The sequence below is a fragment of the Notolepis coatsorum genome, assembly GCF_963971535.1.
Source record: "Notolepis coatsorum genome assembly, chromosome: 11".
NCBI classification, from domain to species: domain Eukaryota; kingdom Metazoa; phylum Chordata; class Actinopteri; order Aulopiformes; family Paralepididae; genus Notolepis; species Notolepis coatsorum.
The window spans coordinates 93,989,635-94,133,813 of record NC_140175.1 but is presented as its reverse complement, the minus strand read 5'-3'; the positions used below and the strand labels follow the sequence as shown (position 1 = coordinate 94,133,813).

At 44.5% G+C, this 144,179-nt stretch overlaps 6 protein-coding genes across 8 annotated transcripts; 4 read left to right on the top strand and 2 right to left on the bottom strand.

Annotated features, from left to right (window-relative positions):
* Positions 1-24,118: 24,118 nt before the first annotated feature.
* Positions 24,119-29,337, top strand: LOC311236407 (dnaJ homolog subfamily B member 5; the record flags this gene model as incomplete). 2 transcript variants are annotated; one of them, XM_084324082.1, is made up of 4 exons in its annotated part: positions 24,119-24,223; positions 25,892-26,150; positions 27,304-27,899; positions 29,104-29,337. In XM_084324082.1, 4 exons carry the CDS (start codon positions 24,119-24,121, stop codon positions 29,335-29,337), a joined length of 1,194 nt encoding a protein of 397 aa, XP_084180208.1. The 2 variants fall into 2 exon arrangements, with proteins under 2 accessions (XP_084180208.1, XP_084180207.1); XM_084324081.1 differs by having other exon boundaries at positions 24,119-24,226.
* A 2,135-nt stretch (positions 29,338-31,472) lies between these two features.
* Positions 31,473-32,729, top strand: hwa (huluwa; the record flags this gene model as incomplete). The annotated part of the gene is made up of 3 exons (XM_084325003.1): positions 31,473-32,150; positions 32,243-32,450; positions 32,557-32,729. The coding sequence occupies 3 exons, from the start codon at positions 31,473-31,475 to the stop codon at positions 32,727-32,729; spliced, it is 1,059 nt and encodes a 352-aa protein (XP_084181129.1).
* A 1,628-nt stretch (positions 32,730-34,357) lies between these two features.
* LOC311237306 (transitional endoplasmic reticulum ATPase-like) lies at positions 34,358-51,922 on the bottom strand. Its single transcript, XM_084325121.1, has 17 exons — positions 51,764-51,922; positions 51,173-51,284; positions 50,556-50,728; positions 50,241-50,383; positions 48,686-48,816; positions 47,621-47,752; positions 47,045-47,147; positions 46,796-46,929; positions 44,969-45,104; positions 44,666-44,778; positions 43,794-43,958; positions 42,862-42,984; positions 42,217-42,429; positions 41,767-42,075; positions 38,061-38,216; positions 37,321-37,475; positions 34,358-34,910 (listed from the first exon to the last, which is right to left on the bottom strand). The coding sequence occupies exons 1-17, from the start codon at positions 51,853-51,855 to the stop codon at positions 34,799-34,801; spliced, it is 2,502 nt and encodes an 833-aa protein (XP_084181247.1). The 5' UTR covers positions 51,856-51,922; the 3' UTR covers positions 34,358-34,798.
* A 9,460-nt stretch (positions 51,923-61,382) lies between these two features.
* atp5fa1 (ATP synthase F1 subunit alpha) lies at positions 61,383-69,959 on the bottom strand. The gene is made up of 11 exons (XM_084324012.1): positions 69,823-69,959; positions 68,977-69,052; positions 68,621-68,790; positions 67,592-67,765; positions 67,219-67,385; positions 66,379-66,679; positions 64,990-65,214; positions 64,749-64,856; positions 64,229-64,373; positions 63,576-63,726; positions 61,383-61,611 (listed from the first exon to the last, which is right to left on the bottom strand). The coding sequence occupies exons 1-11, from the start codon at positions 69,880-69,882 to the stop codon at positions 61,533-61,535; spliced, it is 1,656 nt and encodes a 551-aa protein (XP_084180138.1). The 5' UTR covers positions 69,883-69,959; the 3' UTR covers positions 61,383-61,532.
* Positions 69,960-70,868: 909 nt separating this feature from the next.
* On the top strand, positions 70,869-82,472 carry haus1 (HAUS augmin-like complex, subunit 1). Its single transcript, XM_084325169.1, has 9 exons — positions 70,869-71,022; positions 71,108-71,282; positions 75,840-75,975; positions 76,455-76,589; positions 77,124-77,247; positions 78,909-78,974; positions 80,701-80,772; positions 81,698-81,745; positions 82,337-82,472. Exons 1-9 carry the CDS (start codon positions 71,002-71,004, stop codon positions 82,385-82,387), a joined length of 828 nt encoding a protein of 275 aa, XP_084181295.1. The 5' UTR covers positions 70,869-71,001; the 3' UTR covers positions 82,388-82,472.
* Positions 82,473-83,156: 684 nt separating this feature from the next.
* ark2n (arkadia (rnf111) N-terminal like PKA signaling regulator 2n) lies at positions 83,157-99,859 on the top strand. Of its 2 annotated transcripts, XM_084325115.1 has the most exons (5): positions 83,157-83,388; positions 84,024-84,932; positions 95,097-95,264; positions 95,793-95,907; positions 97,131-99,859. In XM_084325115.1, exons 2-5 carry the CDS (start codon positions 84,089-84,091, stop codon positions 97,318-97,320), a joined length of 1,317 nt encoding a protein of 438 aa, XP_084181241.1. In that variant the 5' UTR covers positions 83,157-83,388; positions 84,024-84,088; the 3' UTR covers positions 97,321-99,859. The 2 variants fall into 2 exon arrangements, with proteins under 2 accessions (XP_084181241.1, XP_084181242.1); XM_084325116.1 differs by lacking the exon at positions 95,097-95,264.
* The last annotated feature ends 44,320 nt before the right edge of the window (positions 99,860-144,179 follow it).

Genomic DNA, 144,179 nt, shown 5'->3' with positions numbered 1-144,179 from the left:
CTTCTCCCTCATCTCCTCTCATTCTCCCTCTCCTTTCTCTCATCTCATCTCCTCTCCTTCTCCCTCTCCTTTCTCTCATCTCCTCTCCTTCTCCCTCTCCTCTCATCTCCTCTCCTTCTCCCTCTCCTTTCTCTGATCTCATTTCCTCTCCTTCTCCCTCTCCTTTCTCCCTCTCCTCTCACCTCCTCTCCTTCTCCCTCTCCTTTCTCTCATCTCATCTCCTCTCCTTCCCCCTCTCCTTTCTCTCATCTCCTCTCCTTCTCCCTCTCCTTTCTCTCATCTCCTCTCCTTCTCCTCTCCTTTCTCTCATCTCATCTCCTCCTTCTCCCTCTCCTTTCTCTCATCTCCTCTCCTTCTCTCCTTTCTCTCATCTCATCTCCTCTCCTTCTCCCTCTCCTTTCTCTCATCTCCACTCCTTCTCCATCTCATTTCTCTCATCTCATCTCCTCTCCTTCTCCCTCTCCTTCATCTCATCTCATCTCCTCTCCTTCTCTCATTTCTCTTATCTCCTCTCCTGAACTCTCCTCTCCTTCCTCTCATCTCCTCTCCTGAACTCTCCTCTCCTTCTCCCTCTCCTCTTCTCTCACCTCAGCTCCTCTCCTGAACTCTCCTCTCCTTCTCCCTCTCCTCTTCTCTCATCTCAGCTCCTCTCCTGAACTGTCCTCTCCTTCTTCCTCTCATTTCTCTCATCTCAGCTCCTCTCTCCTCTACTTCTCCCCCCCCCCCTCTCCTTCTCTCTGCCTGCTGAGAGAGATTTATCGTTTGAAGATGGCGGGAGGCGTGTGACATTTTGTGCTCTGAGATGGAGGTACAAAGACGTTAGATGATTTGTGTGTGTGTGTGTGTGTGTGTGTGTGTGTGTGTGTGTGTGTGTGTGTGTGTGTGTGTGTGTGCGTGCTATGGCACGTGGTCCTCGTCCAGACACGACACAAACACTCTGTCACACTCCCAGACATGTGTCAGGAGCTGATAGAGAAGGTGAGACAGACAGACAGACAGACAGACAGACAGACAGACAGACAGACAGACAGACAGACAGACAGACAGACAGACAGACAGACAGTAGAGGGCAGGGAGGAAGAGAGGGTGAGACAGACAGACAGTGGGGGGCAGGGAGGAAGAGAGGGTGAGACAGACAGACAGACAGACAGACAGACAGACAGTAGAGGGCAGGGAGGAAGAGAGGGTGAGACAGACAGACAGACAGACAGACAGACAGACAGACAGACAGACAGACAGACAGACAGACAGACAGTAGAGGGCAGGGAGGAAGAGAGGGTGAGACAGACAGACAGACAGACAGACAGACAGACAGACAGACAGACAGACAGACAGACAGTAGAGGGCAGGGAGGAAGAGAGGGTGAGACAGACAGACAGACAGACAGACAGACAGACAGACAGACAGACAGACAGTGGGGGGCAGGGAGGAAGAGAGGGTGAGACAGACAGACAGACAGACAGACAGTGGGGGGCAGGGAGGAAGAGAGGGTGAGACAGACAGACAGTAGAGGGCAGGGAGGAAGAGAGGGTGAGACAGACAGACAGACAGTGGGGGGCAGGAGAGAAAATGTCTAGTTCTGAGCATGGATGCTGATAAAATGATTTTGCACATTTCTCGAAAGTCCTCGCTGCCTGTACCCTCAACATCTACATGAACATAATAGCAGTCAGTAATTACAACAGAGGGGCAATCTAAGCTGAAAAAGCCAGCTTTCCTTATTATTATTTAGTTTAATTATATAAATTCCAATGGAAATTGTATAAATTACAATGCAAATGTATATAAATTACAATGCAAGGCGGCTGGGTGGCGCAGCAGACTAATCGCTCGTCACCAACGAGAGAGACACTGGTATCGAATCCGGCTGTCAGCGTTGCCTCCGGCTTGGCCCGCCGTCATACTGGCTCAATTGGCAGAGTCAGCGGGAGGGAAGCCGGCGGGTGGTAATCTGGTCATTGTAAACAGCGACTCCTACAGGTCGGTCAGGGCGCCTGCACAGCGAGGAAGGGAGATGGTGAGGGTAGTGTGAGCCTCCCACATGTTACACCTCACCAATGAGAGTCCGCACTGGCAGGTGAAAAGAAGTGGCTGGCTGACTCCGCATGTATCGGAGGGGACATGTGATAGTATCTATCAACCCTCCCTAGACCGACCAGTGGGGGGGAAATGCGAGCAACGACCAGGAAGGGGAGGGGGGAATTGGCATGACTAAAATTGGGATGGGAGAAAAACACAGAAAAACAGGAGGAGAAAAAGTGGATTAAAACAATAAAATAATTACAATTACAATGCAAATTATATAAATGACAATGATCTGCAAATTGTAGCATTTGTGCTGGTACAGTCCGATCTGTCTATTCATAGTTCAATAATACCAGACAATTACAGCTCTTTGCAGACAGAACAGAACAGGTAGTCCCCACAGCATATATATAACCACTTACAGTACACTCAGCCAACTTGTTCTAGAATAAAAGTGAACCTCTGTATTTGCCACTATTTGCCAAGGTGACAAAGTTATGCTGTTGTCTTTTCATTTGAGTGACAAGTAAACACACAAACACACTTTTTCACAAGGACAAATGACACAAACAGGTCACTGCTAAACGTATAGTGTTCTATATAGCCTACTATTTTGTCACGGTAGCACTGATACCTACTAGTGAAAATAATACACAGAAAATAAGAACTCTGCTTTCTTACTGTTACGGACCCTGTCCTTATGTATATATATAGAGGGAGTAATGCATAATATCTGTTGTATATATAGGCATGTTTTGTTTGTTGTTGTCTTGTCTCCCTCTTGTGTCTACATATCCCCATTCTCAGGTGTCTCAGTTCCAGCAGCAGCTGGTCAATCAGCAACTCACCCCAGTGCAGCAGCCGAGGCTCGTCAGCAATCAAGCTCCACACCCCTTCATATATCCCATTGTGTGCAGTGTTAGTTAGCTCTCTGGTTCATTGGTTGTGGTAACTATTATCTGTGTCTTTGTGGGAGAGCTCTTTGTGTCTTTTGGTTATAGAGCTGAGGCTCTTAGGGTATGTTCTGGTAAAGAGCTGGTGAAAGCTCTGTCTCTCTGCGCTGTTCGTTTATAGGAAAGTATCTTTAGAGTATGTTGTTTTGTAGTAATAGGTATTTTGTGTAGAGCTGGTCAAAGCTCAGGTTCGTTGCGCTGGTAGTTAGTATCAATATCTTTTGTGTAATCCTTTTGGTGTAGAGCTGGTGACAGAGCTCTGATTCATTGTATTGTGTTTAGGTCATTATAGTTTGTTGCACATTTCTGTTCTAACCCTAACCTGTATATATTTGTTTGTCACCCAGCCTATGGTGATTGTCTTTCTTTGTATTAATCTTTTGTTTCGCACACGGGGACATTGAGGGCAGGAAGATACCCTGGGTCTACATTTTGCATCACGTAGGTGACCTGATGTTAAAGACACCAGCCTTAGGCTATGTGTCCACTCAAAGCCTTTTTTTCAAGGCGGACCGCTTTGAAAAAAGAAGAAAAAAAAGCTTCGGGCGTTTATCTGGGTCTCCCCAGAGCTCGCGCCAGCTGCGGCTCCGCCCCTTCCTCGATGAGTTACATTGATGAGCACGCTCCTTTCCAAAAAAGTTGAACTAGTTTCAACTTTATGCGCTGAGAGCGCTCCGACCAAAAACGCTGCCGCACAGAGCTCATAAAGCGCGAGGCGCGTCGCTGGGAAGAGGAGCGCGCCTGGCGCTTCTCCAGCATAGAAATGAATGACAGAAAGGAGCTGACAACTCATAAAACGTCGGCTATGGACACAAGCCCTCTTAGAGTGAGCACCGCCACCTGTACTTTTGGGCGTCCGCGCCTGTAAAGAGGAGGGTGGGATTTCATTTCCTTTTGTATTTCATTTGGTGCCACTGGTAGTCCTCCTTGATCTCTGTGTTTTGTAAATAAATACTATTATTTAGCTAATTGTTTCCATGGTTTTGTGTCACTGCACCCTCACCTACCCTGTCTGTGGCCTTGTGTTGCGTCCCCTTCTTACAAATAAGAATGAAACTTAATGTCAATATATACTTCTGCGTGGGCTGTCATGGCTTGTTTCTCCGACCATCATATACCTACACGTAGACGCCGTTGCCCGACGCCCAATTACATTTTTGGCATCACTTGCACGCAGGTCTCTCCATGGTTTTTGGCGCTGTAGTGTGGCAGTGAAAGGGTTAGCCTTATGTAGTGTGGTAGTGAAAGGGTTAACCTTATGTAGTGTGGTAGTGAAAGGGTTAACCATTTGTCGCGTGGCAGTGAAAGGGTTAACCTTCTGTATTGTCACAGTGAAAGGGTTAACCATTTGGTAGTGTGGTAGTGAAAGGGTTCAAGTTGACTGTAGTCATCATGGTCAAACTGGATTTCAGATGATCTCACCCTTGATTGGCTCACAGTACAGGGTGACCTTTGGAGGGTGATGATGGGGGATGAGTGCCTGTGTTGCACACAGCAGTGTGACTCCCCTCCTCCTCTCCTGCTGACACCACCTACAACACACCAGCAGGAAGACAACACCTCCTGCTCCCATACAAGGCACCAGCATGGAGGGAGGTGGGACTGGGATGAACCTGTGAAGGACAACACTTTCACTCACACAGACAGGCACACACACAGATACGCACGCAGACAGACAGACAGACATACATACACGCACGACACACACACTTCACCACTCTATGGGGGGGGGGGGCGACAGTGGCTCAGGTGGTAGAGCAGTCGCCTGGTAATTGGAAGGTTCCCAGTTCGATTCCAGCTCCTCTCTGCAGCGTGTCGATGTGTCCTTGAGCAAGACACTTAACCCCTACCTGCTCCTGGTGAGCAGGTAAGCACCTTGCATGGTCGCCTCTGCCGTTGGTGTGTGAATGTGTGAGTGAATGGTTCAATGTGAGGCATAAGTTGTAAAGAGCTTTGGATAAAAGCGCTCTATAAATGCAGTCCATTTATGCAATATCGATCCAATAGTGTCCTATGCTGTGGTATCGAATGTGGGACACTTGTCTCATTTGATACCAAATAATTTATATTATATATTTGAGCCAATTTGAGTTTGTTCCAAGATACACAAGAACACTTCTTCTCTTCAACCACAATCCAAAAATCATCCAAAATGTAACAAAGCCTCTGATTGACTCACACAGCACAGTGCGTTTTCATAACGCTCACATTTGACTGGATAGAATAGAATAGAAATTCAGCTATTTGAGGTCACAGATTGAGGACACAAACAAAGGAACTCAACAACAGAGAGGGGGGGGGGGGGGGTGTGGGTGTCCCAAGTACTAGTTAGATACCCAGCCCCCCCCCCCCCCCCCCCGCCTCTTCATTAGTCACAGCCTTAGTGCATTGGACAGAATAATTTGTGTAATTTCCTTTGGGACTGAAAGACAAGTGTGAATGTGGGATGTGTGTGTGTGTGTGTGTGTGTGTGTGTGTGTGTGTGTGTGTGTGTGTGTGTGTGTGTGTGTGTGTGTGTGTGTGTGTGTGTGTGTGTGTGATTGTGTGTGTGTGCGTGTGGTTGTGTGTGTGTGTCTGTTTGTGTGTGTGTGTGTGTGTGCGTGTGTGTGTGCGTGTGTGCGTGTGGTTGTGTGTGTGTGTGTGTGTGTGTGTGTGTGATTGTGTGTCTGTATGTGTGTGTGTGATTGTGTGTGTGATTGTGTGTGTGTGTGTGTGTGTGTGTGTGTGTGTGTGTGTGTGTGTGTGTGTGTGTGTGTGTGTGTGTGTGTGTGTGTGTGTGTGTGTGTGTGTGTGTGTGTGTGTGTGTGTGTGTGTGTGTGTGTGTGTGTGTGTGTGTGTGAGAGAGAGTCAAGGAAAGATGGCTCAAGGCCAAGCACACTGAGGGTATGTCTGTTCCCGTGGGCAGAGAGATATCTTGCTGTGAAAGAACCTATTCTGATCCACTGTTCTGGCAGCGTCCAGGGTGTGTTATGTATGAGCTGTGACGCTCCCGGCTCTGCACAACCTACCCAAATTTGTCTGCCATTTCCTGTGGGAATGAATGGAGAATCCACTGGAAGCTCCCCAGCCCACCATTGGCTGAGCTCTGCTTCATGAAGGAGGAAGTGCTGCCATGTATGTATGTAGCCTCTCTCTGACACGGTTTTCCATATCCATAGCTGCCTGCTTGCTGCCAAGTTTCCCCGTGTTTCATAATCTTGTAGTATACGCACCACCGCATGAGCTCTGTATAACGGACCGGGAGATGCTAAGTGCTGATCATACATCTAAAAAGGGAGATCCCCCCCTTGAACGGCCCTTCTAAGGTTTTTCCCCTCCACATTGGCTGTGGTGCTTTTTTCCTATTGCTAGGTTTTTTGTGAGTTTTTCCTTACCTTCGCGTGGGGGATGTCTGGGAGTGTTGGATTAATTTTATTTATTTATTTTACGTTTTATTTTGGATTTCCTGGTGTTTTTGTCTTTGTTCTTGATTTATTGTGATGTTTCTTCTTGACTTGTTTAAAGAAGACGTGTCCGGCCCATGGGGACATTAACGTTAGGTTATGTATATAACCAAGTTCTGTGAATGCTAGTGACGCTCAGCGTCATATTGCATAAATCTCGCTTCAGTGGATTTACACTGAATACATTTCAAAATGTACCTTTACATGCCAGCATTCATCTGGCCACACCCCCATCCGCTTACCTACATAAGCGGGGGTGGGACCACACACTCATCTCCTTCCCAACAAATTTCACCACAATGAAAAATCAAGGGCCGCAACGGCGTCTAGACGCTGAGCGTCACTAGCATTCACAGAACTTGGTTATATACATAACCTAACGTTCTGTTTCATGCTAGCTGCCGCTCAGCATCATATTGCATAGCAGGAGCTGAGCGGGAGCTAGAAGCTCGACAAATGAACCCCGCTGAGGCCCCCCACAACCATCAGACCGGGGAGGACCGAGCCCCCCCGACCCTCCCTAATGGAGGATACCCCCCCTATTGGAGGTTCACGGGAGGGCGACGGATCCGACCGTGCGAAGAGACACTCAAGCAACTCAACGCACAGGGTGAGCAGACCGTGGCTTGACCCCACGACTACACACACGCACAACCCGCATGCCACCCGGGAACGAACGGAAGGAACAACCTCGTTACTGCCCCCAGAAATCACAGGGTCAAGAGCAAACCCAACCCCGTGGCAAGGCCGTAGCAGCGGAGCGCGAAGGAAGACCCAGACCCACTGAAGGGACTGGATCCCCTGGAAAACAGGGGCCCGGAGAGGTCAATGACGCCAGGCATCAAGACCCCACCAGGTGGTCACTTAGTGACACCGACCCCCACATCGCCAGCGTATTCGGATAAGGCCCCTCCAAGAGCGGGCCCTTTCCCCCCAATAGCACACCGCCTGGCACACTGACCCTGCAGAACAGGCAGTCAGCATGGCCGTAAGCACACAAAAAAGGTTAACCAACGGAAGCAGGCAGCGCACCGGGGAAACCAGGCAACAGGTAACCTGAGCCTGGAGCACTGCGGACGAGACAGGCGCCAAAGGAGTCAGCTGAAACAGCCCCCCCGGCGGAAGGGGCGTATGCTGGCGTTGTTGCATGACAAAGCCTCCATTAAAAAAAAACCACCCAGAGGGGTTGAGGCAGAGAAGGCTGACATGATTGGCAGACGTCATGAACGTGCAGGGGCACACTCAACCGGGTAACCCGGGAGTTGACTCTGCTCCAACACACCAGGGAACCAACCGTTCCTATAACCCCTCAAGAAAAAACTCCAAAACACACCTGCGGGCATACACTGGCTATACCGCAGTACAAGTGTTTCAGTTTTCAAAAAAGGGTTATCCCAGGCCTACGGTATCAACGAAACTTTACTTCGGACCGGGCCCGGCGGCACGGGAAGCACAGGGTTACCAGAGGAGGTCCAAGACCACCCCAACAGCCCCCTCTTCGCCATGCGTGAGAGAGGAGCGAAGAAAAGAGAACCAGCCCTAAGCACACCGCACTTGGTATTCCCAGGCGGTCTCCCAACCAAGTACTAACCAGGACCGAACCTGCGTAGCGTCCGAGATCGAACGAGATCGGGCGTGTACAGGTTGGCATGGCCGTAAGCCATTACGATAGTGCAGAGTACAATATGTACCCAACAAAGGGTCTCCATAGCGCCTAACCCTGTGACACCCGGACCGACCTGGCATTTTTCCCCCCGAAAAAAGCACAAGTCCCTCAGGGTACCAGAACAGCAGATCTGCATCCCCGGCGGACAACGGGTTAACTGACCTGGACCAGCGTGACCAGACCAGTCCCGTGTCCTAACCACGCCGACATGCCCACTCCAGGAGAGGGGGTAGGTATGCGTGTCGATCTAAAACATGAAAAGAGGGTGCCACCCAGACGGTCCCCATTTAGACCATGCTCAGTGGCCCACCCCAAGGGCGTGAGACCCCTCTACCTATGTTCAGATCTATTCCGTTAACATCCCCCAGATATGAACGAGAATTCATCGAGACAACCTAGTAAACTGGCGCTCGGAAGAGACAAAACTCCATCCCAGTTGCCCTATAAAAACGCTGTTTTAACAAGCAACCAAGGCGCACTTAGCCCCTGTGTGATTCTGTCACAGAAACACACCTGAGCCAGCACTATGTATGCGTCGACTCGAGACCCAAACACATCAATGGATAGTCTAGCAAGACACCAAACATTGTTCCTCCAAGTCGCCTGGGAGAACGACACGGAGCCGTCGTGCTTCATGTACCTTCCTCTTTTTATTCAAAAAAGAAAGAACACAGACTGACATGAATCCCTCGTGACGCCGCTGGGGGTAAAAATTGTTTACATTTTTACATCCCACCACCCTCCCATAGGGAGGAGACGGAAATCCCCAGAGAGACTTCCCACGCGAGCTGTATAGATTGCAAAGAATATATTGCAACATTGAGCCATGTAAAATTTTGGGTTAGGGCTCTCCGAGGAGGAGGCACTGAACCAATACACACTCAATAATCGAATTGAATCGAATACACACACAATAGAGCAGGACTCCTTTTTGAAGTTCTACTCACCTTGACAATCTGAGGAGGAGGCTCTGAACTCTGAGGAGGCTCCCTCACAGGGAAGGAGAGTCCTAACTCACAGAAGGCCCGAGTAGGAGCTTCGTGAGGAGGAGCCCTGACCACTCCCTGAAACAGATCCATCATATGGACCTGAACAGCTCACGGAAGTCTTACCAACAGAGACGCGCACAGTGACGTACTCTATGGCGGGGGAATTTCTGCGGTGCACACGCCCAATATTCCAGGGCGTGGGACCAGGAAACTCCCCCCCCCTCTTACCCTGTAACGTGCCGAACAGCAACGTGACAGGAACCTTGAAGGACAGGAGGTTGTAACCCCTGCCCATCAAAAGGGGAGGAAAGGATTACCAGTTCACCCAGGGCGGCTACGTGGCGTAGTGGGCAAGGCGCTCGCCACGAAATCTGGAGACGCTGGGCTTGCCTGTTCGAGCCCAGCGCTCCACATTTGCTTTCAGTTTAGCTGGTCGTCCGTACTAATACACATTGGCCGTATTAGGGGGTGGGAAACTGATGGGTGGGGATCGGGCGTTGTGGACAGCGACTCCTACAGGTCGGTTGGTGCGCCTGCGCAGTAGAATCAGGAAGTGTCGGGGGCAGCGTGAGCCTCCCACGCGTTACTCCTCGCCACTGAGAGATCGAGCTGCGCAGGTGAAAAGATGCGACTGCTGTTACCTCAAGTACCGGAGGGGACTTGTGCTATGTATGACTTAGTCCACATTGCAGCCGGCTTGTGGGAGGCAAGAAACAGCGTTCGTGACAGGGGAGGGTTGAATTGGATGATACGAAATTGGGATGGGAGAAAATATAGAAAATGGGAGAAAAAGTGGATAAAAAAAAAAAGGATTACCAGTTCACCCCTTTACGACCCCACACCCATGATACGATGTAATGACAAAAAAGAGCATGACACAGTCACAGTCAGCTACATGAAGTGTCTAACAGCTTCACACAGCTCATGTGCTAAACTGCTATCTGATTTTTACTAAGGAAAAAACACAGAATAGAGAGGGCCCCCTTAAGAGCCCCGGTACCAGACTTACACATGTGCTTCTGTGGCCAACCTAACCCAGTTGTAGATCACAAGACACACACAACCCTTTATCACCACAAAAAATGGCAAATACACTCTACAGAGGAACGCCGTTTTTCATAATGAGAGAATACACAATTCTCGATTAGTATCGGCCACAGGCCTTGCTAAGCACACACGAAAAGTGACCAAACAATCTTTTCTTTAGGAAAATATAGTTTCTCAAGCGCTTTTAGCACAACCCCAGCAACCAAGCTAAGGGTTACATCGTATCCCACAACACAGTGACACAATATATTGTAAACAACATGTCTGAGAGGAGGGTGGGGAAGTCCCCAGGGAACCGGGGGGAACACCCCTCCTACCTTACCCTTAATACGGCCAGTTGAACAGGTAAACCTGTTAATATGTGAACACACTGTTCATTGGCATTACAGGCTGAGAAAATAATTCATTCTTCACTCATATGTCACTAAGCATAGCTTTATAGGTTAATTTAACCCCCTTAGTTGTGAGTACACGGTACATGAACACACATGATGTTTCTCAACACAACAAACCAGATCATTTTTACATATGTAACAAAAACCCCGATTTGCATGGAGAAGCTAATACCAGTGACAAGACAATTCACACACAACTTGCGTCGTATCCTAAATGTATTGCAGCAACACCCGTTTTGGAAAACATCGTTATTACAAAACATTAGAAGGGAAGGAAGAAGATGCGTTTTAAGGTCTGGTCAGGACCTTTCCTACCGTGAGCGCAGACCACGCAAACTGCAGTCTGGCTAACAGGGCACCGATAGTAAACACAGCATTCCTGTGTTGATGACACGGGCAGCGTCGCTGCTCCACCCCGCCGCTACGGTTCTCCTTGTTGACGCAGTCCTCGCCGGCCGGGCTCCCGGTAGGTTCGACTAACATCCTCTGTCAAAGATGACGTCGTAGTCAGAGTGTTTAAAGCATGTTATAGTCTCAGAACGTTCAACAGTGTAGCATTAAGCTAACAGCCGATCGGCTGATAGCCACAAGCTAACGTATACCAGCCTGGTAAACACAGCGAGCTAACGCTGCAGCTAACAGCTGCGCGGCTAACAGGTAGGCCACAACTAGCACGCAAGCTAAGCAGCTATCACCTGAACTTGTACACAAACGATATAACAAGCCACACTTCCGACAGGCCGCCGTCTGAAACCCTCCTCACCTTTAAGAGAGAAGAGAAAAAGAGATGTCAACACAGTTTACAACGGTGATTTTACCAGACATCCGGCGGAGTCAGCACAAGTCCCATCTGAGTTGCAGCCGACTTGAACATGGATCTTCCGATAACGAACATCCATGCCCACATTTCCTCGTTAGGGTATACTCTCATTTGTATATGAAAGATGGGGCCTACACGGTGACAGAGAAGCATCCACTCGTCCAGAGAATCCTGGGATCACCAGTTCCTGGTCGTGGCCCACTAGTTGACTATAATGGGCTTCAAACCAAGATCCTCCGCCGTCGCCTAAGAAGCTGAACAGAGGACCCTAATCTGGGGCCGGTTTTCGTAAACATTGTCAGCTAGCCCCCATAGCACTAACAGACAAGTGGTGCTCGCAAGCAAACATTACTCACCCAGGCTTGAAAACCAAAAGTCCCTCACAACAGACTTCCACAGTCCAGCTGCATAGCAGGAGGGTCGAACCCATCCAGGCGCAGCAAAGGAAGACTGCAGTTTGGGGAGTATATTAGCGACGCGAGCCCCTAATACGAAAAACCGGTGGAGGTTTTAGAATGATCATCATCTTCCAGACACTCCAGTGACGAAGACAATATCGCCGTATTTTCTCGAAAAAATAGTGAGAGAGAAAATAAAGATATGATGTCAACGTATCTCCTTGTTCTTCCTTTCCTCAGAGTAAATATTTTTCTCCATGTCAAGTGGCATGTGAGCAGCACGTAGCTTGTGGATGAAATTTGAGAAGGAGATGAGTGTGTGGTCCCACCCCTGCTTATGTAGGTAAGCGGATGGGGGTGTGACCAGATGAATGCTGGCATGTAAAGGTACATTTAGAAATGTATTCAGTGTAAATCCACTGAAGCGAGATTTATGCAATATGACACTGAGCGGCAGCTAGCATGAAACAGAACGTGTGTTGTCGGGCCTTACAAATCAATTTGATTTGATTTGATTTAACATACACAATCTCACACACCACACAATGATTGAACTAGTTACGCTGCTGGCCAGTATGACTTACTAGTGTCTTCATACCTGTATCACTGTGTACAGTACTGTAGGCTACTGTATCACTGTACATATTCATACTACAACCATGTACATGCATGTGATTAGCACTATTACTCAGTAGTGCTAATTTATATATTTTATACCCAGTTTAATCACCTGTACATTGTATATTACTATTGCATATTAGTTACATTTGCACTCTGACTGGTTGGATGCCAAACTTCTTTTCACTGTACTGTACTTGTGCTGTATAATGACAATTACATTTTAATCTAATTGAATGTCATCTAATCTAATGATTTCCATAAACTAATTGTAAACTGTATGATAATTTGTTATTGCTGGAAAGCTACATTTCTAATTAAACGACATCTCTATAAATACACAGAGATCACTGGAGCTCTCTGATGTGACCCTCCCCCAGTTTCAATAGCCTATTCTTGCCTGTCCTCTCCTGGACCCTCGTTACCAGTAGGGTTTCTGTCAGGGGCACATGTAGGTAACATAAGATAAGATAAGATAAGATAAGATAAGTTAAGATAAGATAAGATAAGATAAGATAAGATAAGATAAGATAAGATAAGATAAGATAAGATAAGATAAGATAAGATAAGATAAGATATTCCTTTATTGATCCCCTTGGGGAAATTCAGGCATCATAGCAGCATGGGGGAGGGGGGAGGGGAGGTACAGGTACATGATACAGGTTATACAATTATAGTACAGTGGAGAAGTAAAACATTTAAATAGAATAAAAAAAGTGTAGCAATATAACAATATAATTAACTCTGGGTATGTGTATGCGCATATGGGCAAGTAGGCAGTATAAATAGGTCAAGGTGCAGATGAGGGTATATATTATGCCCTCTCAGTTATATTTGCCCTACAATAAATATAGTTACAATAATATAATAATATAATATCAATATCTAATATAATATATATATGTTGCCATTAAACAACTCTACATGTCGGATACTTCTGCGACCCTAACACTTTAAAGGACGTGTAAGAGGACTGTGTCAGAGATGTGTTTGAAGCCGTGAAACCTATGAAGAAGATTTTTTATGGTTTTTATTTGAACTTTTTCCAAAAGTAACCTACCAAATTCGATGCCACACTCTGAATTTAAAGAATTATAAGATTGTCTTCGATGCTTAAAGGGGAATGCCACCCATTTTAAGAATCTGCATATTAGATTGCACCCCAGATGTAAGCCACCAAGAACACATGTCTGCAATCATTCGAATAGTCGAATTCAATGACATGATGCCAGAAATCAAGGAACATTTCATTGGTTCTCTTCTGGCAGACAAAAGCACTGGTGAAGGTTTGGCAAAACCTCATACTCAAAAAGTTAAATGAACACAATCTCCCATTTGGTAACTGCAGAGGTCAGGCTCACTGGTACCAAAAAACGTGACCACATTACAACAGTCCTGGCTTCACTCCACTGGCTCCCCGTCCGTTTCCACATTGATTTTTAATTACTGCTGACTGTTTTTAAAGCTTTAAATGGGCTGGCTCCATTATACCTTGCTGAGCTCCTGCGCCACCACACCCCATCCAGAGCCCTAAGGTCTGCTGACCAGCTGCTGCTGGAGGTGCCCAGGACCAGGCTCAAAACTAGGGGAGACAGAGCCTTCGCTGCTGCTGCCCCTCTGCTCTGGAACAGCCCCCCCCCCCCACATTAGATCTGCCCAGAGCCTAGAGGCTTTTAAATTGCTGCTTAAAACGCACCTTTTTTCCCTGACCTTTGACCAGAGTTAGCCTGCCACCTGTACATTACGTTTGCTGTTACTCTGGACTTTTTATCTATTTTTCTTGTCTCTTTTATATTGCACCTTGCTCTTGTTTTCTTAGTGTACTATACCTTCTTCTGTCATTTTTGTGTATTTTATTTGTTACTGCATTGTGTGTTTGTTTTTTATTGTGTCCTACACTGTAAGAAAGAAAGCTGCAAGAAAATGGTAAATGTCTGGCATCAATGGTTTCCAAATACTTACTGTCAAATTACAGTAAAATCAAATAAATTTACAGATTACAACCTTTATTTAATGGTTAATATTTTGATAAAAGGTAATTTACTGTATTTGTATGGCATTTACACTTAAAGTAGAAAAACAAAAGTAATCTGTACAATAATACAGTGAATTTCCCTGTGAAAAAACATAGATTTTGTACAGTGTACCTGTAAAGCACTTTGGTTGGCTTTTCGTCATTATGTAAATGTACTACATAAATAAAGCTGACTTGACTTGACTTATGATAACGCAGCAAACATGCGTGGGAAACACAAGGGTGTACAGTACAGACTCATGTCCCAGAGCCTTTTGTTGTGCCTTGCGGGGCATTATACTCTGAAAAAAACCTGTTTCGATCAGTGTGAAGTCCTTCACAGATGCGTTAAAGAGGTTAGAGGTGACATTCTTTAACACTGTTGTAGATGTGGCCAAATCGTCTATTGAGGTGAAAGACATGTTCAGTGCTGAACCACTTTACCAATCTGACACTTGATGATGTGCCGTCAACTCAGTGTGAGACACCTAGTGCTGCTCTAACAACTGAACTAGCCCAGTTAACCCTTTCACTACCACACTACAGAAAGCTTAACCATTTCACTACCACATTACACAGTTAACCCTATCACTGCCACACGACAAAGAGTTAACCCTTTCACTACCACACTACCGAAGGTTAACCTTCGGTAGTGTGGTGGTGAAAGGGTTAACAAACTTACCACAATTGCCTTCACCCAATATGTCCCTGCTGAATTTGCTATCATTCATTCACACCCAGCATTTGAAAGAGGTTTACCCCAATCTCTGGACAGCTCTTCGTATTGTGTTAACCCTACCAGTAACTGTAGCCAGTGCAGAGAGGAGCTTTTCGAAGCTAAAACTAATTAAAACGTACTTACGATCCACAATGTCCCAGGAGTGTCTCATTGGGACCGCAATGGAAATAAGTCTAAGGACTTTTTTGCACTATCTTGATCCTTTTTATACTGTATGCACCTGTGTATTGTATTTTATTATGTCAAATAAAATCAATCAATCAATGATTTTGCTGCAATGAAGTCAATATCTAAAACATACTTTACTGTGAGCTATACTGGGAACTCTACTGAGAACTATACACTGAGCAGAGAAATATTATACTGAGAAATGGCTACTGTGAGTTATACTGAGAATAATTGAATAAATATAGACTACATGAGTTATACTGAGAATTTAATAAATATAGGCTACTGTGAGTTATACTGAGAAGAAGTGAATAAATATAGACTACTGTGAGTTATACTAAGACGAATTGAAGAAATATAGGCTGCTGTGAGTTATACTAAGAAATATACTGTGATTTATGTTGAGAAATGTACTGTGAGTTATACTGAGAAATATACTGTGATTTTATTTATATTGAGAAATATACTGAGAACTATACTGTGATTTATACTGAGAACTATACTGTGATTTATACTTAGAAATAGACAGTGATTTATATTGAGAAATATGCTGTGAGATATACTGCCAAATATACGTATATATATACTATAAATAAAATATATATTTTTTAAACATTGTTGCATGTCCGATTTAATTTGTATTATTATTTGTTAGTAACATGCAGAACAATGCTGTCGCAAGTGTTGCATTCCCTAATGAAGACGGACAGGAGCACTTGGATGGGATTATATTAGATTACATTAGATTATGTTAGGTTAGATTAGATTACATTAGATTAGATTCAAATGTATTGTCATCATACAGCACAAGTACAGTACAATGAAAATAAGTTTGCCATCCAACCAGAGTGCAAATGTGACAGTAAAGTGCGCTAGTAACATACAATGTACAGGTGATTAAACTGGGTATAAAATGTATGAATTAGTACTATTTGTGATGATTGTAGTTGTGTTCCTTTGTGGGCTTCCCCTTCCCTTCTCTGTTAGCTCCTCCCCTACAGCATGACAGGGGGGCATGGCTGGCGAGGTGGCACACCGGCTTTCACTCATCTCATCCAACTCCCAGACAATAAAACCCTGGTTTGATCTCCACTACAGTGCCAGATAATTCCATCTCGTCGGTAGAGTAACCAGTGCTGAACCAGCATTCCCAGGCCCAGCACGCCCAAATCCAATTAAAATAATCTAAAAATGGCTGCCAAACCTTGAAACATTTCTGGGTAGAGCCCCTGGTGGAATATAAGTCTCCCAAGTTTTAGGTGTGCCATCACATCTTCGACCCAGCGTCAATGTGATGGAGGAATGGCTGGCCAGACTCGGGATAATGATGGGCATGACCAGAACATATGGCAGAGTGTGGCTGGAGGCTGATGGCACCTGGAGCAGGTCGGATTGACATCCGGCTAGATCTCGGCAAGTCTGCTCTTAGAGAGGTGTAGTCTATGGAATACCTTGAATTTGAGTAATCCATGTCTGATGCAGACAGATGATGAATGTATTCTTTTAATTGCCAATTGCCAAGAATCGTCAGGGATTTCAAGTCCCATATCCTTCCCCCATGACTCCCTGATACGGTCCAGTGATGGGGATGCCATCTCTTGGATATCCCTGTATAGTGAACTCACTATCCTCTTTTGTTTGGGGTCTCCCTCCAGCCACTTATCAAGCCACCTATCCGGTTGAAGTACAGGAAAAGAAGCAAAACATTTCTTAACAAAACCCTGCACCTGTAAATATCTGAAAAAATGTGAGCGGGGAATGTCATACCCGCCTACCAACTGTTCAAAGGACATAAACAGCCCTTCTTTAAACAGGTCCTTCACCCGCTTTAGCCCCTTTTACGGCCCATGTCTTGAATGATGCATCCGTGAGTGAGGGTGTAAAAAGTGCATTAGATACAATTGGGAGACAGGGTGAAGCTTGTTTTTTATTTAAAGTGAGTCCTAAACTGTGCCCATAGACGGAGTGAGCCAATCACCATGGGGTTATTTGTGAGGCGCTTTTTACTGAGTGGCAGTGGAGCGCACACTAATGAGGATAGTGATACCGGATGAGCGGAGTGTTGTTCCATGTCAACCCACACCATTCCCCCTCCCCCATATGATGCAGCCATCCAATATGCCAGTTTATGGATGTTTGCCACTCAATAGTATTGCAAAAAATTTGGGAGTGGTAATCCTCCATCCTCTTTTGGTATTTCCAAGAATGCCCTTCTAATACGCGGGTGGTCTTATTTCAAATAAAGGCTAAGATGAATTTGTCTAATTCTTTGGAAAAAGATTTGGGGATAAAAACGGGCACCGTTTGAAACAAAAATAGGAACCTGGGCATAATTGTCATCTTGATTGAGTTAATCCTGCCAGCTAGTGATAGGGGAAGTGTTGACCAGCGAGCAAGATCTTGTTTAGCCTTATCCAGGGCTGGTTTAAGGTTTAGCTTAAATAAGTCACTATATTTGCGTGTCACAGTCACTCCCAGGTATCTGAAAGACTCAGAAATTATCTTCAATGGATACGCCCCGAACGACATCCTTTGAGCTAAATCATTAGCCGGAAACAACAAGCTCAAAATTAAGAGGTTAATTTTGTATCCTGAGAACATGCCAAAATGTTTGATAATATCCAGTGCTTTCGGGATGGAAACATGGGGATCGGACAGGTACAGGATCAGGTCATCTGCATAAAGTGATAGTGTATGTGTTTGGCTGCTCCTATCAATACCTGCGAGGCCCGCATCGCTCCTCAGAGCGACCGCCAGTGGTTCAATGGTGAGATCAAACAATAGGGGACTCAATCCGCAACCCTGTCTAGTGCCCCTCCCTATCTGAAAGTATTTGGAAATAGTCTTATTGGTTCGGACCGAGGCCTGTGGTGAAACATACAAGACCCTAATCCAAGCGCGGAAAGTGGGACCGAACCCAAACCTCTCTAAAGTTGTGAAAAGATATTCATATTCGATGCGATCAAATGCTTTCTGAGCATCGAGAGATAACAAACCTCTGCCGTGGGCGGGGCTTCAGGAGAGTATATGATATTGAACAGAAGGTCTTTTCCTTTTTTAAGAAGGACTGAAATTGTGGCCTGAGTTATTGTGGATGGCAGTGACTCCCGTTCCAATGCCTCTGCATATACATCTTTTAAAATAGGAATTCGTTTGACTCAATTTTACTTCCTGATAGCTCGATCAATTTCAGCCAGAGAGATATTGCGGTCAAGATCAGACCTATCCTGGTCACTTAAGGTCAGCAACTCAAGATCATCGAGAAACTGAGCCATCTGTATATCCTCACTCTTCTCAGAGGTGTAAAGGTCCTCATAGATCTTCTTAAATTGGTTGTTAATGATTTTTTGATTGGTGGCTAATCCATCTGAAGTGTCAATCTCCGCAATAAGTCTGGCCTCTGCAGACTGCAATTTGCTGGCTCATTCCCCATGTTCATAAAACTCCTCGCAAGATTTAAGATAGCGCTCCTCCACTGCCCCAGAAGACAGGATGTCAAATTCTGTCTGCAGAGTAATTGTCTCCTTGTAGAGGTCAGCGGATGGTGAGTGTTTATGGTCAATGGACCTCATTCACCAACATTGTCTTAAGATTTCTCTTACGACAACCTCCTTGGAAGGTCGTAAGAGAAAGCAGATGACAATTTTTGCATACAGACATGCCCATCCAGCTCATTATAATGCGAGGGCCGTGTGCAAAACAAGGGTCAGCATTGCCCTGTATTCATCAGTGCACCCCCCTGAAGCGCTTTGCGACGGATCAAAATTTGATTAGATTCAAATGCATTATCATCCTACAATACGGATGATACATACATAGTGGATTAGACTGTAGTAATATTCCATATTTATACCGTCTTGTTGCGCGCTCCGGGCCATCTGCCGCAGTGCGTGCACACACACACACACACACACACACACACACACACACACTGCATAGTCTACGTGCGTAATGAATGAACAGTAGGCTTATATTATTCTAATGACTTGTTTTATTAGATTGCAGATACTGTGCTCTGCCCTATAGTAGCTACAGTATACTAGTAGACTACAGTACAGTACACATCTTAGCGTGACATCTTAAGGCTGCCACAGAGTCGGGCGTGAGTGGACTGGACTCCACAGAGGTCCGCAGGCGGACTGTTCATTCATTACACACGTAGGCTATACAGTGTGCGTGCGTGTGTGTGCTTGTGTGCGTGTGTGTGTGCACTGAACAGGTGGCCAGGAGTGTGCAACAAGATGGTATAAATATGGAATATTAATACAGTCTATTACACTATAGCTATATCCACATGATTAGGTTTAGTTCTTATTTATTTATCCACTGTCATTTGCAGTGTTGGTGTAGTGTTTTTATTTATTTTCGGACGTCACGATGCCTCTTGAGGCACGACTGTAAATGTACAATGTAAATATTTATTATTATTATGACTCTTTAATTCCAAGGATGTCTGTAGAGTTGACATGAACACAATCACCATGATTCCTCCCAAATAAAGCCCTTAAGAACATGGCACACACCAGTCTGTCCGACTTACGACTGCTCTTCAACGCTCCTAAATCCTGCTCTTAGTTAAGACCGAATCCAGGAGAAGGGACCATTCGTGAATCCCAAAATCGTCCGAAGATTTCTTAAGTGGAAGTCGGTTCATTGAGGCGTGTTGAGCGTCTCTTATTCAGACCGGCATTAAAATCTATTATCTGGCCCGCAAGTATGCTTTCATTGCTTCCCAGAAATTACAGTGGCTCGTGTCCGGATGTTTGTTAGTTTCCATGAAAAAATCTATTTGGAAGTTGATAAAATCAACAAACTCTTCATTCGAGTTCAGCCACCATATTCGTTGCGGGGGTTCATTATTTGGAAAGCCCAGTGCCATTGTAACTGGGCCTTGATCTGAGATAACTGGTCTCATTCACCAAGGACTTACGACAAAAAGGGCTTTCTCTTAGGGCCATTTGAGACCTTTTCGGGCAGATTTTGGAATTCAACAACCGTCCCAATAAAACACATATAATTAATATTATATTATAATATATTGTCTATATTCATGTCTTGCCCGAAAAGGTCCCAAATGGCCCTAAGAGAAAGCCCTTTTTGTCGTAAGTCCATTGGAGAATGAGATAGAGTCACTCTCACAATCGCTTGACTTAAGGAATGAGAGGAGCCTCATGTCCACTAGAAGATAATCAATCCTGCTATAGGACTGATGTGCTGCTGAGAAGAAGCTATATTGTCTGGACCCCGGGTGTTTGTACCTCCATGTGTCAATCACTCCATATGCCTGTAGAAAATCATTAATAGTCTCTGCTGATTTACTCAATGTTCCAGGTGTTGTTCTGGATCTGTCCAGCAGATCTATCAACTATTTGGATCTTCTGTCCTGCAATAAAGACATCTGGTTCTCTGTGCACTTTGTTTGTTTTTGTAAAGAACATTGCAACCGTTTTAGTGTTGTTGAGTTGTAACTAATCAGATGTTTTAACCATGGCTCTCGTGAGTTGTGCAGCTGCATCAGAGTGGCCTTACCTTTCACAAAAATTATGGTGTCATCGGCATACATAATTACTTCACAGTCTTGACATACAGATGGTAGATTGTTTATGTATAGACTGAAGAATATGGATCGAGCCTTGGGGTACCCCTGTACTAAGGTCTTTGAATGCAGAGATTGAGTTCCGGATTTTGACACACTTGAGTTTGAGCAGAAAGATATGATTTGAACCAGACAGATGAAAACTCAGAAAAGTTAAATTGACTAAACTTTAGATCGCAAAATATTATGATTGACTGTGTCAAAAGCTTTCCATAAATCCAAGAAAACAGCACCAACAACCCCGCCCCCCTTCATTAGGGTCTTAATCCTTTCAATGAAGTAGACAGTTACAGTTCCCACAGAGTGATTGGCCCTGAAACCGTGTTGCATTGGATGTAGGAGCTAATTAGTATTTAGATGAGAGATCAATTGTTTCAATAATCTTAGACATGATGGGTAGTATACTTATTGGTCTATAGTTTGATGTAGATTCAGGGTCACCCCTTTTGTAAATGGGCACAACAACAGTAGGTTTCCAATGTTCTGGGAAACTTCCTTCAATCCTGGATAAGGAAATATTAGTGATGTGAGCAATCTGTGTCAGTAGACAGCCAAGATCTTTGATCATAGCAGAGACATCTACATGTCTTTAGACCATTTAGGTTTTAATGAATCAATCACTTTCGATACTTGAGATTCTGTCACACTTTTCAGGTTGAAAATGGCTACATCTGGGTTTGGGGCCTCAATGCTATGTTGTTGCTGTAAAGGAAAACTGCTAGCAATGATTCTACAAAGTAGCCATTCAGGGCTTCAGCCACCACAGACGATTTTTGTTTGTTAGAGTACTGTTAATCCTTAATTTGATATGTTTTCTAGCACTATTTTGTCCTGTATTAACTTCTTCATTTGCTGCCAAATTACTTTTGGATTTCCTTTAGAATTTGCTAATATGTCTAGAAAATAATTTGCCTTGGCTTTTCTTATTTCTCTTTTCTTATTTGACTTTATGTGAATTTGCACCTATCAGTTGTTCATTTAGATCTCAGCAATGCTTTTAGGGCCTGATCACATTCTCTCATCACTTGGAATATAGTTTTATTTATCCATGGAAGAGATGCCATTTTAGTTTTGCTTAGGGATTTCACAGAGTATATAACTGTATATACCATATATATATATATATATATATATATATATATATATATATATATATATATATATATATATATATATATATATATATATATATATATATATATATATATATATATATATATATATATATATATATATATATACTGTCTGAATGTACCTGCATATATGGTATGGTATTCCTGTTTACATACCTGTATACAATATATATCTGTATACATCACTTACCTACTCTTACTAGTTATACCACTGCAGTATCGCTTACTACCATATTGTATGTATACCTGGATCACTGTACATAATAATACTGTAACACTGTACATACATCGGATTAGCATATTTACTCAGTAGTACTCGTTTATATAATATTCCATTTTAATCACCTGTACATTGTATATTACTATTGCACTTTACTGTTACATTTGCACTCTATAGGTAGATGCCAACTTCTTTCCATTATACTGTACTTGTGCTGTATTATGACAATACATTTTGTTCATACTTTACCTTGTTCTTTACCCTTTACACTTATATTTCTTTATTGTCATATATTTTTCTTGTCATTTATATTACCCTCCGGACTCCGAGGAAAGGAACAGTTGTGATTGCATGATCAAGAAAAGAGAGCGGGTTTGAGATACTGTAAGTACATCTTGACACTTATCATAAAGAATTGAAGATCCCTCAAAAGGACCTCAAGTCTGTGCCGAGTCAGATAACACAATGTTCTCCCTGTGCCCCAGGACAGTTCAGTCAGTATGTTCTCCCTGTGCCCCAGGACAGTTCAGTCAATATTTGTGAACACACACCGCTCTCTTCTGAGGCTAGAAATCAGAGAGAGAGAACCCTCCAGTCAGTGATGTCACTGGGATGTAAAATCTAAGGCTTCTCCAGAGACAATGAGTGGGGCTTTGAAATTAAGAGGCCATAACATATTTATGAGATATTAAACCCAAAAGAGGTTTTATATTCTATCTTACTAGAAGATCTGAACCAGAATTAAAAGCTCATTTGGGTGTAAAGACCTCACACACATATTTACAGCCTCATAAAGTCCCATTCAGTGTCTGCCCCATGAAGGGGTATTTGGCATAGCTACTGCTCAAAATATGCCCAAAGCTTGGAGGCTTGTTCTACTGGTCGCAAATGTATGGATAATATCTTAACGTTACACAACTTCTATTCCTAATAACACGGTATAGATTGGACACTGTGTGTGGGCTTCAAAGAGGTGCACAAGCATCTTTTGGGCAGCAGCGTGTCGAAGTGTCCTTGAGCAAGACACTTAACCCCTAACAGCTCCCTAAAAGTTGCATGGTTGCCTCCTCCACGGTCGGTGTGTGAGTGAATGGGTGAATGTGAAGTTGTACAGCGTTTGGATAATTGCATTACTGTATACAAATGCAGTCCATTTGGGTGGTTCACTCTACTTGGGCTGGGCAAAGGTCTGTGTCTATGAATGATAATGATGGTGATGATGAGGAAGATGATGAGGATGATGATGATGATGATGATGATGATGATGATGATGATGATGAGGATGATGATGATGATGATGAGGAAGATGATGAGGATGATGATGATGATGATGATGATGATGAGGCAGGCTTCAGTTAATCTATGTCTGTAACACTTGCACCTGCAGTATTATTATGGTAACTAATAGGCTAAAAGAAAGTAACATTTAGCAGCCTAAATAGCTGGTGCAATAAACAATAAAATAGATCAAATCTTGTTATGTGGTAGTGGGGTCTCCAACTAAGTAATTATTCAGTAAAGGTGATTATCCTAGACCTAGAGGGAAGAGAAAACAGCATTCGAGGAAAACTATACTGTCTGGAGAGAGGGTAGTAGAGTCGTGACTCTCTGGATTCTGGAACTCCGGAAACGAGCCTTGGAAGGAAGGAGCCTTGGAGAAGGAAGGAGACCCGCGTGATCACGGTATTCCCTCCCGTGCGTAGCGGAATGGGCGGGTACGGGGAAAGCTCGGTCACGCTGCGTGGGTGGCGAGAGTGTAGTAAGGAGCTGCCGCCGCGCCAGTATTTATCACAGACCGGCCGCAGAGCAGAGGAGACCACTCAGACAAGACGAGCATTTCAGCACCACCGCGCCGGGACAGCGACACATATATAGCCCTAAAAGCAAAACAGCCATGGTTCTTATCTGGACGCAGTTTGGTATGAAGCACAAAAATGTCAATGTCAAGTGCAAAGTCCGCGTTATGCACCGAGATGACAGCTCGGGGTCCTCTTCATCAGGGGTGAGTTGGACTGATTTTATTTTATTATTATTATTATTATTATTATTATTATTATTATTATTATTATTATTATTATTATTATTATTATTATTATTATTATTATTATTATTATTATTATTATTATTATTATTATTATTATTATTATTATTATTATTATTATTATTATTATTATTATTATTATTATTATTATTATTATTATTATTATTATTATTATTATTATTATTATTATTATTATTATTATTATTATTATTATTATTATTATTATTATTATTATTATTATTATTATTATTATTATTATTATTATTATTATTATTATTATTATTATTATTATTATTATTATTATTAATAATTACATGTTGTACACGTTATCAAGTAGCCCAGGTAACTTTACCAGCTATCTCGTCTTGTTATAGACATACATTAAATGTGTGTATAGTTTAATTATGAAGTTCTGAACAACCAGTGGGGTCTACTCTAGATTCTTTGAGACCCCAAGTGACACATATGATAATTGATGCTGTTACTGTTACATGGGAATGTGTTTCCTAAATGAAAGCGCGCTCCTGTGCGGAGCTGCCTCTATACGTCACAGCCTGCTAAGCATGTTTGACTGAGTGGAACGTCATCCAACTTTGAAAGATCATTTAACGTTCTAATGCAAGGGAATCATGTTTCTTGTAAAGATAAAGACGTTTGCCCATTCATATGATCTGTCCTCTATTTTGAAGTGAAAATGGGAGCTGTGTGTGTGGTTATTATTAATTATACTGTAGCTGTTGCTATAGACCCATTCAAATGCGGGCTGCTCCGTAGAGTCATATCAGCCAATCGCTGCAGAGTATTTCTGTTGTTGGGGGGAAAGGTATTGTACCCCTGACGATGCTCACACACACACACACTGACACAACTATACACACACGCGCACACACACTGACACAACTGCACGCACGCGCACAGATGCATTAAAGTGCAAGGAGGAGAGATAGTGGTGTTGAAGAGAATGTCTTAGGATGGGCTATTTTTCTGCCTTATGGGCTATAATGCTCCCATGTACCCCTGTTCAAATTAACAGGATAGGTGATGTGTCTGTAGTGTTTGATTGATTGATTGATTGATTGAAAACTTTATTAACAGATTGCAGAATGGGTACAATACAGTACGGCTCAATACTGTGGTGCGGCTCAAAGATTTTTAGTGAAAGGGTTAAACTTCTGTAGTGTGGTAGTGAAAGGGTTAACCCTTTGCCGTGTGGCAGTGAAAGGGTTGACATTCTGTATTTGTCGCAGTGAAAGGGTTAACCCTTTGGTAGTGTGGTAGTGAAAGGGTTAAGCAGACATGATATATGACAGTATATAGTGACTCAGCAGTATCCGGGTCTGTCAAATATCACACATCATGGTGGCAGCATGCTTGGGGGGGGGGGGGGGGGGGGCAGTCAGGAGGTGTAATCCTCCTGTGTCCAGGCAGTTCTGCTCTGTCCAGGCTCTACATTCTGTTACAAACAAGTCTGGGGGTTTTGAACGAGGGGATCTATCGGTACAGTATGTGTTTGGAAAAAGAAAGTGGCCTTTGTCTATGTCGGTATGGTTGAATGCAGGGTGTAACAGGAGTGACTGCTTTGCACTTGGCCTCTAACGTGCGGCGTGTGTCTCCCTCTTCCTCCAGGAGAGCAACCGGTCCGAGCCAGAGCTGCCCTGTCTGTCCATCAAGCCCATGGGGAAGGACTTCTACAAGGTCCTGGGCGTCCCGGCCGACTCCAACGAGGACGAGATCAAGAGGGCGTACAGGAAGATGGCCCTGAGGTTTCACCCCGACAAGAACAGCGACGCCGACGCGGAAGACAAGTTCAAGGAGATCGCGGAGGCCTACGAGATCCTGACCGACCCCAAGAAGAGGGGCATCTATGACCAGTACGGAGAGGAAGGTGAGCGAGGGCCCTCTCTTTGTTTTACGATTGCAATTCAAAAATACAAAAAAATAAATAGATTTGAGATTTGCAAAAAAAAGCATTCACACGAGTGAAATTAACAAACTGAAATATCGTCACCTCTGTGCTCGTCGTTACTCTTGGAGTGGCCGGTCCATAGATTAATTATTCATATATATATGCTACAAGAGTGATTCTTGATCACTGAAGTGAGGGTATCCTCCTCACAGCCAAAACGTGTGCGACACAGACCCCGCCGCCGGGGCTGCTGAATTATTTAGACAGAGATCAAAGTATTTTCCTCAACGCTTGAAAGTGCCTGATGTAAATCCAGTGAGCCCTCGAGAAGCGCAGAGCTGAATATGCATGAGTAGAACATGAGAAGGGAGAGAGAGAGAGAGAGAGAGAGAGAGAGAGAGAGAGAGAGAGAGAGAGAGAGAGAGAGAGAGAGAGAGAGCGGTGGGATGAGCAGAATGCAGTATGAGGAGTCAGATACGGGAGGGGATGCTCTGTGTGAATTCCAGTGGAAATGAACTTGGTGAACTGAGGAGTCTCATCATTATTCCTTGTTCTCTCTGTGTCAAACCACGGCATCGGGTGCTATTCCGCATCCGGCCGTCATTATTAAAAGCGCTTCCTTTCCTGTCATGTCTGAAGGTTTGGGTAGGGTGACGGTGACATTGCTTAAGGAACATCCTGCTCCATGTTGGTATCTGTTTAATCCCACTGCATCATGTCAAAGGTGAAGGCCATTCTGTTCAGCTAAATTGTGCAGCTGGCATATGTACGTCGTGGGAGAAGTACGGTATAAAACATCTTGTATTTTGATTTCGGGGCAGCATCTCCTTGGACAGACTGCCTCTATGTACTCTGCGGATGTGCTCTTTGCTGCAGCAAACTTTATTAAACTATACTTTAACTTCTGATTGACTATCAGCCTCTTTGGACTCCTTATTTCGGCGATCTCTGAATTTTAGCCACTACAACACACAAATCAAAAGACAAGACCGTATTGCTCAGTGGAAGTACAGCTCCCTGCCAGTTCTTAGGGAGCATAATGGCGTTAATTGTTGACTGAAGAGACAGAACACAGCATTTGGGTTGTGAACTGAGGTCTCATCGTATCCCTCGTCCTCTCTCCGTGTCATAGGCCTTAAGACCGGCGGCGGAGTATCCATGGCGGGCCACGGTAACAACAACAACACCCAGCACAGTTACCACGGCGATGCCCACGCCACCTTCTCCTCCTTCTTCCGCGGCTCGGAGCGCTTCGACATCTTCTTCGGCCCCGACGGCAACGACCGCGAGGAGGACCTCTTCAACCCCTTCAGCCGCTTCACCTTCAGCCACGTGGGCGGCGGCTCCCACCACGGTGGCCCCACCAACGAGGGGGGCGGCGGGGGGGGGCTGCGCCGGGGCCGGCGCCGTCTGCAGGGCACGGTGGTCATGCACGACCTGCTGGTGACCCTGGAGGAGGTGTTCCACGGCTGCACCAAGCGCATGAAGATCACCCGCAGCCGCCTCAACCCGGACGGCCGCAGCCTGCACTCCGAGGACAAGGTGCTCAACGTGGTGGTGAAGAAGGGCTGGAAGGCCGGCACCAAGATCACCTTCCCCAGGGAGGGGGACGAGACGCCCAACAACACCCCCGCGGACGTCACCTTCGTCCTCAGGGACAAGAAGCACGCCGAGTACAAGAGAGACGGCTCCAACATCGTCTACAAAGCCAAGATCTCCCTCAAAGAGGTGGGTTTTTTGGCGTGTGTGTATGAAATTATCCAACTGGGACTAGTCTATAAGCAGAAACGACAGACATCAGCCACTTACACCCACTCAAGGGAAGGTGCTAATCAGCATCCGGCTGCCTCTTTTAGTCACATAACTCTCCCACCGACCCATTTGTGTTCCAGTATAAACCGACACAAATCAATTCACACACACACACACACCGCATCAAAAGACAAGGCCGCATTGCTCGGCGAAAGTACACCTCCCTGCCAGTTTTTTAGAGAGCGTAATCGGCTTTAATGGTTGATTGAAGACAGGAACACAGCATTTGGGCTGTGAGCCTCTGAGGCCTCTCCCCCGGCCCTCCTGATCCTCCTCCCTCAGCGATCAGAATAGGCTGACGGACCCCCGCAAACACTGGAGCGCAGCAGGCTGCTGCTGACGCCTCTGTTACCTCATCAGAGCGGAGGCTAAATTTAGCTCGGGTGCTAGAGCCACCCCCGCACACGCTCTCCCTCTCTGCCCTACTACAACCAGACTCCTCTGCCTCTATAAGGCAGGCAGGCAGGCAGGCGAGAAGAATGGAAAACAGGAAACGCTGCTTTTAGTGCTTTTCTTTCTCCCATGGCTTTCATTCCAACAAGCCTACGCGTAGATATGTGTGTGGCAGCAGATCACAGGGACATGGGCTTCTTGAAGCACCGCTCCATCTTCCTCTATAGCCCCCTTTCCATCAATTTCTAAAGCACTTTACTCCCACACACAGCCAATATGGAGCAGCAAATAAATCATTATGCACTGTCGGGTGAGTGGGTGGGTGGGTGGGTGGGTGGTGGAGGGGCAGATGCTCCACATTTTCTCTGTGATGTAACATGCCACTTTAGAAAATCGACCCATTATATAAGGCATGTAGGTTCATTTTCTCCAAGTGCCGCTAATTACAGCCATTATGGGGCCTCCCTTTAGAGCACGTTATGAAACAAAAAAAAGGTCTGGTAGAACTAACTTTTCTCTTTCCTCTCTCATATGCTCCACATTTTCTCTGTGATGTAACATGCTACTTTCGAGAATCGACCCGTTATATATAAGGCATGTAGGTTCATTTTCACTAAGTGCCGCTAATTACAGCCATTATGGGGCCTCTCTTTAGAGCACGTTATGAAACCAGAAAAAAGGTCTGGTAGAACTAACTTTTCTCTTTCCTCTCTCCTTCTCCTCCCAGGCTCTGTGTGGCTGTACGGTCGACGTCCCGACCCTCGACAACCGGCTGATGCCGCTGCCATGCAGCGATGTCATCAAACCCGGCGCCATCCGGCGGCTAAGGGGCGAGGGTCTGCCCCACCCCAAGAGCCCCTCCCAACGCGGCGACTTGGTGGTGGAATTCCAGGTGCTCTTCCCCGATAGGATCCCGCCCCAGTCCCGCGAGATAATCAAGCACAGCCTGGCCAAATGCTAAACTGTTTGTTAAGCTGATGATCACATCTGGCTCGTGGGGGTCGTTATTGTCGCCTATTATTCACAAATGCAGCCTTGCCTGAGGTGCTTAACATCAACCTGTGCATAAGAAACCCTCTTTCTGTGCTCTGGGATAACGGCGAGTGCCACTGAAGTGAGGCAGCACTGAGAAGGGCCTCGGAGACAAAGATGGTGTTCTAGGATTGTCTGCTCTTTAAGGCACGACACTCGACAACTATAACGCCACAGCGGTCGTGTGTTCAGAGCCGATGGCGAATGGACTCGACGCCCGAGCACAGACTCAATAGCCTTCCTCTGGAATTAAAAGGCTAGTACTGTTAGGCTACGTTCACACTGCAAGCTTTAATTAATGCTCAATTCTGATTGATTGCTCAGAGATCAGATTTCTTTTGTTCGGCTGTTCACATTATTTTTTAAATGTGGCCAATATTCCAGATTCCATTGTGAACTGTTCACACTCCTGAACTGGACCCGCACGCGCAAATGAACAATAACGATGACGGACGTAAACATGGAGGAGGACACTGAAGTCACAGTTTATGGTTTCATTTATAAGTTGCATGCAGTGGAGGCCAGCGAATTAAAAACAAGTCAGACCTGTGTCTGACTTATATGACCACATGTGAAAGTGGCCCAAATCAGAATCGAAAATAATTTATTCCATGGGATTTGTGCTGTTCATACTGTCATGAAGAAAACAGGTCTGAGTCACATATTATGAGCAAAGAAAATCTGATTTGGGCCACTTTTTCCTGCAGTCTGAACGTAGCCTTATACTGCAGGATAGCAGTATGCTTTTCAAGTCTGTGTAGACTTACTATATATATATATACCTGAGTAACAGAGGAACTGTGATAAAATGACTATAAAAGTTATATGGTGTTCATATGACTGATCTTTTACATTGATTTATTACAATAACAAGAAATGTACTTGTGTACAAAAAGAGTTGTCTCTGAGAGATTCCTGTCAAATGTTCTATTGAATAATTTGAAGTGTTTGTATATACAGTATATTGCGCAATAAGCCAGCCATTGATGTATTATGAATTGAGATAGACTTGGGAGGAAGCATGGAAAATAAAAGAAATACATGATTTGAACTGTCGTCAATCATTAATTATTGTTGAGATTCTATAAGTGCATAAGGCTATAATGAGCATTTACTTCAAAGAGCAATAATAAAGTGCATAGGTCGTCTCTAAAGGTTAGAGAAACAGGCTTGTGACCAGAAGGTCGCCCGTTCGATCCCTCGGACCGGCAGGAAAAACCAGGGTGGGAAAGTGAATGAATAACGCTCTCCCCTCCCTCAATAGTCACCGTTGAGGAGCCCTTGAGCAAGGCACTTAACCTCCAACTGATTCAGTGGAGCAGCTCCGTGGCCAACAGTACAGGACTGTGATTGTACTGCGCAGCTATGTAAGCAGGGCGTTGCAGAAAAAGAGCATCTGTGCTCAGTGAACCTACCCAGGGGAAATATAAATATATAACTAACATATTTAACCCTTTCACTACCACACTACGGAAGGTGAACCCTTTCACTACCACACTAGACAGGTTAACCGTCTGTAGTGTGGTAGTGAAAGGGTTAAAAACCATTTGTCGTGTGGGTGTGGCAGTGAAAAGGGTTAACATTCTGTATTGTCGCAGTGAAAGTTAAATCCCCCTGTAGAGATGATGCCAGGGTTTGACTAGGATTTGACTACAACATTAAGCAGTTAACTGCTGCCATCTAGCGGCGAAGGCTGGAGTGGCTCGGGGTGAAGGCCTCGGCAGAGTCAGCGGTCATCAATTGATCGATGCAATACAGCTGCGAGTCTTATGCGTTGCATAAATTCTAATAGTGGGAGGTTCATGACGACTCTGCTTAGTAATACAAAGTTAAGTAAGGCTGGAAACATCGAGTCGCGATGAGAGATATCATAGTTTGGATGAAATGCAGGGAGTTTTGGCAAGGCCAGCGGTATGCTCACCCTTGTCTACACATTTCCAGACACCTTGCAACAGCATACTATCAAGACGGTCAAAGCACCTCAGGTTGATTGATACACCGAGCCACCTGTGGTGCACAGGACAGGTGATGAGTAAATAATTGCTCCATGTCCTGTGGAATGAAATGTCGCAAATAGGCCAAGCAACACCATCAAGTCTGAGTGAGGGTTCGCCAGTGACGAGCCTGACTCTGCTCGTCCTGTTACTCATACCCTGCGTGGTTCTTCTGATTGTGCTCAATTGCCTGTTCCTGGGCTACAAACTACTCCTCCTCTCCAAGAAGCGAAAGCGAGACTACACCGAGGAGATGCTGCTGCAGTCGACCCTCTCGACCCGCCACATGGTCACCACCACCAGGGTCTCATCCGGCGACGCGCCCGGCTGCTTCACCCCGAGGAACCACGACAACATGAAGAGGAATAATAACTACGTGTGCATGTCGGAACCCATTCTGCACCATCCCGTGGTGACCTCCTCCAGAACCTCGTCCTGCAGCAGGGAGAGGGAGAGGGGGGCGACGGTGGACCAGAGGATACGGTTCCTCCGGCCGGACGGCGCGACGGGGTCAGAGTGCCTCTTCATAGCGCCGAGCACCATCCTGGGGAGCTCCTCGTCCAGCCCCCGGTGCCCCTGCAGGAGCGAGCTGCCCCCCCGGAGGCCGAGGCTGCACGGCCAGAGGACCCCGGGGGGTTGGTGTAGAAGTGCACCCGTGTTACCGCAGCAGTCCAGTGAGTCAGAGGTCGATACGAGACCGAACCTGGTGCCGCCGAACTCGCCTGAGGTCCACGACCCCCTCTCTAGGGTATAACTCATTTTGTTGATCAATCCTCCTAAACCAGGCAGAAGAACACACTGTGATGCCAACTATCTTTTGACTTTTATATACTGCTGCAGGTGGCACCCGATGTGGGTCATGTTCGTCGGAGCAGCACACTGGAGATGCTCAAAGAAGTGAACTACGAAAACCCGGCAGAGCATCTGTTGTTCGACAAAGTGGATTTCGTGTGTGAATATATCAGCAGCATCCCCGGTCCAGAACCCTCCTATCTCAACTCCTCCGCGGTGGGCCCTGGACTTGACAGCGACTTTGGCGCAAGTGCAGGTATAGACTTTCAACGACCCCGCAGCCCACTTTTCAATTCCTTATTTCGCTAGTCGTTTAATTAAGCAAAGTTCTTGATGTGTATATATAATAATTTTCTTCCCAGGTGTCTCGCTAAGGATTTTGTCTGCAGATAGTGATGGTCTGTCCAATCATGGCGTGGTGTCCTCAGCCCCCCTGGCATGGGACTACTACGACCCCTGCTACGTCAGACAGAACAACATACCAAAACACAAACACCACAGACCTGCGATACATACCAAGCAGTATTGGGTATGATGCCTGTGAATACATATTTTAGATAATGATTTTAATGTTATTTATTTATCTTAAAGTATTTATCCCTAAAATGTCTTAAAATGCCTACACTTGTATTTAATTTTCTTCTAAAAAAAAAAAAAAAAAACTCACATTATTTTGGCTTAAACAATTGTTAACGGTTTGTCTTAAAATTCCTACACTTGTATTTAATTCTTAAACCCCAAACTAAATTTTTTTTGTTAACACTGTTTGATATGCTATGAGATGCACCCTGTCACTAAATTACCTTGTTCACAATTTAACTACCAAATCACTCATTTAATTTAAAGTATTCACTATTGACCAATTCAATTTCAAATATGCACCTTTTGATGTCACAACTGCAGTTCATGCTTGTGAATTTCATAAACTTGTTTGTTCACTCACTGAAATTGCCTGAATCTTTATTCTTGTCAAATACTCAATTGTACATGACTACTCATTTGTCCAATAAAAAGGTTGTGTCATGACAATTCAAATAAGTCTGAATTTGAATCACTTAAATTTACTATAAATGGTATCAAGTGTGCAATAGTATGCTTGCGGAGACCATGGTGGAATCACAAGATCTATGATGAATTGAAAATGGGGGACCCTGATGTAAACAAGACGAAAGTCTCTCTGGTCTGCATCCCCTTAATTTGGACCTCAAACCCTGCCCTCTTTTCTTGATCCTCCAATCACAACTGTCGCTTGCCTCGGACAGGCAAGCGACAGTTGTGATTGGAGGATCAAGAAAAGAGGGCAGGGTTTGAGAGGTATGTATTGAGCTGTACTGTGGGGGCCACTGAACTTAGAAACACTGGCCTGCCCTGCTTCTAGTTGCAGCAGCGCAATAGTTAGATAACCTAGGTGGGGAACAACCAGGAGATCACTGAAACTCACAAGTTGGAGAACTCTCTCACACAAAGGGAGCCGCAATCCGCATGCGATTGGTGGAGGCGGGACCCTTACAAAAAACTTGTTGCTAATCATTGACACATGCTAGCCTGTAATAATCCCACCCAGAAAAATCTACTTTGCATTTGATATTGCAAATGCCATCACACGGCATTTAAAGGGTTAGAATTATAAAATGAATTGTGTCATGATCAGGGCTGAAGTTGAATAAAAGATTATTATTTTCAATCTGACATTACAAAAAAAAGAATCCATCAAAATCAGTGTTGTTGCTAATCACACATGCTAGCCTGTTTAACAATAATTTGTGATGCCATCACAAACTGGCATTTAAAGGGTACAAATAAAAAAATGCCTGTACCAGAATGCAGGAAATGAAGTCTTTGTAACAAGACATTTCCTGGTGGGGGCCCCCCTGCTTAAAAAGTGGCTTGACTGGGGCTATTTTGCACTATTTCCTGGCCTGAATGATTTCCCCAGTCCGGCCCTGGTTAAAAGCCTCCAATGCTTAGTGTGTGCGTTTGAAAGTGTGCATGTTTCAACCATAAACGTTTTTCTTTACCTCCTATAATAGTGGGGGGTCACGGCTCTCTGACACCGTTATTTGGGAGTCTCTGCCTGAAAAGTTTGGGAACCCCTGCTGTACTGTACCAATTGTGCAATCTGTTAATAAAGTTTTCAATCAAGCAAATCAACCAACAGTACTCTCCAGTTAATGTTTTATTTCATACAACTCTTTTCACATTTTCAATTGCCATTACATTATATGCTATATTTATATAAAAAAAATGACAAGTCTTAAAGTAAGCCCAACCCATTCCCGTTTGTTTATTACGGGCTAGCGTTGCATCCTTCACTACTGGCTCTTCCCAACCCCCTTCAACACTCAGCCCCAAATCCTTACAAAGTCGAGAAATAAATCATCTCCAAAAGCAAGAATACAGACGAGCTGCAACATGCTGTCTCTAACATAGGAGGAGGAAAAGAGAGGGGTTTGACATCTCTTGAGTATATTAATATGCATTTGAAGATTCAGACATGGAATTTACGAGTGCTGTGTGTGGTATTTGTACAGCTTCGGTAGAATGTTGAAGAGCTTTGGTCCACCGGGTGGTAAAGTGTTTTGGCCCCGCCGCCGTAGCTTGGGCTTAACCATACAGGTCGTCGTCGTTGTCCTCGTTAAAGACTCCGGTGCCTCCGGTGCCTCCCTCCGTACCCTGGCTACGCCCCCCTGTTCCTGGCTCGGTGCTGGTGGGGAACCTTTGGTTATAAGAAGGAGAGGACATAACGTTAAGAGATGGAAAGTGACACCACATCCTGTTCCTCACTTAGAATGATAGTTAAGAGGGTGGGTCAGTGTCGCCATAGAAATGTTGGAAAATGGTTTCCCTCGTTACCACTGAGAGACTATGTACATTGAAATGGGGCTGCAGGATTTGCGATTATTGTGGACAATATTGTGATTACAATTACATTATAATAAATCAATTGTGTCATGAGTCTACTTGCTTGGTTATCAAGGAAAATACAGATGACTTATCTTATTACTTTGACTACCGGTTACACCCGGGTGGCTGATGCGTTTGTTTACATGAATGAATCACATGCGCCAGAGGGAGAATAGTACTGTGACCCGACATCTCAGAACGTCTTATTTCATAATACAATGTTTCCGAATGGACTTTTGGATTAAACCAAGTTGTAATGCAGTGATGAACAGTCTTTCCCAGCGGAACACAAGTTACTTAATGTTACACAGGTCGAGCTACGCACGCTTTTGCTTGCTAAACGTTCGATAGCAGTGTTGATCAGAAGGAGCCGTCTGCCAATAAAGATATTCAATAAATGTATTCACAAAATGGATTACCATTCAAACATTACTGAAGACTGCATGAGAAGGTAGGGGTCGCGACCAGGGATTAAAGCAAAAAAAAATCTCCTGACTGAAATTTTTTTCAGGCCAAGTCATATTCTTATTTTAACCTCCACTGTATTTCTTTTTAATAGCGTTGGCGTTTTAAGGGAGCCTACTTGTTTCGGTTTCGTCGATAATCCAATGTACAGTTACCCCCCCCCCCCCCCAACCACCTCCAATGTACAGTTTCTTCGTCAAATGTATATGCTCTCTTTTTTAGAGTCTTATTGTATCACAAACAATACTGTGTAAATCTGGTACGTCATAAATGTATAGATGTAGCAGTATTATCTATCTGTATGTCATGTATGTTATGATGAATTGAAAATGGGGGACCCTGATGTAAAGAGGAAAGTCTTTCTCTGGTCTGCATCCCCTTGACAATTGTGTGTATTGAGCTGTACTGTATTGTACCCATTCTGCAATCCGTTATAACAATCAATCAATATTTAACCGATTGCAGAATGGGTACAATACAGTATGGCTCAATACACACAATTGTTAAGGGGATGCAGACCTGAGAAAGACGTTTGTCTTGTTTACATCATCAGGGTCCCCCATTTTCAATTCAGTGACATTTATGACATGCATGACATTGACATCATGACATTTATGGCATAGAGACATACTACAGGTATATAGTACTGTTACATTTGTGACATAATCGATATGCAAATATACAGTAATGTTACCCATTTCCTGACAGAGAATATATACGGTGGGGAGGAGACACCTGTGTGATGTTGCTACGGAGTTAAGCTAATAAACGTATACTCACAACCACAGCAGGGGACTCACATATTGTACTGTGAAGTAACACGACAATGACAAACGTGTTGTTTCTGTTTTTCTTTTTGACATCGTTGCGGCACACGGAACAAGTTAACTCACCACTACAGCCCCCAGTAGCGCTGCCTAGCCAGTCTCTTCAAACGTCCTCTCCTCTCTAAACTTTTTGTTAGGTGGTCCCGCTCATCCTTTTCATCTGAGAACCCCGCGGTGGGTTCTCTTTTTAGTGGCCGGCTTACTCCTTCCATTTAACAGACGCTATTAAGCTAACGTTAGCTAATCGGTATATAGCAGCGAGTGCAAGCAGCGTGGTGGCTGTGACGTTGGTAAACAAGCAGTTGACGCGTGAGGCTGCAAAAAAGGCGACCCGTCTCTCGAGTCGCTGAGTGATGATGACTGCTTGGCGCGATAGGAAAAAAAAAGCCCTTTTCCATATTTGGTGCCTCTGATTGGCTCAATTTTGTTTCAATCTGTATGCATCTACAAATCATGCAAATACTTCCGTCAGACTGCGAATCAAATGGACGGATCTCCCCAATCAAATTGACGGAAATCCGTCTGGAGACGGAATGCTTTAATGCATGCGCGACCCATCTTTACAATTTTAGTTCCTTCCAATTGATCGGATGATGACCGATTATGAAATTAAATGTCTCATCTGGTCTACTGTATAGCACCCATGAACGGTTTTCACTGGCACATTTAAAAAAGAAAAAGCGTATTATGCCATGTAACGTTGAGATGCTTAATGACGACCAGAATTACATAGCATTATAAATGTTTTATGTATGTGTGCTTTGTTCTACAACCTTTGTGAGCGCTTTGATTCTCCTACGCACGTCATCAAGATTGCTTTCTACATGCACATTTTCTATATTCAGATTGATTAACTTAAGAAGGTAATATCAAAGTAATACATAAAGTGCTGTTCAGGCTAGTTTTCGGTTATATCAGTTATTTGCTCACCTGAAACTGCCAAAGCCTCTGCTCTGCTGTAATGTCTGAGCGAACATCTCGTATTTACGGATGTCGTTATCGCTGACGGAGCGGCGGGCAAAGCGCATGGCCTCCTCGAAGTGGTCCTCACGGATCTCTGGGACCGGGTCGTCCTCCTCCACCTCCTGAGTGCCCAGAAGACAAACAAAAACAATTCCATAAAAGTATATATTGTGGACAACTAAACCGTACAGTAACACCAATTGGAAGGACTTTTACATCAAGTTTGAGCGACCGTGGAGTGACCCCTCTGGACACCTCAACAAACTACATAAAAAAAAAAAACTGGCTTTGGGACATTAGTGTCCGTCGGTACAAAACACTACCTCCAAAGACACCGTCGGGGCATACACAGCAGAATTAAAGCTGCTGGTGCCTCCAGGAGGAAATACTTTGTTGTGTGGGCTTGAAGTGTGGGCTTGAAAAGTGATGTAGAGCCTGCTCCATTTCTGCTGTGCAGGTAAACTCACTCTTGCGAATTTCTCAGAAGTTGCCTACTGCAGCTTAAATGATTTTCTGACAGTATTTTTTTTAATACGTTTTTAAAACTGTTGACTTGCTGCCCTCCAGTGGTCAGAAAATGTTTATTGCAGCTTGCAAAATAATTATGCCTTTAACCTTTTTCTTTTTCCAGATACAGACAGCTTCCAAATGAAACAAGACATTTCTCTTTACAACGTGGCAAAGTTGTAGACTGTAGCTGAACTCACCATGGCTGAGGGGTTGGTCTGCCTCTCCCTCTCCCTCCTGATCTCGTTCTCGATGGACTCTCTGATGGCCAGCTTGCAGGCTCTCTGGCAGATCTCCGTTAGGTCAGCTCCAGAAAAACCATTGGTATTCTTGGCCAGGTAGTCCAAGTCCACACCCTAGGTCAGATAACATGTTGAGAAAGTCATTCCTAATAATACGGGATCCCGATTGGACCGGGACAGATCTGAGCCGATCACCCTTTTTTTCTTTTTGATCGGTATCGGCTATATAAACCCCAATCGAATTAAGATCCTTTTTGTTGAAAATTAAATGAAAACCATTAAGGGAAAGGTAAGCATATCTTGCCTTTTTTTTATCTACTTTTTCTCCCCATTTTTCTATTTTTTCTCCCGTCCCCAATTTCGTATTGTCCAATTCTACCCTCCCCCGTCTCGAACGTTGTTAGGCCATGCCTCCCACAAGCCGGCTGGACGAAGCCTTGCATCACATGTCCCCTCTGGTACTCGAGGAGGCAGCCGTCGCATCTTTTCACCTGCACAGCGCAATCTCTCAGCGGCGAGGGTCTGCATGGGAGGGACACGCCGCCCTCGTCGCTTCCTGATTCTACTGCGCAGGCGCACCAACCGACCTGTAGGAGTCGCTGTCCACAACGTCCGATCCCCACCTACCAGCTTCCCACCCCCTAATACTGCCAATTGTATTAGTATGAACGACCAGCCAAGCTGGTAGCAACGCCGAGAGCTGGGCTCGAGCCCAGCATCTCCTGCGTTGGTGGCGATCGCCTTGCCCACTGTGCCACCTAGCCGCCCATTGGAATACATTTTTAGAACGCATCTTAAAAACACATGGCAGCACCAATAATATATTGCGTGGAGTCGCACACACTACAGATATTATTATAGAGTTAATAAAAAAATATATATATATCCTTGCAGCGGTATTTCCAAATAGTCAAAAGAAATAGCACCATGACAATTACTAAAAACTACAGCATAAAAATATATTATTATGATCACATTGTAATTTGTGCCAGAAAACCAAATACCTACGGTCAAAATGAATACAAAATATTAGCACTATCTCCCAACCCTCTTTCAAACTGTTTCAAAGGATGACTTCCCAGATGCTTCTGTGCACTTTCCATACCATCAACTTTAATGCTCTTAGAAAATCAATAAACATTGTAGTGGGCAAGGCACTCGCCACCAGTGTGGAGACGCTAGGATTCGCGTGTTCGAATCCAGCTCTCCACATTGTTTTCAGTTTAGCTGGTCGTACGCAGTAATACACATTGGCCGTATTACGGGGAGGGAAACTGAAGGGTGGGGATCGGGCGTTGTGAACAAGCGACTCCTACAAGTCGGTTGGTGCGCCTGCGCAGTAGAATCAGGAAGTGTCGGGGGCAGCGTGAGCCTCCCACGCGTTACTCCTCGACACTGAGAGATCGAGCTGCGCAGGTGAAAAGATGCGACTGCTGTTACCTCAAGTACCGGAGGGGACTTGTGCTATGTATGACTTAGTCCACATTGCAGCCGGCTTGTGGGAGGCAAGAAACAGCGTTCGTGACAGGGGAGGGTTGAATTGGATGATACGAAATTGGGATGGGAGAAAAATATAGAAAAATGGGAGAAAAAGTGGATACAAAAAAAAATAAAATCAATAAACATTTCCATACAACATCCATTTAGGCCTACACACTGACAGCAAAAATAAATCTCACAGCATTGAATGGCCCAATAGCCCTGGGCTTAGAAACAGGCTCTTGCTGATGGATTGCCACCTTGTTGCGGTTGGGGGGCTTTGCGTGCCTCAATTGACCCCAAGAGCTATACCGGCAGGAGCCTAGTCTCCTGGTTAAGGACACCCTTAAGTGGGTCAGGTCAAAATGTAATCTGCTGGTCCTCCAGGTTGGGGGTTGGGCGTAGGGCCAACACAACCCAGTCCCGTAGAAGAAAACACTGATACGGAAACGGCATCAAAAGGAAAATTAAAACGACTGTGCGATGGGCTTCCTGAGTCATCGGAAGATATTAGGGATGGGTACGAGTAATGATTTCCCAGATTGCATACTCGCATGAATTACTGGAGTAATAGTGCTTGAGCAATTGTTTATGAAAATCTACTTTTAGAACACATCTTGAAGTGCAGCAGCAATAACGAGATATTGCGTCGAGTCACATGCGCACACAACCGATTTTTATTATGTCTCGCCCGCGGACATAACAATGCACAGCAATAAAAACAGTCAGTTACCATTTGTAATAATTACATTACCTCCACCTGTCTGCAACAGGTCACTCCGCTCATGGAATGGCATGTCCGTATAATACTAGTCTATGAACGCTACGCAAAGTGGCCGACATGTTGGAAATGCACAAACAAACCACCGTTTATCTTTTAAAAGATGAAATTCAAGAAGCCTAGTGGAACGTGAGGTGCAGATATGATTTTGATTCATATATGTGCATTATTTTATCCCACTTTATGCTTTGCTTTAGTCTTATTTCTTACTGATGTAAAGCACTTTGAACTGCAATCCCCTGTATGAAAGGTGCTATAAAATAGTTGTTATTATTATTATGCCACTTAAGTTACATTAAACAGGAAAAAAAACATGTTGCAGAATGAATAGGCCTATAAATGAATAATTTACAAAGTACAGAACATAATCTTACCTGCCCACCCTACCAGTTTCACCCTCATTTGAACCCTTTCTCCCCATGTGCTCTCCCTTTTAGAAATTTCTCCCATCAATCTTTTCAGATTTCAGAGCAATTCTTAGTATCAAGGTTTATTTGATATTCATAATAGTTAGTGTTGTTGCACTCATGCTTGAAGTGGTGAGTCGCATCGTGTATAAAAACATGTTCCCTCGCACATTTGCACTCAGATAACAGTAGGCTAACAAATTTCACGGTAATGTTAAAGTGTACTAGCCAATAGCCATGCTACAGAGTTGTGTTTCATTGGCACAAACAGGCACTTTTGGTGGACGTATTTGGTGGCAACCAGAAATAAAACAACAGAGCACTCAAGTTCTGTTGAAACGGCGAGTACTTGAGTAATCGATTACTCAGGCCCATCCCTAGTAGATATTCAAATGAACGTCAGTGGAGAAAGCCGTAAAGGAAGCTGCTGAAATGAGGTGGAGGTCCTCAACACTAAATGCATGGTCAGGATTGGATTTATGAGAAGGCGTCAAGGCGCTGGACATTGGATTGGACGAACCAAGTGAAAAGAACAGGATGACATCACATGAACTGCCCTACACGGCGTTCAGCGGAGAGAACTGATTAAAAACAAATAAAGCATTAAAGCATAACAATGTTTGTTTTCATTCACCGAGGAACTACACAATGGCCGTGACGTGCATTGTGCTGTGCGACAGGCGTTCTACTGGTAAGTGTAGTTCTTTAACGACAAATGAAAGAATGTTATAACTAACTTTATTTCAACCAAAAATGCTTAAACAATGATGTTAGTAATAGAAGGAAACTCATTTTGTGCAAAAATGGAAATCTTGCCAATGTTCATGAGGCAAGATTATTACAATAGCCGATAATACATGTTCCCAATGATAAATCCCTATACGAGTGGACAGCGCAGGAAACTAAAGTGACGTCAGACTACACCTCCCTATTAGGCATAAAGGGCAGTAAGTAAGTTAGAAACATGCTAAGATAGACGGACAGCCAGGGGACTTACCTTGGAGATGGGTGACTTGCGCAGGTTGGCGGTGAGGATGTTGATGCGGGACTTCTCGTCGGGCAGAGGAATGTAGATGAGCTGGTCCAGACGCCCGGGTCTCAGGATGGCCGGGTCGATGATGTCGGGCCTGTTGGTGGCGCCGATGATGAAGACGTTCTTCTTGCTGGACATGCCGTCCATCTCGGTCAGGATCTGGTTGATGACGCGGTCGGCCGCTCCGCCGCCGTCACCCGCGTTGCCACCGCGAGCCTTGGCGATGGAGTCCAGCTCATCGAAGAACAGGACGCAAGGGGCAGCTTGGCGAGCCTGGGGCAGAGAAGAAAATAAATAAATGATAAATTAATTCACTTTTTGACAGGCCAGTATACCGTCAACTAAAATCGAATTGAGCCGGAAGATATCTGGGAAGCGATCATCAATGCACTCTGGGTTTCGGCGCACGCTCACCTTGTCAAAGATCTCTCGGACGTTGGCCTCAGACTCTCCGAACCACATGGTGAGCAGCTCAGGCCCTTTGATGGAGATGAAGTTGGCCTGGCACTCGTTGGCGATGGCCTTGGCCAGGAGGGTCTTACCACAACCAGGCGGGCCGTAGAACAGCACACCCTTGGACGGGGTCATACCGAACTTCAGGAACTTCTCCGGGTGCTCCACTGGGTACTGTAGGATATAGTGAATATCATGAATAACGTACTCAGTCAACAGAGTCTGGTTAATACGATTTATTAGCCAGACAGATCAAATATATACAAGATAGTTAGATACATGGCTGAGGCTTCCGCCCCAGGTGATCAGCTGAAATGACCTAGGAAGAGAAGCCCAGAATGATGTAGGGAGGAACCCTTTATAGTGAGGAGGGGGAGGGGGGACCCCATAAGATGAGTCAAATGGGGGGGGGGGGGGGCACAGGAGAGGGGACAAAGGGGAGGGGAGGGGTAGGGATTAGAAGAGGGGGATGTCTTTATGAAGATATATATACGACAGTACTACAGCGAAAAACAATAGAAGGGAATAGAGTGAGTGAGTGATATCCACTATCCTGATAAGAGATTTACCATTTTATACTATAAAAAAAATGCATGAGCATGTTACCTGTACGAGCTCCTGCAGTTCCCTCTTGACGTCCTCCAGGCCTCCGATGTCCTCCCAAGAGATGTTGGGCACCTCCACCACCGTCTCCCTCAGGGCTGAGGGGTTGCTCTGGCTCAGAGCCCACTGGAAAACACCACACATCCATCAACACCAAAACATGTATACAATACTGCAAAATACTAACAGAAATATTCAAATCATTGCTTTGTTTTTCTTCCAATTATAACATCAGCAAGACGTTGGCACGGCCAATAACCATCTACAGCCAAGAGAAATGTGAACAAGAACACTTCCTTATGGTTCTCTCATATGTTTTATATTCAGAGTAATTATATTGTTTACACTATTTATTTTTGTCATATTTTTATATTCATATCTAATTTTTATTGCCCATGCCTCCCCCAACCCTCCCCCATGCTGCTATGATACCCGAATTTCCTCAAGGGAATCAATAAAGGAATATCTTATATAAGATTCCTACCTGGAAAATTAACTATGTTCCGTCCTTCGGATGAGACGCTAAACCGAGGTCCTGACTGAATCTCAGTGGTTAAAGAACACAGGACGCCTATCACAGAGTAGGGGGTTTCCAGACGTTCCTGGCCAAATTCCCAATCAGGTGTCTGACATCAAGGCCACCTAATCATCCCTTGCCCTTAATTGGCTGATATAAATCCCTGTCTCCTGAGCCGTTCAGCCATTGTGATGTGTGCCTGGTGCCAGTGTATGGCAGCCATTAAGCCTGCATAGCCCAAGGTTGGGCGCTACCAGTGGTGGTGAAGGAGGCAATTTCCACCCTACATTGTGGGGAGCACTTTAAGTGTCTAGAAAAGCGCTATATAAATGTAATGAATGAATGTTCCTACCCAATTCGTTTAATCTTCCTTCTTATCCTTTTCTTGTTGAATTTAATTTTAAAAAGGACCCCTCACCCTGAAGTCATCCATGGTGACAGCCAGGGAGTCCATGACCTCCGCATCGATGGTCTCATCTTCCAGGTCGATCAGGTCCATCTTCTTCCTGATGGCCTGCAGGGCGGCTTCAGAGCACAGGGCTGCAAGATCTGCCCCCACGTGACCATGAGTCTCATTGGCAACCTGGGAAGCATGTCACACCATCAATTAATATGCACCCACAACACACACACCATCAATTAACCCTTTCACTACCACGCTACAGAATGTTAACCCTTTGGGGCGGCTAAGTGGCGCAGTGGGCAAGGCGCTCGCCACTAACGCAGGAGATGCTGGGTTCGAGCCCATCTCTCGGCGTTGCTTCCGGCTTGGCTGGTCGTTCATACTAATACAATTGGCAGTATTAGGGGGTGGGAAAGCCGGTGGGTGGGGATCGGACGTTGTGGACAGCGACTCCTACAGGTCGGTTGGTGCGCATGTACAGCAGAATCAGGAAGTATCGGGGGCAGCGTGAGCCTCCCACACGTTACTCCTCGCCACCGAGAGTCCGCGCTGTACAGGTGAAAAGATGCGACAGCTGTGTACCAGTGGGAGGCATGGCCTAACAACGTTCGAGACAGGGGAGGGAAGAATTGGATAATACGAAATTGGGATAGGAGAAAAATAGAAAATGGGGAGAAAAAGTAGAAGAAAAAAAAAGAACATTAACCCTTTCACTACCATACTACCGAAGGGTTAACCCGTTCACTGCAACACTACAGAAGGTTAACCCTTTCACTGACCGTCTGTAGTGTGGTAGTAAAAGGTCGACCTTCTGTAGTGTGGTAGTGAAAGAGTCAACATGCTCACGCACAGCAGCAATACAAATGAGACACCGGTGCTGCACTGACCTGCTCCAAATCCACATCGTCGTTCAGCTTCATGTTCTTGGTGTGGATCTGGAGGATCTCCAGTCTGCCGGTGGCGTCGGGGATGCCAATGTCCACCTCTCGGTCAAAGCGCCCTGATGACACAAGCATGAAAGTATACACTCTGGTTTAAGTTACCATTTCAATAACGACACACTTTTTTTTATGCATTTGTAAAAGAAATATATAAAAAGAAATTATAATATAAAAAGGAGGTAAAACTATTTGTAAAAGAGATTAAAAAATGTATTTAAAAAAAAAAAAAAAGAGGTGAAACATGTTTACCAAATCGCCTTAGAGCAGGGTCAATGCTGTTGGGTCGGTTGGTGGCTGCCATGACGATGACGTGAGCCCTCTGCTTCAGCCCGTCCATCAGGGTGAGGAGCTGGGACACAATGCGCCTCTCCACTTCTCCATGTGTCTGCAGGGAGAAGGGTTAGGTTTGGGGGGGAAATCATCAATATACAGCTGCATAACACATCGTGATATTTTGTGTCAATATTGTATCGTGATCTTTTGTATCGATACACCAAGTATCAATATTTAAAAATATTTTTTTTTTAAATAATATTAGCTTGACAATCCTATTTTGTTGCAATAGAAATGATTGGAGCGAAGTTAACAGACTGAAAACATTATCTTATTAGATAACAGATGTTGTGCAGTGTTAATTTAGTCAGCTATTTTTAAGTCTTAGTCATGTCTCAAATGCTCTTTTTCGTTTATCATATTGTTATTTAGTCACCTATATCTATTTTTATTTTAAGTCAAGTTTTAGTCAACTACAGGTCTGAGCATTTTCGTTTGTCTTTTTTGTTTAGTCTCGCCACTCAGTTATAGCCTCATAAGTTGGCGTGAGCTTTTTCTAAACAAAAAAAGCTAACGTTAGTGCTAGCTGGTTAAGCTATTTAATGTGTTCTATTGTGGTGGATCAACATAATGTAGCGATCAGTCATGCAGTAATGTAGGGAAAGAGGGGTTTCCTTTTCTGTATGGTGCTTTATTTCCAGCTCAATATGGGGTTTTACAGGTCGATACTTCCCTTCTCATACAACACAGCTACCTGCTAATACGCTAGCTTCACAACAACAACGTAACATCCGGTCCGTCCTCCCATATCTCCCGGGGGGGAAACAACACCCCCAGCATAACAGTGCTGCCCCTAAGACCATACAATTAGAACGACACAAAACCCCAGAACATTACAACAATTCACCCACGGAACTATGTGCTGGGGATAAGGGCTCCGCACGGACAATTATGTTTGTTACTTTCCCGTCAGCAAACGAGTTCCTGTTAGCTAGCGAGTAGCAAGAAAAAAGTGTTGAAGTTGACGTTGAATAAACGTTTAGCAAGATTTTATTTTGCAAACTAGATTGTGTCGTCGTTTTTGGTCAACGACATTGCATGAATAATTTTGTCACGTTAGTCTCACATGATCTCCATTAACGTGACGTCTCGTCTTTGTCATGGGAAAAAGCTTCGTTGACGACCATATTTAGTCATCATTTTCATTGACTAAATTAACACCGGTGTATATATATATATATATATTTTTTTTTTTTTTTTGCAGATGTTGACTAAGTTTTACTTCTGCGACATAATTTGCAGTTGAAAAAAGGTAAATCGCAATACTATCGTATTGTGATAATATTGTATCGTGTAAACAGGAAAAAGCATTTAATATAAAAGTATTCTGTATTTTTGTATGACAACTAATAAAGAAACTTGAACTTGACACTTGGCCTCTGGTGATTCCCAGCCCTACTGTTTAGGGTCCTTGAATCACTCAATATTACTGTAGTGCACGTTCACTTAGATGGCAAAGTTCTGTAGAAGACAAGGTAGAATAACATAAAACATTTAGTAGAGGCTTTTCCCCAAAGTGCCTCACAGTATCATGAATGCAAATTTCGCATGGGTGGCCCCATGTAACTCCCACTCAAGAGAGCGTTAGAGCCACACTCTACCCATTGCCCTAGAGACAGGACCATTGCCGATATATATATAGAAATACAATAAGTAGGAGGCCTTTTGGCAGTGAAGTATTAATTACACGTTGTACATGTTAGAGGGTAACATGCTTATCAAGCTGCCTGGTCTGTGGCCCACCTTCTCTCTTTTTGGTGCAATAGCATCCAGCTCGTCGATGAAGATGATGGCGGGGGCATTCTTCTCCGCTTCCTCGAAGGCCTTCCTCAGGTTACTCTCGGACTCGCCGGCAAGTTTGCTCATGATCTCAGGGCCTGAAAAATTTATGAGGCAGGCGTGAAATCGAGACCCCTCTTTCAGATTACCCTTTGTGTGACGCCACTCTCGTTCGGAGGGAACGGCGGCGTCGGGTAGTCTCGTCTAACTCACCGTTGATCAGGAAAAAGAAGGCTCCGGTCTCATTGGCCACGGCTCGAGCGATCAGAGTCTTGCCCGTGCCGGGGGGTCCGTACAACATGATGCCCCTTGGAGGCTGAAAACAGATTGAGAGAGGATTTGGTCTACATTCGCATTTTGTCCACACTAACTTAGTTAGGGATGTCCGATATTATCGGCCGATATTGGCATTCAAATGTAATATTGGAAATTATCGGTATTTATTTAACCTTTATTTACCCAGGCAAGCAAGTAAGAACAAATTCTTATTTTATTTATTGTGAAAAGTATGCATAATGTTGTGTTAATTCCACCACAAGAGATATGTAATGTTAATTACCTGAAATTATACAGTTTTGGGGGGGGGGGGGGGGGGGCCTGCATATATCGTATCGGTAATTAAGAGTTGGACAATATCGGTATATCGGTAAAAAAAAAAAGCAAATATCCAACATCCCTACTAACAATACTACAGAGGAAATGTAACTAAGTGAATGAAGAAATTATTGAAACACCCCTTGGATTGAGGATCTTTTATCGCCCGAATTAAAAGGTTTCATCTGGACTCACCTTCACTCCAATGGCCTTGAAGAGTGCTGGGTGCCTCAGGGGAAGCTCCACCATCTCCTTGATCTGAGCCAGCTGCTTCCTCACTCCACCAATGTCATCATAGCCGACCTCGTTCAGAGACTCCTCCTCGTCCTGGAACAATACAGAGGGAATATCAACGAGCAGATACGTTTTCCTCGTGCCACTTATTGTGCAGCAAATTATTTTTATAGATGCAAAGCAGCATCTCTATGACGCAATGCCACCAACTCATTCAGTAACATTTAGCCGCTCTGCCCACAGTGGCAACGTCACGCAGGGAATTTGCTTTGTGTAAAATGAGATATTCCTTTATTGGTCCCCTTAGAGACAGCACTCATCACACGCAAGAGAGGGAGAATGGCTTATAGCAGACTTATTTCAGCTAATTCAATTACATATTTATCATACATCAACTATCCAGTTATTATTTATTTTTTTAATAGTGTACCATTTGGCTACTTAAAATGATTGAAGGTACAGAGACACTCAGACAGAGAGGGGGGGGCTCAGCCCCACCCCAATCCTCACTATTGGAAGATGAAACGTAACCCTGCCGAGACTTCGCTGCGGCTCCAGGAGGAAGGTTAACCCTTTCACTACCACAGTACAGACGGTTAGGCTTGATATAATCTTTACTATAATCATCGCACTCCTAAATATTTAATGCTATGCAAAGCCTGCCCGCTCTCACTCACACGCGCATGTGCTCCTCCGGTCACGGATCCACTCAACTCATAGAAAATAAAAGCATCAGGATATTGGTATTCTAAAATAATCATTAAATCTATACTTTTGAATGGCTTGGTATTGCGATACTTTTCTAGTATCGGTGTATTGTGCAACCCATAAAGGAGACTCATCTCAATTTCACCTATTTATTTTGGCCATGTCAGCAAACGTGCCAATGTCTCTGCCTAGTGGCCTTCATCAGAGCATTCATGTTTAAATAGAGGTCTCTGTATTAGAAAGACGACATAACGAAGCACAAGCTAAACACGTCGTCAGCTCAAGAGTGAAGGTGAAGGATTAGTGATGCAGACATACCTCTCTTTTGATTGGCTCTCCCTCACAGTGGATGACAGTGTCAGGAGCCACAATGCAGTAGGGGTTGGGGTCCGTCTCCACCACTTTAAATTCCACTGCACGCATGCCTCCTCTCACCTGGAAGATATCCCCTACAGACAGGATATTCAGGGAGTAACTTTTATGGCTAAATCAATGTTGACTGTTCATGATTAGTAATGATGGGGAGCTGATGGTGGAGAAGCGATGGATATAATCTGAGTCTCTACATGAAAAGCTAGCTAGCAGGGGAGCTCCAGTAGCTCACCACGTACCGCAAGCGCTATTTCGGCGCCGTGGACAACCGTGCTCGTCACGGATCTGGGGTTTAGCGAGTTCGAATCCCGGACTGCAGCCGTGCCTTTCCCAGAGTGCCTTCCCCCCCATCTGAACCCTTTCAGCCTGTTTCTGTCTGTCATCCTTGACCAGAATAAATGTGATAAACACATAAAAGAGCCAGGGGAATGGCCAAAGTTTAAAAAAAAAGAAAGGCTAGCTAGCCTTGGTCCAGAGCTGCCAGACTGCAGTAGGGTTGCCACAGCACTGATAATGGTGTTACTCTGTGTTCAGGCATCCACAGAGTACATTACTTGCCGCCACCAGCCAACCCAGCGTCTGCTTTCTTTTATAATATAAATAATAAATATAAATAAGATTTATTTAGTTAATTTTCACACATCAGTGTCCACATTCAAATTTTAAAAACGAATTTGTAAAATACTAAGCGTGTTAGTTATCAATACTTAGTCAGACAACATAGCTTACCGGTATGTTTCTCTTTCACTTAAGAGTAGATTTGCATTTGCATGAAGGAGAGAAAGGAGGCTCTAGAGGCGACATGACAGGTTACACAACGATGGCGGAGGATTCGGTAATATTTCTAATTTAACCCTTTCACTGCCGCACTACCAAATCGGTTAACCCTCTCACTGCGACAATACACAGAAGGTTAACCCTTTCACTGCCACACGACAGCAACCGTCGGTTGTGTGATAGTAAAGGGTTAACCGTCTGTCGTGTGGCAGTGAAAGGGTTAAACAGTGCAGCAGCTCGACTGGAGGAGCTGAGGACCAGGCCAACAACAGTATGTTTACGTGATGTGCTAAATAAGGCTGCAGCTACATTGATCGTCAATGAACAGACCGAAAATGACTCGTCTGTTGGTTTAACATATCAACTCTGTCTGTCCAACAAATGGATACTAATCATTGAAACATTTAAAAAAAAGACTTGGACAGACAGTGGATAAATGTAGTTGCATAATGTTAAAGATCAAAGTAAGCGCTCTACAGATATTGAGCATCATTTTGTAATACTGGTGGTTGTCACAAGTTTATCAATCATGAGAGATTTCACATAACCGTGGCAACTCTAGACTGCAGAAGCCTATTCAACGTGCTAAATCAACCATCAGGCATTCAAAGACGGTCTCCAGCTCGATCAGACAAACCCAAATCCCTCCAGACTGTCGGTCACCAACACATTGACCTATCCGTGGCAGCCTGTTTTCCCGTTTTAGATTGAAAAGTGATCTTACCTCTCCTGATGGGCCTATAGGCCTCCAGGAAGTAGGGCTTGAGGTAAACCTCAAACAGGTTCCCTGTGATGCCTTCCACGGTATCGTCAATGGGCAGGACATGGATGCGCTTCCCATATTTTACATCTGGGCATGGCTGTATACTGTGGAGAACCCAATGAGGTCATAATTTTAAATGAGACCTTTCAGTCACTCAAGCATCCAATTCTGTGATACATTTCCGGCTAATGTTTTTATTTATTTTTATTATCAATCTAAATTGAGGCTATAAAATCTATTACTGCTACCACCAGCACAGGTCTCATCATTTCTCACCTGATGACGTCTCCCAGACGGACTCTTAGGTTGTTACGCACCACTCTGTTCATGCGGACCTTCTCGTCAGCGCAGGTGTCGTCAGAGAGAACGATGCATACCGTTTCGCGCCTCTTCTTTCCTTTTAGCATCACGGTATCACCTCTGAACAGCTGTAGCTCATCCATTTTGGCCTGGGGAATGACGAGAGGGATCAAAACAAGAGTAGATTCACAATAGCCGTGACCGGCGTGTACATGCATGCATTCATACACACGTGCAAGTGTGTGTGGATGTGCGTGTCCTTGCCCCATGATCAAGCTGATCATGATTCACAAAGTTTAGCCATGTTACGTGAATCCGTTAAGAAGTTATGCACTTTTGTTATGGGCAACTCCCACCCCTTTTCTTTTTTTGCAAATTGCCAGTGTCCTTTGGGTCATCATGACCAACCTTTCCACAAAATCTGTGAACACATTTGCAAGTTATGTGCCTTTTTTTGCAATAGGCCCCACTCCTACTATGGACTTTGGCATCCAAGTATCAAAATACTATTTCATCGAGATATCAAAGCACTATTGCAAACGCCATTTTGGGGGACCTGCATCATCATTACCAAGCCTATATGATGAATTCACCTGAGACAGAGAGACCACACTGTTGTCCTCGTTGATAGATTCATCCACAATCAGCCGGTTGGGCCTCGGCTTCTGCTTCAGAATAGCCGTGGAGAGGTCCTCGTTCTTCTGGCTGAAAGTTTGACAAGTCATAATACCAGCGGTTAATAGCGAGCTCGCCGGCAAGATGTGGCTGAAAGACAACAAACGCTCGATAGAGATAACACAGTGCGTATGCTAACTCACTAGCTAGGCTAGCGTCACTGTTAAAGGCCCCACATGACACAGCAAGAAAGTCGGTGGAGATGAAAGTGGCTAACCTAACTTCGCAGTGTAGCAATCATCTTTATGGGAATAAATGTTGTCATTTAACGTCACGTTAACAGTGTCGCCATTAGTTAAGAAACGTCAATCTATGTACGTAGTGTATTGTTGTGAAAAGTGGTACTTATCTCATGACGTTAGCTGGATATAGCTGGCTAGCTACATTTGAGACAAAGCAAGCGCTGTCATGATAATGTTAACCGGCGTCCTCCAGTCTGTAACGTTAGCTAGCGAAAAGTAGCCAGCTAATGTCGTTAACTTCTAATAATAATCATAGCCACAACTTACTCTGCTGCTGAAGCCATTGTGCTCCGCCTGGTTAATACGATGGGTGTTAGACTAGTGATATTTGATGCTGTCCGTTTGTGGCCCCTTTTCATCCGTATCTTCTTCTTCTTCTTCTTCTTCCTCTTCTTCTTCCTTGGAATTAATGGCGGGTCGCAACCACAGAATGCCGCCACCTACTGTACAACTCAGCAACTGGAGCAGATAAAGCGATTTCATCAGTATCGTCGTTCACAACTGCGCGCAACAACCAGCGAGTAGGGTATATCTGCAGAGCCGCAAGCCCAAAGTCTGGGCGGGGCTTCGGGGCTTGTACTCTGTTTGAGGCGGAGGTTCGGGGCGCCTGTAGCTTTATGCCAAGCAAGCAGTGCAAAAATGCTTCCGCATTCGTCACCGCACGCCAGTGCGGTAAAGCGCCCTTCTTTTCAGACAAATGCTACCGTGCGTGCACCGGCGGCGGCGTGCTCGCTCAGGTGCGTGCGTGCGCCGGCGTGCTCGCGCGAGGTGCCCGCGCATGCGCATGAGATCCCGCCTCGAGCGGAGCTCAATATATATAAGTCACCGCCCCTTATTCAGTATCTAGCAATAGCTCAATTGGCAAGGCCACATGGCTGTGGATCCTATGGCTCGTTTGCTGGCGAGTTCGAATCCCATCGAAAATATTTTTTAACGTGATTTTTTTTTAACGTGTATTCTTTCGCCGGTTAAGGTTAGGCATGGTTAAGGTTAAGGTTAGGCATTGTTTCGGAGTTGGTTAAGGTTAGAACGGTTAAGTTTAGGCGCTGTTAAGGAGCTGGTTAAGGTTAGAGTTTGTCAAAGAGAATGGCAATATAATTTCTATGGTTAAGGTTAGGCATGGTTAAGGTTAAGGTTAAGGTTAGGCATTGTTTCGGAGTTGGTTAAGGTTAGAACGGTTAAGTTTAGGCGTTGTTAAGGAGCTGGTTAAGGTTAGAGTTTGTCAAAGAGAATGGCAATAGACAGCCTATTTCCGCGCGACCTGGGCGCTGGGCGGCGGAAAATGAAAGGCGCATTACTGCACGCCACTACGGTAAATTTTTGCACTGCTTGCTTGGCATAAAGCTACACGCGTTCGGGGCTTGTACTCTGTTTCAATGTGCGTGGGCGGGGCGTCAGGGCTTGTACCTTGTTTTGCACTACTGCGCATGCGTATGAGGGGGGGGGGGCTCTCTCGCTCTCGCTCTCTCTCTCTCTCCCAGTGAACACTCAGACACGTGTTACTCGCCTTGTTTACTACTTTCGTCTTGTGTTACATTGGACTTTCGCCTTGTTTACTACTTTCGTCTTGTGTTACATTTGTGATTGATTGATTGATTGAAAATTAATGGGTACGTACAATACAGTACAGCTCAATACACACAATTGTTAAGGGGATGCAGACCAGAGAAATACTTTCGTCTTGTTTACATCAGGGTCCCCCATTGTACTTGTAGGGCTGTCAACGAATATTCTATATCGAAATGAATAATCGACTTGTAAAAAAAAATATATATATATATATTGGATTGTGAAAAAAAACAGATGGGCGGTCAATCATTAGTGGTTAACATACAGTTGTATTTGTTCCGTACATTACACACTGAAACAGTTCGGTACGGATATGTGTACCTTTACACCCCTAATGGGAAAGCATTAAACAGATCATCTGTTTAAACCTCGTAACTCTATTCGCCCTCAAATCTGTGTTCATTTTTTATTTTGCATACTCATGTTCTGTGTCTTGAGTCGTACTGTATTGTATTCTGCATCTGTTAATAAAGTTTCAATCAATCTGTAAGAGCCTCAAATTTCCATGTACATTTAATAAGTTATCAGCAATCAGCCAGTTTCTAACCTGTAACATTCCTAAAGTAAAGGCACAAAGGTAGATCAATGTCGTTGAAGTTGTGTAGACAATCTTTCCATTCCTGGTAACTGTAATGCACTCTACATTGTTGGCAGTATTTATAGTATGTGGAATCTAGAGATGGAAATATTTATGAGCTTGCGGCTCTGCAGATATCCCCTATTGTTGCAACCAGCGGCTGTCGGTGGATGCGTTCAGAATGGACGTCAACGCGTGAACGCATAGGCCAATCAGAAAATGGTACGCTGCTTTGGCTACTTCTTCTTCCTAGCAACAGTTTACCATTGGTCACCTGTCAAGAGAAACACTTTCCATTGGTCCATAAAGGATGTCACACACAGGGTCACACAAGAGTTTTCGGATAAAACATCAGAGGGACAGAAAAATACTACATGTTAGGGAACAACGTGTAACAATTGTGATTTTCACTTTCACAGGGTGGTAATCAAATGACAAATGTATATAATAAATTCCATTTCTGTATGATAGAGTTGTTGTCAGAGATTATTCAGAAAGGAGACGATGCAACTCCCAGTCCCAAGTAATTTCCTGTAATTCGTCACGTGAGCTACTGAAGGCGCGGCATTGGCTGGTTTACTGAGAAAGACGTTTGTCTTGTTTCCATCAGGGTCCCCCATTTTCAATTCATATAGACATATATGACATACATGACATACAGATAGTCAGTACTGCTACATCTATACATTTATGACATACCAGATTTGCAAATACAGTACTGTTTGTGATACAGAAGGAGTCAAGAAAAGGGAGTATATACATTTGACGTAGAAACTGTACATTGGAGGAGGTTGGGTGGGGGGGGTTGGGTACATTGGGATATTGACAACCATACTGGGTAATTTACATTGGAGGTGGTTGGGGGGGGGGCCGGGGGGCACACTGTATAAACAAGTAACACTGTACATTGAGGGGGGGGGGGAGGAGACACTGTACAAACAAACACAAATGTACATTGAACTATTGACAAAACCATACTAGGTAAATGACTGTACATTGGAGGGGGTTGGGTTAGGATATTTACAGGGGCCAGTGTTGAATTGCAGTCTCCCGTAGGTGTCCCTTGAGAGAGGTTTTGAAAGTGGGTAGTGATCCACATTCCTTTACAGCTTTGGGTAGGGCGTTCCACATTGATGTGGCATAATTGCGAAACGTGTTTAGTCCCTTATTTGAGCCGAATCTGGGTTTAACATGATTTGTGGAGCTCCCTCTGGTGTTGTGATCGTGGTATTCACTGACCTTTGGGAAGTATTTTGACATGTACATGGGTACCTTGGTCGTGTAGTGTATCTTGTAGACCAGGCCCATTGCAAGTTGTTGTACTCTGTCGTCTACTCTAAGCCATCCTAGGTTGTCAAAGTGGGCAGGGGTGAGGTGGGTTCTAGGAGTAAGGTCAAGCAGTAGTCTGACCAGTTTGTTTTGAGATGTTTGTAATTTTGTTTTTAGCGCCTTTGAGGTGCTTTGGTACCATGAGGTGCAAGCATAGTCGTAGTACCCCTGAATGAGTGCTCCTGCCAGAGTCTTCAGGGTGTTCTTGTTTACCAGAGAGGAGATCCGGTACAAGAATCGAGTTCGTTGGTTGACTTTTTTTATTACATTGGATGCCATTTTGTCACAGGAGAGATTAGCCTCTAGGATGGAACCCAGGTAGGTAATTTCATCTTTCGTTGTGACAATATTGTCACCCACTGTAACTGAGAAGCCGTCGGTCTTGCTGAGTTTGTTATTTGAACCGAAGAGAATGGACTCTGTTTTGCCCATGTGTAATGATAGTTTGTTATCAGCGAGCCATATGCAGATTCTGCCTAGTTCCGAGCTGAGGGTTTTTTCAACCTGTAACTTGTTCTTGTCAGAGACCAGCAGGGCTGAGTCGTCCGCAAACAGGAACAAGTTGCAGTCACAAGCTGACGACATGTCATTTGCATAAATTAGGAACAGTAGCGGTCCTAGTATGCTTCCTTGTGGAACACCACAGCTCACTGTGAGGGGGGGGGATAGGGTACCGTTTACCTCCACCATCTGTTCCCTCCCCTCAAGGTAGGATTGCATCCAGCTCACTGATAGACTATCAAAACCAATTGCTTTTAGCTTGTCAATCAGAATGGAGTGATTGACCGTGTCAAAGGCCTTTTGTAGGTCCAGCATGACCATGCCGCAGTATTTGCCTGCGTCCACCTCTTGTTTGATGTGGTCATTCAAATAGAGAAGGCATGTGTCAGTGGAGTGGGATGTTCTGAAGCCAGATTGGAATTCGTAGATTAGACTTTTTTCCGCTAGGTACTTTTCGACCTGTTCGTAGACTATTTCTTCCATGACTTTCGAGATGGAGGTGAGAATAGAAACAGGGCGGTAGTTGCCTGGGTCTAATTTGCTGCCCTTTTTGTGCAGAGGGGTCACCCTCGCAATTTTGAAGTCATTGGGGACGTGTCCCTGTTTTATGGAGAGGTTTATTATGTGTGTGATGATTGGTGTGATGGCGGCTGCTGAGTCTCTGAGGAATTTGGAGGGGATGTTGTCATGGCCAGTGGCCTTGTTAGGTTGGAGGGCGCTCAGTTTATTGAGTACCTCATCTGTTGTTACCATTTCCAGCTTGAAGTCGTCCTTGCGGACCCCTAGGTTTTTGTAGTAAGCTACTATGTGTTCGACACATATTAACACGCTTTGGTTCATATTAATCACGCTTTGGTTCATATTCTTTGGTTCATATTAATCATATTAATCACATACACGCGATGGACGCAGCAGGCGATCACTTCAGTGCTACTGTTATTCAGCCGCGCCGAGGTACATGCATTTGTACGTCACAGGAGAGAAACCGTGTATTCAAAGAAAGCTATTAAAATAGTCTTTGAATCTAAATATACTTTCTTTGTAAAATGTGTCATAATGTAGCATTTGTGTGTGTAACGTACTGTAAAAAATAAATGTTTTTTCACAGGAAATTCACTTCTCTGGTCTGCATCCCCTTAACAATTGTGTGTATTGAGCCGTACTGTATTGTACCCATTCTGCAATCTGTTATTTTCATTCAATCAATTTCATTCAATCAATTTTATGAATGACCGAAAAAACAATGTTACAAAGTAAAGTTGACAGCTGCGTTGTGTTATCGTTACAATGTACAGGGAAATAACATTATGGCGTTGCGAGTGAATCGCGTCGCGATAATATATGTATTCCATAATATGTAAAGTATACAGTTGACAGCTGCGTTGTCCTCGTTTGGATAATATGTAAAGTACAGTTGACAGTGAGTGAATCGCGTCGCGATAATATACATGTATTCCATAATATGTAAAGTACAGTTGACAGCTGCGTTGTCCTCGTTTGGATAATATGTAAAGTACAGTTGACAGCAAGTGAATCGCGTCGCGATAATATACATGTATTCCATAATATGTAAAGTACAGTTGACAGCAAGTTGTATTCCATAATATGTAAAGTACAGTTGACAGCTGTGTTGTCCTCGTTTGGATAATATGTAAAGTACATATCAATCAATCATGTACCTCGGCGCGGCTGAATAACAGTAGCAGTGATCGCCTGCGTCCATCGCGTGTGTATAATATGGCGCGTTAGCGTTAATATGTGATTAATATGAACCAAAGCGTGTTAATATGTGATTAATATGATCGCCTGCTGCGTCCATCGCGTGTGCTAATATGGCGCGTTAGTATGAAACAAAGCGTGTTAATATGTGATTAATATGAACCAAAACGTGTTAATATGTGATTAATATGAACCAAAGCGGCGAACCAAGCGGGGATCTCATTCGCCTGGGCGTAGGAAAAGGAAATGCGCATTACCGTACTGGCGTGCGGCGAAGAATGCGGAAGCGTTCTGCGACTCTAACGCTGGGATTAAGCTACACGCCACCTGTTCAATCAGTCTGCAACAACTAGTGCAGTGGTTCTCAATCTTTTTTTTGTGTAGAGAGGACCACCCATTAATTGTCTCAGGTAGCCCCATCCGATTTTTGGATTTCAATTTTTCTCAGATATGATTAAATCCAGGATTCCATAGATTTCTTTAATGAAATAAGTAGCTTAAAGGTGCTATAGAGTATAGATGTAGCAGAGTAATCCACAGAGCTTTTAGAAAGGTGCAGAATTTTCAGAAAAGTATCACTTTCCCCCCAAAAGATTGATTCATGAATTCATCATTTGAATAATTTTGGTAGGTCCAAATTGAATGTTTACATGTTGCAGGCATGTATCGCCCCCCCTACTTTCCATTTCCCCAAGTTGAATCCACCTGATTGGACAAATTACATGCTGGTGCGCAGGGGCGGTTCTAGCATCAGACCTTTAGGGGGGCTCAGCCCCTAGAGCAGTAGCCTAATTTCACTAAATGCCATGGTCAGGCAAGGGAGGGTGCAGGGGGGTAAAGGGGGCCCTTGGTGGATTTTTTTTGTCAAATCAGTTGTGCAATAAGTCAATTTTGGTGAGTTGTTTCTATATAATTCACTTATGACATTTAGGTAACATTAATGAACAACTACAGTATTAAGGAGACAACTACAGTATGTATGTAAGTAGTAAACCTATTATTATAATTTTTTATTCCAGTTGATCATAATGATCATAATCATATTACGGAGCGCTCACTGCGTTCGAGAGAGAGAGGGAGAGAAAGAGAGGGAGATAGAGAGGGAGAGAGAGACTCACATTTTCGTGACATTAACACACACTTCTGCAGTCCCTCCCGCCGTCCCTCTCTCTCTATCTCTCTCTCCCTCCCTCTCCTCGCTAGTTCTCTGCCTGTCAAACCCCATTTGAGGAAGTGTCGGGTTACACTATGCCTAGTTGCCTATGTCCCTGACACACACGCAGTCAAGTTTGTGTATGTGTGTGTCCCCGACGAGGGAGAGATGGCACACACATTACACACACTTCTGCAGTCCCTCCCGCCGTCCCTCTCTCTCTCTCCCGCTCGTTCTCTGCCTGTGAAAACCCGTTTGAGGAAGTGTCGGGTTACACTGCACTACAACCATAGAGGAAAGCTTTATTAATTACATTTTTTATTTTTATATATCCTCAAACTAAATCCTCAATTTGAATAAAGTGATTAATCTGATTAAACGAGTCTTTTTTCTTTTATTAAATCAACTTGCCAGCCCCCTGTCAACTGTCAAATGATGTCAACTGTCAACCTGAATTAACATTCAGTATTCAATATGGTCTGATATTAACATTCAGTATGCAATATTGTCTGATTCAATATTAACATTCAGTATTCAAGTAGAACAGCTAGCTAGCCATTGTGGAGACTCACCTTTCCACAGCAAGATGGTAGGCAAGGCACCTTGGTTGAGAAATGCAGGTTTCAGTCTATGTGTTGTTGTAGGATAGACAGTCTATCTATCCTGTCTCAAGATGCACAATGAGATCTTGAGAGAATTGTTGAATATATATAGAACACAAGATTTGTGTCAACAATTCTAGATGACATCATACTGTGACATCACAAATGTTCTAGAATGTTCTATTATGATTGAATAATATAAATAATATGTATGGTAAGGCTTTTTTTTTGTATATATATATCCTCAAACTAAATCCTCAATTTGAATAGTGATTAATCTGATTAAATGAGTATTTTTTCTTTTATTAAATCAACTTTCCAGCTCCCTGTCAACTGTCAAATGATGTCAACTGTCAACCTGAATTAACATTCAGTATTCAATATTGTCTGATTCAATATTAACATTCAGTATTCATGTAGAACAGCTAGCTAGCCGTTGTGGACACTCACCTTTCCACAGCAAAACGGTAGGCAATGCACCTTGGTTGAGAAATGCAGGTTTCAGTCTATGTTGTTTAATCTATCTGTTCAGTACTGTTGAGTACTGTTTCAAGATGAACAATGAGATCTTCTGAGAGAATTGTTGAATATATAGAACACAAATGTTCTAGAATGTTTGATTATGACATCATACTGTGACATCACAAATGTTCTAGAATGTACTATTATGACATCATACTGTGACATCACAAATGTTCTAGAAGAATCTAGAATGTTTGATTATGTAATAATACTGTGACGTCACAAATGTTCTAGAATGTTCTATTATGACATACTGTGACATCACAAATTCTAGAATGTTCTATTATGACATCATACTGTGACATCACAAATGTTCTATTCTGACATCATACTGTGACATCACAACGGACCATGTTTGAGTTCCATTGAATTATATAAATAATATGTATGGTAATGCTGTCCCCGAAGCCTGTTTTTGGGATTCAAACTTCGTCAGGGTTCTTCGAACGGAAGTTCAAACCTTCGTTTTTAATAAAAAAAATGTAATAAAAAAAATTATTCTAGTTTTTTTTTATTAATTTATTTTTAATATATATATATATATACTCAAACTAAATCCTCAATTTGAATAAAGTGATTCATCTGGTTAAATGAGTATTTTTTCTTTTATTAAATCAACTTTCCAGCCCCCTGTCAAATGATGTCAACTGTCAACCTGAATTAACATTCAGTATTCAATATTGTCTGATTCAATATTAACATTCAGTATGCAATATTGTCTGATTCAATATTAACATTCAGTATTCAAGTAGAACAGCTAGCTAGCCGTTGTGGACACTCACCTTTCCACAGCAAAACGGTAGGCAATGCACCTTGGTTGATAAATGCAGGTTTCAGTCTATGTTGTTTAGTCCATCTGTTCAGTACTGTTTCAAGATGAACAATGAGACCCGAGAGAATTGTTGAATATATAGAACACAATGTTCTAGAATGTTTGATTATGACATCATACTGTGACATCACAAATGTTCTAGAATGTACTATTATGACATCATACTATGACATCACAAATGTTCTAGATCTAGAATGTTTGATTATGACATCATACTGTGACATCACAAATGTTCTAGAATGTTCTATTATGACCCCTAAAACGGGTGTAGAACCACCACTGCTGGTGCGACATCTAGTGGTTGTTATCTATAGCACGTTTAATCTCCATTTTTCTGGGACCAGCCCTGGAACACCCCCAAGTTAAGTGATGTGGGGTGTAACCCGAGCGCCCCCTACTGGGTGAGTATTGTCAATACCTGGCTACCGTGTTGCAAACGGCAGCGCCCTCTACTGTTCTCCATAATACTGTACGATAGCCATGTACAATGTACATATTTATCTCTTGAAATATACCTGCATATATTCCTGTTTAGTGTTTACACTAACTATATATCTTACCTACTCATACCACTGGCCAGTATGGCTTAATACCATAGCCTGTTTATATCAGATTAGCACATTTATTCTGTACTGATTTATATAAAGTCCATTTTAATCACTTGCAGTTAACTTGCACGCTGGCTAGATGGCTTCTCTTCATTGTACTGTACTTGTGCTGCATAATGACAATACATTGGAATCTAACCTAATAATATCTATACTACTATGCACTCAAGTGTAGCAATGAAGTTCGGCACTAGACAAACAATACCACTTACTCACTTTCACAAGGTCCATTTGTACACAATTTGTAAGTCGCTTCGGATAGAAATGTTAGCTAAACGACTTAATGTAAATGTCATGCTGGTGAGACCAAAACAATAAGAAAGCAGCGTTTAATAAAAAATGTAACAAGAGAAAAGAAGAACGGGGTATTTAATACCTTTTAAGGCTTAAACATTTAGAATTTAATACTTTTTAATACCCTGCATATATCCTTTAAAAAGAAAAAAAGAACAAAGAGGCAACAAGGAGTCAAAGTGTCCTGGAGATGGAATACTTTATTCTCTTTTGGGAGATATCTGTACATTAAAGATCAAGTGCCACTTTGATTGTTTTCAAAATTCATAGAAAGAATAACTGAGGCCGCACTAATGCAAACATTGACAAAACGATGAGCAAATATCAGCACTACTCGAAGGTGGAGAGGAAGGTCAATACAATCCCCTTCAGTTTAGCGTCCGCCACCTCAGAGATCTGACCATCAGTCCTGTAATAAGAAAGAGAGTTGGGTTAAAAAAAAAAACACACATTCTGTTATACCACACAGTATGACCAAGATACACTGCAACTAGTAGTGTCAAATTGTAATTTTTGTGTTTATTTCACTCATATTTCTATATTCAGAGTGAATTATATTGTTTACACCGTTTACTTCTCATATTTTTATATTCAGATCAAATTTGAATGCCTATATCTATGTCTTTCTACAATTACTCAGCCCATACGTGTACTTCCCTTCCCCATGCTGCCCGAATTACCCCAAGGGGATCAATAAAGGAATATCGTATGATAATTCACCCGTGTAGCAGCACTTGTCACTAGGGATGGGATAGAATATTCGAATAGTCGATGCCAGTCTCCACATTCGGTTTTCATGTCAGAAAATCAATTTTTTTTTGAAGCAAACCACTTACCGGTATTTAATTTCTTTTTATATTTAGAGGCAGCCTAATTTTCATAGCCTAATTTATCTAAAAGATGCACATGCTACTGTTTCTTTGTTTATTAAAACCGGTTGATAAGCCAATGCAATGCTGTTATTATAGGCTACGATGGTGAATGGTGTCATTTTGATTTATTGTTGGTCAGCTGAGCCGATCAACGTTCTGAAGGATTATCTGAACTTCAGATTCTGAAGTCCCTATTTATTTGATTTGAATGATCCATTCTATTAAAAAGAATAACTGAATTTAACTGAAACTGAATATTTTAACTGAAACAGAAAATAACAATATATTTTTAATATAATAAAAAATAAAAATGTTGGGGGGGTGGGGTGGTTGGAGTCAAATATTCGGTCTTAATTAAGAACCAGCGGTTTTCAAATAGCACTTTTGCTAGAAAGTCCCATCCCTAGTTGTCACTCACTACTACAAAAGAGGGGTTTGAGAACATTACTTTTGGAAAGAAATTTTCAAGTTTGTTAAATCATTGTATAATAGTAATGAATACACTAAGGGTCTCTGTATAACTGCTTTTAACCATGCGTACGAGTAGATAAGCAGCTGCATTGTAAATGGCATTGTTCACACACTAGCCTGCATATTTTGTGTTGTACCTGGAGGCTTGAAAAGTCTATCCACTAGGGGCAGATCAGGGCGGACCCTGATCTTCCATTGCTGCATGTGCGAGGCGTTACACAGCAGGAAGTCTCAGGCATTATAGCAGTGTTGTAGCCACACCTCTCATATACAAAAGGCTGAGTGCTTTAAATTCTGGTTCAAATTCCTCAAGGCTGCATGATTCAATATGGTTAATTTTCCAAAGTACTGCTGGTCTCATAAAATACTCCAGACCACCTTTGGTCATAGTCTCATCTTGGGTCTCATCTTTCCCTCGACTACAACATTGCAGTATAGCGTTCCCTCCAATGTATTCTTGCTCAATACAATAAATACCCGTGAATAGGGCGGCTACGTGGCGTAGTGGGCAAGGCGCTCGCCACGAAATCTGGAGACGCTGGGCTCGCCTGTTCGACCCCAGCGCTCCACATTTGCTTTCAGTTTAGCTGGTCGTCCACAGTAATACACATTGGCCGTATTACGGGGAGGGAAACTGAAGGGTGGGGATCGGGCGTTGTGGACAGCGACTCCTACAGGTCGGTTGGTGCGCCTGCGCAGTAGAATCAGGAAATGTCGGGGGCAGCGTGAGCCTCCCACGCGTTACTCCTCGCCACTGAGAGATCGAGCTGCGCAGGTGAAAAGATGCGACTGCTGTTACCTCAAGTACCGGAGGGGACTTGTGCTATGTATGACTTAGTCCACATTGCAGCCGGCTTGTGGGAGGCAAGAAACAGTGTCCGTGACAGAGGAGGGTTGAATTGGATGATACGAAATTGGGATGGGAGAAAATAGAAAAATGGGAGAAAAAGTGGATAAAAAAAAATAATAATACCCGTGAATCAAGAAAGCGGTAACTGGCAGAGTCAGAAGCCGGCACACGTCAGCTTACCTAATTGTTTGCAGCAGGTCTTGGTGCTGGCTGAGGACGTGCTGCAGGAAAGCCTTCTCGAATCTTGTGATCTTGCTGGGATCCATTTTGTCCAAGTGCCCTCTGACACCTGCATAGATTACCGTTACCTGCTCCTCAATGGCCATGGGGCCTGCAGAAGGAAAATAAACAACAACTACATTATATTCTGAGCTACATTTGTATTTAATCACTTAATACACTGGTCTTGGCAGGGATAGGTTTACATATTTAAATTGACCCATCTCAAGCTCTGCCCTATTTTCTTGATCCTCCAATCACAACCGTTGCCTTCCTCGGAAGAACAAACAAGTTTATCCGAGAGGGAAGCAACAGTTGTGATTGGAGGATCATGAAAAGTGTCAATAATACAATGCACAATAGTATACAATAGGTATTCGAGCTATTCCCTGGCTTTACACAAGTACGTCGGCAAGGAGGATTATGGGTAGGGTTGGGCACAGAGAACCGGTTCCTAACTTCCGGTTCTGGAACAAATTAATATTCATCTTAATTTTTAACACCCGTTTGTCATTTGTTCAAAGTTGATGCCCTTCCTACGGTACAGAGGGGAAAAGGCCATCGAGACTCGTGGGACAAAGGACAGAATCAGTGAGTTGAATGCAGACACTCACAGTACTGGCCCTGCTTCAGCAGCTCCGTCAGACGGACGCCACGGTTCAGCAGCTGCTGGGTGGCGGCGTCCAAGTCAGACCCGAACTGGGCGAAGGCAGCGACCTCGCGGTACTGGGCCAACTCCAGCTTCATGGTACCGGCCACCTGATCCGCAAGACAGTTTGAAAAGTATTTATATTTGCTCACTAGGGCACTTTAGAGGTTTTTAATCAACAACCAACCATTGTCAACATGTAATTGTTTTCCTTGACCTACTACTGTCCCATTGTCTATACTAAATACTATACATTTGTACTATACCGATGTTGTTTCCGATTGTACGACTGCTCTTGTTTTACCATTCAATTTAAATGATTGAATGTTTTGTAATATACGACACCATCATGTACCCCCTCAGTGTCATTGAAAATGAGGGTCTCCCTCACTTGACTCCCAAGGTTAAAAAAAAAAAAATGGTAAAATGTGGGAGACTATGGTAACCCGGGTTTCATAAAAAAAATAATAATAATAAGAACCAACCTGCTTCATGGCCTTGGTCTGGGCAGCAGAACCGACACGTGACACAGACAGACCCACATTGATGGCGGGACGGATACCCTTGTAGAACAGCTCAGTCTCCAAGAAGATCTGAGGGAGAGAGGGGGGGAGGGGATCATTTTATTATGAAAAATCGCTAAAATCTCACTTGGGATGATGTAAAAAGAAATAAAACAATAGCTCGGTTTCAGTCCGACGACGGAACACAAGCAAACACGCGTACCTGTCCGTCTGTGATAGAGATGACGTTGGTTGGAATGTAGGCGGACACGTCGCCAGCCTGCGTCTCGATGACGGGCAGGGCGGTGAGGGAGCCTCCGCCAAAGTTGTCGTTCATCTTGGCGGCTCTTTCCAGCAGACGGGAGTGGAGGTAGAACACATCTCCGGGGTAGGCCTCACGACCAGGGGGACGACGCAGCAGCAGAGACATCTGACGGTAGGCGACAGCCTGGAGGAGGAGTCAACATGGAGAGGTTAGTGTGGTCTCCCGGTCACACAACGCCCGCCAGTGAAGGAGTCAACACGGAGAGGTTAGTGTGGTCTCCCGGTCACACAGCGCCCGCCAGTGAAGGAGTCAACACGGAGAGGTTAGAGTGGTCTCCCGGTCACACAACGCCCGCCAGTGAAGGAGTCAACACGGAGAGGTTAGAGTGGTCTCCCGGTCACACAACGCCCGCCAGTGAAGGAGTCAACGTGGAGAGGTTAGTGTGGTCTCCCGGTCACACAACCCCCGCCAGTGAAGGAGTCAACACGGAGAGGTTAGAGTGGTCTCCCGGTCACACAACGCCCGCCAGTGAAGGAGTCAACACGGAGAGGTTAGAGTGGTCTCCCCGAGGTCCTCCCGGTCACAACAACCCCTCAATGTCAATGAGACGAGGTACAGCGGTAGCGGCGCCATCTACAGATCAGTTTGATTCTTCTATCCCACCTCAGGATTTGATTCCTTTCAGAGATGGTTTCACTGGAATCCCAACTTTTAAGATTTTTTTTTTTTTGGCGTTTTATCGCTTTGTCTCTCCCTACTGGACTGCCCAGTAGAAATAGAGGAGGAATGGGAGACAGAGTGGGGGGGGAAGACATTCGGCAAATAACGACGGGTTCAGGAGTCGAACCCGGGTCGGCCGTGTCGCGGCTGAGCGCGCTATGTGGTTCGCCACTGGGGCGCCGCTGGAATCCCAACTTTGATCCAGGTCATAAGCTTTCTAATTTAGGCCAGAACCAATACTGTATCGACATCATCACTGTGATGTGAACGCGTGAAAAGTGACATTGCAGAGCCATGGTCTAAATAGGCCCACCAGTCTACGTCATGTCAAAATATTAGCTTGCTGCTTAAAAGATAAAACGTGGAAGGTTTGCATATGTCACGTATACTCTTGGGAGACAATATTTCTTAGTTTACAGCCGCACTAAATGTCACAGGTCCTGCAAGCACACACTGCCTTGAGTTGCTTAAATGCATTTTCTCATATCACAATATACAGTATATTGCAAACAACAAGAATCCAATGTCACATTTTCCCCAATGTCTCCCCATTTCCAATTTGCATAAAAAAAAGGTGAAGAACAAGCAAGTCTAGCGGCTCGTGAGTTCAATCAAACCCCCACTGACCTGCTTGGACAGATCGTCGTAGATGATCAGGGCGTGCTTGCCGTTGTCTCTGAAGAACTCCCCCATGGAGCAGCCAGAGTAGGGGGCCAGGTACTGCAGGGGCGCGGCGTCGGAGGCGGTGGCCGAGACCACGATGGTGTACTTCATGGCGTCGGCGTCGGTCAGCCTCTTCACCAGCTGGGCCACTGTGGACCTCTTCTGGCCGATGGCCACGTAGATACAGTACAGCTTCTTCTTCTCGTCGGTGCCCTCGTTGAAGCGCTTCTGGTTGATGATGGTGTCGATGGCGATGGCGGTTTTGCTGTGAAGGAGATGAATAAAAAAAGTTGATTCTCCGGACATGGATGAGACAGATGAGACCCTTATTGTTCCAGAGGGGAAACTGGGTCTCTCTCTCCACAGCAGCACATGGCAATGAATATTGCAGATATATAGAAAGAGGAAAATGGCATTTGATTATTATTAATAGTACTAGAGAATAGTCTTTTACACATGTCCCTCTGAGAAACATAAGACATGTCAAGAGGACAAGGACAACCAATTAGGCAGGAGATCAGTGGACACCGTCTGGGATGAGCACATTAGCTCTGGCAGGGGATCGAACATATGACCTTCCTGATCACGAGAGGTATACTCTCCCATCACCGGGTCACTTTGCTTGAAATTGGTACGTCTACCAAAACCAGTTAGGGGCCTCTTTAGATCATTCCAATGACCACCACCTTCAATAATGAGACTTCCGACAGCCAAGTCAAGATGACAAGTTCTAAGCATAAAATACTAAGCGTTGTCACGCACACACTAAAATATTCACTTGTGAAAGCCTGGGGATCTTCTTACCCAGTCTGCCTGTCACCAATGATGAGCTCACGCTGTCCACGGCCAATGGGCACCAGACTGTCCACAGCCTTGATACCCGTCTGCATGGGCTCCTTCACAGAGATACGGGGGATGATGCCAGGGGCCTTCAGACCCACACGCCTACGGATGGTGGAGCCAAGGGGACCCTGTGAAGAAGCAGCGAGACGAACATCAGTGGTGCTGCACGCCATCTCAATCACAATAGTTGTCAAGGTAAATTACATAAGTCATACATAAGAGGGGTGCAATTCTCTATGAACCTCCTTACTGAATGATCAGAGAGGGTGTAACTGAAGTTAAATATAAAAATGAAAGGGTACAGCAATCATATGTGAATGAATGGCATCCTGACCTTGCCATCGATGGCGTTTCCCAGAGCGTCCACAACGCGGCCCAGCAGCTCTAAGCCAACGGGCACGTCCACAATAGCTCCCGTTCTCTTGACAATGTCGCCCTCCTTGATCAGCTTGTCGTTACCGAACACCACAACACCAACGTTGTCAGGCTCCAAGTTCAAAGACATACCCTGGGGAAGAACGAGGACCGCGGTTACTAATTATCTTCTGTAGAGGTTTCCCCAGTACAATAAAAACGAATGACATGGCAAAGGAGACGACTTCTGCCAACTTCCCCACATCTAACAAATACAAACATGTAGCATTTATACTGGTGAAACTGGTGGAAGGAGTCAATAATATGCCTGTGGTTATGCTTAATGTTAGCCATGCTCTTTTTGCAATTCAACCGCTACATATGATAACCTGTTCATATGCAAGTTGAAATATGATTGAGTCATTGTGTAAATTGTTGTTAGTATCCGTTGCCTCCAATAGAAATGACGGCATGTGAATAGGAATATAACGTAGAAATGTCTATGTGAATAGGAATATAATATAAATATCTGTATGCGAATAGGAATATAATGTAGAAATGACAGTATGTGAATAGGAATATAACGTAGAAATGTATGTATGTGAATAGGAATATCATTTAGAAATGTCTGTGTGCATAGGAATATAATGTAGAATTAGTTAAAATAGGAATATAACGTAGAAATGTCTATGTGAATAGGAATATAATGTAGAAATGTCTGTGAATAGGAATATTATGTAGAAATGTCTATGTGAATAGGAATATAATGCACATTTGACAAGAGCTTATGGTTGATCATGTGTATTATGTCTAATTATATTATATCATTTTATTCTTTACATTTTAGATTCTAATTTACCTTTAGAACATTGTGTTCCATCCCTTGCCATGTAGTGCTGCAGGCAACAATTACATTTCCCACCAGGAACAATAAACTTCTGATCCTGGACCCGTCTTTATCAAATAATGTGTGATTTTAAAGGTCAGTTTAATATCACCATGGCCTCACCTTGAGACCGGAGGAGAACTCCACCATCTCCTCAGCCTGCACATTCCTGAGCCCATACACTCTGGCAATACCATCACCAATAGACAGCACACGACCAGTCTCCTCCAGGTCAGCACTGATGTCGGCCCCCAAGATCTTCTCTTCCAGAATGGACGACACCTCTGCAGTGCCTGTAGACAAATTCAGATTTTTTATTTATATATGTAAAAAAAGATAGGCAAATATTAAACACTTAATGAAGTTCTCCATATGAAATGCTTTGGAATAGTATTTCGCCCATACAGGTCACAGTGGTAGCACATCACATTGTTCAAGGTCTAGCAGCCCGATGCGAGTTTAACCGAAAAATCACTGACCTGTTTTTACCATCCATGGTCTGGTGGTGTGTAGATGCTGGACTGCTACACATGCTGCAGCAGCGTTCTTAGCAATCTTAAAACAAAATAGTGAGGAGAGAGAAACAAGACTCAGTAGTATAATGCAACCACTAGTGCTGCCAGTAGTGCACGCACACAGGTGGCAGTGCAGCAATGTCACACTATTATCATTGAAACTAAAATGTCTACAGTGGGACTCTGACCTTGCCCGTTATATAGTTAGCAGATCATTCAAACACACAAGCATGCTGTCTTCGTTTCTAGGTGATGGTCGTTTCGACTGAATGTCGTTGTCGATCATGCATCATGTCACACATGTAAGTTAGCGTCAGTCAAATAATAATAATAGCTCATTCAATGTAACTTGCCTGCGGCTGCGCGGAATAATGTCGTGCATTTCATTGCCAAACCCCATGTACGTGTGTACTCTACATAATCTACAAAGCAATGTGGGATTATGCTGTCATTGCAAAACAGGTCACTAAAGATATGAGAAATAAACAGTTTGGATCATAATGACTAAACCTGACCTTCAATGCCAAATGACATTCAACACTGCGTTGTTAAATCGGTAAAAAATAATGTTTAACCAGCCACAATACTGGGCTTTACCTACTATAGCTAATGCACACAATGTCACTAAAGCATTAATTCGTTGGACAAATACAAATGTCAAAGCTGCGCACTTGCAATGAAAGGGGCCCTCAAGTGCAAGATGGCGGTGTGTCGGCCTCGCCGTTTCACTTCATTGGAACAAAGTTGTCATATTTCTAAGGGCAAAGTTAACGACATGTCTGCAAAAGAGATAATGCAAAAAATGCTTACAAATCCAGCCCGTCTTGGTAGGTTGCGGGCAAGGGCCGCTGCAACGCGAACAGACAGCATCTTGATGTTGTTCCTGGGGGTCTGTGCTGCTCCACGGACCGACTGAATGAGTGAGAAGGAGAAGATGGAGGAGGACTGACGAGAGGCGAGCTGCGGAGAGGTCACAGTGTGAACCGGATGTACTTCCTGCTGGCAGCAATATTTCCATCTCGGAGACACTCTGACGTCACGAGACCGCCGCCATCTTGGTATCGGGGAAACAAACGGATTTCTACTGATCAAATGTATGTGCGTTGAGCTCCGTTTTTATTACATTTTTTTTTATCACATTCTTGTTAATTTCATAACCTTTTCATATCATTTGTTTTGAAAATATTGAGGCCAACATGGCATTTCACAATTTCGAAAGCCTTTCTGATGATTCTAAAAGTGCATGTTTCCCCCAAGCTATAGACATGATGTAAACAAGACAAACGGCTTTCTCTGGTCTGCAATGCATATCTATTGTACCCATTCTGCAATCTGTTAAATAAAGTTTTCATTCATTCATTCATTCATTCATTCATTCGTTCATTCATTCATTCATTCACTTAGTCAGAAAGTTAAAAAGACAGGAAGTTGACTTCGAGAATAAAGCATAATAAAGAGTTCTTTATTGAAGAATACATTCATTATATAATAATTTGAACAGATTATAGTGTAATATAGGCTGGGCAATTTATAGCTATTTAAGATTACATGTTAGAAATAAAACAATTTGTATGAAATCCCTGAAATGTTACTGGCAGCAAGTTCATTCAATATATAAATCAATTCACCACCATTACAAATATGGGTGACGTTTTACTTATATAAAATTCTGTATAATTTGTATAAGGAATAAGAATCTTCTGGAACCTTGTCTCTACTGTATTGTATATATATTATTAACCTGTGGAGGGTATCATTGCGCCGTAGTTGCTGCAAAACCAAAGAAGAAGAAGTAAGGAAACTATAAAGGAGTCCGGAAGTTGTTAGAAGCAACTGTGGGGCGCGAAATCTGAGTTGTTTAGAAAACGCACCTAACGTTATATGTTTTTACTTTCCCCTTTATTATCGACTTCCAAATTGCATAACAAGCTGTATACCTACCGGTAGTAGTTAGGCATTTTCTAGCTTGTATGCAATATATACACAACCATGTGTGAAAAGATAAAGAAGGTAATGCAACGTTTCAAAGTTCAGCTCCAGTCGTCGTCTCGGCTCGCCTTGATTGATCCCTGTGTTGTTGTGCTAAACTTCTCAGGTGAACACATGGCTCAGCGCGGCGTTTGGGGATCAGGCTGTTCCACCATATGAAGTGAACACAAGGACGGTGGACATACTCTACCAGCTTGCAGAGATTAGTGACACGCGATGCAATGAAACCTCTCATCTTTTAGAGGACTTCAAACAGAAAGCCTCAGAGTACCAGGCTGATGGTAAGTTAACAACTTAACATTAATGATGTTATCCAGCAGGATTAAAAAGTAAAAACCAAACAAGACTTCATTACAAAGTTAGGCACGATTGATTGATTGAAAACTGTATTAACAGTAGAATACAGTACAGCTCAATACACACAATTGTTAAGGGGATGCAGACCAGAGAAAGACTTTTGTCTTGTTTACATCAGGGTCCCCCATTTTCAATTCATCATAACATATATGACATACACGACATACAGATAGGCAGTACTGCTACATCTATACATTTATGACATACCAGAACATGGCATAGAATGATTACACCGGTCAGAGTTGGGTAGAGTAAGTTAACGACAAATTGGTTCCTCCCAGGGACTTGGTTAAATACATTACTCTTCACCAACAAACCTCTTATAATATTCTTTATTTTCCTGCATATTATCCTTCTATATACCTACTCAATCACCTCCATATAACCCATATAACTCTATGATGGCATGTACACAATAATGCTGTGTGTATATATATATATATATATATATATATATATATATATATATATATATATAGGCCCTATATCCACATCAGTCTGTACATACCTGTCATATAATCCATTTTACATATCTGTAGATAGTATAGATACTACTATATCTGTATAGTACACATATCCCTTAACTACTCTTACTAGTTATGCTGCTAGTGGCCAGTATGACCAGGGTGTCCGCGGGACCTTAAAAAGTCTTAAAGTCTTAAATTCAACTATCAACTATTAAGGCCTTAATTTGTCTTAAAATGTCTTAAATCCGACTTCCGGAGGTCTTAAAAACATGCCATGTCATCTTATGTTTCATTGTGAAATCTGGGGGGAAACTATTAACGGGAGATAAATCAGGCTTTTTTTTTTTCTTTCACGCAAACGGTACGCAGTGGGGCGGAACCTTAATGTGGTCCTTAACTCTTTAAATGCCATGCCTGGTTTTCCATTTTACCGCTTGAATGCCACCATCCGCGCCAATGTTAACGTTAATATCGCCTAATCTATGTTTTAAATTATGGCTATGTGTCTAATCTGCCCATCGCATTATCAAAGACTATTTTCCAGACAGTGCTGTGAAGGCAGATTGTTTTTTTATCGCGTCGTTGCCGTTTCAGAGCAGTTAGAAAAGCCCCCGTTTTGATATAAAAAACAGCCCATTCTGGAGCATTCTATGAAAATCGTCTTTTAGTGGAATATTCCACAACGTTGATATTCGTCTGCCTTTTTATGAATCGTTTTCAAATAAACGCTAGATGATCAATATTATACGTGCACGCACGCACATTACGGCCGCGCGAGGATAATCGCCTCGTTGATTTCCTCTCGGAGTTTTACAATGAAAACGAAAGAAGACATTTCACAAAACAGCTTATAACTTCATCAAACTTACTCCGATTATCCTACCACTGATAACACAGAGTCCTTACCTGACATCAGATGGTATCCAACTGGTATATTCCAATTCCTGATCACCATTCGAAAAAATCGATAAGTGTATGGATCCAACGCGACACAGTAGATCTCTATGATCCGGGGGGATCTGAGGCTCCAGAATGAACTGTGGTAACCCCGGCTGGATCAGTGAACTGGAAAATGTGGAGTACCGGATTTTTTTCCCCATTCATTTTCATTGAGTCCATTCCAAAATCACTTATGTCATCTGGGAGACGACAGGGGGCGCTTTTTTCCACAGTGATCGTCGGCGCCCCTCGGCTATACTCGGGTAGGCTCGGGTGATGCAATAATTTTTCAGATCGCAAAAAAAAAATAATAATAATAATTCCGAGAAATCTCGTGAGTGGCTAGCAACCACCTATAAAAAAACACGAGAAATCTCGTGAGTGGCACTGAAAGAGTTAATGTGTGTCGCCGTCGGGAGCTATTTCAGAACACCGGAGCATAGGTAACACGTTATTCAAGCCGTAGCGATAACGCTGACGTTTAGTTTAATTGATTTGTATTTATTTGCACTCGTTAATTTAACATGGGAAAGTGCAAATTTAATGAGAACTGGCTCGAAAACCCTCTGTTTGCACCGTGGTTGGTCCCAGTGAAAGACATGTACGAGGCCCGCTGCAAACTCTGCAAAAAGGATTTTAAACTGGGAACGATGGGAATAAAAGCAGTCGAGTCACACATGCACAGCGCTAAGCATGTTACCTCTACAAAAACCCGCCTGCAGACAAGCTGAGGTACTGTGGGTTCTAAATACGGTCGCAAAGCATCAGTCCTACAATGGAAATGAGGGACTAGGAGAGGTGTTTCAAGCGATGTTCCCTGACTCTGAAGTCGCTAAAACATTCACGTGTGGAAAAGATAAAACGTCCTACATAGCCAGGTTTGGATTGGCTTCTTGCATCCAAAAAATCTCTCCACGGATGTAAACAAGGGCAAGGACACGTTTGTGTTGATGAGAGTGAGAGCTTCACCCCACCCTATGTTATTTTTTACCACCCACCTACCCCCTCCTAATGTACATCTCCTCCCCATCATATGTATATGTATATATATATATATATATATATATATATATGTTAGGATCTATGGGTAACAGTACTGTATATTTGCATATCATATATGTCACAAATGTAACAGTAATATATACATGTATGTCCCTATGCCATAAATGTCATGATGTCATATATGTTGTGTATGTCATAAATGTCACTATGAATTGAAAATGAGGGACCCTGATGTAAACAAGACAAACGTCTTTCTCTGGTCTGCATCCCCTTATTATTGTGTGTATTGAGCTGTACTGTATTGTACCCATTCTGAAATCTGTTAAATAAAGTATTCATTCAACCAAACCACAAAAACAAAACAACTGGATGAATGAAAACTTTATTTAACAGATTGCAGAATGTGTACAATACAGTACAGCTCAATACACACAATAATAAGGGGATGCAGACCAGAGAAAGACGTTTGTCTTGTTTACATCAGGGTCCCCCATTTTCAATTCATATTGACATACACAACATAGAATAGATAGAATAGAAATACTTTTATTATCCCGTGGGAAATTTGACACTGCAAATCGCTCAACATTTAAACATTTAGACAGGACAGGTCACGAATTAGAATAATAACACAAATCAATCAAGTTGCCTAGGATAAGAGTAGAGTAAAATAGAATAAAAATGAAATAAAATATACAGAAATAAATACAGTAAAAACATACATGACATCATGACATTTATGGCATAGGGACATACATGACATACAGGTTATACTGTAGTACTGTTACATTTGTGACATATACGATATGCAAATAATATACAGTACTGTTACCCAGAGATCCTAACATATATATATATGATGGGGATGAGACTGTACATTAGGGGGGGGGGTTGGACATTTACGGTGGCCAGTTTCGAATTGCAGTCTCCCGTAGGTGCTCTTTAAGAGCGGTTTTGAATGTGGGCAGGGGTAAAGTTGGTTTTAGGAGTGAGGTTAAGCAGTAGTCTGACCAGTTTGTTTTGTGATGTTTGTAATCTTGTTTTTAGTGCCTTTGAGGTGCTTTGGTACCATGAGGTGCAGGCATAGTCGTAGTACCCTTGAATGAGTACTGAGAGTACCCATGATTTTTGCCATTTTGTTATCGTGAAATTGGTATTAAATTTAATTCTGAGTGGCATTAAAAAGTCTTAAAAAGCCTTAAATCTGACTGGGCTAAACCTGCAGATACCCTGATGACATACTACTACCATAGTGTCTTTATACCTGTATCACTGTACATATTAATACAACAACTCTGTACATACATTTGATTAACACTATTACCGGTACTCAGTATTAGTACTCATTTATATATTTTAATCACCTACATTGTGTATTACTATTGCACTTTATTGTTACATTTGCACTCTGGTTGGATGCCAAACTTATATTCAATGTGTGGTACTTGTGCTGTAGTATAATGAGAATAAATCTGAATCTAATCTAAATCTCCTGTGATAATAATATGGATCACCTATTTGTAACATGTGAAGGGGTGAGGTCAAACAACTGCTCCCTGTTTTTGTCTACTCAAATACAAAGGTACGCACTACCATGAGAAGACACTGCATCTCAATATGTGGAGTGAAACTGGAACAGTCTGAATGTGGTGCTAAAGCAATGTCCAAATATGAGATAATTCAAACTGATTCATAAGGAAATTATGTTCACAAGGTACAGGGATGAGGAAGGGACTTTATATTCACGGATGTTTACATTTTTCTTTTATTTCTTTCATGTTTTACAAAATTTACATAGTTTTTATTTTTTTTGCATATATATATATATATATATTTGTTTTGAAATGTATTAGTACACTCATTTGAGTAGTGGAAAAGGTGTAGGATTAAATAAGTGTATACTTCTTCCTACTCTTTTTCGAACTTCGAATGTAAATTGAGTTATGTTTTGCTTTTGTTTAGTTATTTATTTTGTTTGTATTTATTTACATGATTCATTCATTTAAAGATTTCGAATCAAAGGCTTGAAAACAAATTTACCACATAACAAACGCCTTGTAATTTCTGACCTAGGTATCCATCTTCAGGATGTTATGCTACAGGGGCTGGGTGTGTCTTGTGGAAGCTTGTCAAAGCCAGCATCTGACTGCTTGTCTACCTTGGAGGAAAGTGCCATGGTACTTGGAATCAAAGACACGTCACTGAGCAGGTGCATTACCATTGCTCTGCTTTAGTTAGTTTGTTTGTTAGTAGTTTACCTGGTGCCAACACACCAACGTTATGGGAAATGCGCTTAGTCTTCACCAAGACAAGAAGATTGATACCAATTTCCTCTCTGTGTTCAGTAGAAAGCTATCCGGCAGCATGCTAGCCCAGCTTAGCATAAATGAATGGAAGCGGATACGGACCACTGGCATAGCTTTAAACTCTGGGAAAGGTGTTTTTGGCCAACTGCTAGGCTAGCTGGTCCGTATCCACTTCCATTAATTTGTGCTAATCTAGACTAGCTTGCAGCCGGATAGATTTCTACTGAACGCACAGAGGAAATTGGTATCTATCTTCTGGTCTGACTGGGGAAGATGGTAAGCGCATTTCCCATAATGTTGGCGTGTTCCTTAAAACATCCTCATGAATGTCACTGAAAGCTGTGCCAATTAATGATGGTTTAATTGTAATTCTCTCCTGTAGCTTTTGTCTAGCAGTGAATAGCTTAACAAATGAACTGATGGAATCGGAAAAGGCAGACCGGAGACTTGGCAGGGAGCTGAATGCTGTCAGACAGAGACTTGGAGCCAGTCTTGTTCTACGAAAAAACGTACAAGAGTAAGTAAATTACCATAGAGAGGTGAAGACCCAACCACCTAACCACCATGGGACCCTATTATTCTTCACATATATATATCTATCCACATCTGTCTGTACATACCTGCATATAAGCCTTTTTACATGCAGTATCTGTAGATACTATATCTGTACATATCCCCTACCTACCGGTACTCTTACTAGTTACGCTGCTGGCCAGTATGACTTACTACCATAGTGTCTTTATACCTGTATCACTGTACATATTAATACTATAACTCTGTACATACATCTGATTGGCACAACTCAAATGGGATACAAAAAATTATAATAATCTCTCACCGTTGACGCTTGTTTTTCCCAAAAAGGGGGTCTCATGGTGGTTCCAATGGAGGGGGAGGGGCCTTCGTCTCCCTATTGGTGTACTGTCTTCTAGTAGACAATTGCATTTGGCCTACGTACATAATATATATTTTATAAACTTCCTGAAGGGTTTAAACCCAGATCATTCAATGCAACCTTTTGGAAATTGTAACTATTGTTAATTCATTGCAGGGACATCAATAAAACGGTCAAGGTCCAGGAAGTGGAGCGTGCCAGACGAGAAGAGAAGCTGTTGAATATGAATTTTCTCAAGGAAAAGTCTAAAGATCTGCATTACAGGATTAAGAAGGCGGAGGTTTGTTTTCCTTCAATACATAATATTGAACTGTGTCGTAAGGACATTCAAATAGCAATTCATTATATGTTTCTTATCTTTTTATCAATTATTGATCAATAGAACTCGGCACCCTGGCCGTCTGTTTGAGGTGGTTTTTTCATCCTGGTTTCAATTGACCACCTGCACATGGCTTTATTTAGAATGTTTGGTTCGTTTTTCAATTGGCAATGTGAAACGTAACTAAATCAATAAAAACTGCAAGAAAAGTTACAATTTCACTTTTGATTTGGACCTTTTCAAGTTAACTTAGGTGTGAAAGCGCCCTAAGATTTTATTTGGATCTTTATAAGCACTTTGTTAGCTCTTTGAGCAATTGTTTTTAAAGGTGCTATAGATAACTGCAGTGAGTTAAGTGCCTTGCTCAAGGGCACTTCAGCGGTTGGTATCGACTGACGGGAGAGAGTTTATTCATTCACCTCTGACCTTTAGGCCACTGCTGCCCTTCTGCTTCGCTAACCTTCAGCCACTAGATGTCAGACTAGAGCACCATCATGTCATTATCCAACAGGTGTATTCCACATGGGGAAATGGGAAGTAGGGAGGGGATGCATGCCTGGCCTGCAACATGTAAACGGACAACATTCATTTTGGACCCCCCCCCCCCCCCCCCAATTTTTTTTAAATTATAGATTCTAGATGATAGAAAAAATGGGTGGGGGGGCAATACTTTTATTCCGCACAATTTCTAAAAGCTCTGTGAATATTTATAAAAAATTATTACTCAATCTATAGCATATTTTTTTAAACTGCTGTTCAATTTTATATACCGACTTATTGGTCATTCTCCTATGCAGCGAGTTGGATGTTCCACTGTCGAACATCTCTACCAACAGGAAGTGAACTAACTGGTGCTACTGTTACTCGTATAATTTTACCCTTAACATATTAAATCAATTATACTATATTATACAAATTTATTTTATTTTGCAGTGTCTGTGCAGCCTTGTTTATTCACGTGTCCAGGGAAACTATGATTAACCCAGCCATAAAGCTATAGTTTCCTTACACAGAAAAGACATAGCACTATAATCTGTTTACTTTTCTAAACTACATCACTGCCCGATCATAAATGTTCAGACAAGCTTAATTGTTGGTTATTCGTGATACTCTACTATGCACCAAATTCAAAGTTATAGCTGCATTTTGTTTCAACCTAATTTAGTTGCAGATGTCCAGATTTGGTAAAAAAAAATCTGCTATCTAGGGTGTTTAAATGGTGAATTTATATAGCGCTTTACAATTTTGTTCCTCACATTCACCCATTCGCTCACCAACACCAACGGCAGAGGTGACCATGCAAGGTGCCAACCTGCTCATCAGGATTAAGGGGATTAGGTGTTAAGTGTCTTGCTCAAGGACACCTCGACATGCTGCCCGGGAGGACCTCAATTACCAGGCGACCGCTCTACCTTCTGAGCCACGGGGTAACCCCCCCCCTCTGGCAGAGGGAGATATTAGGCTTACTAGGGTTCAGGCAGGGCTACCCTGCTACATATTGTCAGGTTACCCAGTACTATATTTCAAGTATTTGATAGAAGGCCATCTATGGCTTAAATATTTACTACATTATGTTTAGAATAGTGCTATGCCATTACCACTGTGTTCTATCCCTTCTGCAGGAGGAGCTAGCATCTAGGAACATGGAGGAAAAACTCTCCCACCAGGCTATTATGGAGCTTTTTGGGGTAAGGTTGCGTGTCCACTGTCCAGATACATCTCTCCTCCATGCCGCCTGTGGTGCTTTTTTTCCCCTATTGCTAGGTTTTAGTGAGTCGTTTCTCATCTTCATTGGTGAGTGTTGCATATATGGATTTTATGGTGGTTTTTGTTCCGTATCTATTGTGATGTTTCTTCTTGACTTGTACATGGCAATTCCATGTGATCTTGGGCTATACATTTGATTTGATGCATTAGACACAAAGCACCATGGCAACAAGCATAGAACCGCTACTGTTCCTAATTTATGCAAATGACATGTCGTCAGCTTGTGACTGCAACTTGTTCCTGTTTGCGGACGACTCAGCCCTGCTGGTCTCTGACCAGAACAAGTTACAGGTTGAAAAAACCCTCAGCTCGGAACTAGGCAGAATCTGCATATGGCTCGCTGATAACAAACTATCATTACACATGGGCAAAACAGAGTCCATTCTCTTCGGTTCAAATAACAAACTCAGCAAGACCGACGGCTTCTCAGTTACAGTGGGTGACAATATTGTCACAAGGAAAGATGAAATTACCTACCTGGGTTCCATCCTAGAGGCTAATCTCTCCTGTGACAAAATGGCATCCAATGTAATCGATTCTTGTACCGGATCTCCTCTCTGGTAAACAAGAATACCCTGAAGACTCTGGCAGGAGCACTCATTCAGGGGTACTACGACTATGCTTGCACCTCATGGTACCAAAGCACCTCAAAGGCGCTAAAAACAAAATTACAAACATCTCAAAACAAACTGGTCAGACTACTGCTTGACCTTACTCCTAGAACCCACCTCACCCCTGCCCACTTTGACAACCTAGGATGGCTTAGAGTAGACGACAGAGTACAGCAACTTGCAATGGGCCTGGTCTACAAGATACACTACACGACCAAGGTACCCATGTACATGTCAAAATACTTCCCAAAGGTCAGTGAATACCACGATCACAACACCAGAGGGAGCTCCACAAATCATGTTAAACCCAGATTCGGCTCAAATAAGGGACTAAACACGTTTCGCAATTATGCCACATCAATGTGGAACTCCCTACCCAAAGCTGTAAAGGAATGTGGATCACTACCCACTTTCAAAACCTCTCAAGGGACACCTACGGGAGACTGCAATTCAAAACTGGCCCCTGTAAATATCCTAACCCAACCCCCTCCAATGTACAGTCATTTACCTAGTATGGTTTTGTCAATAGTCCAATGTACAATTTTGCTTGTTTGTACAGTGTCCCCCCCCCCCCCCCCTCAATTGTACAGTTTTGCTTGTTTATACAGTGTTTCCCCCCCCCCCCCCCCCCCCCCCCAACCACCTCCAATGTAAATTACCCAGTATGGTTGTCAATATCCCAATGTACCCCCCCCCCCACCCAACCTCCTCCAATGTACAGTTTCTACGTCAAATGTATATACTCCCTTTTCTTGACTCCTTCTGTATCACAAACAGTACTGTATTTGCAAATCTGGTATGTCATAAATGTATAGATGTAGCAGTACTGACTATCTGTATGTCAAGTATGTCATATATGTCCTGATGAATTGAAAATGGGGGACCCTGATGTAAACAAGACGAAAGTATTTCTCTGGTCTGCATCCCCTTAACAATTGTGTGTATTGAGCTGTACTGTATTGTACCCATTCTGCAATCTGTTAATAAAGTTTTCAATCAATCAATGCAAGTAACTTTTTTTTCTTTTTTTTTGCAGGAAGTCACCACATTAAAAGAAGAAACCATTCCACTGACAAAGAAATTGGAACCTTACAATGATTTGAGCCCAGTATGTGTGTTTTTTAATTTACAAGCAATGTGATACCTATTGTATTTATTCATGGTTTTGTTATACACTTTTTAAGGACAAGTTACAATATTTATTTGTCCCCTTTACCGGTTACCCTTCAAGAGGCCCCTTTGATATTTTACTTTGTCCTCCTTTTCCCTCTGATGTAGGGACTGAATGCTTATGCTCCAAGCGTACTGACAGACATGTTTTAGGGGGGGGGGGGGACATTAAAAATTTGATATATTGTATTTACAACTTGTATATTTGAATACAAATATATTGGCGGGGGGTAGGGATGAGTACCTTTCACATTTGAACCGATACCGGTACCGGTACCTGTGAATCGATACCGGTACCCAACGGTACCTTTTTTCGGTACTTTAGTCTCAAGAAATTTAATTTACCTACCTCAGTCGTAAAAAAAAAATCCAAACTTCAAATAACTACAATTTCGACAGTTTTCGGCTTGTCATTGCTCCGACTGCTTTGTTGTTGAATCAAGTCAAATCCTAGGTAAGCATATATTGTGCGTGTGAACGTTGACATGAAAAGAAAAAAAGTAAAAAAAAAAATTTAATACAAAATATTTTTTTTATTTTTTTTTCGGTTTCTCACTTGATTCGATACTCGGTAGTACCGACGTGTTTCGGTTCGGTACCTCAAAAGTACCGAATTCGGTACCCATCCCTAGCGGGGGGGCCCTTTTGTCCTCTTGCAGTTATTGTAAATAAGAATGTGTTCTTAATTGACCTGCCTGGCTACAGCTTATGGAACAGTTTGTATGACTTTGGGAGAAAGGGATTCGTTCCATATTCCCCTGCACTAGTGTCATTAGCAACTGGTCAGAATGAGTGTTGATGCATGGACTACTCCTCTGAAGTGTTATTTTGCTTTGCTAAGGTTTTAACTCTCTTCCCAATAGTGCCCATCTCTCGCACAAGTCAAGATAGAGGAGGCAAAGAGAGAACTGGTGAGTATAAAGTTGATGCAGAGGATAAGAGGGATGTTGTACTGTTAAAAGAAAAGAAAAAAAAATCCCACCCCGGGCGGCTAGGTGGCGCAGCGGACATTGCGCTCGTCACCAACGCAAGAGACACCGGGGTTCGACTCCGGCTGTCGGCGTTGTCTCCGGCTTTTGGCCAGCCGTCATACTAACTCAATTGGCAGAATTAGCGGGTGGAAGTTGATGGGTGGTAATCTGGACGTTGTGTACAGCGACTCCTACAGGTCGGTTGGCGGACGCCTGCACAGCAGAGACAGGAAATGGCGGGGGCAGCGTGAGCCTCCCACACGTTACACCTCACCAATGAGAGTCTGCGCTGGCAGGTGAAAAGATGTGACAGGCTGCCTCCTTGTGTATCGGAGGGGACACGTGATGCAAGGCTTCTATCCTCCCTACAACCGGCCAGTGGGGGGCATATGCGAGCAACGTTCAAGACAGGGGAGGGAAGAATTGGCACAGTGGAATTGGGATGGGAGAAAAATAGAAAAAAAGGAGAAAGTGGATTAAAAAAAATATATATTTTTCCACCCCTGTAACCTTTTTTTCCCCTCCCATCAGGCCGCAATTGATGCTCAACTTGAGAGTAAGCTGGATTTCATGAAGCTTTAAGGGAAGATCATCGAAGTGATTCATGTCTGGTTATTCCGTATTGTCGTGTAAATGTCTATGTTAATACACTTTAATAAAACGTTTCATTCAAACCGCACTTTGCCAAAACAATTTGTATTAAAGTGAATGTTTACTGAGCTCAACCTTAAGCCATTGAGGTGACCTGATATTTTTGATGGTGCAATGCATGACGTATCAATTTGATATCCACATAAATTATATTTTACATCATTTTACAGTGAGCATACTTTTGAACATGGTAAGTGTAGCTACAACACCAGACTACATGTTTTGGGTATAGTACCTACCTAGCCTTTATTATACATACCAGAGTTTATTATATGAAGGTGACATTGAAGGAGTGGAACAATTTTTGCCAACAGGACCCAGAAGATATTCCTTTATTGATCCCATTGGTGCAATTCGGGTGTCATGGCAGCAGGGGGGAGGGGAGGTACAGGTATGGGCTGGGTTATAGTAGGAACGACATAAATATAGGCAATAAAATGTTATCTGAATATGAGAAAATAAACAAAGGCGCAGATGAGGGTCTGTATGCCCTATTTGTTATATTATATTTGAATCTGATTATATACTATGAGTAAGAGTGAAAAGTAAACTGTAGTATTAGGAGGTCTGAATGAACAGTAACTGGCTTTTGCCTGCAGCAGCACCCTGTCTGCAATCCACCCATAGGGGGCGGTCGCTTTTGAGAACTGTCCTGCGTTGCACGGAAGTGGCGCAGGTACTTTTTGTGAACAACGGCTGATGGAGACATTTTAAAATAAGTAGCTAACAGTTAGCTCGCAAGCTAGCCAGGCTTGCAGAGGCGCGAATGCAGTGCGCCGGGGTTTATTTTTTTTACAAGTTGTACAGAAGAAGTGTAGTAGAGCTGTTTAGGCTGCGTTGCTTGTGGGCGTTTTATTATTAAAAGACTACGAATTACTGAAGATGTCAAAAAGGTCTGCCGCCGCCGGGGAAAGTGTATAGCCAACATCCTGGTAAGTTCCTGTAATGTTCGCTACTTAGCCGCTTAGCTCCAGCTAAGTTACCGAGTGTTTCCGAGGAGCTGACATTAGCCTGCTGCTCGTTTCGCCTCGTAATAGGAAAATACTGTTTCCAGTTTTGAAATACTATCATACTTGGCACATTCTCCATGACTTGTTGGTTGTTGCTTCTTCTTGCCAACTGTGAGAAGAAGCGTTTGTTCTCTACGAGTTAGCACTTAGCACAGCCTCACTACGCAGCGAAAACAGTGTCTGACTAGCTACTCTAATGCTAATTCATCTTAGCCTCTTTCGCTTGCTGCACAACCCAACTTCATACATTATAGATGAAGCCCTGTCTAGCTTCTTACACCTGTTCTGAGATGAACATAATCATGGCTCAAGAAGGTGTTTTGCACGACTTGAGTGTCAGACATACAAATGGGCATAAGCAAACAAACAACAACCTTGTTCTATTATTGGGTGGGTGTAGGTGTAAGCTGCAGAAAGATATGGTGACGTACAGGAAGTAACCCAATCCCAACTTAATGTGCAGTTTGCCTATTTCTTGTAATGAAAAATGGGTGGGTGCCTAAAGAAGCTTTCATCAAATCAGCATGAATAAATTGTGTGTTCCTCTCTCCTGCCAGGTCAAGGCCTGTCCAGGCACATCGGTCCATGATAGCTGGACCTTGGGGCTCTGCGCTCAACTGGCATGAAGATGGCTGACTCAGAGAAGACTGATGAGTTTGTCGATGCTGAGAGCCTCCCGGAGTGCCCTGTTGATGCAGAGTCAGCCCATGCTTCTGTGAAGGGAGAGCAAGAGGAGCCCCTGAAAACAGAGACCACCACCACTACCAGCTCACCAGGGGAGAAGGAGGCCGACAGCCCCCTGCAGACGGAGGGCGAGCCGGGCCTCCTCTCCATGCCTTGCCTGATGAAGGAGCTTCGCAGGGACTCCCCGGAGTCCCAGCATGCCTCCACGGGGAGCGACAAAGACAAGCCCGTCTCCGGTCACGTCTACGAAAGTGATTCCTCGAACCCCTGCATGCTCTCTCCTTCGTCCAGCGGCCACCTGGCTGACTCAGACACTCTCTCCTCAGGGGAAGAAAGGGCTGCCTCTCGGGGAGGAGGAGGAGGAGGTGGTGAAGAAGGCCACATGGAGGCCGATCCGGGCCAGGCGATAGGAGGACAAACGTCGGCGGTGGCGACGGGGGGGAGGAAGTCTCGGCGGTCGCGTTCGGAAAGCGAGATGCCCGCCAACGCGATGGCGGCGAAGAAAAACCGCTGCCAGCCGACCGCGGCTCCGGCGGGGGGCCCCGAGAAACAGACCAACGGCAAACTGGCTAAAGTGAAAGGTCACCGCAGCCAGAAGCACAAGGAACGCATGCGTCTGCTGAGGCAGAAACGGGAGGCAGCGGCGCGGAAGAAGTACAACCTGTTGCAGGACAGCAGCACGAGCGACAGTGAGCTCACCTGCGACTCCAGCACCAGCTCCTCTGACGACGAGGACGACGAGACCTCAGGAGGCAGCAAGACAATCAACACAGACAACCCGGGTAACCGCTACTGTCCACAACACACGCTTACAACTAGAGATGGGTCCGGTCCGATCCTATATCGGTATCGGGTTCTGATTTTGATGTAATTCACACATAGGATATATTGGTCTGACATCACCGATCCACGTTACAGATCCAGATTTCATATGCAGGCTTTCAAGAGTGCAACCCATTTTTTGAGGTAGTGCTACTTGCAAATATACAAGTTTTTTTTTAATATAATACCGTATATCACGGCCACTTCTCTCGCCGGGAGTTATGCGTGTTCTCTCGTTGAAATGCAGAGCTGTAAGCCAGCTCTCTCCAAGTACATGCCTGTAGTGGCATTAAAACATATCGTTCCTTTTTCCAAAGTAACTAAATAACGGATCCTTCTGTGCCACAGACTGTTGTCCCACAATTACGATAATCGGGAGAATTGAGACAAATTAATAGGCAATCTCGAGAAAAGGGAAAGCTTATCCTATCCACTTAGGAATGGCTCATGCCTCAGCGTCAAGCAAAGCAAGCAGCAGAATGGTTGGACTTCCGGTTAAATATGTTCAAAATAATGGTCATCAAGTCAAAGTTTACCGTGAACAAAAAAGTTTAAAAGTGCAATAAAGTCAGAGAATATATATATAAAGGTTATATCTTTATTCGACTTTTTATAATGATTTAAGGCTTCCACTAGTAAGTAGGCTAATCCAGTTTTACTCAGCACTATGGAGGCCTATTACTACGAGGAGTAAATAGGCTAATCCAGCCATACTCAACACTATGGAGGCTTATTACTACCAGGAGTAAGTAGGCTAATCCAGCCATACTCAACACTATGGAGGCTTATTACTACCAGGAGTAAGTAGGCTAATCCAGCCATACTCAACACTATGGAGGCTTATTACTACCAGGAGTAAGTAGGCTAATCCAGCCATACTCAACACTATGGAGGCTTATTACTACCAGCCTACCAGGAGTAAGTAGGCTAATCCAGCCATACTCGACACTATGGAGGCTTATTACTACCAGGAGTAAGTAGGCTAATCCAGCCATACTCAACACTATGGAGGCTTATTACTACCAGCCTACCAGGAGTAAGTAGGCTAATCCAGCCATACTCGACACTATGGAGGTTTATTACTACCAGGAGTAAATAGGCTAATCCAGCCATACTCAACACTGGCGATCTATTGCTACCAGTTTGTATTTGAAGCATACTTAACCTACAGTTAAAATAAATCGCTTTGGAATACATTTAAATGTAATGCATTTTTAGGATATCTTTCACTCTTTTAATAAGAAGTGCTGTGTGTTTATTACAGCCTCACTTAACCTTACAGATGATGATGATGATAATATAATTATTATTCAAGAAAAATTGGCTTTAGTGTCAGTATCGGTTTGATATCGGTATTGGCACATAATATCCAAATTAAAATATCCGTATCGGAACTGAAAAAAGTGGATCGGTGCATCTCTGCTAGCTACACGGCAGCTGGCCCGGGTGACGGTGGCAGCTGTCACTCTCCTAGACAAATCCCCATGTAATTCGAGGGGAGTAATGGCAACCTGTGGTAGGTCTAGTACACATTTCTCAAAGATAATTTGCTATCAGATTCAGAACAGACTTTAGAAGAAGAAGCCTACATAAGGTTTTCAGGTAACTGAAATCAATTTGTTGCACATTTACATACCAGTGGCAGTAGCCCATAATGTAGGAAATTGCCCCCTGTTTTAATGTCAAATCAATAAGAGACACTGCTTGGTTTATGTTTGCTTATCCCCTCACCTGTTTTTTGAATTATGTTCTCACTCTCATTAGTCTCCATTCACCAGTGCCTTTGGGACATTTACATGTAGACGGGCAAAGGCACTTTGTAGTTGTGAGTGTTCCGTTTCAGCTTTTGTCTCATTGTTTGCATGTTGTGGAAATTTTTTAGTACCGGGCCTTTTTTTCCTTTTTCTAACCTACTGAATGTCATAAATAAGTTACGGTGTTCTTGCTGTAGCCCAGTCCCTGTTGCCTAGTTCTGCGCTGCCGTGAGTGAGCCATTTTTATCCCCAGCGTTTACTGTAAATAGAGTATCGGCCTGCGCTGTATGTTCTCATTGTGTCATATCACTCTTGCCTTCCAAGCCTGTGTCACTGTTCTACTGTAATGAAGATCCACGTGTTTCAGCAGAGAATTCAGGCTTATTATAACCATACTAGGATTTAGCCTAATGGTAATGGATTTGGGGGGGGGGGGGATTTGTTGTGAGAGTAGTCAAGGAACCGGTGATGAAATGTATTGGCTTCACTAAGAATTCCTAAACGTAACACTCAACTGATGAATAGACCTGTTCGCCGCCGACGTCATGACAAAATATGCCATGCGCGGACCTGAGGCAGAAATGAACGTAATCCTGGTCAGAACAACGGGGCAGACTACAATATATTTGCATTTGTTATCCATGCTATGCTAGCTAGCAATCGATCTATGACAAAGCTAGATATGTAAAAGGTGAACGACTCACAGCCATGCTCATTTGGCAAAATGACATCCAGCCGTTTTCTTTTGAAACTACTTTTAGTCAGGGGAAGTGCCATTGTTTCTCCATAGAGCCCCGTTATACTTCTTTTGGCGCAGCAGCTCGCGCAGTTCCGGGGTAATTTCCACTCAGTTGGTATTGCTGATTTAGCCAAGATGCAACAAGTCGTTCAGCATGCAACTCCCATTCGTTTAACATTAGCAGTGGATACGTTTGGCTGATGAGTGTCTAGTTATTTCTAGAGAAACCCAAACCATACGATACATTCCAGTTTCACCTTGTTCTTCAGATTACAGTCCCAAAGAATCATCTGGAGATCATGAAATGAATGAAAATTATCGGTTTTTATATCCTGTCCTAGCGAAGCAGCAGTTGTGATTGGAGGATCTAGCAAAGAGGGCGGGGTTAGAGGTCTTTTTTTTTTTATCCCTAACAAACAGTCCCCCTCTTTTCACACCAGAGGATTTGATGCTGACAAACGATTATCAGCCTCCCATTGGCTTTTCTTAACCATTTCTCCCCAAATTGCTCAAGCCGTTGTATAATATAATTCCAAAGCTGTAGTACAAATATACCAGTGGCAGTAAGAATTAAGTAATAGAACTGTTCAAAATTACCTTTATTTTACTTTTGAGAGTAATTGTGTTTTATAATCCATTAACTTTCACCGGAATTACTAACAAAATGCTAACGGAAGGCTGATGCCGATTTCTCAGAACCAAAAACTCTGGTGTGATTTTAGAGAAGCTGGATTCAGTGAGTGCTCTTTTCTCAAGGACTCCCAATAGCGCTCCCTTAACCTCCTTTTGTTATGCCGTGTCACCTGGGCCACAGATCTCCTGTCCAAGACAACAGTGGTTTCTGCATATTCTTCAGGTCCTCTTGGATGTATGTAGTTCCTTTCGCCTGCTCCAAAGCAGTGGTTGTGCAGCGATTGGCAGCCATTTTGCTAAGGGCTTGTTTTGACTAGTAGCGATTAAGCAAATGATTCAACATAATAATGGGACACCAGTGACACCTGTTTACCTACATCGAAGAGGCGTTGTGCATATTCAGCTTTGATTGAGAGCGGTGGCAAACTTCGCCTAAGCATTTCCTCTTAAATGAGTGTACAAGTTATTGCACTTGGGGGTATATTAATAGGCTACTGTAAACTAAACTCTGCCAAGAAAGCTGTTAACGGTGAAGAGTGCTAGCAGACGGAATGAGTGTTGTCTTGTCTTTGTGTCTTGCTCACGCACCGCCCAATGCCTGTCTCCCGGGCAACTTGATATTTCCTGGTAATTGTGGACATCTCTTGGGTGAGCTGAGGTCTTGGCTTTAGCTGTGCTGCCGGGAAGGATTCCAGTTACTTACTAGCCTGCCGTCTGTTGCTGTTATTTGATTCATTTGTTAGATTTGAGTTTTTTTTTTTTTTTACTATGATTTCCTTGTTTCCGAGAATAACCTACTACGCATTTGCCATCTGATGTGGGAATTTAGGACCTAGTTAATGGTTTTTGTACGAGAGGAAGATTAAGATTTAGGCCACGACCACCACTTAATGTTTCACCTCAGGGGTGAACCCGGCTCTCGTGGGTTTGAGATTTAGGCTAGTCATTGTTTTGCTCAATGACACAGGGGGGCACTGTTGTTGGTGTGTTTCAGGTCACGCCTCATATTCTTTATTAAATTGGGTAGTTATTAGCCGAAATCATATGGCCTACCAATTTCGTTTGCCTTCTATGTTTTGAGTTTATACTTCATCGGCGTCGTTTTGGTTGTGTTCAACTTCAAAGTCTCACCACTTAACATCCTGCAAAGTGCAAACCACAACAACTTAATCAATCACGAGACGGCCCAGGTATCTTTTTGTTTTTTGACATCACGTTATCAACCATCACCGCATTCCGCACACAAGACCCGACAACTGCATGACATAGTCCTTCCATCAGCATGAGAGTCGATCTGCACGTAACAATTTTTTTTTTTTTTTTTTTTTAAGTTGTCATTTTCTCTCTTAAAAAAGAAAGTCCACCACCAAAAACATGCAAAGTGCTACTGTGTTTTCTCACGGCTTGGCCTCAATGTCTTTAAAGCTGGCAGCGGCTTCAGGCGCTCAGCGGAGGGATCCAGAGTGGGCGCCCAGACTCACGGGGGGCCGCTGGACGGCGTTGGCGCGTGGGACAGGAACAGCCTCGGCAGTGTTCTGGAAGAAGCCATGACGCGCTTCGCCGCCATGCAGCGGCAGACCGAGGAGCGCTTCCGCGTCTGGATGGAGAAGCTGACCCGCCTCGACTCGGACGACGACGACGACTCGTCCAAGCACTCGAGCGACGCCCAGGACCGCCGCCGCCGCCGGGGGGCGCGCCACTCCCCGCCCAGCTCCTTCCTGCCGTCCTCCGAGTCGGCGGAGACCATGGCGGCGTACATGTTGGCCAGGGAGAACGCCAGCCTCGCCCCCGCCCCTGTAAACAATAACAACAACAGCCTACCTGAAGTGGTCACTCAAAATGGAAACATGGACGGTCCCGACCCTGGTCTCTTGAATGTTTAGTGGTTGTGCTGTAACCCTCCTGAACTGACCTCCTGAACTGCTTCTCACAGTCACTGTCTTATACCGTCATCTGGGGTCTGATATAGACCCGGTTGATGCAGAAAGCATGGCTGTGCTTATTTACAAAGTGATATGTGAGAACAGTTGAAATTGTCCCACTGCGACTGGGTCTGAGTTAACTGAGCTGAAAGATGTCCCTTCGCTCTGCAGGACCCGAGACCAGGGCACTGCTGGCACTGAATCACTGTGAGATCTGACGTTATGGATAATGTTTTCAACTCACCCCGTTTTTTGGTTTCCGAAACCAATGACTTCTTTCTAATCCAGAGACCCGATTAGCATCTGTGACGTCTTGTGGACATGAGGCATATCTCAAAAGACTTGAGTCAGGACTCTCATTGTCTTGTTTGCTGTATGGCCTATTCCCAGAGTGTTCTTGTTTACCAGCTCACACACATTACATTATTACACACACCCACATAGACACAGTTTTCACGTATTGTTCCAACAGAATGTGCATTACAGCACCGGTCAGCCGCCACTACACTTATGGGTAGGGGGGCTGCTGCTTCATAGCATGTGCCTTGTCATACTGAACTCATGCTGGGAATATGGAGGTACATGGAGATAGGGAATCCCATTTGTTTACTCGAAGCCAAGTTTAAGGCAATACATTAAGACGACTATCCCCTGAACTAGGCCTGCACTTTGTTTATATTTAGTTAAGGACTCCTCAACTCTCTTTTTAATAGTCATTATTTTGGTGGCAAAGCTTCACTAACAACGTAAAAGAAAGTGATACGCCTCCTAATATTGTTAACGCAATATACGCCAAGCCACACTATATCCAGCATTTGTTTTTCTTTTGATTTAGAACTAAGAACATGTGAAGGTAGGTAAATTAGGTTTTGTCTTTTAATTCTCCTAAATGTTTGACATTTTTTTTACGTTGCTGCCGGCCTTTTGTACAGAATGAAACAAGCGAGAGCCGAGTGACGGGTTCAATAGACCAGTAGTAGTGAGTCACGCGCCAATGAAGCACGGCATGCAATAGCCTGTAGTCTGGTGGGTATTAGCTGCAATATATTCAGAGCCTCAAATCTGCATTCCTAAGTTCTCCAGCACCGGTCTGTCGGCGAGCCTGGCTCGTGCTTCAATAAAAACGCTGCCTATTTCACCAGTTTTGACTTCAAACTGAAACCCCAGGGTGTCAAACTGAAAGTGTAGCACAGCGGTGCTGTGTTTATTATATGGCGCATGTCAAGAGTTTACCGATTTCCAAATCCATCAGACTTGACTGATCCGGGGGACAACGTGGCCTTCTCTCTGGTTCAGACACTGGTCTCTCTCTGGGGAGGAAGTGATCCTCCTCCTTCAGCTCTTTCTACAGACAACATGGATGGGCCATCGTGCCACGGACCTGACGCCTCCAAAACACTACCTAACCACCCAGGATGCGGCCCGAAGGAATCCCAGGCCTGTTCTTATTCATTTCGTGAGGACAGTCAAAAGTGTTGCAGTTTGCGTGTGTGTGTGTGTATAGGCCTATGATTGTCCATCCTATACAATCGGATCAACTGACTGTGTCATATTGTCTGCATGTGAATATATTTTATGGGCTTGTGTAAATTTGTATCAAGAATGTGCTTTTGCCAAATTAGTTTTCAGTAGCGGCATGTGTGCAAGGTAAAGCTTTGCTCACGGGACATTTTGTAGTATAGTTAGATTATATTGTCCGACATGCTTCTGTTTTTTAAAGATTAAATACTGCTTCGGTTTTTTATTGGCACACAGTAACTTTGGGCCTTTAGGATTTAAAAGGATATAATGGTGCCTGGTTTGCTTTAAATTGAGATTGTTAAACATGTGTTATGGCAACAGGATTGTCTACTTAACTAAAAGAGGGCCTTGTTACACAATCACAAACGGCGCATTTTAAATACAATCCACTAAAGGACAGCTCAATGTTTACCAAAGAGATTATCTTGGTTTATATTAGTCCCTTTCTTTTTTAAACCTATATTATCCAGGCATTACATTGGGACGTGCTTGGTTTTCCTGGTAATACACTGATGCCCTTGCATTGCTCTCTCACTTGACTCCACATACGGCACTGCTGCTGTCCCATAGTACATACTGTCCAGATGACCCTCGCTCAGGCATGCGTCTGGCTGGAGGTATGTCACTGCCACAGACTCCTCTGACAGGGTAGAACAAAGATAACTCCAAGCATGCACCCTATGTTACTCTACTGGAGATTCTGTTCCCCCACGTTACTCTACTACCAGAGATTCTGTTCCCCCACGTTACTCTACTACCAGAGATTCTGTTCCCCCACGTTACTCTACTACCAGAGATTCTGTTCCCCCACGTTACTCTACTACCAGAGATTCTGTTCCCTGTTACTCTACTACCAGAGATTCTGTTCCCCCTGTTACTCTACTACCAGAGATTCTGTTCCCTGTTACGCTACTACCAGAGATTCTGTTCCCCCTGTCACTCTACTACCAGAGATTCTGTTCCCCCTGTCACTCTACTACCAGAGATTCTGTTCCCTGTTACTCTACTACCAGAGATTCTGTTCCCCCTGTCACTCTACTACCAGAGATTCTGTTCCCCATGTCACTCTACTACCAGAGATTCTGTTCCCTGTTACTCTACTACCAGAGATTCTGTTCCCTGTTACTCTACTACCAGAGATTCTGTTCCCCCTGTCACTCTACTACCAGAGATTCTGTTCCGCCTGTCACTCTACTACCAGAGATTCTGTTCCCCCTGTCACTCTACTACCAGAGATTCTGTTCACCCTGTTACTCTACTACCAGTTATTCTGTTCCCCATGTCACCCTACTACCAGTTATTCTGTTCCCTGTTACTCTACTACCAGAGATTCTGTTCCCTGTCACTCTACTACCAGAGATTCTGTTCCCCCACGTTACTCTACTACCAGTTATTCTGTTCCCTGTTACTCTACTACCAGAGATTCTGTTCCCTGTCACTCTACTACCAGAGATTCTGTTCCCCCACGTTACTCTACTACCAGTTATTCTGTTCTATGTGTTACTCTACTACCAGAGATTCTGTTCCCTGTCACTCTACTACCAGAGATTAGAGCCATATGAAATCCGCGTTCACGGAATCGCGGACGGAATCGCGGAATTGAGCAATAAAAATGGAATACTGTAAATAAAAAATAAATAAAAAAAATTATTATTATTATTTTTTTTTTAATGTTGTGGGACTTGTACAGCACTTTGTTCAACGTTGTCAGTGCTGTAAAGTTTAAACCTTTTAAAATCTTAGACAAACAAAACACTTTGCTTTCATGAAATATTGTAAGCCGTTATTTTAGGCTTTATAAAAGCAGCACAATGAACACATCTGTCAGTACCGAGTCCGACCTCATCTTAAATAACAAACAGCATTGTTGTAGTTAACAAAGAGAGGCAGAGTTGATTTTGCACAAAAATAAAAAGAAATATCTTTATTTTTTATATAATCTAACTTTATTTTCATATTCGAATCCCATGCCCATCGAACGAAGCTTCGAAGTATTTAAGACAGCCCTATTAAATGGACTGTTATATCTTATTAAATTGTGGACATTTATTCATTCCCACTTATTAGACACTATTTCTGATGGTAAAATGCGTGTACAAAGCAAAATACAGAATTTTGAAATATTAAAACGGAATTTGGGAAAAAAATTTAATGGAATTTGGAAAAAAATAAAACTGATTTCATATGGCTCTACCAGAGATTCTGTTCCCTGTCACTCTACTACCAGAGATTCTGTTCCCCCTGTCACTCTACTACCAGATATTCTGTTCCCTGTCACTCTACTACCAGAGATTCTGTTCCCCCTGTCACTCTACTACCAGTTATTCTGTTCCCCATGTTACTCTACTACCAGTTATTCTGTTCCATGCGTTACTCTACTACCAGAGATTCTGTTCCCTGTGTTACTCTACTACCAGAGATTCTGTTCCATGCGTTACTCTACTACCAGAGATCTGTTCCCTGTGTTACTCTACTACCAGAGATTCTGTTCCCTGTCACTCTACTACCAGAGATTCTGTTCCCTGTCACTCTACTACCAGAGATTCTGTTCCCTGTGTTACTCTACTACCAGATATTCTGTTCCCTGTCACTCTACTACCAGAGATGCTGTTCCCTGTCACTCTACTACCAGAGATTCTGTTCCCTGTGTTACTCTACCAGAGATTCTGTTCCCTGTGTTACTCTACTACCAGAGATTCTGTTCCCCATGTTACTCCACTACCACAGATTCTGTTCCACATGTTATTCAACTAGAGATTCTGTTCCCCATGTTATTCTACCAGAGATTCTGTTGTCTGTTACTCTACCAGATATTCTGTTGTCTATGTGACTCTACCAGAGATTCTGTTCTGTTTTGCAAAGTGTCAGGCAGAGTTAAGCCTCATAGGTCAACATTAGAAACGTCAACATGCACATGGTTAATAATGGGTCAAACAGGCCTTTTCTGTATTGTTTTTTGCCTTTATTGCATTCACAGAATAAGATGACTTCTGAACCATTTTCTTTTTGTAACGATTGCATCTTGCTGTAGTTTTCTTTTCTTCTTTTTTTGTGAATGGCTGTTATTTCAAAAGCATTAAATAGAAACCTGAGACGATTGCTGGTTTCTCAGTTCATTGCATACCACACACACGCACCATTCAACCTGCAAGCCTGATCATGAACTTTTGATTCTTACCTAAATATGAAACGCTGGGCTGAACTGACGGCATGTAGGCCTCCTCCTAACATACATGGGCCCAGAGAGGAATGCTTTGCACCCGGTCAGAATGTACTGTAATGTAGTTTTATTTTGTCATGTTAAGCGTTTTGTGTTTTGCAGACTGGCACTATTGAATGGAATAGTCTAACATTATTTAGCAATCGTCGTAGCCTTTGTCAACATAATTTATTATAACATTGTTAGTGTAGAGTAGACTTTTGCAGATAGGCTGGGTTGCCTTGTGAAATAGCACAGGAAGCCTTGAAGGAAGTACGGCAGCTCTGTTCAGGCAACAGTCCTAGTGCTCCACCGGCACGGTTTGAATAATGAAGTGTTTTCTCTGTTTTCTGCAGACGGGCCTCCGGTAGTGGGTCACTATGATATTTCAGAATCTGATTCTAACCAGGAGTGTGTGAGTGTGGAGACAGTCCGGGCCTCGGTGATAAAGCATGAGCTAAAAACACACAGAGACCAGGATATCAAGGGAGCTCACTCTGGGTGTATAAGAGCTCTGATCGCAGGTCAGTTACACGTGTATCCAACTAAAAAAGAAATGTCCACTCTTCTGAGACTTGTCAACAAGACATTTTTTTTATAGAGGCATGGGTTTTCACGGTAGTGGAAACTGGGGGGTGGGCGGGGCTATTTACAAGAGTTGTCATCCTTATGAGTCTCAGCACGACATGTTTTTGAAGTACTAATGTCTCATACCCTTCCACCCACAATGCTACTGTTGTGTTTTTTTAGTAAAAACCTGAGAAAGTCCTTACGGTTTGATTCCATTTCTTTAAAAAATACAAAAATAAATGAATGTAATCCAAGGAATCAGCCGTTTTATGTTTTGTCCGAAAAGTCCCATCCCATCTAATTTAGACGGGGGAGAAAGAAAAAAGAGATGAGTGTAATTTGTCTCGTCATTGTTTTTGTCTGGTGTGTGTGTCGGCGTCGCTGGGTTCAGTCGCTGTCTTGTCTTGTCAGCGAGGCACTCCACCGCCCCCAGGACTCTCCCTGGAGCCGCGCCTGACCCGCCTGTGTTGTTGTGTTTTCAGGCCACATGGAGGCAGAGCTGTCCCACAGGGAACCTACCCAGCAGCACAAGGGCCAGATCCACATCGCCTCCTCAGACAGCGAGGTGGAGATTGTGGGGGTGCAGGAGAACACACGGTAAAGATTGCCCCCCCCCCCCCCAGAGGGGGCGACTGGGGACACAAACGTCATCCCTGACGGTGGTTGGTGTTTAACCCTCTCACTACCACACTACAGGAGGTTAACCCTTTCACTACCACACTACAGATGGTTGTAGTGTGGCAGTGAAAGGGTTAACCTTCTGTAGTGTGGTAGTGAAAGTGTTAACCATTTGGTAGTGTGCCATTGAAAGGGTTTAAAACAAATGGCTACGGAATGACTCCTACAGTTTCAGTTGTTTCAATGTTTTAGGGTGTCACGGTTTAATCAACTGGATAAGATGAGATGAGATATTCCTTTATTGATCCCCTTGGGGAAATTCAGGCATCATAGCGGGGGGGGGGGGGGGGGGATATTGATGGGAAATGATTGCGTCGGTGCTTTGAAATATTTAGTTGCTGGCAGTTAAATTAAACTAATTTCATTCAGAGGCAGTAACATTTGTGTAAAAAAAAATATAATAATAATGCTCTAAAGTCCGAAGTGGTGGAGAGAATAAAAGCTAGCTTATAATGGTAGTGTCTGGTTAGGTGCGAGGGATAATGGAGGTACTACCCAAGGTGGGGTCCGGGAGGGGGGGGGGTCGAGCTGGAGCATATGTGTGTAGGTTTTTAGATAACAGGTATTAGGGGTATATCTTATATAAGACAATTAACTAAAATGTGATTTCATTGGATGTGCTCTGACAACGAATGCTTGTATATCTTATCGTGTGTTGTCATGTTTGTTTGTGTTTGTTTAAAAAATAATAATAAAATAAAATACAAAAAAATAATAATGCTCTAAAAGACGATTTAACAGAAGGTTAACCCTTTCACTACCACACTACAGAAGGTTAACCCTTTCACTGCCACATGACAAAGGGTTAACCCTTTCACTACCACACGCCAAAGGGTTAACACTTTCACTACCACACTACAGATGGTTAACCATTTCACTGCCGCACGACAAAGGGTTTAACCCTTTCACTACCACACTACAGATGGTTAAAAGTAAATGCAAGTGAACTTTGAACATTTTCAATTGTCTAGTTTTTAGTATATATTTTTTTGGGGTGAAAATGTATTGTTTTTAGATGCACAGATGAATCGATAAATGAATTGTCAGTGGCAGCTCTAGTCCCATGACTTTTATCAATTGTGTTTGTCGGAGGTATTTTCACGATAAAGATAAATAATTTGTTACATTTAATTTAAATCCAGATGTGCCCATCCTCGTGGAGGTGTGATCCAGAGCTTGTCGTCCTGGAAGCCAAACTCAGTGGAGCAGTACAACAGCACAAGGCAGTCCCAGCTCTGGACTTCCGTTTCCCCTCAGCCCAACTGGGTGTCCCCGCCTGAGGTGGTGGACCTCACCCTGGACGAGGACACCAGACACAAATACCTACTCTGAGCAACTCGTGCACTGAAGACACCCCCCCCCCCGCGCACCTCCATCATCCTTTCTTCACCCCTCCTCCTCCTCCACCCCCTTGTGGCAGAGCTCACCTGTACCTACTCATGGACTTCTCCTGTTCCAGAGTGCTGTTTGTTTTTAACCTACAGTCCAACGACCTTGTGTACCGTATATCAAAGCCATTCTACTGAAGTGATTCCCAGATTGTGATTATTATCATTTTATTTTTTTAACAAATTAAATAATGGACGTAGTTGCTATAAAATAGCAAAGCACTTAACACGTGCAGGTGGAAACCTGACAGGAATTCTGCAGTAAATTATAGCAATACCCCCCTCCTCCTCCCCCCCCCCCCCCCCCCCCCATTTAGTACCTCATACTCCCTGTGGGGCCTGTGTGTAGGTAGGCACTGTGTTTGTACGCTTGCTAGCTGTATAGTAAGACTCCCAAGTCGCTGCTCGAGGGCGGAGTAGGTCGGTATCGTCGGCTAACAACGCGGCTGCCGTCGACCTGCTTCACTACAGACCTGGACCGCGTGGTGTTCTCCAACCCGGGCGTTCTTTTCTACCGGCGGCGGTCAAGGCGGGACGGCAGCTGCTACACTTTCCTGTTGTACAATAAGACCATATAGACAGCTGACCCGTCACAGTAGTCTGAGGTCAACAAGGGTTGTTTTCTCTCTTTATTCTTTTTCAAAGTCTCACCACTGGCTCCACACGCATAATTCAGATTGCATTGATAACTCTGGTTTATTATACAGTGCCTAGCATATAGTGCTGTGCTTTTTTGGTGCAGTCATGGAAGTGTACATGTTTGTTGATTAATCTTAAAATTATTATTTAATTTTCTTTCAGTTGGTGTCAAAAAGATGCATTTAAATTTTCCTCTTAAAGACGACAGGGGGGAAGAAAAAAAAACACTGGTCGAAGTGCAACTCGGAGAACTACACGTACACACACACAATACAAATCAGTACGGCAATGGTTCTGTCTTAGCAAATGTCTTTGCTACGGAGAAAGTCCAGAACGGGCGTCATGGTAATCAATGACTGTGTGACCCTCCCCCCCGCGGAGCCGACTGTACACGCCTGGTCTCTATCCTCTCTGTATGAACAACGGCCACGCTTCTCTGAACCTCCGGGGACCCTTTATGACAAACGTAAAACAAATGTATCTTCCATTTGAACATTGCAAAGCGAAAACACGGCCCGAATGCCTTGGAATGTGCACTATTTTCTTTGAGAATCATGTATAGCCTATTTTATTGTAAAAAGAAAAAGGATGAAAAAAAAACTTGGCAGATTTAGCTTTCTCTAAAAGAGATATTTTAATAATAGATGTGAATTTTAGTTTATAGATATTGAGTTAAAGTGAGCTTGTGCCCATTTGCTGGGGCTTGGTGGTAGAGAGAGACATTTAATGTATATGAACTGTTCTTACCTTGATCCTCAGGGAGAGGTCTCTTTCCCATGTGGTCGTCTTTATGTCCTTTTATGCAGTACTGCTGCAAACCCGGTGAGACTGCAGCCAAGCCTCTTAGTTTTATTTTATTTCGTTTTTATTATCAATGATCCAATTTTACACACCGTCTTACTACCACTTGAGCTCTGTTTTATGGCACGGTTCCCAGTGTTTCCCTCTTCACAATCCTTCACGTGAGGATTACCTATCTGAAAACCCGCCCTCTCCCCCCCCCCCCCCCCTCCAAATCGAGACCGCTGCTTCCCTGTCTGTCCGAGGCGAGCGGCGGTCGCGGTTGGAGGCTTGAGAAAAGGGGGCGGGGTTTGAGATAGGTCCATTGTAACGTTTCGCTCACAGAAAGGGAAAAGCCCTAAATACGGAAGTAACTGAACCAAAGGACAAAATGGAACTATTGTCGACGAATGACAAATCTTTTTGGAGACTTGAGATATTAGCGCTTTTCCACAACATTTTTGTCCCCCTTCCTTTGCACGTATGCATTTTGTTCTCGGCTGTATGTCTTTTGAAACAGAATTTTATCTTCAGTCTAGATAGGGTTATGATTTGAACGTTTATCCAACAATTCTCAGCAAACGTTGTGAAATGTGACATGATGACTATTTTGAACTCTAGATTTATATTGACATTTTGTGTTTCCAATTGGCCAGTTTTCTCTCCACTGTAAGCAGCTAACACTGTAATGACTTTTTTTTCTTTTTCTCAGACCTTTCTCGCATGCAAAGCTGATCCCCTTTTCTCTAGTTCCTCATGATTATTATTAAATGTCGGTTAAGAAAGACATTGCTCATGCCTTTAGGGATAGTGGTTTGCTTTTCTGTAAGAAACTAGGGCAGCAAATGGTTGCACATACCATGTTTTGTTACATCTTTAACCTCAACTCAGATATTATCATACCAGTAATTTAACTATTGTTCTGTTATTTTCATTTATTTTACTGTCAGTATTTTAAATTAACAGAAATGAGTGTTGATATTTTGTTGCTTCTGCGAGTCCCTGACTTCATTGAAATTATGTCTGTAGAACAAAAAGGAAACTATTTTAAAACGAAATAAATAGAGTATTATTTAAAAACGTGTCATTTATTTCCTTGTTCATTAGTAAACTTGGGAGTGTGGAGTTAAGAATTTTAAGCTAGGCTAGCTGATCCGTATCCGCTTCCTTTAATTTGTGCTAGGCTAGCTTGCAGTCAGATAGCTTTCTACTGAACACAGGAAATTGGTATCTTGTCTGACTGGAGAAGGCGGTAAGCGCATTTCCCATAATGTTGGCGTGTTCCTTTTAAGCTTTGATTCAATTCTAAATGTAAACCATAATGAACATAATGGGAGGCATATGTCACACTAGGGGTGTAAATAATAATGTATCAATATGAATGTGGAAATGAAACCAGATTGATCCATAAAATTGTAATTGGGACAACAGCCTGCTCCTGAACATTGGTAAAACCAAGGAGCTGATTGTGGATTTTAGGAGAACACAGCCGGGGACAGACACACCACTGTGGATAAACGGGGCTACCATGGACAGGGTGAGCAGCTTTAAGTACCTGGGGGTCCACATCTCAGAACACCTGACATGGACAACACACAGACTCAGTCGTAAAAAAGGCGAAGCAGCGCCTCTACCACCTGAGACAGTTGAGGAAGTTCAGAGTATCGGGGAAGATACTCCAGTCCTTCTACTCCGGAGCTGTAGAGAGCATCTTGACTGGAAACATCACTGCCTGGTATGGAAACAGCAAGGCACAGGACAAGAAGGCCCTACCTACAGAGAGTGGTGCGCTCAGCTGAGCGTACTACGGGTATTGCACTACCACCCCTGCAGGTCTTATATAACGAGGTGCAAATCCAGAGCCTGCAGAATAATGAAAGACCCTCAGTCCTCACCACCCCAACAACAGCCTGTTCAAGCTGCTGCGGTCAGGCAAACGCCTGCGCACACCAGCAACTAGGACAGAGAGACTTCGGCTCAGCTTCCCCCAGGCCATCAGAGTCTTGAACACTGAACTCTCCACACACAAGCACACATGAGCACACGCACAACACACATACTGTATACGCTCACTAGGGCTGTTCCCTATTAGTCGACTAATCGGTCGAAAGGAGCCGTAGTCGACTGCCAACCTCTTAGTCGAATACATTTTTTTTTTTTTTTTTTTTTTTTTTTTTTTTCCAAAAGAAAATAGGCCTCTAACGCTAATGGCACGCATACCAGAGGCTAACTGCCTACGAAAACAGGCACAGAGGCACTGAAAGAGGATTTCACCCATCTAATGAACACACTAGACTAGACAAAATCAAGATGTATCCATCAGTCGACCAATTGTATGCTTTCGCAGAGGACAAGAAGCCTTCAGTCGACTCCTTCAGACATTAAGCACCCCCACAGCCCAAATGGAATGATACAAAAAAATATATATTATCCTTTTTTTATTTATTTTTTTTTAGTCGACTAACGGCACATTTTGGCCAATCATAGTCGACTATCCAAATGCTCACACACTAACAGTCACTTTAGCATGAACACACACATGCTGCACACGCTCACACTCAACGGTCACTTTACACAATGAAAAGGTCACAAAAAAAAAAACAGGAGTGGTTCTTGTATAGTAAATAGATGGATATAGCAAGATAGCATAAGGATATATAGTATAACTGTAGATTGTATAGTATAGTATTGTATAGTAGTGTACATAAGACCCAGTGCCTCATCCGTAGCTAACATTGTATTGCACTATCGCCGGACCTTAGCATGTCTTTTACCATGCTTTTTGTAAACTTTATGTACATTATACCTGTTATGTCTTATTCTTATTACTTGTATTATTGCACAAATGTCTTATTCTTATTACTTGTATTATTGCACAATCGCTGCGGGCATGACCACCCGCATTTCACTGTATGCTTGTATGCCGTGACAAATAAAACTCTTGACTTGACTTGACTACTGAGATACCCTCTCCTACAGAGATACCCTCTCCTACTGAGATACCCTCTCGTACAGAGAGACCCTATAGTAGGGTGGAGTTATTTGTTATAATATAAGTTCCATTGTTTCATGCACAAAACACATTCATTGCACATGAATTGCGTTGTATTGTGCTTCAGGCAAAGACGGCAAGGTCAACGTCAGAATTATTTTAAAAGAAAATACCTCATACCTTTTTTTCATTTAACCATTTCACTACACTACCAAAGAGTTAACCCTTTCACAGCGACAATACAGAAGGTTAACCCTTTCACTACCACACTACAGACGGTTAACCGTCTATAATGTGGCAGTGAAAGGTTAACCTTCTGTAGTGTGGTAGTGAAAGGGTTCATTTATAGGTGCCTCCCTTGAGTGCAGTGATGGGAACTATGAAAATGGACCAGGTGATGAACACGTTGCCAGGGAAACCCCAGTACAGGGACATAACTCGACTGTCTCTGCCAAGGATAGCAGGGAGTCACGCACACTGCCCATGCTTCAGTCTCAAGGAGACAAGCCGATGTGGGGGATTAACCCTTTCACTGCCACACTACCAAAGGGTTAATCCTTTCACTGCGACAATACAGAAGGTTAACCCTTTCACTGCCACACAACAAGGGGTTAACTGCCTTCTACCACCTCAAAAACATCTCCCATCTCCGACCCTCACTCTCAGACTCTGTGGCTGAGACCCTGATCCACTCATTTGATTGATTGATTGAAAAGTTTATTAACAGATTGCAGAATGGGTACAGTACAGTACAGCTCAATACATACAATTGTTAAGGGGATGCAGACCAGAGAAAGACTTTCGTCTTGTTTACATCAGGGTCCCCCATTTTCAATTCATCATAACATATATCATATGACACACACGACATACAGATAGACAGTACTGCTACATCTATACATTTATGACATACCAGATTTGCAAATACAGTACTGTTTGTGATACAAAAAGTGTCCAGAAAAGAGTGTATATACATTTGACGTAGAAACTGTACATTGGAGGAGGTTGGGTACGTGGGGTGGGGTTGGGGGGACGGGGGGGACTGGACATTGGAGGTGGGTGGGGGGGGGGTTGGGTAGGGGGTGGGGGGGGGACACTGTACACTGGAATACTGACAAAGCCATACTTGGTAATTTACTGTACAACTGGGTTAGGACATTTGTAGGGGCCAGTTCTCCCGTAGGTGTTCTTTGAGAGTGTTTTTGAAAGTGGGTAGTGATTCACATTCCTTTACAGCTTTGGGTAGGGCGTTCCACATTGATGTGGCATAATTGCGAAACGTGTTTAGTCCCTTGTTTGAGCTGAATCTGGGTTTAACATGATTTGTGGTGCTCCCTCTGGTGTTGTGATTGTGGTATTCACTGACCTTTGGGAAGTATTTTGACATGTACATGGGTACCTTGGTCGTGTAGTGTATCTTGTAGACCAGGCCCATTGCAAGTTGCTGTACTCTGTCGTCTACTCTAAGCCATCCTAGGTTGTCAAAGTGGGCTGGGGTGAGGTGGGTTCTAGGAATCAGGTCAAGCAGTAGTCTGACTAGTTTGTTTTGAGATGTTTGTAATTTGGTTTTTAGTGCCTTTGAGGTGCTTTGGTACCATGAGGTGCAAGCATAGTTGTAGTACCCTTGAATGAGTGCTCCTGCCAGAGTCTTCAGGGTATTCTTGTTTACCAGAGAGGAGATCCGGTACAAGAATCGAGTTCGTTGGTTGACTTTTTTTATTACATTGGAATAAACCAATAGAAACCACAGGAATGGGAATTACAACTGGAGTAGCCAGCACTTTGTCACCAGCCAAATCATTCCCGAATGAAGGACACCCCTCTTATGGGAATGTGAGAACATACCCCCACAACAACATTGCCTGATACTAAGGGAGAGTTGAGTGTGACCTCATGCAAAGGTGCATCCACAAATCCACCTCCAAAGCCACGAACAACGACACCGGAATGCAAAGAAGGCTTTTCTGAAAACGGCAAAATCCCCTCCAGAATGAGGGACTGAAAAGCTCCGGTATCTCTCCAAATTGTTATAGCCTGCTTGGACTCTAGTGCATCAGTCAGGGAAACAAAACCATCCATCATAAATCTTGAGGAGCCCTCGAGCTCTTTGTCCACACGTTTGATACTTTCCCCATCACCCTCTAACGTTGGCATAGATGGTCTGCATACGGTTTCTACCAGAGCCACAGTTTTGACATTTTTCTGTTCAAGCACCGGGCACCCAGCAACGATATGACCAGGCTCTTTACAGTAGAAACATATAATCCCCTCTGGGAATGCACTAGCAGAACCACCCCGCCTAGGAGGTGAAGTAAACTGACCAGCAGACACAGGTTTTGGGAAACGGCCCCCCTGGAAAGGACGCCTACCCCTGGACTCAACACGGTATTCCTCCACAAAGACGGACTTGTGTGTCAACACAAACTCATCAGCGAAGACAGCGGCGTCGCCTATCTTCAATACCCTACGCTCGTTTAGATGAGTGGAAACGGTATCAGGAACACATCTTTTAAATTCCTCTAGGAGAATCAACTGTCTAAGCTGCTCTCTTGACTCTGCTTTCTGAGAGGTGCACCACCTGTCAAACAGGTTCTCCTTCTCTTTTCCAAATTCAACATACGACTGTCCCTCCGACCTGCGATAGCCTCTAAAACGCTGACGATAGGCCTCGGGGACCAACTCATAAGCCCTCAATATGGAAGCCTTAACAAGCTCATAGTCAGCACTTTGGTCAAGGGACAGAGCAGTATACGCTTCTTGTGCCTTACAAACAAGAACACACTGCAGCAGCAGCGTCCAGGCCACTTCAACGTGGTTGCCACCCGTTCAAAAAGGGGAAAATACTTATCCACATCCTTCTCAAAAAAAGGAGGCACCATCCTAATATTCTTGCCTACATCAAAACCGAAACGCGACTCTGAAGGCAGAGTACCCGCCTGCAGATCATCTCGTCCTGTCTGTACACCGTCTGAGGAAGGGCAGGGTCCAGCCGCCCCATCAAGAGGTAGTTTGGGGTGATGGGGTCGATGTCAGCTACGTCGCTTGAAACGTAGCCGAGGGGCTTGGAGTTCAGAACTCCCTCAATCTCTGTGAGGACCGTAGCCAGGACTTCATCGCCCACGGTCTGGGCTCCAAGTACGGTGTACATAGCAGTCTTTATTGATCGGACCTCTCTCTCCCACGTTCCCCCGAAATGGGGAGCATTCGGTGGATTGAACTGGAAGGTGACCTGCGCCGGAGCAAGGCGAGTCTTGAGTTCTTCACCCATGTTCAGGAAGCTCGCTCTCAGTTCCGTGTCTCCTCCTCGGAAATTTGTCCCTTGGTCTGACAATAGCACTGATGGGGTCCCTCTCCTCGCTTGGAACCTCCGGAATGACATGAGGAACGAGTCTGTACTCATCGACTGGAGGAGCTCAATGTGAACAGCTCGGGTGGTCATGCATTTATACACGATGCCCCACCTCTTCTCTGTTCCTCTTCCTCTCTTGACGTTGAATGGGCCGAAGCAGTCCACGCCCGTGGAATGGAAGGCCCGCTCACCGAGTCGGAGGTGGCAGGGAGGCAGGTCTGCCATCTTCGGGATAATAGGCTGTGCCCTCCACTTGCGACAGGTCGGGCAAGTTCGTTGGAATCGGCGTACAGCTTCTCTCCCTTGGAGTATCCAGAAGCGCCGTCGGATCTTTGCAAAGACTCGCTCGGCCCCCGCGTGGCACACCACCTTGTCGTATTTCTGAATGATCAGATCTGTTATCCTGTGTCGGCTGCTTAGGACGATGGGATGCTTAACATCCTCGGCCAAGTCCGGGGCCCGTCTCAACCGACCACCCACCCTGATGAGGCCCTGGGCGTCGATCTCTGGGGCTAAGGTGAGGAGTCGACTGTCTGAGGGGACTGGCTTTGCCCTTATCAGACACTCTATTTCCTCTGGGAAAGAGTCTCTCTGTGCTCTCTGCAGCATAAGAAGTTCCGCTTCCTTGTATGCAGGTGCATCGAGTTCTGTGGTGGGGGGAAGCTCCGGGTGGTGCCATAGGAATGTCCTTTTCTGGGCACTCTCCAGAGTTTGACAGTCGTCTAGGTCCGGGCTCGTTGGAGCCGGGGCTTGACTCAGCCCGCAGAACATAGACTTTTTAATTTCTGACTCGTCTTGGTTCGCCTCCCGCGGTGTGGAGATAGGCCACTTCTCCTCCGGGAGCTTGAGGAACTCTGGGCCATCATTGTATGGGTTAGGACGGGTGAGGTCGGCTAGGGACATCCCCCGTGTGATGACATCCGCCGGGTTCTGCTTGGTGTCAACATATCTCCAACATTCCGCTCCTACCAGGTCTTGGATTTCGGATACTCTGACTCCTACGAAAACCTTGTACCGACAGGAGGCGGACTGGATCCAGGTGATCACGGTCATGGAGTCTGACCATAGGATGGTCTCACGCACCGGTATGGTGAGTTCACTTTGCACCATTTTTGCGAGTTGTGCGCCTACCAGAGCTGCGCAGAGCTCTAGTCGCGGGATCGACTGCTGCTTGCGGGGAGCTATCCCCGAGCGGGCCAGGACGAAGGCTACGTGGACTTCTCCTCCCTCTTCTCGAGCTCTCAGGTAGGCCACTGATCCGTACGCCACTTCAGAGGCGTCGCTGAAGACGTGCAAGTCGACCTCACAAGTCTCCAAGCGCACGGTAGGAGGGAAGTAGCTCCGCGGGATGGCCACCTCGCGGAGTAAGACAAGTTCATCCTCCCACTCTCTCCATGTGGTGGCTAGGTGCTCGGGTATGGGGTCGTCCCAGCCCTGCTCCTTGGCCCACAGTTCTCTCACCAGCATCTTCGCCCGGGTGGTGTAAGGGAGAATACACCCCATGGGGTCGTACTGGCTGGCGAGTGTTCGGTACACACTCCGCCGAGTGGTCAGTCTAGTCGTGGACGTCTCCTGATCCGTCCTCAGAGGTGTGTGTCGGTAGTGAAGCGAGTCCGTCTTGAAGCGCCAGACGAGGCCCAGGGTCATCTCTTGCGCTTCGCCTGGGGTGTGCGCCATCCAGGTCTCGCTGCTAGCGGCTTTAGTCTCTGGAGGGAGGTGCTGGAGAACTTGAGGGTCGCTACTGGCCCACTGTCGGAGGTCGAATCCACCTTTGGCTAACAAAGCCTGTAGCTTCATTAGGATGTTCTCTGCTTCTTCTGGCGTGGATACGCTCTGTAGACAGTTGTCCACGTAGAAACTTCGTTCCACGCTGTGTCGGACATCATCGTCAGCTCCGGGGTCTTCGGCCACGTGCTTCTGTAACGCGAACGTGGCGCAGCACGGGCTGCAGGTGGTGCCGAAGGGGAGTACCTCCCATTGGTATATCGAGGGTTGTTCGTCGTCGAGCCTCTCCCCCCACAGAAACCTCAGTAAAGGCTTGTCTTCCTCCATCAGTCGAACTTGTAGGAACATCCTCTTGATGTCGCCGCTGATGGCCACTTTGTCCTGACGAAAGCGTATCAGGACGCCGAGGAGGGAGGGTCCGAGTGTCGGGCCGGGCAGGAGTAGGTTATTCAGATTCTGCTGTCCAATCTGATAACTGCAATTGAACACGATGCGGTTCTTTCCGTTGTGGGTGACCTTGTGGTGGGGCACGTACCAGGACTCTGTCGTCCCTTCTGCCTCGTGGTCATCGATTTTCTTTATGTGGCCGGCCGCTACCAGCTTCTCGATCTCGGCGCGATAGATCGTTGCTTGTGGGGGATCCTTGGCGAGGCGCCGCTCAGTGCTCTGTAGGTAGTGGTGCGTCGCTCCTTTAGGCACATGCAGAGTGGGCATCCCTTCCCGCCTCAAGAGTGGGGTTGCGTATCTTAGCACTCCGTCGACCTCGACTCTCGTAGTCTTCTGCTCTAGTAGAGCGATGGCATACTTGTCCTCCTTGGACGAACCATCTTGCGTTCGTTCTTGAATGGCAGTGCGTCTAGTGTCCATAGCCTCTCAACGTGCGAGTGTTGTCTGTGTCGCTCGTCTTGGTGTAAAGGCAGCGTGTGGACGTTGGTCGGCTGGAAGGCCCGGAGAGGGGGCCCTGGAGCGTCCACCCCAGTCGGGTCTTAACCGCGGCTGGGCATCCTCTGGGTCCGATGTGGACTGCATCAGTTGGGACAATGACGTCAGCGTGGTCGGAGCCAATGATTAGTGTAACTGAGGGGTACAATTCCCTGACTGTATTGATAAGTATGGTATCATTAAACCACTACCGTCTTATGCACTTTAATTACTGGCCATACAGTACATGATATATATAATGATGAACACTTCCCACAATGAAATCGGTTCCACACAAAGTTGTAATTAAGTATTTATTGCAGCAAAAGGTACATAATATACTTCTCTATTTCACTTTGAATGCGCTTATAAGGCAAAGGAATGTGCGTAGGCAAATCAATAACGAATGTCCATTCTCTGGTTACGCAGGAGGTAATTATACAACCTGAATCTTAGGGAATTATATCTATGGTACACTAGTAATATAGCGGGAGATACTGGAAGGGTCCCCCCGGTTGTAAGCCAGCAAGGGTAGAGGATCTGTCGGTAATAGAGTCTGGGTCAACGATTATAAGGAGACTCCGAGTACGGGAGACGGTGCAATAAGATCTTGATCCACAGACGAATACAGCTGTTCTCCGTAACCTGTAGCTCCACAAGGAAGAAAGCTAGCCTGCCTCAGGCTTCTGAGGGGCAGACTCGACGTGGCTCCTCACAGGGTAAATCCCACACACGTGTGGGCGTCGGCGATTCTCCGCTCCATTAATCACAGGACCAAAAGCAAATATAATCCAGCCGTAAAGGGCTATGCAGTCGTCGGGTAGATAATCCAGTGTACATGTCCACACGGTCCTCGTCTAGGGCTCCTCGGGTGAAAGCACCATGAAACAGCCCAGCCTGGATAAGCACTCTAGCTGATACGAGGAAAACGTTGGTGATGCTGGTCACTGTAGAACTTTAGCCGCACGATACACTATACACAAATTAGACTATTACTGACTTAATAGAATATGTCGCACTCGACGGTATAGCGCCAAACTCTGACACTTCAGTTATTAATTCGCACGCGGTCTCAATGCTCTATTTGGGGCCAAACAGGCCATACTTCACCGCACGTAGTATCGTGGGTGAGGCTTCAACTTATTGGGTAACATACTTCTGTATTCACCTGTGCCGTATTTATACGCTTAGATGAAATAAACTAGTACCAGCTTTATTCCTGTCTCATATCCTTGCGCAATACCATTCATGTCCAGGCATGTCCCCGGCGGTGACTTTGAACCTGACTTTGGAGGCATGGCCTTGGCGCCTGTGGACCGCTGTCCAATAGGAGAATGAAATATTATGGTCTGTACTAGGCTAAAGGGATATTCCGTGTATATGTACAAGGAATATACAAGGGATATCAAACGATATACAAATATTATGCAATATATATCAATCAATAAATATATATATTCGGTTTAATCTGATCCTTTGTAACAGCCGCCTCCTAATTAGTCCCACCTAATTAGCTAAACAGAGACAGATTAACCGCACTGTCCACTACTCAATGTCTGTTGTGAGGGGTAGGGCAGTTCACAAAGTCATGGGGTCATGGTCGTCATCAATAGTCTCGGGGAGCCTTGGCAACGCTATTAGCCTCGCCACGGGTCGGGTGTAGATCCGCCCTTGGACGAGCACTTCGGCTGCTCGGACCTTTCCGTCGGCACCGGTGATCACTTTGCTTACGCGGCCAGCCGGCCACATAGCTCGGGGTAGTGACTGGTCGATAATCATGACGACTGTTCCTTCTGTCAAATTGTCTCTCTCTTTCACCCATTTCTGGCGGGTCTGTAGAGACGGTAAATAGTGGAGTAGGAAGCTGTTCCAAAACTTGTCAGCCAATACTTGACTGTACCTCCACATTCTTCGGCCGTTCGCTTCTTCAGGCCTGTACATTGTCTGTGGTAGCGCGGGGTCCAGCCGCCCCATCAAGAGTGTGTTGGGGGTGACTGGGTCGACATCTGCTACATCACTTGAGACGTAACCGAGGGGCTTTGAGTTCAATACTCCCTCAATCTCCGTGAGGACTGTCATTAGGACTTCTTCCGCCACGGTCTGGGCCCCAAGCACGGCGTACAGGGCTGTCTTGATTGAACGTACTTCTCGTTCCCAAGTTCCACCAAAGTGAGGTGCATTCGGGGGATTAAACTGGAAGTCAATCTGGTATGGAGCGAGGTGGGTCTTAAGTTCTGGGCCCATAGCTTGGAAGCTCTCTCTCAGCTCTCTTTCTCCGCCTTTGAAGTTTGTCCCGTGATCAGACAATAATATAGACGGTTTGCCTTTCCGCGATGTGAATCTTCGGAAGGCCATAAGGAATGAGACTGTGCTCATGGTTGGAAGGAGTTCTATATGCATCGCTCGGGTGGTCATGCATTTGAATACAATACCCCACCGCTTCTCGGTTCCTCTTCCTTTCTTTACATACAGCGGGCCGAAACAGTCCATACCGGTGGAGTGAAAAGGCTTGTCGCCGAGTCGGAGGCGACAGGGAGGTAGGTCAGCCATCCGGGGTATACTGGGCTGCGCTCGCCATTTACGACAGTCTAGACAGGTTCGCTGGAAGCGCCGCACTGCTTCTCTCCCTTGCAGTATCCAATAACGACGTCTGATCTCCGCGAAGACTCTCTCTGCCCCGGCGTGATGCACATCCTCGTCGTATTTCTTTATGATCAGCTCTGTGACCTTGTGTCGGCTGTTTAAGACTATCGGGTACTTGACGTCATCCGGTAAGTCTGGAGCTCTCCGCAGACGACCACCCACTCTGATGAGACCATGGGCGTCGCTCTCGGGGGCTAGGTGGAGCAATCTGCTGTCTGATGGGACGGGCTTGGCTCCCTGTAGACAGTCTAGCTCATCGGGAAACGAGTCTCTCTGGGCTCGTTGTAGGAGAAGAAGTTCTGCTTCTTCGTAGTCAGCTGCAGTAATGTCAGTAGTGAGCTGAACCTCTGGGTGGTGCCACAGGAATGTCTTTAGCTGCGCACTCTCTAGGGTGAGGCAATCGTCTATGTCGGGGTCTGTGGAGACGAGTGTGGTCAATCCACAGAACATAGATTTCTTGTTCTCGGCCTCCTCTTTACTCGCTGCCCGTGGGGTGGGTGTAGGCCACTCTTCTTCCGGGAGCTTGAGGAACTCTGGCCCGTCACTGTATAGGTTGTGACGGGTGAGGTCATCCAGGGACATTCCCCGGGTGATGACGTCAGCTGGGTTGTGTTTTGTGTCCACATACCTCCAGCTTGCTACTTCTGTTAAATCTTGAATCTCTGTGACTCTGACTCCCACGAAGACCTTGTATCTGCACGAATCAGACCGGATCCATGTGAGTACTGTCGTGGAGTCTGACCACAAGATTGTTCTTTGCACCGGGATGGTGAGTTCACGTTGGATCAACGTAGCGAGTTGCGCTCCTGCTAGGGCTGCGCAGAGCTCTAGACGCGGGATAGATTGTTGCTTGCGTGGGGCTATTCTTGAGCGAGCCAGGATGAAGGCAGTATGTATTTCTCCTCCCTCCTCTCGGGCACGCAGGTAGGCCACCGAACCGTAGGCTACTTCGGAGGCGTCGCTGAAGACGTGCAGGTCCATCTGGCACGTCTCCGGCCTCACTGTGGGTGGGAAGTAGCTGCGGCATATGTTGACACCTGGGAGTGAGCTGAGTTCTGTCTCCCACTCTCTCCATGTGGATGCAAGGTGTTCGGGTATGGGGTCGTCCCAGCCCTGGTCCTTGTCCCATAATGCTCTTACAATCATCTTTGCCCTGGTGGTGTAAGGTAGAATACATCCCAACGGGTCATATTGTCTGGCGAGTGTTCTGTATACACTCCGTCTGGTGGTCGGTAGTGCAGTCGACCTTCCCTGCTCCTGGGTCAGGGGTGTGTGTTTATAATGGAACGAGTCTGTTTTGAAGCGCCAGACTAGTCCTAATGTCATTTCTTGGGCTTCTCCTGGGATGGTCGCCATCCAGGTCTCGCTGCTTGCTGCCTTGTCCTCTGGTGAGAGGCTGCGCAATACTTGCGGGTCGCTGCTGGCCCACTGCCTGAGATCAAAGCCGCCTTTGATCAGGGAGGCGCGGAGCTTGAGTAGAAGGGCCTCGGCTTCTTCTGGCGTCGAGACGCTTTGCAGACAGTTGTCCACGTAGAAACTATTTCCTACACTTTGTCGGACCTCTTCATCAGCTGCTGGGTCCTCTGCGACGTGTTTTTGCAGTGCAAACGTAGCACAGCATGGGCTGCATGTGGTTCCGAAAGGGAGGACTTCCCATTGATAGATGGCTGGTTGCTCGTCCCCGATCCTCTCTCTCCATAGGAACCGCAGCAGGGGCTTGTCCTCCTCCACTAGTCTCACCTGCAGGAACATCCCTTTGATGTCGCCGCTGATGGCCACCTTGTCTTGGCGGAAACGTAGTAACACGCCTAGTAGAGAGGGGCCTTGTGTTGGGCCGGGCAAGAGCTCTTTATTCAGATTTTGTGATCCGATCTGGTAGCTGCAGTTGAACACAATACGATCCTTGCCGTTGTGGTGGACTTTGTGGTGCGGCACGTACCATGATTCGGTCGTCTGATCGGCCTCTTTAATGTCAATTTTCTTTATGTGTCCCGCTGTGATTAGCTTGTTAATCTCGGCGCGGTACACAGTCTCTTGAGCGGGGTCTCTGGCTAGGCGCCGCTCTGTGTTCAATAGATACCGCTCCGTTGCTTCTTTTGGGGCGTGGAAGGTAGGCATACCCTCTCGCCTCAGGAGTGGAGTTGCGTATCTCATCACTCCGTTGACTTTGACTCTCTTTGTCCCCTGCTCGAGGAGGGCTATAGCGTAAATGTCTTCCTTGGAACGAATGTCTTTCTTTTCGTTCTTAAAGGGCATTGTCTCTAGTGTCCATAGCCTCTCGACATGCTGTAGGAGGGTGGTGTCTTCTTCTGTCACTCTGGAGTGGAGGCAGCTAGTGGCTGCTGTTCGGTTAAGGGACCTAGCGAGGGGGCCTTGTAGTGTCCATCCTAGGCGGGTCTCGACTGCTGCAGGACAGCCTCTGGGCCCTGTGTGGACCCGGTCCATCGGGACGATGAGGTCTGCATGGTCGGAGCCTATCAGCAGGGTCGGGGTGGCACCGTCTATGAGCGGTATAGGTAGTTGACGCAGGTGCACATATTTATCCATCAGCTTGGTGATGGGGTAGGTGTACTGCGACAGGCCTATTTCTTGGCTGGTGAAAGCGTTAGTAATCCTATACCGTCTCTCTGGCTGCCCGCTTGCTGCGATAGTGAAGGAGACATTCTCGCCCTTTATCGTCTTTAGATCTCTTCTTATTGTCCGAATCGTCATCTGGTTTTCGCTCCCCCGCAGCCCCAGCTGGGCCGCAGCGGACGCGAGGAGAAGGGTCTTCTCTGACCCGTCGTCAAGGACGGCGTAAGTGTCCATGACCTTGTCTTGGTAACTCAATGTTACGCGGACCACCTTTAAGAGCACCCGGGTGCCCCCGCTGCTGGCGGGGTCAATGTACATAACACTTGCCTTTGTGCTGCTTGAGGGTGCAGGCTTTCTTCTGTTACTTTCGTGTAGGACGTCTAAGTGGGCTCCGTCACACCGACTACACCTCTTCTTTAGGCGGCAATCGGCTGCCATGTGACTGCGCGCACATCGGTAACAGCGTCGGTTGGCCTTTATCCATTGACTCACCTCGTCGGGGGTCATCTTCTTGAACGTGTCACATTGTGACAGCCAGTGTTCATTTTCGCAGTACGGGCACACCATCTTCCACTTCTCTTTCATCGAGGGGGTACTGTGGTTCTTGCTGCTCGGTACTGATTCTGATTGGTGCATGACGGTCACCAATCTGCGGCCATCGTTTGCTCTCCTAGGTCCCTCTCTGGAGCTTGGTGTGCTCCGCATGAACGTATCCAACCGTAGGCTGTTGACTTCTCTCGCCAGGAAGTCGGCTAGGTCTAGGAGGGATGGCTCGGGACCGTTAGGATCACGGTGGTCTCTTTGCCGCCTGAAGCGCTCTTGTCGGGCGGGCGGAAGCTTCTCTAAAATCCTCTCGACATTAGAGTTTGCGTACAGTTCGTGCATACCCTTTTCTCTTTGCGCCCCCAGCATCCCTACCAGGGATTGTACCTTGATAGACAGGTCATCTAGTGAGCGATTGTCTGTGGCTGGGGGTAGGCGGTCAATATGCCTTATCTCTTGTATTACGTAGTCCCATATGCGTCCCTATCTTTGGTCGAGTGCTGCTAGAGCCGCGGTGTATGGGGTAGTAGAGGTGGCATAGGCCAGCGCTATATTGTGCGCTCGGGGCACCTTGAGGTGCTTCAGTAGGATAGCATATTTGTACGGTTCATCAGCTACATCGGACATCATTGTCTCTAAGCACATTCGTAGCTCTGTGTACTGTGCTCTGTTCTCGTGTGTGAAGTCCGGGAACGTCGGTGTGCCAATGTATGATGCCATGGATGGCTGGCACATCGGTGAGCGTTGGAAGAGAGGCCTCCTAGGCGAGTCTCCTCTTACGCCTCTTGGTGGGCTGGTACCTGCTGGATACCATGGCCCGCGTATCCAGGTGCTGTTCCTCGGGGCTGGTCGTGCGTCAAGCTCACCCGTGAATTGAGTCAGGGGTCTGTAGCGCAGAGCCGCGGGGGTAAAGCCTGGGCTGTACTGGACCTCCTGGTCCTGTGGAGTACTGTGCTGCTGTTGGGCTTGACTCTCCTCCTCTCCCTCTTCTTCTTCCTCTGGCAGGTCATCTAGATCCTGTAGTCGTCTATTTAGCCTCTCCGCGGTGTAGACCGTTTCTTCCTTGTAGCTGGGTCTCACTTGGACCGGACGGGGAAGGGGTTCGGAGGGGGGTATAGGCTCTCTCTGGTGGTCGGGCTCAGGGTCGCTTGATCGGGTCGGGGAGGGTGCCCTTGACCCTTGTCTTGACGAGGCCCTGGAGCCCCGTGCGGAGGGAGGGGGTGTTGCCCTGGTGATCAGCTGCTCCATTATCTGCGCTTGTTATCGGTCGCGCTCGGCTTCGCGCTTGGTGAGAGCGAGGTCGCGCTCTGCTTCTCTTTGGGCACCGGCAGCGGCGCGCTGGGCTTCGGCGGCGGCGCGCTGGGCTTCGGCCCGGTCCCTTCCCATATTCTCTTCCGTCTGAAGGCGTCTAATCTCTAGACGTATACGATCTTCGTCGCTCCGTTGCTGCGCTTGAAGGCGTTCTCTTTCCATGGAAGAATGTTCGCGCTCACTAAGCGTCTGTGCTTGGAGTCGATCGCGCTCTGTTGAGGCTGCCAGGCTGGCGAGGAAGGCCTGTGCCAGCATCTTGTCCGCCTCGCTGGGGGAAGACGCTGGTTGAGGTGATCCGCTCCTGGTAGTACTCGTTGGAGATCCGTTCTCCTGTGGCGAGTCGAGGAGATCCATCTCCGGGGTGCTCGCCTCTTCTTGTATTGGGTCGAGTTCCATCCCTGGAGGGCTGTCTTTATCCTGGAGCTCTCCGGGGACTACTTCTTCGGTCTTGGCGGGGGGTAAAGTCATGTCGGGTCCCTCCTGGTCTCCACCGTGAGCTTGGTCAGTTACGTTAGAACCCACTAGGGCCTCTATTGGCGGGGTAGCCTGGTCGATAGGGTCGGACATAATTTTACTATCTACTTTTTCCGCGTTTACCGTCTGTAGAAAGCTAGGTAGTATATTGGCAACGTAATCCTCTAAGTACTGAGGTGTCTGCCGTCTACGCTGCGGGCGATCTATTTTAGGAGAACCGTTTTGTGGAGTGTTCATCATTGGCCATGTCAATATTAATACCACTATATTAATATTACACTAGTTACCCTCCGGCTCGAAGGACCAATTGTAACTGAGGGGTACAATTCCCTGACTGTATTGATAAGTATGGTATCATTAAACCACTACCGTCTTATGCACTTTAATTACTGGCCATACAGTACATGATATATATAATGATGAACACTTCCCACAATGAAATCGGTTCCACACAAAGTTGTAATTAAGTATTTATTGCAGCAAAAGGTACATAATATACTTCTCTATTTCACTTTGAATGCGCTTATAAGGCAAAGGAATGTGCGTAGGCAAATCAATAACGAATGTCCATTCTCTGGTTACGCAGGAGGTAATTATACAACCTGAATCTTAGGGAATTATATCTATGGTACACTAGTAATATAGCGGGAGATACTGGAAGGGTCCCCCCGGTTGTAAGCCAGCAAGGGTAGAGGATCTGTCGGTAATAGAGTCTGGGTCAACAATGATAAGGAGACTCCGAGTACGGGAGACGGTGCAATAAGATCTTGATCCACAGACGAATACAGCTGTTCTCCGTAGCCTGTAGCTCCACAGGGAAGAAAGCTAGCCTGCCTCAGGCTTCTGAGGGGCAGACTCGACGTGGCTCCTCACAGGGTAAATCCCACACACGTGTGGGCGTCGGCGATTCTCCGCTCCATTAATCACAGGACCAAAAGCAAATATAATCCAGCCGTAAAGGGCTATGCAGTCGTCGGGTAGATAATCCAGTGTACATGTCCACACGGTCCTCGTCTAGGGCTCCTCGGGTGAAAGCGCCATGAAACAGCCCAGCCTGGATAAGCACTCTAGCTGATACGAGGAAAACGTTGGTGATGCTGGTCACTGTAGAACTTTAGCCGCACGATACACTATACACAAATTAGACTATTACTGACTTAATAGAATATGTCGCACTCGACGGTATAGCGCCAAACTCTGACACTTCAGTTATTAATTCGCACGCTGTCTCAATGCTCTATTTGGGGCCAAACAGGCCATACTTCACCGCACGTAGTATCGTGGGTGAGGCTTCAACTTATTGGGTAACATACTTCTGTATTCACCTGCGCCGTATTTATACGCTTAGATGAAATAAACTAGTACCAGCTTTATTCCTGTCTCATATCCTTGCGCAATACCATTCATGTCCAGGCATGTCCCCGGCGGTGACTTTGAACCTGACTTTGGAGGCATGGCCTTGGCGCCTGTGGACCGCTGTCCAATAGGAGAATGAAATATTATGGTCTGTACTAGGCTAAAGGGATATTCCGTGTATATGTACAAGGAATATACAAGGGATATCAAACGATATACAAATATTATGCAATATATATCAATCAATAAATATATATATTCGGTTTAATCTGATCCTTTGTAACAAGTAGGGTCGGTGTAGCGCCGCTGATGAGCGGTATGGGCAGTTGGCGTAGGTGGTCGTACTTTTCCCTCAGCTGTGGGATGGGGTAATCGTAGTGTGACAAACCTATGTCGTAGCTCGTGAACGCCTTGCTGATGCTGTACCGCTTCTCAGGCTGGTCGATCGCTGCAATGGTGAACGAGACGTTTTTACCTTTGATTGTCTTTAAGTCTCGATGATTGGTACGGAGGGTCATGGTCTCCTCTGGGCCCCGCAGGTCCAACTGGGTCGCGGCGGAGGCGAGGAGGAGTGTCTTCTCCGACCCGTCGTCGAGGACTGCGTAGGTGTCGAGTACCTTGTCCCCGTGACTGAGGAGTACTTGTACCACCTTGAGGAGCACCCTGGAGCTCCCACTCTTCGCGGGGTCGATGTAGAGTACTTCTGCTCTCGAGTTGCTTTATGGAGCTGGGTTTCGCTTGTTGCTCTCGTGCAGTGCTTCGAGGTGAGCGCCGTCACACTTGCCACACTTCTTCTTAAGGCGGCATTCTGCTGCCATGTGGCCGCGCGCAGCGGAAGCAGCGGCAGTTAGCTTTAATCCACTGACTTACTTCGACGGTGGTCAGTTTCTTGAATGCGTCGCACTGTGACAGCCAGTGTTCGTTGTCGCAGTATTGACATGCAATCTTCCATTTCCCCTTGGCGGGGGGGTTGTGACTCTTCTGTCGTGACACCGACTCGGCCTGGTGCATCACTGTGATGGGCCTGCTTTGGTCTTTAGCCCTCCTTGGTCCCTCTTTAGAGTTCGAGCCACCCCATGCGAAGGTGTCGATTCTTAGGCTGCTAACCTCCCTGGCTAGGAAGTCAGCAAGATCCAGCAGTGACTGTTCTGGGCCATTCGGGTCACGGTAGTTTCGTTGCCGCCGAAAGCGTTCTTGGCGGAATGGGGGGAGCTTCTCCAAGATGCGCTCCACGTTGGAGTTGGCGTACAACTCGTACATCCCCTTCTCTCGTTGGGACTCGAGCATCCCTACTAGGGACTGTACTTTGACGGATAGGTCGTCCAGGGCTCGGTTGTCTCTAGCCGGGGGGAGATGTTCGATCTCACGTATCTCCTGAATGACATAGTCCCATGTGCGTCCGTAACGTCCGTCGAGGGCCGCCAGGGCGTCAGAATAGGGAGTCCGTGAATTGGAGTATGCCAGCGCAATGTTGTGAGCTCTAGTTACCTTGAGATGCTTAAGGAGAATGGCGTACTTGTATGACTCGTCTTGTACTCCTGACATGATTGTCTCTAGGCACATACGCAGCTCGGTATACTGCGCTCGGTCTTCACTTGTGAAGTCTGGGAATGTGGGTGTCCCAATGTAGGGTGCCATGGATGGCTGTGACACTGACGCACGTGGGGGGAGAGGCATCCGCGGCGAGTCTCCCTGTACGTTGGGTCGTTGGTTCGTGCTGGGCGGGAACCAGGGGCTGGGTTCCCAGGCACTATTCCTCTGTGCCGTCTGGTGCTCGAACTCCCCACTGGGACGTGTTGGGGGTTCATAACGCAGCGTGTCAGGACTGAGACCGGGGCTGCGCTGAGCCTCCTGGTCTGAGATGGAGTAGTGCGGGTGGGCTTTCTGTCCTCCCTCGTCCTCCGTCAGGCTTTGTAGTCGCTCGGCTAGCTGCTCTGCAACGTAAGCAGGTTCTTCCCGTAGGCGGGGTCCCGTGTAGCTTTGTCGGGGAGGGGAGGGTGCCCTCGACCCTTGTCGTGATGATCTCCGGGAGCTCCGGGTGGAAGAGTGGGGAGTCACCTTCTGTAGCACTTGCTCCATCATTTGTGCTTGTAGGCGGTCTCGTTCTGCCTCGCGCTGCGCATTGGCTGCGTCGCGCTGCGCATTGACGCGGTCTCGCTCCATGTTTTCTTCAGCCTGGAGGCGCCTTTCTTCCAGTCTGATGGTCATCGTGGCATCAGCCTGGAGGCGACTCTCTTCCAGACTGAGATGTTCGCGCTCACTCTCTCGTTGCGCCTGGAGGCGGTCACGCTCACTCCCTTGTTGCGTCTGGAGGCGGTCACGCTCACCCTGGAGGCGATCCCTTTCCGCCGAAGCGGTTATCGTGGCGATCAGGACTTGCGCTAGCCTCTGGTCGGCCTCGCTTGGGGATGACGCTGATGATGGTGATTTGGAGTGGTGAGGGGGCTGACGCTGGCGCCTACGGCGCTCTAATGGGGGAGAGCCGATTGGAGAGTGTCCGCCGCTGGCCATATTATCACTAATATTATTATTACTGATACCATCCGGCTCGAAGGACCAATTGTAGCTAAGCGGCTACACAACCCTGACTGTATTTAGATATGTTAGATTAAACCACTGCTAAAGAATATGTTAATGGCCAGACAGTATAAGTACACAAAATGGCGGACACTCTATTAACGGCGCGGGGACAGTGATACAAGTTAAACAAGCATTTTAATAGCAATAGCAACATACATATTCTATAAACACAGCTCTCCTTTAATAATGGAATGTCAGTGCAACAAAGTCAGAGGTAACGATAGTTCCTATACTACGGATACCCGACCGGTGGAGCTCTGAAGGGAGTGAGACGGAGCGAAGCGGCACAGGGAAAAGCAAGATGGTGGCTGGAGACGGTGGTTCTCTCTAGAGCTCCGGCTCCAGAGAAACTGCAGACTGGTGGGATAATCCTGTCGTCGCTGGGAAAGAGGGTCTCGTACGGACCGGTCCTTGTATTCCTAGCGCTCGATGGCAGGATTAATAGCTATTAGTCCAAAAGCCTGTTGGCATGGATGATAGCTAGTTAGCTCCGTTTGTACTTAAAGCTAACCCGCAGGAAGTCTCCAATGAGTAGTTATGTCCAGAACGTCGCTGGGTTCAACTATAAGTCTCTCCACGTTACTTCGCTTACACAAGTCACTATACTGTGCCAATAATGGCTCGACAATATTATAGTTGTATCTAATTAGCCGTACGGCTCTCTATAACGATACGTTGCCTGGCCATGCTGCTTACAACTTCTCCAAACGTTACTTCTCTCTCACTCTGCTAGTTTTCCTGTGTTCTGAGCCTATTCACCCATACAGATCAATACGCTCTCTCACTTGTCCGGGCATGTCTGAACATGTTCTGAAACATGTCTAGAGGGGCGCGCGCACTGGCGCCTACGGCGTTAAGAATGGGACATACAATAAGCGAATGATGAATACTGTTAGACAAACAGATGACGTAAAGATATATATCTTATATATATAAACAATATATAAGTTATACAAAATAATAAACGCAGACTTTCAGTGTTAATCTGGACCTTCAGAACACTTATAATCACGCTCCTTCTGCGCACGCTCGTGCTCCAGCAACATTCTCCTCTCCTCTTGCTGTAGCTGTTTTTCCTTAAACTAACTCTCTAAGCCTCCACTCACCCTCCGCCACCCCAGATAGTAGCGGAGACACGTCAGAAACAAGAGGCTCCTCCACCCTTGCCACAAGCACCTGCTCCCTAATGAGTAAAACCCTCAAAGCACTCAAGGCAGTTGGTTTCAAACGCTTCTCACTGGCAGTAAGCTCTACCTTGTAGTGCACAGCAAGCTCCAGAAGCTGTTCTTTGGAAAACCTATCCAACATCTCATGAGAAGGGTGATCAACAAAATCCTTAATGGAAGCCATCCTTACTGCACCAGCGCCACAAACTGCTCACACAAACTGCTAACTTTAGAGTTACCAAAAACTGCCACAAGCATGCTAGCATACACACAATTTACCTGAAGAACCACTAAAGAACCACTGAAGAACCACTGAAGAGCCACTAAAGAACCACTGAAGAACCACTGAAGAACCATAAAGAACCACTGAAGAAACACTAAAGAACCACTAAAGAGCTATAAGAGAACCACTGAAGAACCACCGAAGCACCCCTTGTTAGTGTCAACACGCTACTGCTAATACTACTAACTATAAGGAGAGCAGTCAGCCTTTGTGCCTGTCCGCCTGTGTGATCGGCGTGCGACGTGGTGGAGATGTGTGCTCTACTGAGCGCACCTTTCTAATTTGCAAAACATTTAATAAAAAAACAACCACCCTGAAATAAGTAGATGTGTAGTACGCGCAGGAGGTCATGTGCTAATAGGTAGGCTATCCAAACACTGAGTTACACTCAAAACAAAAAATTAAATACAACAAACAAATTCAACCAGGTGCCCCTTGTAACCTGACATGACTACTTACAGCTTCTACATCTAAACTGCAGTCAAACGGCCCACCACATGTCTACCCTAAAAAAAACCTACATCAGGCCCTACCACACTACCTGTATTTTCTGGCACCCCGGTCCCTAACCTACCTACCCTTAAGCTAGCGCCCTGTAGACCTAACCCTCTTCAACCACACCTGCTACCAGCCAAAGATCATATTGACCATCCACCCGTCAAGCACATAGTATGGTACAAGACAAGTAGATGGTACTAATCACTTCTCTGACTGCCCCAGGAGTAAGTGGTACACAGGAAGCTGACAAACAACCAGAAAATAATGACCCTACCTACCTGTGGTGTCCACTAAACCAGTGTTTCTCAACTGGTGGGTCGCGACCCAAAAGTGGGTCGCGGGGCCATTTTGAGTGGGTCGCGGATGTGTGTGTAAAAAAAAAAAAAAAAAATTTTAAACTTTTTTTTTTCACGACCTATCATTGTGAAAGTGGCTTCTCAGCTCTGGTCCAGCTGAAGACAAAGCGGAGGAACAGATTGGACATTGAGCATGACCTCAGCGTTGCTTTGTCTACCATCACCCCAGACTTTGAGACTCTTGTCAGGAGCAAACATCATCCCCAGTTATCCCATTAGTTCCCTGGAAGTCTGCTAAGAAGGATATATTATTTATTATTATTATTATTATTATTATTAATTATTATTATTATTATTATTATTATTATTATTATTATTATTATTATTATTATTATTATTATTATTATTATTATTATTATTATTATTATTATTATTATTATTATTATTATTATTATTATTATTATTATTATTATTATTATTATTATTATTATTATTATTTTATTTCATTGTGTTTTTAGCCCTTAGTTGTACTTTTGTTGCAACCCCAGTTATCCCATTAGTTCCCCCAAACTTAGGTCTGTTATGTTAAGCTAAGAAGTCTGCTAAGAAGCATAATTATTTATTATTATTATTTAATTTCATTGGGTTTTTAGCCCTAATTGCACTTTTGTTGCAACCCCAGTTATCCCATTAGTTCCCCCAAACTTAGGTCTGTTATGTTAAGCTAAGAAGTCTGCTAAGAAGCATAATTATTTATTATTATTATTTAATTTCATTGGGTTTTTAGCCCTAGTTGCACTTTTGTTGCCACCCCAGTTATCCCATTAGTTCCCCCAAACTTAGGTCTGTTATGTTAAGCTAAGAAATCTGCTAAGAAGCATATATTATTTATTATTTTTTTAAACAAACACATAAACAAACATGACAACATGACAAAAATAATAAAAAAATAAAATACAGAATATTATTTATTATTGTTTTATTTCATTGGGTTTTTAGCAATAGTTGCACTTTTGTTGCACTTTTTTGTGTTTATTTCATGTTTTGAAAGATTGCGTATTACTGCAATTTTTTTTTACATAAATCATAGTGGTTCAAAATTTTGGGTCGCGACTTAATGACTAAGGAAAATGTTGGGTCCCGAGGCTAGACCAGTTGAGAACCACTGCACTAAACTATATATTTTAACAGCATATAAGTAGTCAAATCAAATTACAAAAAAAAATAAGGGCATACTCACCCGTTTGAAGCTCGGCTCAAGCCCCCACGTTACACAACATGTAACGATCACTACCCACACTACAGCACCACGACACCCCATGCAAAACCAAAAAAAACACTAAACAAATTCTAGTGGTATTTGTTTCCAAATTCAATCCTGGACGAGCCCCCAACTGTTACGACCCTGGCTCTGGTGATTGAGGAACTGGCTTTAAGCTGCCAGGATGGTATCCAATCAGCAGCAATCAGCTAATTAGCAGCCATCACCTGCCTGCACAGTGACACAGGAGTAATCAAGCTCATGGTACATAACAGGAGATGCTTCCAGCTGCAGACCTTCAGACCAGCGCTTACAAGCCCTGCACATACAAGCCCGCACATAGCAACCCCTCGCTTCCATTGGCTGATTTTGGTCACGTGATTTTGGGTCACGTTGCACTGCGGGATTGATTGATTGATTGATTGAAAACTTTATTAACAGATTGCCGTATGATTTGGGTCACGTTGCACTGCGGGATTGATTGATTGATTGATTGATTCATTGATTCATTGATTCATTGATTGATTGATTGATTGATTGAAAACTTTATTAACAGATTGATTGATAACTTTATTAACAGATTGCCGAATGGGTACACGTGACCACAGGCCCTGATTGATTGATTGAAAACTTTATTAACAGATTGTAGAATGGGTACACGTGACCTGACCGATTGATTGATTGATTGATTGATTGATTGATTGAAAACTTTATTAACAGATTGCAGAATGGGTACAGTGACCGATTGATTGATTGATTGATTGATTGATTGATTGATTGATTTATTGATTGATTGATTGATTGATTGAAAACTGTATTAACAGATTGCAGAATGCAGTACAGCTCAATACACACAATTGTTAAGGGGATGCAGACCATGCAGTACTGTTACATTTGTGACATACAGTAAATATATACAAGGGGGAGGGAACTGTACATTTATGATGAATTGAAAATGGGGGACCCTGATGTAAACAAGACGGAAGTCTTTCTCTGGTCTGCATCCCCTTAACAATTGTGTGTATTGAGCTGTACTGCAGATATATTTCAATTGCCTTACTTATTTACATAAGTATTATAGGCCTACAGCAGTATTGTACAGACAGTCTGTGTGAAGTCTGTGTGGTTATCCAGCTGCACAAAGGCAGAGCAAGAGGCTCTACAGAGGGTGGTGATGATAAAGCCATGATAAAGACCTTCAATCAGCTGAAGGGGAATTTTTTGCACAAATCTCTCCAATATTCAAAACATCTCTTTCCACATCACCATATGCAACTTCCAAGATTTGCCTTTTTCTTTTTTGTAAGAACATACAAAACATGTAAAGGACTCATACAAATACATTAACAACTGACATGGAAAATAAAAAATACTTACGAAAAAAAGAAAAATACTATACTATACATTGTGCGTATACATCCCTGATATATATACTTTGCATGTAGACCGATCTACCTGCGAGCAGGTATGTGCTGCATCCTCTATCGGGATGCCACCCTTCTCCATATTGCATGAATGAATGAATGAATGAATGAATGAATGAATGAATGAATGAAAACTTTATTAACAGATTGCAGAATGGGTACAGTGCAGTACAGCTCAATACATACAATTGTTAAGGGGATGCAGACCAGAGAAAGACTTTCGTCTTGTTTACACCAGGGTCCCCCATTTCCAATTCATCGTAACATATATGACATACATGACATACAGATAGACAGTACTGCTACATCTATACATTTATGACATACCAGATTTGCAATTTGTCCCCAGACCGTTCAGTCAGGTGTAGAAAACTGTCCCATAAACGTGTATGCAAATAAACAACTTGTGACAAATAAAACTCTTGACTTGACCACCAGCCTCTCTATCTAAATGTTATATTGTTAACTGTCTAGTTAGGCATTAACTGTGTTAATCTAAATGTTATATTGTTAACTGTCTAGTTAAGGCATTAATTGGGTTAATTAATCTAAATGTTATATTGTTAACTGTCTAGTTAAGGCATTAACTGGGTTAAGTGGGGAGTGCGTCATGGTACAGTTTCAGTAAGTGGGGAGTGTAAACAAGTTGAACGCGTCACGTGAAATAACGTTACGTGAATAAACATATAACGTTACAATGTACAGTTTCTGACAGCTGGCTGTGTTGTGAAATGTGCATAACGTTATGAATAAACCGCGAAGTCACGCGAAATAACGTTATAAACGCGAATCTGGTAGTATATTTATTTGTATCTTCTTGAGATGATAACATTACATCCGCATTTTACCGCATGGCGAGATAAACCAATCAGAGAGGGGCTTCGCTCAACCAATCAAAGAGGGGGCTGCAGAAATGGAGCCCAACCAATCAGAGAGGCGTCTGCAGAACCTCAGCCATTGGGTGGGACCCAAATCACGTCACCAAAATCAGCCAATGGAAGCGAGGGGTTGCTATGTGCGGTGCTTGTATGTGCGGGGCTTGTAAGCGCTGGTCTGAAGGTCTGCAGCTGGATACTATTGCATAACAGGGCTGTACATGAAACCAGCCTGTCCAGTGAGTGCTTTAAGCACAGGTCCCGGTAGGCAAGTAACCAAACAAATGCATTTTCCAAAAGGTAAATGATATTTATTATAAGGCCAAAAGGAGGGGAATGAACCCCACAACAAATAGACAACAGGGAAAAGGGTAAGGGGAGAACAAACAAGATAATTATAATAAAATAGGCACAAGTGTACTAGCAGTGTCACAGGACACCGGCCAACTAGACGGAGGTTGGCACTTATGGGAACCACCCAGCAATAAGACGATACAATATATATATCTTAGGTCCACTCAAGTAGTGGCAAATGGCAGAGTATCAACCCACATAGGGAAATGTGGCACAGAGGCCAACAATATAATACTCGCTCAATATATTATAGTCCACACAATACTAATCCACACAAAGTGGAAATAGGTACACAAAGTACACAATAAAACATCCACACACAGTGGCAAACAAAGGCAACCTCCAACACCCTGGTCACTGGCAACTGACACAGAGAGGCGCCTGGATGCAATAGTATGCAGCTGCAGCGCCGCAGAGCCAGCGCTGTGAGGGCCGCTCAGCAGCGCCACCCACCCAATGGCTGAATTGGAGTATTGCACTGTGTGGGCACGAACTGAAATATACAGGTCTTCCGATCTCCCATACCGGAGAAGCCAGACCAAAATCAGTTGTATACTTCCTCCAAGTAGGCCATTTTAATTAACCAATATATCACACGAGAGGGGGTGCCATTATACTGCATATCGATTGTAACGGATCCCCGTATATTGAAAGCGGCTTACAATTTACTGCTGGTAAAATCACTGTTTAATTTATCTTTTTACATAGTATTACATTCCTTTAAAGTTTAACAATCAAATTCTCACCATAAGAGCTATGGCCCTGATACGGGTCCATTAAACCTTGTTGTTTAGCGTATTTCTTCTCTTGAACTAAACTGTCAAACTGTCAAAAAAGAGACAGCGTAAAACACTGTTGCCTCGCAACACGGCGACATGGATTTAAATAAATTAATACACACCCTGGTGGCGGGTGTGTATTTGAGTAGGGCAGTGCTTCTCAAACTTTTTCTGTCAGGCCCCCCTATGGCGGACCAAAATATCTTGGGCCCCCCCCCCCCCCCTCGCCCGAACAAAATAGTCATGAAATGGGCCATGTTTAAATTTATTGAAATAACACCAATATCGTGACCTTTCAAATTGATAACACCTTCCCTCGCGAGAGCCACCTTGCCTCGCTGTGAAACAACACTGCAGAATGGTAAGCTCCCATCTCCTCACACAGCGCAGAGAACAGGCGCGCTTTCAGGGGTCGGGTTTTGATGAAATTTACCACGTTTATAACTTCTGTCAAAACCTCATTCAGCTCAGGGCTAAGCTGTCTTGACTCTGGCGCCTCTCTGTGAATTTACAGTGCGTCCATTGCGCGTTTGGCGAGACCCCCTTGATGAGCGCCTGTAGCCCCCTCCTTTTCCCTGCCATGGCCTGCGCACCGCCACACAGTTCTCCCATTTCAGTCCATGTTCTGTCAGGTAACTGTCAATAATTTTGAAGAGCTCATCAGCTGTCGCTCTGTTTTTGACATATTTGCAAAACAGCAGATCTTCACTCAGTGACTGGGAATTTACAAAGCGAACATAGGAAATAAGCAAACAGTCTTTATTGCTGTCAGTCTTTGACAAGGCAACACGCATGTCATCCTCAAGGCTCAACTTGGCCTTATATTTTGTTTTCAGAGCTGTCATGGATGAAAAGCCAGCTTCACACAGATATGTGGTGCTGAATGGTATCAATACCTTAACTGCTGCATCATGAGATACTTGGTACTCAGCACCACACTCTGAAACTAGCTCTCCAGGTAGTATCAGATGAGATTTCAATGAGTTCTTCCAAGAGTTTGGATGGAGATGTGTCAGGAAGCTTTGTCTCAATGTTGTCTGTGAAGTTTTTTTTTATTGAGAGTAACTTGGTGATCCTTTTCTGTGTTTTATTAAATAATGATTTTCAGATTTTGAGAAATGGTCAAACTTATCCAAATATGGTATTTTCATGGAGAACAGTGCAGCTGCAACAGATAGCACTTTAGTGATCATTTTCTGTAATCCAAAAAAAAAAAATATATATATTTTTTTTAATCTCAAGGCCCCCCCTGTCATGCCTCTGCGCCCCCCCTGGGGGGCGCGCCCCCCACTTTGAGAAACACTGGAGTAGGGTATTGGAGTATTTAGAGGGTTGAAACCTGCCAGAATCATCTCTCCTGTGCCCCGCCCCCCTCCTGTACCTTGTTTCTATAATTATAGCAACAGTACCTTGTCTCCATCGAATTTGAAGAAACATGTCGAAGCAAGTTTGCTAGTTAGCTAAAGTTTTTCCCGTTTTACGTTTTATTAGCACAGCACTAAGTTCGTTTTGCTAACGTAGACAACATTATTGATTCCAGTCATGTTAAAGTCATTATTTTTTTTTAAACTTAAATTTTTATTAACATTTATAGACAAACAACACTTACACAAAAATGAAACTAACAACACAATAAGAAAGAATGCAGTGCACATAAATGGTTACATGGTTAGCATGGTTAGTTATCTGGTTCCACTTCAGTTGTTTTTCCAGGTACTTAACACTTTGGCTGCCTAAGGTTAAATTCATGATATACCATAGATTGCCAGCGCTATTTGTTTATGGAGAAAGTCCCCTTCTTTGCAGGGCTATAACTTTTTAAATTCTATTGCTACATTGCCATTATTAGGGCCCATTCAAAGTCCTATATGTATTGTTCATTGTGTAGCAACGTTAAACTTTTTCATTCACATATTCATAGTAAAGTATGGTCTAATGTATAAGTATGTTTTCATCTCTTTCTGCAGCTTTCTCCAGAACGTGATATATAGCCCCAAATGCATTATATTGATGATGAAATACAGTTTGATGGCAATCAGCGCGATATAAAAAATTCCAACTAGACGTACTTCTAGAAGTTACTACACGTCATCTGATGTTGACCGGATGGGCGAGGGGGCGTTTATAATTCCGTGGGCAGCGTTATACCAATCATCTAATGTGGGTCAAATGTTGATAATAGCAGTTAGTATCGAAGACGGTAACGTTACACACTCAAACTCACCCCAGTCTCCGCGCGCCGTTGGGCGATCATCGTAGAGTAGAAATTCTATCATTATGGGATGGCGATTTACCCGGTCCATCTCCAGCTTGTATAATGGTATATACGTCCAAATCATGTTGTTTATCGAGTTATTGGCAATCGATCGCTATGTAGCGTGACGAGCCAGAGTCACGGGACATGTACCGAGTGGCCGGAAGCAATACGGACGTCTAGCACAACCTCTATGGCACATCCTGTTTAAGCGATTGCGCCGATCGGCCGATTTTTGAAATATTGATATAAGGACGATGTAAAGCGTCCTCCGGCAACTTGAGCATGGCCGGGAATGACGTCTAAAGACGGTTCCCGGCACCCAAAGTGTTAATACAAAGACTGATTGTGTACCGCCCTTAAACAGGTATACAAATATAATACCTACTCAAAAAAAATTAAATACTGACTAAGGCATACATGTGTGATATGGGACCAGAGACCCTCCTTGAACTTCTTTCTTCCCTTATCCTTCGCCCTTTTTTTATTTTATTTTTTTTTATTAAATTTCTCTTTGTCTTTTGATTCACCCATATACAAACCACATCATCCCTGAGTATTAATACAACACTGTTAAACAGACATAAATAATAAAGTACAAAAGACGTAAAACAATTGTAATACCCAAAAAAAATTTAATTAGAAAATACTAACTAAAGCAAAAGTGTGTGACATGGGTTCAGAGACCCTCCTTGAACTTCTTTCCTCCTTTACCCTTCGCCCTCTTGTGTTGCATTTGGTTCTTCCTCTGTGATGTCATTTTCGTTCCCTTTATAATCCTCCCACTTTCCCCATCTTTCCCCAAATTTCTCTTCCTGTAGCCTCAGCATGTGCGTTATCCTCTCCATATCCTGTATCTCCTCTACTATTCCTACCCATTGTGCTATTGTCGGTGGGTCTTCCTTGTACCACAGTCTCGTTATTGCTTTTCTGGCCGATATCAACATTATCTTTATTAAATACTTGTCCCCCCCCTGTATTCCCTCGTGTGTCAGGTCCCCTAAGTAAAGCACCAGTCCCGTTTGTGGTAATCCGTATCCTAATATTCTGATCATTGCCTCCCCTATCTCCTCCCAATACCCCTTCAGCTTCTGACATCCCCAGAATATGTGCGTGTGATTTGCCCCCTCCTTCCCACACATATGCTCTTTGTGTTGGTGCATATTTTCCCTTCAACTCTGGGGTTATAAAGAATCTGATTATGTTTTTCCATCCAAACTCTTTCCATATCCTCGATCCTGTTGTTGAATGTTGCACCTCGCATATGTTACCCCATTCTTTCCCTGTTATTCCTATCTCTAGTTCTCTCTCCCATTTCTCCCTTATGTAGTCTGTCGTGTGTCCCTTGCTGGTCATTATAGCCCGGTACAGTGCTGATATTACCCTTCCTTTCCCTCCTTCGTATGCCCTTACTATCATCCTAATTATTCCATTCTGTTCTTCGTCCTTGTCCCCTCTTATTTCTTTATTATAGTAATCTCTAATCTGTAGATATCTGAAGTGGTCCCTGTTTTCTAGTGCAAATTTCTCCTTTAATTTTTGTAATGTTTGCATTTCCCCCTTCTCTATCATTTTGCATATCGCTGTTGCCCCCCCCCCCCTCTCCCACCTCCTGAATCCGTGGTCCAACCTCCCTGGCTTGAATCTCTTGTCATGTGCTACCCATCTCAGAACCCCTGTCTGTTTCTCCAATTTGTGTGTTTTTACTACTCTGTTCCATATGGTCAAGATGCATTTGGTGATTGGATCTAACAGTCCCTCCTTTTCTTTGAATAGTTCCCTATCTCCCACCAGAGCTTGTATCTTGTATCCCTCCCCTTCTTTTTCAATGTCTTTCCATCTTGCCTCATATCTGTCGTTACACCAGCACGTCACTGCTCTCAGTTGTGCTGCATAATAATAATCTTGTAGGCTGGGTACTGCCATCCCTCCCTCTTCCTTTGGTAGTTGTAGTGTTTTATATCTGACCCGTGATCTTCTCCCCGCCCATATGAACCTCGATATCAGTCTGTCCCACTCCCTGAATTGATTCTGTGGTATTTGTATCGGTAGCGACTGGAACAGGTACAGTAATCTTGATAGTATGTTCATTTTAATGACCTCTATTCTTGAATTGAAGTCCAAGGGCATTACTGTCCATCTCTCTAAGTCTCTCTTGATGTTCTGATTTATCTGTGTATAGTTCGCCTCAAACAGTTTCCCCACCCCTCTCGTGATGTTCACCCCTAAGTATTTAATCTTGTCCATGTCCCATCTTATCCCGTACTGTTCCCTAATTTCCATCGTTGGGGTATAGTTCCATGCTAAGGTCTGTGTCTTTGTCACGTTTAGTTTGTATCCTGAGTAGTGGCCATATTCCTTCAGTAGATCCATCAGTGCCGGGAAGCTCTTGTCTGGTTGTCTCATGTATACTATCACGTCGTCCGCAAATAGGCCTAGTTTATATTCCGTTCCCTTTATCCTTACTCCCTTGATGTCCTCGTTCTGTCTTATCAGTTGTGCCAGTGGTTCTATGAAAACTGCGAAGAGCGTTGGTGATAGACAACATTCCTGTCTGGTAGCCCTCTCTAATCTGATTCTATCCGTCAGGCTGCCATTCATCTTAACCCTCGCTGTCGGTTCTTGATATAGCGCCTTGATCATCTTCATTGCCCTCCCGTTCAGTCCGAATCTCATCAATGTTTTATATAAAAATGTCCAACTCACACTGTCGAATGCTTTTTCTGCATCTAGGCTAATCAATACCGCACTACCTCCTTGTTTTTGTATCTCCTCCACTATGTGTAATGTCTTTCTCACGTTGTCCTGTGTCTGTCTCCCTTTAATAAATCCAGTTTGATCTTCATCTATAATGTCTGGCATAAACGTCTCGAATCTTTTTGATATTATTGATGTATACATCTTGTAATCCACGTTGAGTATGGACACAGGTCTGAAACTACTACATAATTCTCTATCCTTCCCTTCCTTCGGTATCGTGGTGATTATGGCTTCCTTCCACGAGGGGGGGCATTTTGCCCTCTTCCATCGTGTGTCTGAATGCCGCCCCTAACATGGGTGCTAATTCTGTTCTAAATGTCTTGTAGAATTCCGATGGGAATCCGTCGCTCCCCGGAGATTTGTTGTTTTTAGCTCTACTAATTGCCTCTTCCATTTCTCGTTCCGTAATTATTTTATTTAATTCTTCATTCTGTTCTTTCCCTATCGATGGTAACTCTAGCTTCTCCAGATAAGCTTCTATTTCCTCTTCTCCCGCTGCCTTTGGCTGTGTGTATAGCTTCTCATAGTATTCTCTAAATGTCCTCTCTATTTCAGCTGGGTCCCTCAATACTTCATTAGTCTTTGTATCCCTTATTGTGTGTATCGTGTTTAGCTTCTGTTGCGTCCTAATTCTCCTAGCCAACAGTCTGGTCGCTTTTGGTCCCCCTTCATAGTACGTTTGTTTCATGAACCTCGCTTTCTTTTCTATTTCCGTCAATAATTCCCTATTTATCCTGGCCTTTACTTCCTTGATTTCTCCGAGCGTTTCTTGTTCTTTTGATATCTGGTGTCTCCTCTCTAGATCCTTCAGCTTCCCTATCAGATTGTGATATGTCTCCGTTCTGGCCTTCTTCAGCATTGCTGTCTTCTCCATCAATTTCCCCCTTATCACCACCTTCAGTGTGTCCCATAGAATGTTCGGGTCTACCTCCCCGTTGTCATTTTCTGGCTATCTTCTCCTTGATCTGACTCACCACCCCCTTGTTATTTAGTATTCCTACATTTAGCCTCCAGATCGTGTTCCTCCGTCTCCCTTCTAGATCTACTGTCAGATATATGGCACTGTGATCCGATATGTCCGCTACTCCTATTCTACTCTCCCGTACCCTATAACTGTCCCCCGTCGTCATCAAAAAATAGTCTATTCTCGCATATGTCACGCGTGGGTGTGAGTAATGTGTGTATTCCCTGTCCATGGCGTGCATCCCCCTCCAAACGTCCGTAATTCCCATTTCCTTCATTTCTTCTTAGTACTCGTGGTGTCTATGTCGTGATTCAGTACCACATTAAAATCTCCCGCGCATATCAATATCCCTTCTAGTTCCATCACTATCATATCAAAAATGTTCTCATATAGCTCCCTCTCACTCTCCGGTGGTGCATACACATTCACTAACGTTACCATTTGACCCTCCATTTCCCCCTTCACCAGAACAAATCATCCCTCCTTGTCTCTTACTTCCTTGATCAATTCAAATTTGACTGTGTTTTTGATTAACGTAATTACTCCTCTCCTCAGGGTCCGTTTAAAGGAACTATAGTATGCATTTTCATATCCAAATCTTTTCAGTTTCTCATGATCCTGTGCTATTAAATGTGTCTCCTGCAAAAAAATCACTTCCATCTCACTTTTTTTACACTTCAACATCACTTTGCCCCTCTTTATCGTATTATTCATTCCATTAACGTTTAACGACATCATTTTTATCCCTTTAACCTTTGTCATCTTTCTTCTTCTTTCGTCTGTTAGTCCCCCCCATGTCACAGTTATTCCCCCCTCCGGTTGTAGCCTCCGCTCTCTTCACCGAATACATATAATGATTAACATAAATAAAAAACATAAACTTTACATAAAGTGCTCCCAAGGCGTTCGGGGGGGGTCCCTTTGTCCCCCCCTGTCCCCTGCTGGTGGGTGAGGAGTAACTGCTCTCCTAGTGAGAGGCCTCCTCCTGACGGCTTGGGGGTCTGAAACCCTTGCCCCCATCCGCTCGTCATATTTGTCCAGCCTTCTTACTGTTTTTAGTGCTGTCGAGCTCCTGGTCAAAAGCGCTCTGTCTTTCATTCTGTTCAAAGATCCCCATTTCCTAGGTCCCTCTCAATGTGGCTCATACTGTATGTTCCAATGTCTCTCCTTCCTCCTAAACACGTGTGTGGTGTCCTCTGTGTACCCCTCTTACTTTCTTTTCCTCCCCTCTATTTTCTATGTGATGTTTATTTATCCCCTTAATTCCTTCCAACTGTGTCACTCGCAGCGTGTGTCTATGTATTTGTTTCAATATGTTCTGCGTTCCGTCTATTATACCTAATTATATTTCCATTTATTTCCTTCATCAGTATGTGTATTATGTGTCCATGTTTATGTTATGTTTGTTCCTATATCCTGCCTCTACCTGGGAATGTGTGTTCATGTATATGTTATTTCAGTTTCTATATTTTGTCTCTATTTGGATAGTTTTTTCAATCTCTTGTGCGTGTACTCATCCGTTCGTCTCCTCCCGCCTCCTCTCCCCTCCTTCTCCGTCTCTGGCCTCCTCGTCTGTCTCCGCCTTCGGTCTGTCACGTCTCACCTCGGCCTTCTCCTCTCTCCTCCCTCCTCTCCCGGGTTTCGGTCTCCTACTCTGGACCACCTGCGTGCTTTCTCCAATCTCTGCTGCAGGCTCAGCATCTGGTCCTCCTGTCTCCTTCCTTCCGTCCGGTTGTGGTCTCGGAGCCAACGCCCTGTGGGCCCTCTGTATCTCCATTTTTTCCAGTCCCGTCTCCTTCAGTTGTTCTTTGATAAGCTTTTCCACATATTGGGTCACCGATTCCCCTTCGACTCCTTCTTTCAATCCCCATATTCTGATGTTATTTTTCCGTGACCTCCCCTCCATGTCCGACATCTTTGTCTCCATCTTTTCTTGTTGTTGAATCGCACTTGTTAATACCTTGTGTATCTCCGTGTTCCATTCTTCTGCTTGCGCCATTCTTGTTTGTAACTCGGTTACGTTTCTGTCCTGCTCCGCCATCTTCCCCTCCACCATTTTGAGTTCTGTATTTATTTCACCTCTGAAGTCCTCCTGTTCCTTCCTCAATTCCTCCCGTAACTTCCCAATATCGTTCCTTATCGTGTCCGTGTTCAGTTTTATGGTCGCTGTTATGGTCGCCAATATCCCGGCCTGCATGACCACGGCCAATCCTGGCATTCCCGTGTTTGTCCCAGCCGACCCTCCTCCTTCCTCCGCCTGTCCCTTCTCGGTCTCGCTTCGGGGGCTCTGCTCCATCAAACTCTCCTCTTCCCGTGAGTCTTCCATTTCTCTCTCCTTCACAATTGTTTTTTCCTCCTTCCTTCTCGTTTGCATCTTCATTTTTATTCACTTTTCGGGTCCTTTTTTATCCGTTTTTCACTCTTTTGACCAGGAGCTCCACCGGAAGTCCGTTAAAGTCATTATTAAGAAGATTAACTTGGCTAACCACTGCTAAACTAATTCTAGCTAATGTTAGCTTACTTAGCAGGATGACACACATTTTCATGATTTGTCCTTGCTAATGTTAGCTAGCAAAGTTGTCTAGCCCCTACTAGCTGCCCATATGATAATGACACACGTTAGCTAGCTTGCTAAGTACACTAATCTAATACTGTTGGGTTAACACACTCTCCCTCTTACATTGTTGGATGCATTAATGATTATTTGTGAAGCATTTAGCTAGTGAAGTTATATGTATGTAGCTATCTAAATGTAGAGGAGTTACATAACCATTAGTTTAGGTTAATGGTTTTCTCAACCGATCAGTAACATTAGGTAGACCACATTAATTGTTTACTCACAATATATTGTTGAAAAAAATGATGGTACAAACTGATTCAGTCTTAATCTATATGTCTCAACATGATTGAGACATATTTATGGCTCAGATGAAGTATATTATGCACAAACATTTAGATGACACTGTTTTTAAAGCACATGCCTCTTTTTTACAGTTTCAGTGATATTACTGAATAGTCATATAGCTACATTTTTTAAATCCTTTAAAAAAATGGTAGACCAGGGGTATCAAACTTATTTAATTTTGGGCAGAGTGTATGGATTGCACCAGCTAATTTCACTAATTAGTGCACCTTCTTGGTTGTGGAGGTGAGCTAATTCGTGAAATCAGCTGGTGTATGGTATAGGTTGAAACACAAACCAGCATACACTCGGACAAAAATAGAATGAGTTTGACACTTTTGTGGTAGACAAAAAAAGCAATAAAAACTAAATGTAATGTTTCTTTTTTCTTGGTCCTTTCTAAAGTGTTAAAAAAATATGTTTTTGTTTTGCAGAGAAAACACACATCAGCTGGAGAATTATTCCAAACTGACTTCTGCTTCACAGAAAAGAACGCTGGAGACCAGTCACACCTCCAACAGCAAGCAACTGAAGATGGACAGCTTACCACCCAAGCATGTGTCCCAGGCCACTGTGGACAAAGCTGCGTTAAGATACATAGTTCAAGGACTCCAACCTTATAGTGTTGTTGAGTTGCCATCATTCAAAAACCTGATAAATGGTTTGCGACCAAGCACTAACGTCATTACGAGGCCCACTGTCCACTCGAAGATCAGCAAAGCTGCTCAAACCATGAAATTGAAAGTCACTGCTGCTATGAGTGAAGTTGAATGGATCGCGACAACAACAGATTGCTGGACAGCCCGACGAAGAAGTTTCATTGGGGTAACCGCTCACTGGATCGACACTGAAAGCTTTGAAAGGCGTTCTGCTGCACTTGTAGCGGTGTCCACTTATAGTGCCTATAACATTTACCGTTGGGCGCCAGACAGGTCTAACCCCTGCCAATGAAGATAAAATTACCTTTTTGATTTGATTAATTAGGCCTATAGCTCCGGCATAAGACTGTACCACATAAGACAAATAATATAATAATTTGATTAATAGTAGGTCTGGACTAATGGCCAAGCTAAATACTAGGTTAGTTTGATAACAAAGAAACACTCAGGAGTCATGCTCAATTCAGTCAAAATGTCCATGTATTGGATATTAGTCAAAATCATAAGAAAACATTTTAGAACACAAAACAATTCATTTTCAGACCAGTCCGTTCACGCAGTTCAGTGCATTGGGTGAACAGGTATAGGCATTTGCCAATAGTTCCAACTGTCAAGAGTTCGTGATGACCGCAACGCAACTGTGTGAATGAACGAAAAAATAGAAAGTCTCTAAAGAAAATATGTGTGTGTGTGTGTGTGCGTGTGTGTGTGTGTGGGTGTGTGATGCGAGAGTAGGGGAAAGAGAGGGGCGTTGGACTTGGGCTGGAGGGTAGAGAGAGATGTTTGGCTTGGGCTGGAGGGGTAGAGAGAGAGATGTTTGGCTTGGGCTGGAGGTGGTAGAGAGAGAGATGTTTGGCTTGGGCTGGAGGGGGTAGAGAGAGAGAGGTTTGGCTTGGGCTGGAGGTTGCAGAGAGAGATATAGAGGCGCGTTTGGCCTGGGCTATGTGTCGCCGTCGTTAGGAAGCTTGGAGAGGGGAATGTTTGAGTCGGAGACGCTTGCGTCACAGCCTCGGAACAGGAGCGCAACAAACAGTGCAGCGTGTACCCTACCGCACCGAAGTCCGCGTTGGGTGAAGATGATCAGGTCATAGACGTCCGGACTATCCACGTTGGTCATCCATCCCGTGTCAGGTAATGTTTACTTGCGCGTTTTCAACTTATCTAACTACGTTCACGTTCTCCTTGCTCTTTAGTTCGGCTGCACGTCTTCCTTCAGTGAAACAACATTCGAACTCGCCGCTCTCACTTCCGCGTCATGACTTCTCACGTCTCACAAGGCCAACCCACCACCGTCTGACGTCTCACCTCTTATCCTCTATCAGATCCCAGATGAGCACATCCGTAATTGACAGCCATAAAGGGACAGGCGCACTTTTACCAGGCAGGTTAAAGCCGCTCTGTTACACTCTCCCCCATTGTGAAAAACCACCTTTGGTGGTGAACATCAGTTACTCGAAACCTAGGAACTCGTCCTCTGAGCTATCTTCATTTAATATCTCCAGGACATCCTTCCTTTCCTGTTCGTCCAAATCCTCCGCTGTAGGGTAGAAAGGTTTGAGGTTACAGACATGTACTGTTCTCACATCTCCACCAGTGTCCTCTCGTACAACTTGGTAGTTGACGGGACCAGTTTGTTTTATTACGCGATAGGGTCCTTTCCACTTGCTGGCCAGTTTGGCAGTAAAGTTCTTGGCTGCACTGGACTGTGGAAAGTTCCTTACCCACACCCTTTCTTGGAACTTGAAACTGACATCCCTCCTGTTCTTGTTATAGTTCCGTAGCTGTCTCACGCGAGCCTTCTTGCTACTTTCCTCGGCTTTGGCGTGGAGAGTCTTCAGCTGATGAACCACATCATACGCTTGAGCATCAGGAGGAAGAGTCTTGCCTCTCAGGACTTTGTCCATTGGACTGTTCAGTTTCCTTCCAAGCTGTAACTCTGCAGGGGTAACTCCTGTGGTTTCTTGAACTGCCGAATTCAAGGCAAATCTGAACTCTGGTAAGTACTGATCCCACTTCCGGTGGTTGTCTTCCACGTAGGAGGAGATCATACACTTCAGAGTGCGATTCACCCGTTCTGTCATGTTCGTCTGTGGGTGATAGGCTGTCGTAAGTTTGGGTGTCACTGTCCATTTCTCGCAGAGCTCTTTGAATAAAGACGACACAAACTGTGATCCTCTGTCTGACAATATAAAATCTGGCACACCCCATCTCGTAAAGATTTCTTTCTTCAGTATGCGGGCGATTGTCTGTGAGTTTGCTTGTCGCATGGGGAAGAATTCCACCCATTTTGTGAAATAGTCCACTAGGACAAGAAGATATTCATTTTGTTCTGGACTGCGTGGAAGGGGTCCCATTATATCCACTCCTAGCAACTCATTTGGTCCCTTTACTGAATGTTGCTGAATCATTCCTGCAGGCTTCCTGTTGTCGGACTTCAGGCTCTGACACTTCACACAGCATTTAACATGTGCCTTGACATCGGTCCACATTCCTGGCCAGAATGCCACTTCCTGAAGCCTCTTGTAGGTTTTGAAGATACCCCCATGTCCACATAGCGGGTTCTCATGGTAAGCCTGGAGGACTTGCGGAATCAGGGTTGCTGGGACATAGACCCGATAATGACACTGTCCATCTTGTCCTTGTGTTTTTCGGTACACCTTATCTTCCAGGACTGCGTAGTCATTTTTCACAGAACTTCCTTCCTCAGCCAGAGCCTTAAAGATGGTCTCAATCTTGGCATCTTTGTGTTGTTCCTCCCATATCTGTGCAAGGGATATCGGAAGTGTTCCAGAATCCTTCTGGCCGGAATACAGGTTGCATCCAGCACCTGTTGGAATCCTGGAAAGTGCATCTGGAGCACTATTCAGTTTTCCTTTTCGATATTCAATGATGAAGTCGAATCGCTGAAGTCGCAGAGCCCACCTGATCAAACGACTTGTAGTCTTCGTGGATCTCAGGACCCACTGTAAGGCAGAGTGATCAGTGATGACAGTGAAGAGTCGTGGTTCCAGATAGTGCTGCCATTTCTCCAGAGCCCAAATGATTGCAAGGCACTCTTTCTCTGTTGCAGAATAGTTGCTTTCTGCTCGGTTTAATGTCCGACTTGCATACGCCAGCACTTCTTCAGTACCACCTTCTTTCTTCTGTGTCAGTATGGCTCCAAGACCAGTATCACTTGCATCAGTGTACACAAGAAAAGGGTGATCTGGGTTGGGGTGACCCAAGATAGGAGGAGATGACAAACATTCCCTCAGTTTGTTGAATGCATTCTGGCACTCAGGACTCCATATGAATGGTCGCCCTTTCTTTTTTAGATCATTTATCGGCTCAGCAATCTTGGAGAATCCTGGAACGAATCTGTGGTACCATCCGGCAAACCCCAGGAACCGCTGAACCTCTTTGATATTCTTCGGAACTGGATAGGTTCGGATGGCCTCAACCTTGTCAGGGTCTGCACAAACTCCCTTGGCACTGACGTTGTGTCCAAGAAACTTTATTTCCTGGAGGCAGAACTTGGACTTCTTCAGGTTGATGGTCAGATTAGCTTTTGCAAGCCTCTCTATGACTTGCTGTAGATGCTGGAAATGTTCGGTCACAGACGTAGAATAAACAATGATATCATCGAGGTAGACGAGACAGATATGACCACGGAGATCTCTCAAGACAGTCTCCATTAGTCTTTGGAATGTCGCAGGAGCATTTTTCAGTCCAAAAGGCATTACGTTGAAGTGGTACAACCCACGAGATGTGATGAATGCAGTTTTTGACTTGCTCTCTGGATCCATGGGCACTTGTCAATAGCCGCTGTTGAGATCAATCGTAGAGAAGATCACTGATCCAGAGAGTGATTCCAGGATCTCATTGATGTTGGGTAGCGGATACGCATCAGTTTCGGTCACCGCGTTGACCCGTCTGAAGTCCACACAAAAACGGTGACCTCCATCCTTCTTTGGAGGCAGCACCACTGGGGAGGCCCATCCTGAGTATGATGGTTCGATGATCCCCGCACTTAGCATATCTTTCAGTTGTTCCTCCACAATGGCTTGCTTTCCCGGAGACATCCTGTAAGGCCTTTGTTTGATCGGCACATTGGTGGTGGGGTATATCTTGTGAAGTAGCACATCAGTTCTCCCCGCCTCATTTGTGCACACTTTGGGGTACGACTCAAGAATTCCTCTTAACTGCTCCTTTTCATCATCTTGCAGTTGCGCTTGTGTGACAGCATTGTGGATATACTCCTTCGCATCCAGGCGTACAGGTTCCAGCGTCAACACAGGAGGAGGAAGAGCACTTATCAGGCATAATTTCCTGGGATAGTGTCGTTTCTCCTTCCTAGGACCATTTGCACTACCTGGTTGAAATGGAAATACTTCGGCAGGGTTAGATTTGAAACTATACTCCCCGTCTGCCACGTTGATTTGTAGCCCACTGAGAGAAATTAAGTCCAACCCCAGGACAACTCCAAAAGCCAGGCCTCTCTGATCCAGCACGACTACTGGTAAGGTGAAGAGTCTCCCGTGAAGGTCGATTTCCAGCTTCCCCCAACCAAGTGGAACTTGTGCCTGTCCATTAGCAAGATACAAAGGTCCATCTTCCCAGGGAGTAAGCTCTTCTTTGGTTCTGTTGAGCTCCGCCCATAGATACTCATGGAGAAGGGTGTAACTTGCACCTGTATCCAAGACAGCCTTTCCCCGCCAGGCTCCCAGAGTGATGGGTACCACCAATAGGGTAGGTGGGCCACAAGGAGAACTTTGTTTTGAAGTACTCGGAGAGAGGTTCTCCACGGAAGGTTGTGCTGACTTGTCACGTCGTTTTGAGATGACAGCTGTGGACACCAAGCTGTTACTTGGGTGTTGACCTTTCGGCGCAGAATAGGTTTTTTGTTGTCGATTGAAAGATTTGGAGGGGTCAGGAGGTGTATATTGGGGACAAGATCCAGGAGGATGTTGTCCCTTACATCTCCAACACATCACAGGCGGTCCATCCTGGACTCGATTTGGAACGCTGGGCGTCCTATTCTGAGTTTGAGGAGCTCTTAAGTTGGTCCTCTTGTCATACTCAAGTTGGAGCTTGTGATCCCTTTCAAGTTGGATTCCCAGACGCACCAACTCCTCGGTGGTCTGAACTCGCCCTCGGAGTTGACTTGCAAGATACGGTTTGATGTTTTTCAAAATCATTTTTACTATGAGCTCTTCAGTGAGAGAGGGTTTCCACTTTTTACAAAGAGCCCTATAAGAGAAAGCGAAGTCTCTTATAGTTTCCTTCTCTCCTTGGATTTTTGTTCTGATTCGGTCTGCTAACTCATCATCAGTTAGATAAGCAGACATAAAAGCAGTTTCAAATTGGCTCCATGTAGTTACAGAGGATCTGGCAATCTCCCACCAGTCACGAGCTGTACCATGAAGCACGGTTCTGAACGTTGCCAGGAGGTCCCAGTCGGATAAGGGCTGTAGAGCCAGAAAATCATGGCATTTGGTCAGATAATTCAGTGGATCAGGGTCATCATCCAGCTTTCCATAGGTTGGAAAAGTCAGCTTGATACTCTTGGTGATGACTGATCTTGTAGATAATGTGGTTGGAGCAGTGGTTGGTACCGTGGTTGGTACAGTTCTTGAGCTGGCCGTTGCCAGCGGAGAACCTGTACTGAATGCTGAAGGTTGTGTGAAAATAGAGCCTGTAGGCAAAGTTGGGGGATGAAACAGTGAGGTGGGAGGAATGTTAGTGAGTTTTAGATCGAGAGCATCCAGTTTCTTTTCCATAGAGAGAACTTTGTTCTCGTGGTTATCCGATTGCTCCTTCATCTTTACTCTCATCTCCTCCAGTTGGCTGTTTACCCGAGTCACCTGTGTAATACAGTATTCCACTCCTTTGGATATCCTATCCACTCCTTCCTGTGTGACTTGTTTCACCTCTTTGATTTCCTTCTGAACTTCTACTTGGGACTGTACCACCATGAAATTAATCTGCTGGGTGAGAGTTTGTTCAGATGCCTGATTCTCATCAGCCATTATGATTTTGGTGGTTTTGGCCAGATTATCCATTTCCTTTAACACATTATCTTGGAGGGTGACGATGCATGTCTTGAGATGATTATAGTTTGCCACTGACTGATTTCCAATAGCTTGGATTCTTAGGTCAGAGCGGGTATTGAAGTCCTGCACATATTTGGTCAATTGTTGCATTGTCAATTTCTGCTGATCCATTGTCTGACACAACTGTAACCAATTTCCCTGAGTTTGGTAAGCCAGTTGGTTCAAATCCCTTGCTGGGGTAGCCATGACTCCTGGTAAGTCAATTGGGGACAAGGTGTTGGAGTTTGGGGAAGATATGGAGTCTGAAGAGGCAGCCTTGTGTTCTCCAGAGTCAATTGAGAATTTTCCAGGTTGCAGAAGAACATTGGTTTCCTCTGTTAGCAAAGCAGGGTCCGTTTGGAGGTCGATTAGTGGTTCCTGAAAATGCACACCATCTTTAGGCTTTGTCGCCGGGAAATGCATTGGAGACTCCTCCCCCTTTCGACGCTGAAAATTCTCAAATCTCATTTGTATAATACCCCTTTGGTCAGGTCTCTCCGTATCAGACCTTAAGGGGGTATCAACATCAGGAGGGTCTGGTCTCTTTAGATCCCACCCTAGACCTTCTGTTTTTGTGTCTAGGTCTGGTGGGTTTGGAGGCGGGCTGCTTGGTGCAGGTGCAGCCTCTGCGCCATTAGACATTGTGAAATCAGTGGGTGGAATGTGCTTTATGTAAGGTTATAAACCCAAAATCAATTATTTAGAGCAGCACACAGCACATTAATGAACCCACATAGTCGAGCAATGCTTCAAACCTTCACAATATAATTTGTTTCACCTTTCAAAAGTTGCCAACTGCACCTTTAAAGAAAATAGTGGCATGCACCTTTAAACAAAATAGCATAATGCACCTTTAAAGAAGATAGTGCCATGCACCTTTAAACAAAATAGCATAATGCACCTTTAAAGAAGATAGTGCCATGCACCTTTAAACAAAATAGCATAATGCACCTTTAAAGAAGATAGTGCCATGCCCCTTTAAACAAAATAGCATAATGCACCTTTAAACAAAATAACAAAGTAACATATATGTATATATATATATTCTTTTAACACAGTACCTTTAAACCTTGGTTCAGTTAGGCCATCAGCCCCACGTTGGGCGCCATTTTATGTAGCGGTGTCCACTTATAGTGCCTATAACATTTACCGTTGGGCGCCAGACAGGTCTAACCCCTGCCAATGAAGATAAAATTACCTTTTTGATTTGATTAATTAGGCCTATAGCTCCGGCATAAGACTGTACCACATAAGACAAATAATATAATAATTTGATTAATAGTAGGTCTGGACTAATGGCCAAGCTAAATACTAGGTTAGTTTGATAACAAAGAAACACTCAGGAGTCATGCTCAATTCAGTCAAAATGTCCATGTATTGGATATTAGTCAAAATCATAATGTAGCAGCCTGAAGTATTGCTTATTATTCAGAGCTGCTGACTTGCCTTTTTGTCTCCCCTTTTTACACCAAGACATTTTAAATAGTTTCATTGATATTCACACGAACAATGACACAAGCGTCCCCTTCCGAAGAGCACTGGAATATGGATTATAAACGACATTATTGGATCATATTCTACAATGCTTTTCCCTTGTGACTGGCAGGCGGGACCAGCAGGGGGCAGTAGCAGGCAGAGAGTGTCGGAGGGAGATGGAAGGAGATATATGGAGGAGAGAAACGGAAGACGCTCTCTTCGGCTTTGGACTTGGCCGTGAACGGTCGCAGCCACGGCGGGCGTGTGCTTTGGAATAGCCCCGTTGAAGAAGTGAAGCTGGAGAGCCCCGTGAGATAGCAACGGGTGATAGGAGGTACTTGCTAGTGGACACGATATCCTAGCCGTACCAGCGATAGTGTGTGAACAATTAGTGCAGAGCCAGGCACTAACAATCGGGTTATAATAGTTACAGTGAGCGGTATAGGTAGCGTGCGGCTAATAATATATCTGAGTTCACAGTATTATTCAGTTCATCAGCGGCACGGTGGTGTAGTGGTTAACACTGTCGCCTCACAGCAAGAAGGTCCAGGGTTCGATTCCCGCTTGGGGACCAGGTTTCCATGATGCCAGGTACCCAGGTGGGGTATCTCCCAGGCCTTTCTGTGTGGAGTTTGCATGTTCTCCCCGTGCTCGCAAGGGTTTCCCCCCCGATAAGATAAACCCAATGGAAAAACATGCACAACAACAGATCGCTAACGCTGTGGCGTCCTTGACGAAGACGGACAGGAGCACTTGGATTGGTCCCCTGGCGCGGCTCACGTTGACGCCTGTCTGCTCCCGGCTGCCCTTGGGGGGAAGGACGACAGGATGGGTTAATCGCAGAGACGAATCGCATCAGCGATCCTACAGACAATGCATGCGTGTGTGTTCCGG

Bases quoted from the DNA above. Each gene is read 5' to 3' on its own strand.
- LOC311237306 (XM_084325121.1), bottom strand. From the start codon at position 51,855: ATGAAAAGGGGCCACAAACGGACAGCATCAAATATCACTAGTCTAACA. The intron at 42,985-43,793 runs GTGAGGGGTCCT...GGTGTTTTCCAG, and splicing joins TCACCATGGATGACTTCAGG to TGGGCTCTGAGCCAGAGCAA. The intron at 38,217-41,766 runs GTAAGTCCCCTG...TATCTGACCTAG, and splicing joins GCAAGTCACCCATCTCCAAG to GGTGTGGACTTGGACTACCT.
- atp5fa1 (XM_084324012.1), bottom strand. From the start codon at position 69,882: ATGCTGTCTGTTCGCGTTGCAGCGGCCCTTGCCCGCAACCTACCAAGA. The intron at 69,053-69,822 runs GTAAGCATTTTT...TTTTGTTTTAAG, and splicing joins TACCAAGACGGGCTGGATTT to ATTGCTAAGAACGCTGCTGC. The intron at 64,374-64,748 runs GTTGGTTCTTAT...CTTGCGGATCAG, and splicing joins AGACCAAGGCCATGAAGCAG to GTGGCCGGTACCATGAAGCT.
- haus1 (XM_084325169.1), top strand. From the start codon at position 71,002: ATGTGTGAAAAGATAAAGAAG. The intron at 71,283-75,839 runs GTAAGTTAACAA...TTTCTGACCTAG, and splicing joins CTCAGAGTACCAGGCTGATG to GTATCCATCTTCAGGATGTT. The intron at 77,248-78,908 runs GTTTGTTTTCCT...TCCCTTCTGCAG, and splicing joins ACAGGATTAAGAAGGCGGAG to GAGGAGCTAGCATCTAGGAA.
- ark2n (XM_084325115.1), top strand. From the start codon at position 84,089: ATGAAGATGGCTGACTCAGAGAAGACTGATGAGTTTGTCGATGCTGAG. The intron at 84,933-95,096 runs GTAACCGCTACT...TGTTTTCTGCAG, and splicing joins AATCAACACAGACAACCCGG to ACGGGCCTCCGGTAGTGGGT. The intron at 95,908-97,130 runs GTAAAGATTGCC...ATTTAAATCCAG, and splicing joins GGGGTGCAGGAGAACACACG to ATGTGCCCATCCTCGTGGAG.